Source organism: Thamnophis sirtalis, unplaced genomic scaffold, assembly GCF_051295495.1.
Source record: "Thamnophis sirtalis isolate CommonGarterSnake01/CBP01778 unplaced genomic scaffold, rThaSir2_p1.2 scaffold_9, whole genome shotgun sequence".
NCBI classification, from domain to species: Eukaryota; Metazoa; Chordata; class Lepidosauria; order Squamata; family Natricidae; genus Thamnophis; species Thamnophis sirtalis.
This window is the reverse complement of record NW_028261389.1, coordinates 51,583,994-51,728,172: the sequence shown is the minus strand read 5'-3', so window position 1 is coordinate 51,728,172 and position 144,179 is coordinate 51,583,994. Positions and strand designations below refer to the sequence as shown.

The following is a 144,179-nucleotide window of genomic DNA, read 5'->3' as shown; positions in this document are numbered from 1 at the left end:
GGAGGAGGATGAGGGGAGCTGGTTGGTAAACATCCTCTAGCCAAAATTTTGAAAAATACCAGATGTTCCAGGCCCAGCCTGTTTATGATATTTTGGAATCTCAAGGGCAACTCCAAGTCTAGAAAATTTTGTACAGTGCTGCATTCACACATAACACCAAGCTAGAGTTATGCCAAACATGCCATTAATGACATTGTGATAATCTTTAGGGTTGTCCATATGCTGAGTGTTGATGGGCAGTTTCATGGTCTCTCTTTTGTTATCTTATATTTACCTTAATTCATATTTGAGCAAAATTAGATGATTTTCAATAAAGGATTTTTCTCTAGACAATATGACATCCTGCTACCGGTATCTCTGCAGCAAGAAGAATCCACGAGAAAGTAATTTTTGCATTGTTAGGACCATGTTAACATTTTTTGTTTATGATTATAATAGTTTATGTCAGAGTTAGAAGATAATTGTTGTAATTGTTAGAAATTCAGCAACTAATCACATCTATATTTGGTCAAAAGTTCTTCTTAAATTTATGTCATGCACATGATAAGGGTAAATTTGAATCCTTGGAAAAACATATGGGATGGAGAAGATTGCAGAGCTTGATGGGACAATCATGGAATGGAAGGGTTTGAAGAGAGTTTAGAAATAATCAAGTTCTACCTCCTGCACAGGGCCTAACTCCATTATTTGAGAGGTGGCCATCTATTTACTGTTTAAACACTTCCATCAGAGATTCAATCACTTTTAGAGATAGTATGTTCCATTGTTCAACACCTCTTATAGTTAGTTTTCTTGATGTCTAACTGATTTTTATTCCTTCTGTTCATTTGTATCCAATTCTCAGAGGCTGCCTGGACAAGCCCCTGAAGCTTTTTTAGCAAGATTTTTCAAAAGTGGCTTGCTATTGCCACTTTCCTAGAGCTCAGAGAAAGTGACTGGTTCAAGGTCAACCAGATTTGAATCCAACAGAATCTTATTTTTCATAATTTAAATCTGTTCTTTCTTCTCCGTACCAGAATGATATCCAGTGCTCCAGGCAGGCACTGGTACGCTCGTACCAGGGCGTGCCACCTGCAACCCACCACTGGCTGCATCTCTCCTCCCTGACTGGGAAAGCTCCCTCATCTGAAGACAAGGAGCAGTGGCAGCAAAAATGGCTGCATGAAACTGGGGACAGCCTGAACACCTAAGACAGTGCAGGAACAGAGAGACTGTGAATGGTTTGCGAACTGAGTAAGAGAATATTTCTTGCTGAAATTTGACTGCAAGAAATCTAAGGGGAAAGTATATTTAGGACTTTTTCTAAAAGTAGCATACAAGCTGTCTGAAAAAATACCAGATAATTTAAGAAGATTTTTTTTTAAAGGAAATAAATAGAAATTTGGATTCCTCAAAGTTAAAAAAATGTGGTATTGAGAAGGCATTTTAAAATGGTGGAATTATAGTCCCAAACTCTTTTTTTTTGTTAATACTGCTCATTTACTGGATTTATAATTTAAAATAATTGAAATCAGACTTGTCAACAAAATTTCAGAGAGGCTGAAGCAGACTGAAGTGAGTGAACCATCTGCTGATGAAACGGGAACTATGCAAACTTGGAAATAATCATTTAAAAAGACTGAAAATATTTGTTGGACATGTTTCTACTCCACTGGAGATTTGAATATTAAATAAGAATTTTAGTTAAGAGACCCCTGAATATTACTGAACATATAAAAGTGACTTGAAACCTTTAAATAGGTTTGACTGATTATTGATGAGACATTTAAAATTGTGATCTGGAAGTTCTGTTTTGAATTAAAAAATTTTTATTATTATTCTATAGTCCTAATTTCTTTATTTTTTTAAAAAAAATATTTTTATTACATAAACCACACATACATACATAAGAAAAAAACAACAACACACACACACAGAGAGAGACAAAAAAAAGCCATCATCACATACAGCATGTCATTTGGTTACAGGTGTTTTAACATTTATCATTCTTATACATTTATTATTTCATTTAATAGGTTATAATATACTGTTTGGGTTGCTTTATTTACCATCCCTTCCTCCTGTTGTAACACCACCTTATTTTCGCTTTCTTTTCTCCCTCCTTCCCTTCTCTACTTTCTTCCTTCCTCCTCTCCTTTCCCTTCCTTCTTCCTGTACCTTTCTCCTACTCCCGCTCTTCCTCTTCCCCTTCCTACCCTCTCCCCTCCTCCCCTCCGTCCTCCTCTCCCCACCTCTCTCTTTTCACCCTCTCTCCCTTCTCTACTTTCTTCCCCCCTCCTCTCCCTCCCCTTCCCTCCTCCCCCACCTCTCCTTTGCTCCCGCTCTTCCTCTATCTCTTCCTACTCTTTCTCCTTCCCTTTCTCTCCCCTCCATCCTCCCCCTTTCTCCCCCTCCCTTCTCTACTTTCCTCCTTCCTCCTCTTCTTCCCCTTCCTTCTTCCCGTACCTTTCTCCTACTCCTACTCTTCCTCCTCCCCTTTCTACCCTCTCTCCTCCTCTCTCTCTCCATTCCATCCTCCTCTCCTTACCTCCCTCTCCCCTCCCCCATCTTCCTTTCACTCTCTTCTCCTCTCTCCCTTTTTTTTCCTATTGTTGTTGGTGTGTCTATTTTAAATCTCAGTTTGTGTTTCCTTGGGATGGTATTTCCGCCAACCCAGACATAATTAGTATCATTTCTTGTTCCCTTACTTTTACTAACCTGTCCTAACTATACTTCCCCACATACACACACTTTGTATCTCTCTATTGTGTATATACTTATATATTGATACACACAACAATAAAAACAAAAACAAAAAAAAACACAAAAAGAAAAAGAAAAAAAACCCCATCATCACATGTAGCATGTCGTTTGGTTACAGGTATTTCAGCATCCATATTCTCAAATGATATTTACCATCTCAGATTTTCCATCTAGTATAACTTAGTACCTCCCTTTCATTGGACGTTATATATTCAGTTACCATTAGTATTATTTTTTCCAAAAAATCATGCTTTCCATACATTCTTAATTATCTATTTGATAACAGTTAGAATTATTATCAATAACAAGATATCATTATGGTAGTTCTTAGCATTATACATTGTATCACCAATCCTCTTATTGAATATACAAAAAATCATTATTATCCTTATCCTTTTTAAAGCAAAAAGTTCTAGAGTATTCAATTCATTGATATATTAGTTCTTCATTGTATCATTGTTAATTTATTTCACAGCATGATTGTGTTATCATTTAACTCCTTCAGTTCAAGATTCTTCCCTTTTCCTCTGCGTAGATTAATTTTGCTGGAATATTGCCTTTAATATAGAAGATCATTCCTCTTTTCTTGTAGTTCGCCAGTGTTGGAGACATTTTCCCAAGCTTTTGTTGAATTAGTAAATATTCATTTCTCTTTTGAGTCTGCGCTTCTTGTAGACAAATTATGGCAAGTTTCAACTTCTCTAATTCATAGAATGTTTTTTCTTCTTCTTTTAGTTACCAAATTAAGTCCATTAATGTTAGTTGTAGTCATTTTTCTTTCCTCCATGTTTATACTTTATATACAGGGTTTATAGTTCTAGTAGATCTGGGTTCTTGTTTTTCTCTAAGGCTTACATCCCCCACCGCACCTTCTACTTTCTCAATTCCACCTACAGCTCCTTCTATTTTTTCAGTCACAGTTGTGGGTGATTCCAGTAGTTGTACCACAGAACCACCTTTCCCAGTTTTCTCAGCCATTTCTCTAAAATATTCTGCATAAAAAGCTTCTGCCTTTTCAGTTGCATCTATCCTGTGTCTTTGTCCTTGCCATGTACATAGTAGACCTTCCGGTATGAGCCATTTGTAATTAACACCTTTTAAAATCAGAACTCTGGTCAGGAATTGGTATTCTCTTCTCCTCTCTCTCACCTCTCTCGGGATTTGTTTGAGAACTACAATCTCCTTGCCTTTGTATTCTAATTTTCTATCTCTCAGTTTCTGTAAGATTTGTAATTTGTTTGCTTTCTTAGTAAATCTTACATGCACTTCCCTTGGAAGAGCATTCCTCATTGCATATCTTGTATATACTCTAAAGGATCCGTCAATCAAATCTATCATCTTATCTTGGGAAATATCTAATGCATCTTTCAGAATCTTGGATATTATCTGAACTAAATTCTCTCCTTTTTCTTCTTCTATGTTTTGAAATCTTAAGAAAAATTCAGACCTATCCATCTCCCATCTTAGTATTCCACTACTCTCTCTTTCAACATCGCTTAGTCTGCTCTCTAGCTTCTCGGTTTTCTTTTCTCCTTCTTGGATTTTATTTTCAATTTTTTGAATCCTATCTTCATATTTCGTCATCCAGTTATGCATACTTTCAATTTTCCCTTCCATTTTATCAACTTTTTGTACTATGCTTTGATTTTGTTGTTCCATTATCTCCATTTTTTTCCCATACTCTCAAACTTCTTTACAAGGGTGTCTAACTTATCATCCTTACTCTCAAGTCCTGCTTGCATTTTCTGCATCGCTTGCATGAGTGTTTCAAAGTTTTCTCCTTTCTCTTTTTCTTGCTGAAGCATTGGCTGTATTGTCCTCTGGCCTCCCGCCAGTGAAGGGGCAGAAGTTGATATGGAGCTAAGAGGGGCTGCTTTTCTACTCATAGTCAGCAAGTTTTAGAAGGTGTAAGATTGTAAGTACAATGCAAAAAACCCCGTAAGAGATAGAAGAAGGGTGGGAAGAGTGGAAATCTGGCTTAAAAGAAAAAGTGAAAAAAGGAGAGAAGGGAGAGGTAATGAAAGAATAAAGAAAGAGGGAGAGAAAGAGAGAGAAAGAAGAAAGAAAAAGAAAAAAGAAAAAAAATCTTCGGACTGTTTTGCTCAAAATTTAGGGTGAACCATCTATTGATGTCCCAATGTCTTCAAAGAGAAAGAATGCCAAAAGTAAGACAAATGGAAAAAGCAAGGGTGCTTCAAGCCACAGGAAAAAATATATAATATATAATATATAATATATAATATATGATATATGATATATGATATATGATATATGATATATGATATATGATATATGATATATGATATATGATATATGATATATGATATATGATATATGATATATGATATATGATATATGATATATGATATATGATATATGATATATGATATATGATATATGATATATGATATATGATATATAATATATAATAATATAATAATATATAATATATAATATTATATTTATGTATGTATGTATGTATGTATATATAATATTATATGTATGTATGTATGTATGTATGTATGATGTATGTATATATGTATGTGTATATATATATATATATATATATATATATATATATATATATATATATATATATATATATATATATATATAATCAAAAAGTCAAAAAGGATAATAAAAAGACACCCCCCCCCCAAAAGAAAAAAAATCAAGGGTGCTTCAAGCCACAAATAAGAGAACAAAAAAAGTGTAAGTGGTCAAAAAGTTAAAAAGAATAATCATAAGAAAGGAAAAGAATCAATGTCAATATCTCCCCAGCAGGATGATATGAAAGTAATGTTGAAAAAAGAAAAAATGCCACCAAGCTAAAACAAATAGTCTTTTCAAACTCTTCCCCCCCCACCCCAAGATAAAAGTCTTTCCAAGGTCATTCTCAGCTCTTTTGCCGCTCTGTTATTTGGTCTAACAGAGCTCCAGTTAAAGAAAAAGAAAATAGCAGCTGTGTAAATAAACCTTTTTCCTTTTACAAGTCAAATTAATTACAGGGGAGATTTTGGTAACAATAGTTCAAGTCCGCTAGATGGCAGTATTAGCTTGTAGCTTGTAGCTTGCATGGACTATATTATCACTTCCGTAGCTTCTTTGTCTGCCAATTACTCATTACTAATTATTAAAACGCCATCAAACAGCTGGAAAAAAAACAAAAGAATCTTCAAAGCACTCAAAGTTTAAAATTCAATGTCCCCACAAAGTTCAAAGTTAGAGATATCAACAGCAAAAAGGAGAACACAAAAAGCCGATTTGAATTACAAGAAAGTCCAGCCCAGTTTCCAAAGATAAAAAGGGAAACAAAAACAAAAATCCTTAAATTGGCATAGCTTATACCCGCCGCTTTCTCACTAGTCAGCCTTATTTAAAATTAAGTTTCCAAATTTAGAGTGTTTTCTTTAAAAAAAAAAAAAGGTTTAAAACTCACACCAAACGACATGTTCTTATCCAGTCTCTTTAGGGCTATCCGCAGTTTCAGCAGCCTTGATGGCTGGTCCGGAAATCACTGGCAAAGGGGGGTTTTCCCTAGGTTCCCAGAGACTTTGCGAACGTCTCTGGGACCACTGGGTTTCCCCCTACCTTTCACTGTCTCTTCAGGACAGCTTGGGTCCAAAAAGAACCGTCCAAATGACCCGGCATAGATGGTCCCTCAGGAACAGCCTGAAAGTCCTTCTTCTCACTGCTAAGCCCCGCCTTCTTCCAATCTTCTTTTTAATCATTTAAAAAGACTGAAAATATTTGTTGGACATGTATCTACTTCACTGGAGATTTGAATATTAAATAAGAATTTTAGTTAAGAGACCCCTGAATATCACTAAACATATAAAAGTGACTTGAACAGGCACAGATCTCTTTAAATAGGTTTGACTGATTATTGTTGAGACATTTAAAATTGTGATCTGGAAGTTCTGTTTTGAATTAATGATTCCTGGACAACTGGCCAAAATACAGACACAATGCAAGACGGAAGTGAGGGGAAGCTAAATGGAATGGAGCTGTTTCAATCAAATTTTTATTTTTTATATTCTTTATACATATCACTACGTAAATGGTGTGGTAACTGGGTAACATACATTTCAGTACACATAAACAGTCTTATTATTCCTAAATACTACATTTCCATTATTTCATATTATTTATACATGTCTTTTATTATCACCCTTTCTTTCTGAACCATCTTCCTGTCCTTTTGTATATCTTAAATATTAATATATAATTATTTCCCCCACTATTTTCTATCCCTATTTTTAACTTTCCCCCCCTTTCGTATCGCTATAATAGTCAAAGATGTGTTTTCCACCTATTTTGCTGTTCATATTTCCTAAGTTAAATCAAAGTTCCATCCTTCATTCTTTCATTTTTCAATATCTCCTTATCAGGGTGGGTTTCAATTTTTTTTACTATCAGTTCTGTGGGCATGGCTACATGGTGGGGCATGTGACTGAGTGGGCATGGCCAACTTGACATCACTCATGCATACTCAATCACATGACCCCCCCAAGCCACACCCACCAAAATGGTGGCAAAAAAAATTGGAACTCCAATGGAGGGAAGGGGGAGAAGAGAGGGAAAAACTCCCAAAAATAGATCACCAAAGGATTTAAGGTATGGAAAAGTCATAAGTTTCCTAGAAGGATTTGAAGCATTCAACTTGCAGCCTGAAGGCCACACCTGTGTCTAAATCCAGTGGGGGGGGGGACGACACAGAACGAGAAGGAAAGGGTGGGAGATAGGAAAAAATGCAGGTGGAGGCATTGGCCTTGCAAGCAGGGCGGGATGGAGGGAAGTTCACCTGATCCTGGCTCAGGACAAGGGGGGAGGAGGAACTGGCTGCAACCCCCCAAAACACCCCCAAGCATGGCTGGGGCCATGGGAAATCGCAGAGACTGGATGTCAAAACTCCCCATCCCACCAGTAGAGAAACGCTTCTCGAGAAGCACTTCTCAGTAGAAAAGCAGTGTCGGCATCTGAAAACTCTCACTGGCATGGCCCTGACAATTGGCCAACCCCTGGCCACATTGCAGACTCCAAAGCTGAGCTGCTCCTGAGCATGCCGCTGCTGTGGATTGTGGCATCGGACCCCCCCCCCCCATGCCTCTCCCTTCACCACCTCCACCCCCAGGTATGGTAAGCCCTGCAATGGGACTTGACATAGGATTGCACGCATGTGCTTGTGTCCTGCAGTCGTGCATGGTGCCCCCCCCCGAGTTCTTCCTTTTCCATTCCATTTTCATGCCTTTGGAGGGAAGTGGGCCCTACATGGCATCCTGGCTCTGCACTCTGCTCCACCCGAAGGCATGAAAATAGAATGCAAAAGTAGGAATCTGGGGTGGGGAGGGGGTTACACCAGATTGCACACATGTGCTTGCACATGAGATGCACATCTTACCAGAGACTGGCAGCTCCGGATCTGGTGGCTTTTTTTGGGTTTTCTTTTTAAAAAAAAACTACCTCTCCAAATGAGCTTAAAAACTTCTGAGGTTGCTTTGAGAGGGGCAGTCGGGCAGCATTTTCCCCCCTCCCGGGTGCCTGCAACCTCAGAGCCTTGGAACAACTCCTGGCCCTTGAACAGTAGAGAAAAACTTCTTGCGAGTGAGAGGAAATTAACAACTTCTCACACTCCTGAGAAATTTTTATTTACTGTATAAGGGTGGGGAGTTGCTCCGAGGCTGCAGGAGCCTGAGGAAGGGTGGGGAATGCTGCCTGATTGCCCCCTCTCGAAGCAACCTCAGAAGTTTTTAAGCTCATCTGGAGAGGCTTTTTAAAAAAGAACCCCCCCCAAAAGCTGCAAGATCTGGAGCTGCCAGTCTCTGGTAAGATGCACATCTTGCGGCCCAGCCCACCATGCCTCATTTCCTGCCCCACCTGCCACCCCCAAATTGCACCCCACTGCCAGTGTCTCTCAGCCATTGAGTGCAGGGAAATATCATGCACAGTAAAGGAAAACTTCCTAAGATTGCGAGAAGTTGTTAATTGCCTTGCACTCATGAGAAGTTTTTCTTTACTGTGCAAGGTGGAGCAAGTGAGCAAAGAGGTGGAGGAACTATGGGGTGTTGGTTGACTGGGAGATGGGGGTGAAGCCTGGGAAGCCCCCAGGATGCCCAGGGAGGCCTCCAGGACACACACTGCCACAGCACACCATTAGGGTGAAGCCGGGGAAGCCACCGGGATGCACCCCATCACAGCATGCTGTCAGGAGGTGGAGTGAAGCCGAGGAACCCTCCAGGATGCATCTCAACACAGCACACCCTGAGCAGGTGGGGAGAATCCTCCAGGAAGCCCAGGGAAGCCTCTGGGATGCACCCCACCACAACATGCCATTAGGAGGTGGGGGTGAAGCTGGGGAAGCCTCCAGGATGCACCCTGCACCAGCATGCTATTGGAAGGTGGGGTGAAGCCAGGGAAGCCCTGGGGATGCCTGAGGAAGCCTCCGGATGCACCTCACCACAGAACACAATTGAGTGGTGGGGTGAAGCCGGGAAGCCTCCTGGAAGGTTTGTGCCCATTGCGATCCTTCCCTGCAGAATGGCAGCCCCAAGCTGCTGGAGTGAAATGGGGCTGATATTGGGTGCATGTTGCACCCCCCTCACAACCTTTGCCCATGCATGCCTCTGCATCATTTTTGGGCATCCAGGTTGCCGGACTGCCCCCTTCCCATCCCCACCGTGGCTGCAACACTGGCTGCTTTGGGAGACACTAGCCCATTGGGGAGGGGGGGCAGCCGGCAAGCTTTGCAGTCATGTGGCTATGAAGCTTGCTGGGCTGGGCGGTCCCCTCCCTGCCGGGCTAGCATCTCCCAAAGCTACTGCCGTTGCAGCCATGGCAAGGATGGGTCAGGGGCAGTCCAGCAGGCTGGGCACCCAAAAATGGCATGGGGGCATGGGCGAAGGCTGGAAGAAGGTGCAACATATGGGGGACTCCCCGCAGCCTTGCCTCATCTGGGCTGCAGCTGAGCCCGCTGCCCTGAGCCAATGGATGGAGGTCACAGCTGGGAGCATGTTAACCTTTTCATTTCATTTCATTTTCCCTTTATTTGTATGCCGCCCTTTTCCCTGGGGGGACTCAGGGCGGCTCACAGTTCAAAAAAAGGGGGGGGGAGGACAAGCAGTTTCCAACATACAGACAATACAACATATTAAAAAACACAACAGCCACACAATTCGAGTGGGGTTAGAGTCTTAACCCCAGGCCAGCCGGGACAGCCAGATCTTTAGGGCGGCGCGGAAGGACTGGAGGGTGGTGAGGATCCGAATCTCCACGGGGAGTTCGTTCCAGAGGGTCGGAGCAGCCACCGAGAAGGCTCTCCTCCAGGTAGTTGCCAGCCTACACTGGCTAGATGATGGAATTCGGAGGAGGCCTAATCTATGCGATCGTATCGGTCTAGTGGAGGTAATTGGCAGTAGGCGGTCTCTCAAGTACCCAGGTCCAGTACCATGAAGGGCTTTGTAGGTGATAAGTAGCACCTTGAATCGCACCCAGAGATCAACAGGCAGCCAGTGCAGCTTGCGGAGGATAGGTGTTACGTGGGTGAACCTAGGTGCACCCACGATCGCTCGCGCGGCCGCATTCTGGACCAGCTGAAGTCGCCGAATGCTCTTCAAGGGCAGCCCCATGTAGAGCACATTGCAGTATTCCAGCCTAGAGGTCACAAGGGCACGAGTGACTGTTGTGAGGGCCTCCCGGTTCAGGTAGGGACGCAACTGGTGCACCAGGTGAACCTGGGCAAATGCCCCCCTGGTCACAGTTGACAAATGATGTTCGAAAGTCAGCTGTGGGTCCAGGAGGACTCCCAAGTTGCGAACCCTGTCTGAGGGGCGTACAATTTGACCCCCCAGCCTGAGAGATGGGACACTTGGCCAATTAGTGGGAGGGAAACACAGCAGCCACTCGGTCTTTTCTGGATTGAGCACAAGTTTGTTGACCCCCATCCAGTCTTTAACAGCCTCAAGACCCTGGCTCATCACATCCATCGCTTCATTGAGTTGGCACGGGGCGGACAGATACAACTGTGTATCATCCGCATACTGGTGGTATTTTATCCCGTGCCGTCGAATGATCTCACCCAGCGGTTTCATGTAGATGTTGAAAAGAAGGGGGGATAGGACCGAACCCTGCGGCACCCCATATGTTAGGGGCCTAGGGGTCGATCTCTGCCCCCCGACTAACACCGACTGCGACCTGTCCGAGAGGTAAGAGGAGAACCACTGTAAAACAGTGCCTCCCACCCCCACCTCCCGCAGTCGTCGCAGAAGGATACCATGGTCGATGGTATCGAAAGCCGCCGAGAGGTCAAGGAGCACCAGGATGGAGGCGTGGCCTCCATCCCTGGCTCTCCAGAGGTCATCGGTCAACGCGACCAAAGCGGTTTCTGTGCTGCAGCCAGGTCTGAAGCCTGACTGGAATGGATCGAGATAACTGGCTTCCTCCAAGGACTGCTGGAGCTGAAAGGCCACCACCTTCTCAACAACCTTCCCCACAAAGGGGAGGTTGGAAACCGGACGATAGTTATTTAAAACGGCTGGATCCAAGGATGGTTTCTTCAGGAGGGGTCTCACCACTGCCGCCTTTAAAGCGGGGGGAAAGACCCCCTCCCGTAGAGAGGCGGTAACAACCGCCTGGATCCAGCCTCGTGTCACCTCTCTGCTGTTTACAACTGGCACGGGTCCAGCACACATGTGGAGGCACCTACAGCTCTCATCGCCTTGTCCACATCCTCAGGGGTAACAGCTTGAAACTCAATCCAGCGATGGCTTACCAGATTATCCCTTAGTGCCTCGGCTGGTTCTGCAGAATTGGAGTCCAGGTCCGCCTGGAACCGAGCAACCTTGTCTGCGAGGAATTGGACGTAATCCTCAGCCCTGCCCTGCAGCGGATCGCCCATATCCCTCCTATTTAGGAGGGAACGGGTTATCCTAAACAGGGCGGCTGGGCACAACTCGGCAGACGCAACCAGAGAGGCAATGTGTGTTCTCTTAGCCGTCCTAATTGCTCGAATGTATTCTCTGGCGCAGGTTGTTAAAAGTGCTCGGCTCGATTCGGATTTACTGGACCTCCATAAGTGCTCTAGGCGTCTCCTTTGGCGCTTCCTCTTCCGGAGTTCCTCAGTAAACCAAGGAGCCCTCCGGGATCCACTGCCTCGGAGCGGGCGTAGAGGCGCAATCCGGTTAAGAGACTTCGTCGCTGCCAAGTTCCAGGCAGCAACCAGCGTCTCCGCCGGACTGCGGGTGAGAGTATCAGGAATAACCCCAAGCTCCGTCTGGAACCCCAAAGGGTCCATAAGTCGCCTGGGGTGGAACCACCTGGTCGGTTCCTCCTCCCTACAGTGGGGGTTTGGTCTCCGAAAGTCAAGCCTCAATAGGTAGTGGTCTGACCATGACAGGGGCAAGATCTCGCTACCCCTCAGACCAAGATCACAATTCCACTGCTCCGAGAGGAATACGAGGTCAAGCGTGTGACCCGCTGAGTGGGTTGGTCCTCGGATTACTTGGGTCAAGCCCATGGTTGTCATGGAAGCCATGAACTCCTGCGCTCCATCAGAGTGTTCACCGAGCGAAGGCAAATTGAAATCCCCCAGAACCATAAGTTTGGGGAACTCAACTGCCAGCTCGGCTATCGACTCGAGGAGTGAGGGGAGGGCTGCTGCAATGCAGTTAGGGGGCAGGTACGTTAGCAGCAGACCCACTTGACCCTTGAGGTCCAACTTCACCAGCAGGGACTCACACCCGACAAGCTCCGGAGCAGGGATCCTACGAGGTGCTAGAGACTCTCGGATAACAATGGCCACACCCCCACCCCTTCTCTGAGCTCTCGGCTGATGGAGCACCTGAAAACCCTCTGGGCACATCTCTACGAGGGGGACTCCTCCCTCCGGGCCCAGCCAGGTCTCAGTAATACATGCCAGGTCTGCCCTCTCGTCTAAAATTAAGTCTCGAATGAGAGGAGCTTTATGAACTACAGACCTGGCATTTAGCGCCAGCAGCCTGAGGCCAGGGTCCTGATTACTCACACCACCTGGCCTTGGAGTGGGACTCATAGGGCCGGAAGGAGGGATCTCTGTGATGTAGCGAGCCCTCCTTCCCCGGTAATGGCCTGCCCTAAAGTCCCTGCCATATCTGCCCCTCCCTGTTAAGACCGTAATGCTCCGGCCCACTCCCGTGTCCGTGATCCCCCTACCCATCCCCATAACTGCTGCGAGCTCCGGCAGGCCCTTCGAAACAAGCATTCTGCGGCTGGGATTGACCCAGGCCCCCACTCAGTACAGAGGGTACCTGGACAAGGTCCCAGCCTGCTCAGACATACACAATCACAGAGCCAGTCACTCCCCACTAACAATTTAAAACACAAAAAGGTTACAACAATAATAAGGGGTTAAAAAGTGGGCACATACAACAGCAATCACATTATTCACACCACATTCTTAAAATTTGCGGAGCACTGCGCTAGTGCGGTTTAAAATAAATGATAATATGGAAGGAGGGGGGAGAGCTGCTCCGCTCCTCTCCCTTCCTCCAAGTCCCAGGAAGACCCAAGGCCAAAGGTCCAAAAGTCCGTATTGTGCAAGGTGGTTATAGATGGAGGGGGGCAAGGCATAAACGCCAGATGTTAACAAGCAGCTGGCCTGGCAATCTTTGTATCCTAGTGACTGTGAAGCTTGCCGGGCTGCCCCATCCCTGATGCAGCTACAATGACAGTGGCTTCGGGAGACACTGGCCAGTGGGGAGGAGGGTAGGCTACCGCAAATGCTTACCTGTGTGTAGGCAGGTTGAGGCAGTTCTGTGGATGCACATGGCAAAGGCGAGGCAGGGTGAGTGTCCAAGCCAGTTTGGGGGCATGGCCAGCCTGCTGTCACTACCAGTTCGGCTACCCAGGCCCAATTTCCACTATCGGTTCACCCAAACTGGTGTGAACTGGTAGGAACCCACCTCTGCCACCATGTTATCTCAATCCCTTGTTCACTCAATTCCTGTTTTGTTTCAAGTTTCCTCTTTTCATTTAAAATATCTTTATATTTAGTAATAGTCTCAATCACATTTAGTATATCAATAACATTTAGATAAATCAGTGCCTCCATTGTGGAGAGCCAGACCGGTATTTTCAAATAGTGTTGTTCTTTAATTTTCTCCTAATATTTTTCTAATAATAGTGCATTCCTAATATAATGTCTTTGGAAATAGTTATGTATTTTGTTTTTTCCATACCATAAAAAGTATGCCAACCCAGTTGGAGATCATGTCCCTCCAAGGTCAATAGTCTTTTGTGCCTCAAACCAATCCATTCTTTCACTCAAGTAAGTATCAAATCCTGCTAGTACAATTCCCAATGTGGCAGTCCAAAACCCCTATTTTTAGAATCTTGCAACATTTTCAAACTTATCCTTGCTTTTTTTCTCTTGCCAAATATATTTTAATATTGTTTTGTTTAATTCTTCAAAGTATTTTTTCCAGTTTTATTGGTATTGTTTGAAATAAATATAGTAAACTTGGCAAAATACTCATTTTTATAGTAGCTATTCTTCCCATCAATGACAATTGCATATCTTTCCACTTCCCCAAATCCGTTTTACTTTGTTGTGCCAATTTATAATAATTATCTTTTTAAATAATTACACACCTTGCTGTTAGTTGAATTTCTAAATATTTAACTTTCATGACTATCTGTGTGCCTATCTTCCTTTTCAGTTCTTTTTTCTATGTATCTGTAATATTTTTAATTAATATTTTGTTTTTTGTTTTTCAGTCCTGCAACTTTACCATATTCTGCTATTTTTTTAATTAATTTAAGTCCAGTTTCTTGTGGATCTTCCAGGATAAAAACCAAGTCATCTGTGAACACCTGTAAGTTGTATATTTCCTTTTTTTATTTCCATACCTTTAATTTCTATATCTTGTCTAATATTTCTATGTAACATTTCCAATGTCAATATGAATAGTAAAGGGAATAATAGACATCCTTGTCTTGTGTCTTTTTTATATTAAAATTCTCTGTCATATCTCCATTTACCATCCCTTTGCCATTTGCTTGTGGTATATTGCCTTAATCATGTTAATAAATCTCCCATCAAAGTCCATAAATTTTAGTTGTAACAACATAAATTGCCAGTTTACATTATCAAATGGTTTCTGAACATCTAGAAAAATCAATGTCATTTGTTTTTCAGGATGTGCTTCATAATATTCCAATGTATTTAAAATCATTCTCATATTGTTTTTAATCTGTCTCTTAGGCAGGAAGCCATTTTGATCTGGATGTATAAATTCATTTAAAAACCATTTTAGCCTCTCTTTTATTATTGAAGCATATATTTTATAATCAGCATTCAATAAGGATATGGATCTATAATTTTTTATCTGCATTAAATCTGAATCTTCATTCGGAATAAGAGTAAAGTTTGCTTCCATTCATGAATTTGATACCTTCACATCAAACAATACTTAATTACAGACTTCCAACATTGATGGGCCTATATAGTATCATGTAAATATTTATAAAATTCTGCCAGTAGCCCATCTGGTCCTGGTGTTTTGTTCTTCTTTTACCTCTTAATCACTTCTGACCATTCCATCATTTAACATAGCTTTCACTGTTTCAGGTACTTTAGGTAATTTCACTTTTTTCAAATATTGTTTAATTTTCTCTTCTGAGACTTTCTTCTGCTCATACAGCTTTTCATAAGAATTGGATTATTATTATTTTTTTCCTCATTTTGGTAATATACAGTCCCTTTCTCAACTACCAATCTATGTATCCATTTCTTCTCTTTCTTTGTTTTCAATTTTTATGCCAACCATCTTCCTGGTTTTTTCATATTTTCAAAGAGATTCCGTTTAGAATTTTTAAATTTTTTTGTACCAGTTCTTCTTTATCTAGTAGATTCAATTTATTTTTTATTAGTTCCATTTGATTTTTAAAGTCTTTTTTGTTCTTTCTGTAATTCTAATTCCAGTCTTTTGTGTTCTTCTTGTAGTCTTTTGATTTTTTTTCTTTTTCTTATTTTCCCCCCATATAGGTTATGTTGCCTCTGGGGATGTGGACAAGGCCATTCGAGCTGTAAGTGCCTCCACCTGTATTCTGGACCCGTGTCCCTCCTGGCTGGTTGCCAACAGCAGGGAGGTGACACATGGCTGGATCCAGGCGGTCGTGACCGCCTCCCTTCGGGAGGGGCACTTCCCCGCCGTACTTAAAACGGCGGTGGTGAGACCCCTCCTGAAGAAACCATCCTTGGATCCAGCCATTTTAAACAACTTTCGTCCTGTCTCCAACCTCCCCTTTATCGGGAAGGTTGTTGAGAAGGTGGTGGCCTTCCAGCTTCAACGGGCCTTGGAGGAAGCTAGTTATCTTGACCCCTTCCAGTCCGGCTTCAGACCTGGTTACAGCACAGAAACCGCTTTGGTCGCATTGACCGATGATCTCTGGAGGGCCAGAGATGGAGGCTATGCATCCATCCTGGTTCTCCTTGACCTCTCAGCGGCTTTCGATACCATCGACCATGGTATCCTTCTGCGACGACTGCGGGAGGTGGGAGTGGGAGGCACTGTTTTACGGTGGTTCTCCTCCTACCTCTCGGACAGGTCGCAGTCGGTGTTGGTCGGGGGGCAGAGATCGTCCCTGAGGCCCCTAACATGTGGGGTGCCACAGGGTTCGGTCTTATCCCCCCTACTATTTAACATCTACATGAAACCGCTGGGCGAGATCATTCGGAGGCACGGGATAAAATACCATCAATATGCGGACGATACGCAACTGTATCTGTCCGCCCCGTGCCAACTCAATGAAGCGGTGGACGCGATGAACCAGGGTCTAGAGGCCGTTAGGAACTGGATGAGCGCTAACAAACTGGTACTCAACCCGGACAAGACCGAGTGGCTGTTGTGCTTCCCTCCCAATAATTTGGCGAATGTACCAACACTTAGGCTGGGGGGTCAAATTTTACACCCCTCAGATAGGGTCCGCAACTTAGGAGTCCTCCTGGACCCACAGCTGGCTTTTGACCACCAGCTGTCAGCTGTGACCAGGGGGGCATTTGCCCAGGTTCGCCTGGTCCGCCAGTTGCGGCCCTACCTAGACCGGGAGGCTCTCACAACAGTCACTCGAGCCCTTGTGATCTCTAGGCTGGAATACTGCAATGGGCTCTACATGGGGTTGCCCTTGAAGTGCATCCGGCGACTACAGTTAGTCCAGAATGCAGCCGCGCGAGTGATAGTGGGCGCACCGCGGTTCGCCCACGTTACACCTGTCCTCCGCGAGCTGCACTGGCTACCTGTTGGTCTCCGGGTGCGCTTCAGGGTACTGATGACCACCTTTAAAGCACTCCATGGTAGTGGATCTGGGTACTTGAGAGACCGCCTCCTGCCGATTACCTCCCTTCGACCAATTCGATCGCACAGACTGGGCCTCCTCCGAATCCCATCTGCCAGTCAATGCCGACTGGCGACTACACGGAGGAGAGCCTTTTCTGTTGCAGCTCCGACCCTGTGGAACGATCTCCCCGCTGAGATCCGTACCCTCACCACCGTCCAGACCTTCCGCGCAGCCCTTAAGATCTGGCTCTCCCAGCAGGCCTGGGGATAGGTTCCTAATTCACCCGCCCGAGTGTTTGATTGTTGAACGAAAGTTGCGTTTTACTATTTTTTTCTTTGTTCACATTTTGTTTTGTTTTTGATGTTGCACTTCCCTCCCTTGTGATTGTGAGCCGCCCTGAGTCCCCTCAGGGAAAAGGGCGGCCTATAAATTTTAATAAATTCTAATTCTAATTCTAAATTCTAATTCTATAGCTAATCCTCAAATATATGTATATAAATATATACCTTAGCAGTGCCCCATACATTTTGTACTGAAGTTTCTTCTTTCCTATTCTCTTGGGGGGGGGGAGTCAATTTATCTTTCCATAGTTTGTATAAATTCCTTATCTTTTAATATTGATTAATTTAATGTCCATCTCCATTTTCTCTTTTGTCCATTCCATTTAATTCTCATTGGGTTATTAGGTGCTTGCTTCTATTTCTATTTCTTGCACATTTGATTTTAACTCTGGTGACATCCATATCCCATCTATTCTTGACCAAGACATATGTCTATTTGAATAAAATGAGTATTGGTTTCTCTTAGGATTTATCTCTCCATACGTCTTGAATACCTATTTTTTCCGCCACTTTAAAGAAAGTCTTTGGAAGTGTTTTTCTTGATTTTTTTACTTCCTTTACTGCTTTTATAATCAAATTCTGCATCTACAATTGCATTAAAGTCTCCTACTACACAGATATTTTCATATTTCAATTCTGTAATTTTCTTATGTAATTTTTCATAAAAATGTCCATTTTTTCCTTCATGTCTTAAAAAAATTGTTGTAGCTTCTTGAAGTGTTTGGAGCATTAATTTCAATTCTCCTTGCATTGTGTTCATTTTTTCCTGCTGCAACATGCTATTCAAAGATCTTTCACTTACTGGACTAAATGCTGCTGATACTGATGCAGATGCATTTTCTACCCTAATTTACTTAACTTTGAAATACTAGTCATTTTGAATAATCTTAAAACTTTCAAGAAATTTTAAAAAGATAATCAATAATAAATATTATTGTAATCCCCCACCACCTTCTCAATTGGAAAATATTTTCACAAATCAAATCACCACCAGATCTCCTTTTTTCCCTCTTCTTTTTTTCAACCTCCAAATAGTTTCACACTTTCTATTGTTGCAATCCAAAAAAAGATTGCTTGTTAGTCTTCAGGTTCTTCAAACACTAATATTTTCTTTTCTTGATAAATTTATAATCCACTTAACCCTCCCCCCAAAAGCCCCAAAGTTCAACCACACAGGATCATAAATCACCAAAAGGAAAGTTCCAAAAGGAAGGGGGAAAGCAGTTCCTTGCTATTTCCCAGCTTCTGTTTACTTTGTCTGCTTAGTTTTCATATAAGTTCAAAGAACTACACTATTTAAAAAGTTACAGTGTTTCACTTTCTGTCTCTGCTATCCCATATAAAGAATTTGCTAGAGCAGATGTTATTGTAACAAACAAGCTTATCTCCAACAGACATTCAAGGTTATGCATTCACTACTTTCACTTCTCTGTGTCTCCACGTGTAGATGTTGCTATTGCTCTATTTCTCTCCTTTCTCATTAGCTTAAATTATATCATCTGATCCAAAGCTTTTTAATAGTCCCAGAGGTCAGAATTTCATATTCCAAAAAATTTTCAACTTAGTCTATATTGTAATGAAAATTACAATAGGTTTATTTTAAGGGGGCAATTTTAAGGGGGCAAGTTCCTCAACAGGAGTTAGAAAAATTTCACCCAGATCATTCACACTGTTCCTCAGTTTCGATGCTTATTTCATTAGTTGGCTGTCACAGCTTCAGGCAGGCAGGCAATTCTTTTTCTGGATTGAGAGCTTCCTCCGAATCAAACAAGGAGTTTGCGGTCTCCTTGTGATCGACGGAATATCCTCTCTGTCTTCATCACCCATCCAGGGAGACTTGGATCCCTAGGAGCCTCCTAGCAGGTCAAATATGGGACAATTCCATGAAGCCCCTTGGAAATGCACCATGTCGCCATGACATCATCCTTGTCTCCTAATATTTTACTCTTTAATAGAGTCTGTTTGCAGTTGTTTGGTAGGAAATGATTTTCATCAGTCTGTTCCATTTTCTATAATTCCAAGTTCTTACACAAATATCAGTGTATAATGCCCTCATCAAAGACCTATTGTGTTTTCTGCTAAGTAAGCTTGAGGCTACAAAAACCTTGAAAAACATTATCAGCAGCAAACAAATATAGAAAACATTTAACTCTTTTCTGAAAGCTAGAGGTTATCTCTATTTGCAGTTCAAACCTGATAGTTCTAAATAAACTATTGAAATATTTAGATTTTTCAATTATTTTCTGAACCATATATGAAGAAGAAATATTTTTTAATGGTTGCTTTCTTTTTTTAAAAAAAAGATCCTTTTTTCCCTCATAATCCTAAACAGCACCTTTTCCTCTCCAAATTATTTGTGCAGAACAACACTGTTAATCAAATACATACAAGATTGGCAGGTAAAAGTCTTTTTCCTTGTTTAGGTTGACCAAGCTTCAGTATCATCATATTAAAGTGCTTGTGGCAATTTTCTAAACCTTATCTGGTTTAGTTTAGCATAATAAGTATATTGTTCTTTTGTCTTTTGTCACATTAAATGTCTTACTATTCGTTTGTTTGTTTGTTTGTTTCCAGTACTTAGAAAGAAATAATATGATAAATAATACTGACTGTTTCTGCACCATAACATTAAAAAGTATGCGTCATCCAGCACCCTCCACATCTCTTCGAGTGACATAAAGCATAAGCAGTACAAGCACTTTCCCACAATAATTGTTCTATTAATTGCAACCAGAAACTGAGTTACTTGATATCTGCATTCCTTTACGATGACTACAAAAGCAACACACTGCAGGAACAGAACCTTTCATACACTTCACTATCATAAATAATTCAGCAAATTAGAATCTGAAAGAACAAAGAAATTTTTAAATATTCTTCAATCACATTTTCCCTGCTAGCAAGTCCAGGTTTGACTACAACTATTGCTATTCCTTTTTTTTCTCTTCTCTTTGCATTAATTCTATAAGGTATACTTAAAAACAAAAGAAAACTTTGGAGATTTTATCCTATGCCTAATAACTTAAAATCAAGTTCAAGGGAACTTCTCTAAGATATTAGTTCCTTATGCAAAAAAACCCCATATAATACTTCATAGTCAATGAATTTGTTCATTGTTTAAAACTTTTCCTTTCCTTTCCTTTGTTTTTATTTTGTTTTATATAGCTGGGGGATAAGTTGGCTGCTTACCAACTTTTAGTGGTGAAGAATTAGTGATATCATGCTCACCTATCCTTGTTGAATGTAAAGAGTAAGACTTACCAAGGGCCCTGAGATCAGAGGCTGGCTTGGAGACACAGGTGAGTTGATCATCACACTATAGATGAGCTTGAGAATTCCAGTTTGCATTGAAAGTAGAAGTCAAGGAGGCTATCATGACAAGCTGCCAGGATGTAAGAGAGGTGTGATGGCTGCAGATGGGAAATGACATTTCTAATACTACTGCAGATGGGAAAACTGGGCAAGACCTCTGATGGCTGGTTGACCTGGTGAGGCCAGTGGCCTACTTGCAATGGTTTGGATGCTTCAACTCTTGGACATGGCTCATCCAGTGCTGCCATCCTTCAGACTGAGGGAAGTGGGGAGGTCTAGACAGTGCATTTACCACCAGATTTTGTCCCCCTCATAGTCTTGTATGACCACCTCTGGACTGAGGCTGGGCGCCAACCCACTATTCCCCTTTGTGGCTCTAATAGATAAGAACAATCACCTTCTAATGAATTAAATCACTGATGGTTTTGGTTTGATGTGTTTTAGTTTTGTTTGGGTATTTTACTCTTCCTATCAATTGTGTTCTTATATATGCAGGGCTTTTTAGTTATAATTTAAGCCAATCAAATTCATTTAGGAGCCAGGTAAATAAATAAATAAATAAATAAATAAATAAATAAATAAATAAATAAATAAATAAATAAATAAATAAATAAATAAATAAATATCTCAAACATGTTGTGCAGCCTTAGAAGTATGGATCAAATAAATATTAGAATAGAATAACAGAGATGGGAGGGATATTGAAGGCCTTCTAGTCCACCCCCCTGCTTAGGCAGGAAAACCTATATCATTTCAGACAAATGGTTATCCAACATCTTCTTAAAAACTTCCAGTATTGGAGCATTCACAACTTCTGGAGGCAAACTGTTCCACTGATTAATTGTTCTAACTGCCAGAAAATTTCTCCTTAGTTCTAAATTGCTTCTCTCCTTCATTAGTTTCCACCCACTGCTTCTTGTCCTACCCTCAGGTGCTTTGGCGAATAGCTTGAATCCCTCTTCTCTGTGGCAGCCCCTGAGATATTGGAACACTGCTATCATGTCTCCCCTAGTCGTTCTTTTCATTAAACTAGACATACCCAGTTCCTTCAACAGTTTGCCCAAATCTACCCAGTCAGAGTCCAAGCCTGTCCAAATCTGAGCGATTTTATCCTGCAGATACTGAACTAATTCTTCAGCCCTACCCTGCAAGGGGTCTTCCCCAGTTCCTTGGTTAAGTAAGGAGCGGGTCACCCTAAACAGGGTGGCTGGGCAGTTATCTGCAGATGTGATAAGAGCGGGAGAATGTTGCCGTTTTGCTGCTTTTATCGCCACTAAGTAGGATTTAATATGAAGTCTTACTAGTGTTCAATCAGATTCGGACCGGCTGGCCCTCCAACCACTCTCTAGGCATTTTTTCCTGCATTTCATCTCCCGGAGCTCCTCAGTAAACCAGGCAGCTACCCTGGATCGACACTGGGTCAGAGGCCGCAAAGGCACAATGCTGTTGCTGGTCCCAAGCCCGGATGAGAAAGGAGGAGGGTTGGGATCAGGTTGGCAACCTGACCCCATAAAAAAAACCCGCCAACCCATATAACATGGTGAAAGAAACAAATAAAAATTCTATACCGCATCGGTCGTCGCGCGAGTTAACAAGGGCCGCGGTGGAAGTTGAGATCCTGGGCATCCGTCGACAAGTGGGCTACAAGTGGACCAGCCAACAAAATGACAAAAATATAGTGCAGATGAAAATCGTGCCATAATGGCCCATTATTACAACTCAGAGCCAGAAAAAAGAGGCTATTTAAAGCAAATGTATGAATTATGGAAACAACAATATCCAGATTCAAATGTTAGTGAACAATGACTAGCAGATCAAAGGCGATTTATTATACAGAATAAAGTGTTTAGTGAAGCTGAACTTGAGGAAATTCAGGCAATTTGCAAAAATAAAAAAAACAACATCACAAGTGGAAACAACCAAATGTCAAGTGCGACTTCGTTTAATAATCAGGAAAGAAACCACTCAACTCCATTTGTTAGAAATTAAGTGTACTTTTACTAATTAGAAATGAACAGTAGCAAAGCTAAGCTGAATCTGGTTAATTAGGCGCGAAAGCGAAGAATATCATGTATAATTCAATCCCCTCCCCTTGACACCCCAGTCCATAGTCCAATGATAATTCGCCCAACTGTCAGGTGGGAGATATCTTCAAAACACATCACCAGGGTGGAACGCTGGACAGTTAACCTTGGTGGGAAACTCCCTTCCTCCACAACTTCTTCCTCTTCCATGCGACGAAGCCTGATTAAGTCTAACTCAATGTCTGCAGCGTTCTCATACCAAGCTTCTAAACGATGGGGAAAGCGTCTGTTTATGCATTGCTGGTAAACACCTTTATCCAAGCCATCAGTGAATTGATCCAGCAAGGCCTCTTCCGACCACCGCCTCATATAGGCTGATAATTCCTGGAACTCCTGCACATAGTCAGGCACAGTTTTCTTTCCCTGTTTAAGGGCTGTAAATTTCAGCCTAGTGCGATGCTCGGTCAAAGGGTCGTCGAACCTCCTCCTCATGGCTGCCATAAATTCATCAAAATTCCTCAGGAGAGGGGAATTGCTATTATGTAGTCTGACCATCCAGTCGGCTGCTTTCTTCTCCAAGGCCATTAACACCATTCTCACTTTAGATTCATCTGTCTCTAAATCAGGCCCATATATTTCCATATAATTCCAGACCTGAATAATAAACAACCTGAGACCTCTGGGTTCTCCATCATACTTTACGCTTAAAGGTGGGACCATAGCCATCCGGCGTCGCCTGCCCCCCTGCCATCGGGATGTCTCTAGCCACAGGGGGGAGGCTGGTTCTGGGTTTTCTTGCATACATCCCCCTTCAGCCCCTCCAGTCTCTCTTAAGCTAGGCAGTGAGTACCTTTTCTCCAGTTCCTCTGTTGGTTCCCTTTCCATAGGTCTCTCTCGAATTTGGCGTTCACTCCATGCCTCTTTGAGGAGCCTCATGGTGTGGGAGATTTTGTAGTCTTCTTCTCCAGAGCCACTCCAGTCAGCCGCTGGCTTTTTCTTTGGCCTCCTTCTCGTGACTCCAGCTTGTAATTCCTCAGGTTCCCCTTTCTGTCCCACACACCAAGTCCATCTGGGACGGACAGCAGGTTCTTCCACTCTCAGTTCAGCTAGTCTTTCTGTTAGAGATGGTCCTGCCATTGCACCCAGGTCTTCCTCCTGGTCGCTTTCATGTGTAGACATTTTCTTTTCTTTCTGTGAGGGCACCCCCCCTTGGTAGTTGTTCGCTCCGGGTTGGGTGCAAGGTGAGATTTAGCTTAATGTCAAGTGCGACTTCGTTTAATAATCAGGAAAGAAACCACTCAACTCCATTTAAGATTTAAGATTTAAGATTTAGTTTATTTGTATGCCGCCCTTCTCCGGGAGGGACTCAGGGCGGCGAACAACTCAAAGGAGGGGGGAAAGGGAACATAAAACACAATACACGTGATTAAAATAAGCAAGAATCATACAACTATACACGTCGAGAGGGGAGGGGAACTCATCAACCCCAGGCCTGCCGGCACAGCCAGGTTTTGACAGCTTTCCGGAAGGCCTGGAGAGAGGTGAGGGTCCGAATCTCCACAGGGAGTTCGTTCCAAAGGGCCGGAGCTGCCACAGAGAAGGCTCTCCCCCAGGTAGCAGCCAGGTGGCATTGGCTGGTGGACGGAACCTGGAGGAGGCCGACCCTGTGTGATCTAACGGGTCTTTGGGAGGTAATTGGCAGGTAATTTGTTAGAAATTAAGTGTACTTTTACTAATTAGAAATGAACAGTGGCGAAGCTAAGCTGAATCTGGTTAATTAGGCACAAAAGCGAAGAATATCATAGCAGTAGACTTATATACCGCTTCATAGGCCTTTCAGGCCTCTCTAAGCGGTTTACAGAGAGTCAGCATATTGCCCCCAACAATCTGGGTCGCCCAATTGTCAGGTGGGAGATATCTTCAAAACACATCACCAGGGTGGAACGCTGGACAGTTAACCTTGGCAGGAAACTCCCTTCCTCCACATGCGCAGTAAGATGGTCAGGCAGCATCTAGAATCTTCCTCCAGCACATAATGATTCCCATCCCAAATACCATGCCCCCCCTCCCCGTTTCAATGACAGCCAAAGCAGCAGCAAAGCAGAGGCTGACACCAATACTCAAGACACAACTAAAGACATTATAGTAGAACTCCCAGAAGAAGATGTCGGGGAGGAAATAACAACGCTATCACCAGAACCAGATATCATTGAACCAACTGATGAACTAACTCAAAAACAAAAAGAATTGAAGGACAAGCATTTGGAGCATTTTCTGTCTAATGAGGAAAGGCAACATTTACCATCATTTAGACATTTTTTAGACATTTTATTAAGATTTATAGGCCGCCCTTTTCCCTGAGGGGACTCAGGGCGGCTTACAATCGTAGGGAAGGGGGTGCAATACAAAAACAAACAATATGTGAACATTAAAAACTGTGCCTAAGAAAATTTTGACCCCTATTATGAAAATGGTTAATGCAGTACTTTCAACAATCAAACCGGGATCCATCTTGGAAATGAATCAGTTAATGTACAGTGCAGCTGTAATAGTCACTAAAGAACTAGGCATTAAAATCAAAGCACCTAGTCACATAATGGAAAAAGCATCAAAGCCAAAGTGGAAAATCCGATTAGAACAAAAAGTCAAAAAATTAAGGGCAGATGCTAGCAACTTAAAGAACATGCATGAACAATGGCTTAAAAACAGCAAAATCATAGATCAGCTAATCAGAAGATATAGATTGGATACAAGAAACATCAATGAAGCTGTAGAGATTGTAAAACAGCAGATAACAGCAACAGCTAGAAAAATTGAAAGATATGAGGCACGAATCATCCAATATAAACAATATCAGCAATTTCGATCAGACCAACGGCGTTTTTATCAAAGTCTTAATGTGAATGGTGACACCAAAAGTGAAAAACCAGAAAAGCAGGCCACAGTTGAATTCTGGAAAGAACTGTGGGAAAATGCAAAGGACTACAATAAGGAAGCAAAGTGCATACATGACTTTGAGAAAAGCATTGGCAACAAGCAAATGCAAGTATTAGAAATAACAACTGAGATGGTCAAAAATCGAATAAAAAAAGTAAAGAATTGGACATCACCTGGAAATGATCAATTGCATGGTTTCTGGCTCAAATATCTGACCAGTTTACATGCAATATTGGCCAGGAAACTGAATGAAATTTTACAAAATGGTCAAATTGATGAATGGTTGACAACTGGAAAAACATACTTAATTCAGAAGGATGCAACTAAAGGAACAATACCTGAAAACTACAGACCAATAACATGCTTGCCAACAACCTTCAAATTACTCTCAGGCATTATTGCAGATAACATGATGGATTATTTGGAAACAAATAACATCTTGCTAGTAGAGCAGAAAGGCAACAAAAGAAGGAGCAGGGGCACAAAAGATCAGCTCCTAATTGATAAAATGATATTAGAAAATTGTAAGAACAGAAAAATGAACTTGAATATTGTCTGGATTGATTACAAAAAGGCATTCGACTCATTGCCACATCGTTGAATCATAAAATGCTTAGAAACAATTGGCATTAGCAAAAATATTACATCCTTTACTGAAAAGGCGATGAAACAGTGGAGAACTGAGTTGGCAGTAGGGAATGAGAACTACAGAATGGTTAATATCAAGCGAGGAATTTTCCAGGGTGATTCACTTTCACCTCTTCTCTTCATCATCGCGATGATCCCACTATCAGTAATCTTTAAAAAAATGAAATTAGGCTACCAAACAGCCAAAGAAGCTGAAAAAATTTCTCATTTATTATATATGGATGATTTGAAACTATGGAAAGTCAGAAATAGAAATCCAATCACTGACAAACACAGTCCGAGTATTCAGCACCGATATCTCAATGCAGTTTGGCATGGAAAAATGAGCCACTGTATCAGGGGTGGGTTTCAAAATTTGTTCGAATCTACTTGGTGGGCGTGGCCTCCTTTCTGGGCGTGGCTTGCCACCCATGTGACTGGATGGGAGTGGCTTGCTAATGCCGCCGCCGCTACCGCCGCCGCTGCTACCGCCGCCCCCCCCGCCTTCGGCCGCGTAGTGCACGCGAGCTGCGGCTTTTGCAAGGGAAGGCCTGGACTCCAGCCAATTAGCGAGCGGCAGGCTGGGCTTAGTGTGGGTGGGCGGGTGAGCGAGGGAGCGAGATGCGGATGGGCAGGGGAATGAGCAAGTGAGCTGCGACGCGCCAGCAAAAGGGCACTTTGCAGCGACAGGGGCCAGGACCGGTACCGGCGTTCCCGGAAGTTAATTACTTCCAGGTTCACTGACGAACCGGTTCGTGCGAACCGGTGCGAACCAGGAGGAACCCACCCTTGCACTGTATCCATAAAAAGGGGCAAAATCACTACATGTGAGGGAATTGAAATGCCCAATGGCCAACTAATTAAATGCAATGAAAATGAAGCCTACAAATATTTAGACATTCTGCAGTTGGATAACATCAAGCATGGAGAAGTAAAAACTATTGTCAGGGGAGTGTACACCAAGAGAGTTAGGAAAATTTTGAAATCTAAATTGAATGGTAGAAATACAATCAAGGCCATAAATACCTGGGCAATACCAGTTATAAGATACACAGCTGGTATAGTTAACTGGATACAAGCGGATTTGGATATTTTGGACTGAAAAACCAGGAAACTAATGACAATGCACTACAGTTTACATCCACGTGGTGATACTAATAAACTATACCTGCCCCGAAAATCAGGTGGCAGAGGATTATTACAAGTGAAGCAAATAGTTGAAGAAGAAAACATGCACTGGCTGATTATTTAAAAGAAAGTCAAGAACATCTATTAATCGAAGTAAAGAACAAAAATCTATTGAAGGTCCAACAGATGAAACAAGAATACAGAAAAGATGTGATAAAATCAAAAATGGAGAGTTGACAGAACAAAGCATTGCATGGCCAATTTCTGGAAAAAATAAAAGAAAGTGGACAGTGAAAAAACTTGGTTATGGTTAACAACAGGTATTTGTGCAAAAATTATAATATTAAAACAGCAACAAACTGGTGGGAACATCAGCCTGAAAAAGTCACCGAAAATCAGATGGTCAAGATCTTGTGGGATTTCCGTATACAAACCGACAAAATACTGGCGCATAATACACCAGACATCACACTGGTTGAGAAAAATAAGGTCACAATCATAGACATCGCAATACCAGGTGATAGCAGGGTCGCCGAGAAGGAACATGAAAAAATCGCAAGATACCAGGACTTAAAAATTGAAATTCAATGACTATGGCACAAACCAGCAGTGATAATTCCAGTGGTAATTGGCACACTGGGTGCTATTCCAAAAGCACTGGAATTACATTTAAAACAGTTAAAAATTGACAAAATCACCATCAGTCAAATGCAAAAAGCCGCACTGCTTGGATCTGCACGCATATTACGAAAATACGTTACGACGTCCTAGGCCCCTGGGTGGGGCCCGACTAGTAACCAATGCCAAATCCGGCTAAACAACTGGCCGCTGTGATACAATTGTGTAATAATAATAATAATAATAATAATAACAATAATAATAATAATAATAATAATACAGTGAACAAACTTGGTTATGGTTAACAACAGGTACATTAAAGAAAGAAACAGAGTCACTAATCCTGGCTGCGCAAGAACAAGCTATCCGCACAAATGCCATTAAGGCCAAAATTGAAAAATCCTCTGATGATGCCAAATGCAGACTTTGCAAAGAAGCTGATGAAACTGTTGATCACATACTCAGCTGCTGTAAAAAAATCGCGCAGACTGATTATAAATTGCGGCACAATTCAGTAGCACAAATGATCCATTGGAATTTGTGCAAAAATTATAATATTAAAACAGCAACAAACTGGTGGGAACATCAGCCTGAAAAAGTCACCGAAAATCAGATGGTCAAGATCTTGTGGGATTTCCGTATACAAACCGACAAAATACTGGAGCATAATACACCAGACATCACACTGGTTGAGAAAAATAAGGTCACAATCATAGACATCGCAATACCAGGTGATAGCAGGGTCGCCGAGAAGGAACATGAAAAAATCGCAAGATACCAGGACTTAAAAATCGAAATTCAACGACTATGGCACAAACCAGCAGTGGTAATTCCAGTGGTAATTGGCACACTGGGTGCTATTCCAAAAGCACTGGAATTACATTTAAAACAGTTAAAAATTGACAAAATCACCATCAGTCAAATGCAAAAAGCCGCACTGCTTGGATCTGCACGCATATTACGAAAATACGTTACGACGTCCTAGGCCCCTGGGTGGGGCCCGACTAGTAACCAATGCCAAATCCGGCGAAACAACTGGCCGCTGTGATACAATTGTACAACAACAACAATAATAATAATAATAATAATAATAATGAAAACCGTGCCATAATGGCCTGTTACTACAACTCAGAGCCAGAAAAAAGAGGCTATTTAAAGCGAATGTATGAATTATGGAAACAACAATATCCAGATTCAAATGTTAGTGAACAACGACTAGCAGATCAAAGGCGATTTATTATACGGAATAAAGTGTTTAGTGAAGTTGAACATGAGGAAATTCAGGCAAATTGCAAAACCCAAAAAACAATATCACAAGCGGAAATAACTGATATTCAAGACACAACTAAAGACATTATAGTAGAACTCCCAGCTCTCGGTGAGGAAATAACACCACCACCACTAGAACCAACTATCACTGAACCAACTGATGAACTAACTCAAAAACAAAAAGAATTGAAGGATAAGATCATGGAGCATTTTCTGCTTAATGAGGAAAGGCAACGTTTACCATCACTAAAAACTGTGCCTAAGAAAATTTTGGCCCCTATCATGAAAATGGTTAATGCAGTGTTTTCAACAATTGAACCGGGATCCATCTTGGAAACAAACCAGTTAATGTACAGCGCAGCTGTAATAGTCACTAATGAACTAGGCATTAAAATTAAAGTACCTAGTCACACAACAGAAAAAGCATCAAAGCCAAAGTGGAAAATCCGTTTAGAACAAAAAATCAAAAAATTAAGGGCAGATGCTAGTAACTTAAAGAACATGCATGAGCAACGGCTTAAAAACAACAAAATCATAGATCGGCTAATCAGGAGATATAGATTGGATACAAGAAACATCAATGAAGCTGTAGAGATTGTAAAACAGCAGATAACAGCAACAGCTAGAAAAATTGAAAGATATGAGGCACGAATCATCCAATATAAACAAAATCAGCAATTTCGATCAGACCAATGGCATTTTTATCAAAGTCTTAATGTAAATGGTGACACCAAAAGTGAAAAACCAGAAAAACAGGCCACAGTTGAATTCTGGAAAGAATTGTGGGAAAATGCAAAGGACTACAACAAGGAAGCAAAGTGGATACATGACTTTGAGAAAAGCATTGGCAACAAACAAATGCAAGTATTAGAAATAACAACTGAGATCGTCAAAAATCGAGTTAAAAAGGTAAAGAATTGGACATCACCTGGAAAGGACCAATTACATGGTTTCTGGCTCAAATATCTGACCAGTTTACATGCAATATTGGCCAGGCAACTGAATAAAATTTTACAAAAGGGCCAAATTGATGAATGGTTGACAACTGGAAAAACATACTTGATTCAGAAAGATGCAACTAAAGGAACAATACCTGAAAACTACAGACCAATAACATGCTTGCCAACAACCTTCAAATTACTCACAGGCATTATTGCAGATAACATGATGGATTATTTGGAAACAAACAACATCTTGCCAGTAGAGCAAAAAGGCAACAAAAGAAGGAGCAGGGGCACAAAAGATCAGCTTCTAATTGATAAAATGATATTAGAAAATTGTAAGAACAGAAAAACGAACTTGAATATGGCCTGGATTGATTACAAAAAGGCATTTGACTCACTGCCACATAGTTGGATCATAAAATGCTTAGAAACAACTGGCATTAGCAAAAATATTACATCCTTTACTGAAAAGGCGATGAAACAATGGAGAACTGAGTTGGCAGTGGGGAATGAGATCTACGGAATGGTTAATATCAAGCGAGGAATTTTCCAGGGTGATTCACTTTCACCTCTTCTCTTCATCATCGCAATGATCCCACTATCAGTAATCTTAAAAAAAATGAAATTAGGCTACCAAACAGCCAAAGAAGCTGAAAAAATTTCACATTTACTATATATGGATGATTTGAAACTCTATGGAAAGTCAGAAATAGAAATCCAATCATTGACAAACACAGTCCGAGTATTCAGCACCGATATTTCAATGCAGTTTGGCATGGAAAAATGCGCCACTGTATCCATAACAAGGGGCAAAATCACTGCATGTGAGGGAATTGAAATGCCCAATGGCCAATTAATTAAATGCAAAGAAAATGAAGCCTACAAATACTTAGGCATTCTGCAGTTGGATAACATCAAGCATGGAGAAGTAAAAACTATTGTCAGGCGAGAGTACACCAACAGAGTTAGGAAAATTTTAAAATCTAAATTGAATGGTGGAAATACAATCAAGGCCATAAATACCTGGGCAATACCAGTTATAAGATACACAGCTGGTATAGTTAACTGGACACAAGCTGATTTGGACCTTTTGGACCGAAAAACCAGGAAACTAATGACAATGCACTACAGTTTACATCCACGTGGTGATACTGATAGACTATATCTGCCCCGAAAATCAGGTGGCAGAGGATTATTACAAGTGAAGCAAACAGTTGAAGAAGAAAAACATGCACTGGCTGATTATTTAAAAGAAAGTCAAGAACATCTATTAATCGAAGTAAAGAACAAAAATCTACTGAAGGCCCAACAGACGAAACAAGAATACAGAAAAGATGTGATAAAATCAAGAATGGAGAGTTGGCAGAACAAAGCACTGCATGGCCAATTTCTGGAAAAAATAAAAGATAAAGTGGACAGTGAACAAACTTGGTTATGGTTAACAACAGGTACATTAAAGAAAGAAACAGAGTCACGAATCCTGGCTGCGCAAGAACAAGCTATCCGCACAAATGCCATTAAGGCCAAAATCGAAAAATCCTCTGATGATGCCAAATGCAGACTTTGCAAAGAAGCTGATGAAACTGTTGATCACATACTCAGCTGCTGTAAAAAAATCGCGCAGACTGATTATAAATTGCGGCACAATTCAGTAGCACAAATGATCCATTGGAATTTGTGCAAAAATTATAATATCAAAACAGCAACAAACTGGTGGGAACATCAGCCTGAAAAAGTCACCGAAAATCAGATGGTCAAGATCTTGTGGGATTTCCGTATACAAACCGACAAAATACTGGCGCATAATACACCAGACATCACACTGGTTGAGAAAAATAAGGTCACAATCATAGACATCGCAATACCAGGTGATAGCAGGGTCGCCGAGAAGGAACATGAAAAAATCACGAAATACCAGGATTTAAAAATCGAAATTCAAAGACTATGGCACAAACCAGCAGTAGTAATTCCAGTGGTATTTGGCACACTGGGTGCTATTCCAAAAGCACTGGAATTACATTTAAAACAGTTAAAAATTGACAAAATCACCATCAGTCAAATGCAAAAAGCCGCACTGCTTGGATCTGCACGCATATTACGAAAATACGTTACGACGTCCTAGGCCCCTGGGTGGGGCCCGACTAGTAACCAATGCCAAATCCGGCGAAACAACTGGCCGCTGTGATACAATTGTGTAATAATAATAATAATAATAATAATAATAATAATAATAACAACAACAACAACAACAACAACAACAACAACAACAACAATAAGAACAAGAACAACAACAACAAGAACAAGAACAAGAACAAGAACTTGAAGCTGTTTGGTAAAACAAAAGCTGAACTGAATTTATTAATTGAAAGCACAAAAGAATTTAGCCAAGACATTGGTATGCAGTTTGGAATGGACAAATATGCAACAATGGCAACCAAAGCAGGCAAGATCATAGAAGATGATGGAATAGAACTTGAGAATGAAGAAATGATCAAGGCAATAAAACCAGAAGAAGGTTACAAGTACTTGGGGATTTTAGAGGCCTCTGACACAATAAAGTCAAGGAATTAACTTCAGCCAAGTACATTCGATGAATTCACAAGATATTAAAGTCCAAATTGAGTGGAGGAAACATCACAAAAGCCATAAATACCTGGGCTATATCTGTGATTCGATACTCTGCAAGAATAATTGACTGGATCCAGATGGAGTTGGACAATTTGGACAGAAAAACAAGGAAGCTTATGACAATGTATCATGCTTTGCACCCTAAAAGTGATGTTGACCGATTATATCTACCAAGAGCAGAGGGTGGTCAAGGACTCCTACAAGTAAAACAGACTGTGGAAGAAGAAAAACACAGCTTGAATGATTACATCCAGAAAAGGAAGAACCAATGATTAAGGAAGTAAATAAAGGAGGCCTTTTAAAGACAACCAAGTCAAAAGCTGAATATAAGAAAGAAGTAACTGAGAAGTGAGCTGAAAATTGGAAAAACAAAGCTATGCATAGCCAATACTTGAAAAGTATTGAAGGCAACGCTGACCAAAACCTAACTTGGAACTGGTTAAGATCAAGAGCACTGAAAAAAGAAACAGAAGGCTTTATTTTGGCAGTTTAAGAAGAAGCCTTAGCCAAAAACTGCATGAAGGCAAAAATTCAACATGTTACCACCAACAGCAAATGTCGCCTCTGTAACGAGAAAGACAAGACAGTCGACCACTTGATCAGTGGGTGCAGCAAAATTTCACAAACTGACTACCTACAACACCATGACCGCATTGCTAAGATCATTCACTGGAAATTGTGCCAAAAGTTTGGATTTGAGTACAGCAAAAACCACTGGGAACATCAGGTTCAGAAGGTTTTAGAGAATGAGAAAGTCAAGATATTGTGGGACTTCAGAATTCAGACTGACAGGCACTTGGCCACAACACACCTGACATAACAATAGTTGAAAAGAAAAAAGTATGGTTCATTGACATTGCAATACCTGGAGATGCACGAATTGAAGATAAACAACAAGAAAAAATCACAAAGTACCAGGACTTGCAAATTGAAGTTGAGCGACTATGGAAAAAGAAATCGTGTGTTGTCCTGATTGTAATTGGAGCCCTTGGAGCAATACCTAAAGGGCTACCTCGCTATTTGGAAATTTAAAATTTATCAGACTTGAACACTCTGATTCTACAAAAAACCACCCTACTTGGAACAGCTTATATCCTCCGACATTACCTTAATAGGCAAACTTTTGAATAAGTACCACACTTTACATCTACGAAGTGACATTGACAAGTTGTACCTGCCAAGAAAAATAGGGGGCAGGAAGCTATTACAAATCCATCAAACTCTAGAAGAAGAAAAATGGAGTTTGAATGATTATGTGAACCAAAGCACAGAAAAATTGCTGCAGGCTGTGAAAACAGAGAACAGCATAAAAACAACAGAAGCAAAGGCAGAATACAAGGAAAAACAGTTGGATGACAGATTAAATAGATGGAAAACCAAAGCTTTGCATGGAGAAGCACTTGAAAAACATTGAAGGAAAATGTGATGACAACTTGACGTGGGCATGGCTTAAGATGGGAACTATCAAGAAATAAATGGAAGGTTTAATACTGGCTGCTCAAGAATAAGCACTACACACTAATACCATGAAAGCAAAGATACAAAAATCCACTGACAACCCAAACTGCCAACTTTGCAATAACAAAGTCAAAACTGTTTCACATTTAATATATTAATGCAGCAAAATCACACAAACTGATTACAAAGCTAGACATGACCGAGTTGCAATATTAATCCACTGGTCATTATGTTAAAAATATGATTTACCTGTATCCAGAAAGTCATGGGAACATAAAGTGGAAAAAGTTAACAAAATGAGAAGGTGAAGATCTTGTGGGACTTTCGAATACAGACAGATTGTCATTTGGAGCAAAACATGCCAGATATGACAGTTGTAGAGGGCTGAAGTTTACAGTTTATTGATATCGCTGTTCCAGGAGATGCCAGAGTTGAAGAAAAAGAACTAGAAAAAGTAATGAAATATCACGACCTTGCCATCGAAACTACATAGCTATGGATGAAGCACGTAACAATGATATCCATTGTCTTTGGGTAAGGTGACCAGATTTTAACATTGATAAAGAGGGATACCATTGACCGGGGGGGGGGGGGGGGAGAGGGTTCTTGATTAAAAAATTTTTAAAAATTGGGACTTTTTAAAAATGCCGCGGGACGCGGGACAAATTGTTCAAAAGTGGGACTGTCCCACCAAAAGCGGGACATCTGGTCACCTTAGTTTAGAGGAGACTGCTGAGGAATTTAGGATAAGGCAATATAAGTTGCTCAATCTACTTGCAACCCATCTTCAGATCATTAATTTTGTGGCTATTTATAACTGCCCTACTCATTGATTTTTAAATATTACTACAGTATGTTGTGTTCCATCACTGAATACACTGTTGGCCTCCTAAGTGAAAGTTTAATTCTTAAAAGGACATTGCAGTTCTCCAGATCTTCATTCACTTTTTTTCCACAACTCCCACATTCATCCAATAGTGGTCTATATCAGGGGTCACCAACCTCTGATCTATGGACCAGCACTGGTCCACAGCATGCCAGCAACTGGTCCGCACAAACAAGCAAAGTCCCATCCATGGCATGCAATCCACAGAAATACCTTTCTCCATGTAACCAGTCCCTGGTACCCAAAAGATTGAGGGCCACTGCAGTGGTGCAATTCAGCCAGTTCTATCCAGTTTGGGCAAACTGGTAGTGGTGGCGGCAGGAGGCTCCATCCACCCTCCTGGATGTCATCACATCCCATTTTTGTCACTCTGCGTATGTGCGGAAGGTCCTGCGCATGCGTAGAGGTGGCATGTGGGCTCACATTTGTGACCCAGTAGCAAAGGTAGGTTGATTTCACCCCTGAGTCACTGGTCTATATTGTTCACCTATTGTTCTATAACAAAGTCTCATATTGAAGAACTTATGTTTAATTTCTCTCTAGGTAATTATTATATATTCATGATTCATGAAACAACTGCCTTTCTCTAAATGGTCTTCTAGTTCATGTGACTACAAAATTCTATAAAAACAAGAGAAGAGGCTGAATGTGTTTTTTTCTACCTCACACAAGTTCCTCACCTTTATTTTCTGAATTTAGGTACTTTCCATCTACTAAGTTTTCCTACATTTTGAGAATCTTTAAGCTATTAGAGTTCTTCATATGCAAATAAGGAAATTTATCAAAACCTCCTTTCAAAATTCTACAGACTTAAAACTGTAAAAAAAATCATACAGAATGTTTGTAATTTTTTGCTTTTTACAAGAAGAATTTTTTCATTGAGTGGTTGCATCCCTTCCCTGGTTTCCCCTCTTAGGCATTATGGAAAGAGTCCAATAGACCTCTACTAAAGATGTATGCCTTCTGAATGCAGGACTTTTCAATAAACATTTTAGAATTAATAGAGATCAGTAATTAATCCTTCTCAGGGGCTCTGGTGGTAAGCAAAAGTTTTATGTATTATGGTTCATCAATGTGGTTTCTTTGCTTTGGCTTTGGTGTGATGAAAGAAACAATTGCTTACAATCTGCAATTGATAAAGAGTCTCAATCAAATCACACAAAGCCAAAAACAATCTACATTGTATAGATCAAATTTTGAGACAAGGCTTACTGCTTTCTAATGGAAAATGCTAGCAGCCTCCCAGGCCCATAAAATTATTTCCTGGAGAGCACAATTTTGATGGGGAGAGATGGACATAGTGAAGGCACCTTCTGAATGCTAACATTCATTTAATAAAACCAAAGTATTAAAAGCTGACAAACTGAAAAGGAAGAGTGATCACTTAAATGGACCAGAAGCCCTTTACGGTGCAACATAATTGAAGCCTGGAGGATTGTTCCCTCTGTGCTTCTTTAAAACAGTATATGTTAGAATAGAATAAGAGAGTTGGAAGGCACTTTGGAGATCTTCTAGTCCAACCCCCTGCTTAGGAAGAAAACCCTACACCATTTCAGACAAATGGTTATCCAACATCTTTTTAAAAACTTCCAGTGTTGGAACATTCACAACTTCTCTCCTTGATTAATTTCCACCCATTGCTTCTTGTTCTAGAAGAGTTTGACTCCCTCTTCTTTGTGGCAACCCCTGACATATTGGAACACTGCTATCATGTCTCTCCTAGTCCTTCTTTTCATTAAACTAGACATACCTAGTTCCAGAAACAGTTCCTCATATGTTTTGGCCTCCAGTCCCCTAATCATCTTTGTTGCTCTTCTGACTTCATTTCGTTTATTGGTTTTGTATGCCACCCACTCCCGAAGGACTCCGGGTGGCTCACAATAAAACAGGAGAGGGGATAAATAAGACAATACAAACAATATTAAAATGCACAACAGTCACAATTGAAGCGGGGCTGGATACCTCAACAGCCCCCAGCCTGCTGGAACAGCCAGGACTTAGTAGCTTTATGGAAGGCCGGGAGGGTAGTAAGGGTCCGGATCTCCATGGGGAGCTCGTTCCAGAGGGCTGGAGCAGCAACAGAGAAGGCTCTCCCCCGGGGGGTCGCCAGCCGACATTGGCTGGCAGATGGAACCCAGAGAAGGCCGAGCCTATGTGATCGAATCAGTCTTTGGGAGGTAATTGGCAGGAGGCGGTCTCTCAGGTACCCAGGTCCGATGCCATGCAGGGCTTTATACATAATAACTAGCACCTTGAAGCGAGTCCAGAGACCGATGGGCAGCCAGTGCAGCTCGCGGAGGATAGGTGTAACATGGATGAACTTAGGTGCACCCACAATCGCTCGCGCAGTTGCATTCTGGTCCAGCTGAAGTCTTCGAACACTTTTCAAGGGCAGCCCCATGTAGAGTGCATTACAGTAGTCCAGTTGAGCTAACGAGGGCGTGAGTGACTATCTGAAGTGCCTCCCGGTCCAGATAAGGTCGCAATTGGTGCACCAGGCGGACCTGGGCAAAGACCCCCTTGGTCACAGCTGACAAATGGTGATCTAAAGTCAGCTGTGGGTCCAGGAGGACTCCCAAATTGCGAACCCTCTCTGAGGGGCATATAATTTCACCCCCCAGACTGAGAGATGGAGTAATTAGCCAATCTTTGGGAGGGAACATCAATAGCCATTCAGTCTTGTCGGGATTGAGTGCAAACTTGTTCGTTCCCATCCAGACCCTAACAGCCTCCAGGCACTGGCACATCACTTCTACTGCTTCACTGAGTTGGCATGGGGCGGACAGATACAATTGTGTATCGTCCGCGTATTGGTGGTATTTAATCCCGTGCCGCCGTATGATCTCGCCGAGCGGCTTCATGTAGATGTTAAATAGGAGGGGAGACAGGACCAAGCCCTGCGGCACCCCATAATTGAGGGGCCTAGGGGTCGACCTCTACCCTCTGACCAAAACCGACTGCAACCTGTCCGAGAGGTAGGAGGAGAACCACCGAAGAACGGTACCTCCCACTCCCATCTCTCGCAACCGTCGCAGAAGGATACCATGGTCGATGGTATCGAAGGCTGCTGAGAGGTCAAGGAGCACTAGGATAGAGGACTGACCCCTATCCCTGGCTCACCAGAGATCATCGATCAGCGTGACCAAAGCAGTTTCTGTGCTGTAGCCAGGCCTGAAACTGGACTGAAAGGAATCCAGATTATCAGTTTCATCCAAGGACCGTCGGAATTGAGAGGCTACCACTTTCTCAACAACCTTCCCTACAAAGGGGAGGTTGGAGACCGGACGATAGTTGCTCAAAATGGCTGGGTCCAGAGACGGTTTCTTCAGGAGGGGTCTCACCACCGCATCTTTTAGGAGGAGCGGGAAGGATCCCTCCTGGAGAGAGGTGTTAATTATCATCTGGATCCAGCCACGTGTCACCTCCCTGCTGGTTGAAACCAGCCAGGAAGGGCACGGGTCCAGTATGCAAGTGGAGGCACTCACCGCTCCCATGGCCTTGTCCACTTCCTCAGGCGCGACAAGTTGAAACTTATTCCATAAATTCCGCTCAAGACCTTCCCCCAGTACCTCGGCTGGTACCGTGCAATTGGAGTCCAGGTCTGTCCGAATCCGAGCGACTTTATCCGTTAAATACTGGACAAATTCCTCAGCTCTACCTTTCAGAGGTTCATCCACGTCCCTCCCTTTCAGGAGGGAGCGGGTTATCCTAAACAAGGCGGCTGGGCTGAGCGATTCAGCGGACACAATAAGAGTGGCAAAATGTGAACATTTCGCCGCCCGTATTGCCACAAGACTTCCCAGTCTCACACCCTCCAAATCAAGATGAAGTTTAACACAGTCACCTATAATGAACCATGTGCAGGGGAATGTCTTGTCTCCCCCTTCTCCTGAGGTTCCAAGAGGTCCAAAGTCTGGGAGACCAAAGTCTGGAGGTGGCTGGAACAGATCGAAAAGGAGGAAGGGAGAGCGTCGGTTTTCAAGACGCCAAGTCCTCACCCCTGAGACTGCCATCCTCTATCGCTCCTGACCCTAACCCAACCCTAACCCTAACCCTAGCCCTAACCCTGGCCCTGGCCCTGGCCCTAACCCTAACCCAACCCTAACCCTGACCCTGACCCTGACCCTAACTTTAACCCAACCCAACCCAACCCGACCCTAACCCCAACCCCCAACCCTAACTCTAACCTCTATCGCTCCTTCCCCCAGGCAGAGTGCACCATCAGATGGACATTGCCCACAGTACCTATACCTATTTATCTATCTATCCCTATCTATCCCTATCTATCCCTATCTATCCCTATCTATCCCTATCTATCCCTATCTATCCCTATCTATCCCTATCTATCCCTATCTATCCCTATCTATCCCTATCTATCCCTATCTATCCCTATCTATCCAGGGGCAGTGGTGGGTAGCAAGCGGTCGGAGGAGGACAGTTGTTACAGGCCAAAACAGATGGTCACAGGCCAAGGCAGTGGAGAGTCAGTGCTGGGTAGGGATATGGCAAGGCTCCACAGCAGCCAGGGTGGCAGAAGGAGAAAATGTCCAGCATGCAGAAATAATGAAGGGGCGAGGCTGCGGCGGCGGGAGGCAAGCAAGATGAAGAAGGGGGGAGGAGCATCCAGGCCTCTCTCCTCTCCTATTCCCTGGACTCTGAAATGCCAAAAGTTATAAACGCTGCTATCAGCAGCACGGGGCCGCCATCTTCCTCACCACTCCAAGGTGTAATCCGGGCCGCTGAAATGGTCACGGCCGGCTAGGAACATCAGTACTGGGCAGGAAAGATTTTGCCAGGCCAGACCCGCAGAAGGGCGAAGGGGAGAGGCTGTGATGATGAGACGGGCGAGCAGGATGGAGGGGTGGGGGGGCGTCCAAGGAAGGCTACGGCAGCGGCAACCACAGCCAGCCGCCTGATCCGCCCGTCCCGAAAAGGCCCCGATAAATCCCCAACTTTTTGGGGCGATGATAGATAGTGGGGTCCCCAGGCTCACCGCTCAGTTGGATCAAGTTAGAGTAAGGTCCAAACGCCAGAAATTAAGATAGAACGCTGCCGTCATCTTCTCCTCTGCGCAGCGTGGGTGATTTCAAGCCACCGAGGTTTCACCACTTGAAAAACGCCCGAAAGCGGCCATTCTTTAAAATACCAATCCTCTCGCACTCCCTAGGGTTCCAGTCCTTCCAGGGGACCTTTATTTAAGAAGTTGTGGCAGATTCCAGAGTCTTTTTCTCCCTGGCTTCTACAGAGCGAGAAAGCCAGGCAGCCATCCGGATCTCGCACATGCACAAGCCCAGACTTGTGACTGTTTTTCTCCTTTATGACCACTGCACCATCCTCATGACCACATGGTCAAAATTTGCTTGGCATCTGGCATGTGTTCATGATAGTTGCAGTATCCAGGATTATGCGATCACCATTTGTCACTTTCCCAGCTGGTTTCCAACAAGCAAAGTGACCGGGAAAAGCCAAACTTGCTTAATGACTGCATGGTTCACTTAACAATTGCAGTGACTCACTTAACAACTGTGGAAAGAAAGGTCATGAAATGAGGAACCGTCTTGCTTCGCAATGGAAATTTTAGGGTCAATTGTGGTTGTAAATCGAGGTCTAGCTGTATAGTATATGGAAATAATCCCAGTCCCTTAAAAATGAAGTGTGCTTGCCTTGCATTCTAAACAATAAACTATCCAACCATTTTTTGCTTAAATATTTTAAGTAAATGTTGTACAAAATCTCCCAATGCAATAAGCTTAACACTGTATCCTGAAGTGTTGGAATATAAAAACTGTCTCGTTCACATAGTATGTGAAAATAGCAATGAATTTAAATGTATGAATTTAAAACTAAGTTTGGAGCTATTGTTTATTAGCCAATGTTGCACTCTGTTTTATATAAAATGCTTCCATATCAGAAAACACCCATGTTCTTCTATTCCAAACACCTGTAATGACCCCAAAGGACAGCTATTTGTCTATGACTTCTATAACAAATTCATGGCTTTATACAGAGATACAATAATATCAATATCAAAACTACCCAACTCTGCTCACTGGGTAGTTTCAGATAACTGCTATTTGAGGAGAAGTTTTAGAAGTTACTTGCAATCTTGTGGCGAGTTTGCTGTTTAATCTGCTAGTTTTGCAAAAGGAGAAACTATACAGCCGTAAAAATTATTCCTGTTGCTCAATGCAGCTGTGCTGAGCTGCTTTCCTGGCACGATTTGGAAGATATTTGGTCACAGTAGATCAAATATGGATAAGAGAGTCAGTTTGCCTAGTAGTAGTTCAGGCATCAGACAAGAAATCAGGAGTTTCTAGTCCCATTTTAGGCATGAAAACCTGCTTGGATGAAATGAGGCCAGTCACTCTTTTTTCCCCCTTCTTTCCTTCCTTCCTCCTTTCCTTCCTTCCTTCCTCCTTTCCTTCCTTCCTTCTTTCCTTCCCTCTTTCTTTTCTTTCCTTCCTTCTTTCCCTAACTTTCTTCCCCCCCTCCCTTTCTCTGTTGTGGGGAGTCGGAAGGAGCATTAGATCTGCTCACCGCCTTAAAAGTGGGATTTTTTTAAATGGCTTTTTTTAAAAGTGATTTCAGCCGGGATGCCTTCAGTACTCAACCCATCCTCCTTCCAAAAAGTTGTTTTAAAAAGCCAGCGATCCGTGCCCCCTTCTCCAGCGTTCCTGATTCAGGGGCAGTCCAAGACAGGTGCCTGGGCGCGCCCTGTTCTCCCCTCAAGGCTTTGCATTAACGCCAAAAAGGACCTCCACAGAGATGGCTCCAGGAAGTCAGGGCAGGAACGGGAGAGCAGCTTTCGCCTACAGCCTTGGGGGGAAGGGGGTGTTTGCAACCCTGCCCTGCTTGGTGCCCCTCGTTGCTTGAAATGGGGTGCTCGGTTTGGGGGGGGATGCAGGAGGTCCAAATAAGAGGCGGGCTCAGCCTCCGCTGGGATGGAGCAAGCAGAAGGAAAGGCAAGAGGGGGGGGGAGGATAGGTCCTATGGGAGATGGCGACCCCCCCCCCCCTGCCGGCTCTTACCTGGAAGGCGAGTCAGAAGCAGCCCCAGCTGGACCAGCAGCCATCACTTGGCAGACGCCTCCATTCCGTCCCTGACAAAAAGGGGGGGGAGAGAAACCCGGGTGGGGGATTCCATGCAGGGGGCGCACGCTCCGGTGCTGCGCGATGACACGTGGGCTTGTCCGACCGAAGGAGACAGGCGAGGGGCGTGGGAGGTGGGGCAGTCTTTCCCAAGTGCTGGAAAACATGCTTCTTTGGTCGCCCCGCAGCAAGACTCGGGGGCCAGGCGGAATAAGCTTGCAGGCCAAAGGAGCTCTGCCTTTGCCTCAGGAGAGGGTCGGAGGGGCATCCGGAGAGTTGGGACTTTTTAAAAATGCTGCGGGACGTGGGACAAATTGTTCAAAAGCGGGACTGTCCCACCAAAAGCTGGTCACCTTATCTTTGGGGCACTTGGCACCATTCCAAGAATTTTACAAGATACATCAACAAATTGCAGCTTCCTGCAATAACACCAGCGGAACTGCAAAAAACTGTGCTACTTGGAACATCTTATATTTTAAGAATGTATTTGGTTGATACCTAAGATGGCAGCAAACAGTATCAACCATTAGCACCAGTCAATGGTATCTGTGATGCATTTTTGAATGTTCAGTTGGCTGAGTTTCATGTTTAATGAATAAAGTATATAATAATAAGTCAATGGTATTTGTGACACATTTTTAAAAGTTCAGTTGGCTGAGTTTCATGTTTAATGAATAAAAGAGATCATCATCATCCAGTTCAATTTTCATTTTTCATTTTAATAATGTTGGAAAAATGCTGTTGGGAATAATTCTGCATAAAAAATTTGGATGATAAGAAAAGAATTTTATTATAAAAAATAAAATAAAAAAGGCAGTTTGCAATGTGCAGTGGGTCTCAGCGAGATTTCAACAGGAATTTCTAAGGCAAAAACCACACCACTGAATTCAAAAGCAAGACATTTTATATACAACCCCTAATGCGATGCCTCATCCCTCCCATTTTGTCCGATTGGATAGGTTCTCTGGGGTTACAACTAATCTGAGGCATCTATTAAGAATACATTAACCCTCTTCCCACCCCTTCCTGGCTAGGTGCAGTTTTAGCATGACTAATTTCCAATAATTGACAATACAAAGGATTTTATTTTTGAATTTCCTTGTTCCCTACAATGCTAATGTGTTCTATTATTGTACCCTATTGTGAAACTGCTCTTTTGGAGTCTTCATTCTTAAATAAAATATATGGAGCAAAATTTTATACAGTTGTATACCTTGCAATAAAATTCCAGCTTTACCTGCCAAAAATTAGTAAACTGTTCATTTCTGCATTTCCCAGTGCTAAAAATGTTATTCAGTAGTAATGGTCCAATATGCACATTTAAAGATATTGGTTTCAGACTATTAGAAAATACAACATTGTATCTTCTTTTAAAATAGTCCTCTTAATAAGATAATACAAATAACCCACAATTTTGTATTTTACACATCATTGCTTTCAGTGTTGGAGGCACAAACATACTTAAATTTCTGGAAAGCAAAATTCAGCAGAATTTTAATTCTTCTTCTTCTTCTTCTTCTTCTTCTTCTTCTTCTTCTTCTTCTTCTTCTTCTTCTTCATCATCATCATCATCATCATCATCATCATCATCATCATCATCATCATCATGTAACCACTGCGGGATGAAGGCCTCTTCCACATGTTTCCAACTTATAGTCCTGAACTTTCTTTTGCCAATACTTGCTGATGTCATTGATCCATCTTGTTTTAGTTCTTTTTCATGGACACTTTTTATCAAGTGGGATCCATTCTATGACTGCCTTGGTCTACCTGCCACCAGTTCCTCTTGCTATGTGACCAGCCCATTTCTATTTCAATTCTTTTACTCTCTTGATGATATCATATACTTTCATTTGTTCTCTAATCCATGTGCAGGCCTTACTACCGTATATACTTGAGTATAGGCCGGCCCGAATATAAGCTGAGGCACCTAATTTTACCACAAAAAACTGGAAAAGTTATTGACTCGAGTATAAGCCTAGGGTGGGAAATGCAGCAGCTACCGGTAAATTTCAAAAATAAAAATAGATACCAATAATGTTTTTGATATTTATTTCAAAGAAAAACAGTAAACTAGCTCCGGGACATCGTTATGTGGCTGCTTGCCATAACAAGGAGGAGGTGGGACATCGTTGCAGAGCAGCAGGAGGGGGAGGAAGGGGAATCATAAGACAGCCCTGCATTACATTAGAACGTGAGGAGGGGGGATGGTGCGGTGCGCGCTGCGCGGCAAACTGACACCGAGGGAGGGGAAACTCACGGGCGCCGGGCCATTCACGAGCGTCACCCAGCGGCATGGCCCCGCCCCTTTTTCTCCTCCATTTCGGGCAAATTTTTCACTGACTCGAGTATAAGCCGACGTGGCTTTTTTCAGCCCAAAAAGTGGGCTGAAAAACTCAGCTTATACTTGAGTATATACGGTATGTTGTCTTGTAATGCAGAGCATGTATCTTTCCATGGCTCTTTGCGACACTCATAGCTTTTGTATCGGCTGTGAAGTTAGTCTCCATGTTTCACTGGCATATGTTAGAGCAGATAGCACATACTGATTGAAAACTTTTCTCTTTAGGTATAGGGAGAAGTTGTTCTTGAAAATTATACTTAGCTTGCCAAATGCATGCCAACCACATTTAACACACTGTTCAAGTCCTCTTATTTCACAGCACACGATCCCCTAAATTAAAAAAAAAGTAAAGGAAATAGGGGATCATTTGCTTTGAAATGTAACAAACCTTTGCTGAGAGATCGGTTTGGTCTTGAATAAGACAGTGCAACATACTGGGAATGATGGGAAATAGATAATCCTAACAATATAAAATCTCATTTATTTATCTATATAAACAGAGATCTAACAGAGATTAATACTGTAAAAGCTTCTGTTTTTCATATCAGAGTATCTAGAAAATATGTCACTCATGACTGAAGTCATAATCAGTAGCACAAGAGGTGTGGAAAATAAACGTGAACCCTGAAACCAAATTGCAGGTGTAGTTTATGTAGTTCAAAATAATACAGCACTTTGTACAATAGATCAATAAAAATAAATCTTTCATCCTTTAATTTTATTTTCATTTATTGTAGTAACATTTGATGTTTCATTTTATTTAGGTATTATTCTGGGCTTTTCAGAAAGTTCTAACCATGTATTGGAGAAATGAAGCTTTTAGAGCTCATTGAAACAGTGCTGCATCTAAGTAGCATCATGCTTGGGAATATTAAAGCAACAACTACCCAAACTTACTGCATATATAAAAATCAAAACATTAAACCATACAGGAAATTTTGCTAAAGAAATATCTACACAAATAATTACAGTATATAGAACAAATACATCAATACTTATAATATGCTGTACTGTCTATATTATCAAATACAAATGCAACAATACTACCTGGTGTGCTTTCACAGTCTATGTGATTGTGTTAAATCAGTTTGAACTACTGTGGAAGACAAATTATAAACCAAGTTCCAGTTTCGTAAATAATTAAGATCAAAACAAAATTACATGTGAAGGATCAGTTTGATAAATGTTAAATATACTTGTCATAGAAATCCGACTAGAACCAGCCTCTTTTTGCATATGAGTCCATTCCAGTTGTCATGATTAGATATCCTTATTATGCAATTATTGACATCATATTGAAGCAGAGAAACTCACTATAAAAACTTTTACATTTATTGGTGGGACAGAGAATGCTCATTTTTGACAACATAATACAATCATAAAAGTATACTTTGGTAGTAGTAAACAGCTGTAGGAACAGCTTTAGTTGGCTAAGATTTAATTTATCTTTTGAGTACAGTTCCATAAATTGGAGAATTCTGATAGTCATTTATAACTATCCAATGGCCTAAATACTCTCTCTAAACCACAGCTGCAGAGAAAAGGGCCCTTTTTCATCCCACAGCAGCAGTCAATCTTTGTAATAAACAATATTATTAAAAGTTAGCATAATAAAGAATTTATCATATTTGCTCACTTTCTGTAGTGGGCACTCCTATAATTAATGTAAGTTATTGATGAGTAAGTGAAATACTTTCAGAAATTGATGCTGTTTTTATATCTTGTTTTGAGTGTACTTATTAAAGTTATAGTTAGTCATTTAAAATAATAGTTTCATTTTTCTTTATGTACATACATTATATGTACTGAGTATGTACACACACACACACACACACACACACACACACACACACACAAATGATCCCCACTTCTGGACAACTTTTTTTTCTAGTTTCTAGAAATAGTTTCTAGAAATAGAAGCTATCTAAACCAAAGTAAGGTAACAGTCTTTGTGTCTAATTATATACATAATTAGATCCAGGGAACTTCACATTTTTATTCTGTCCTGGTCCAAAAAAAAGGACACATGTGATAATGCATAAATAACCATCCTTCACCAAAGTGAGATTTAATCCACTTTAGGTCTATTTAGTGGTATTAACAAAGACTTTGGAATCTTGCCATTTACTAGAAGTAATGTCCTCTTCTATAGTCAAAAGTCTTTTGTTTGTTTGCTTGCACATGGCTAATGAAATTCAACCACTTTGATGGCAAAGAAAAACAAACAATTTCCTTCCAAATTAATGCTGATTGGAATGTGAAGAGTTGTAAATCCAATCCAAGAGAATTAGAGTCATGCTCCCAAACATAAAGATTATGCCAACAATGAGGAAAATCAGGGCCTGTAATTGGGAAAGTATAGTAAAAACAATTAATTAGTAGGAAAAGCTACAATGTAGCTCAATAATTGAAAAAATCTGAATGACTCACTCCAATCTTTTGAGGTGACCTCAAAGGCTCTTTTTTGACAATCCGAAGATAAAAGGCAGCAGGCAAAATAAAAATCAGCATTGTTGCAGCAGAGGCACCTACAGTAGGAAACATAGTCTTACTGTTTGGGAAATGAAAGCAAGCTAAAAGGCTTAAAAAAAGAGAGGCTTATTACTGTTAATTTCTCTACAAAGCACAGTAACATATACACTTTCATGCAAGTTATATGCCAATGTTTTCTCTGCAAAGGTAAGGGCTGAATCTAGTTAGGTGGTAACTAGCACTTATATGCTAAAGTTGGCTATTATATAAACATGTCTGTCATCCAACACTACCAAGCAAACCATCAATTCTCAATTGATTCAAAAATCAAAGACTTTAAAGTTTGCAGCAGTGTTTTTCAATCTCAGCAACTTTAGTGCTGGTTGAAGAATTCTGGGAGTGAATCCTTAAAGTTGCTGAAACACTGCTGTGAAACATAGTAGTATTTAAATACTTTGTCTTACATATCAGAAGATAAATTATTGTGTACATGTCTCTTAATTCTTATCTATAATAAAAGTCTAATTTATCTGATCTATCTTAATGTTTCCTGCCTATTCTCAATTAGATGGTTCATTGTTTGGAGAGGTGAGATTTATAGCTTGCCAACTTCTGGGCTGTAGCTTGACAAGATAACTACTCCAATTTTGGAGGTTCTAACATTATAAGCTTGGTAACAAACCCTTGCATACAACCTTCCTCTATTTCACTTAAATTAGATCCCTTGAACATTTCTACTCAAATGCTAGATAAGAAACAACTGCTCTCTTGTAGCCCAGGGGACCTAATACTAAATTTGAATTTTCAATGTTGTAGTTGTTGCTCCAATCTGACTGATTGCAGCAACTAAAATTACTGTTTTCTGAACATGCATTTTTAATATTATATTATCAGGTATCCAGTAAATTCTATTGCCTGAAGTTAAACATATCCAATGAGAATCTTCTATTACAATACCTGACATTTCTATGAATGTATCTATGGGTCTATTTTTCTATTAGACAAATATTTCCCAAAGTAGATTGTAGTGACAGGATAATAACAATGCCTATAAATACCAAAGCCAAAACAGAATGAGGAATTAAAATGCAAGAATAAACAATTTTAAACTTTACAAATGATATGCTAGAAAAGAAGAAAGGCTCTGATAATATATTTCAAAAAGTCATCTGGTGTTATAATCTAGAACACTAGGAGTCTACTCATTCCTTCCTCCTCCAAAATTATTCCCATTATTATCCAAACACCTGATCAATTGTGGAAATAATTAAAAGTCTTCATCCTGAAATCTAAAAATCTAGACCCAATCTAGAAGTTTTGTGTGGAGTCTTCTCTGGATTGGCATCTGAACAAGAGGAGGATGTTTCACTTCCTCTATGCAAAAATAATTGTATGAAAGGCTCCTAGTTGTTATAAGGAATAAAAGCATGGGTGACCATAGGGGTGGATAGAAAAAAAAATCAAGATGGCTACCTTTACTTTACAACTGAAGAACTGTTCCTTTCTAGGTAATGCATTATTTCACTGTGATGCATGAACAAATGGGTGGCGCTTTGGTCAAATAGTTGTGGCTGTCATTTTAACATTTTTGACTCCCATCTTATAAGTACACCAAGATGGAAAGATGGAATCTTATCTACCTTTCTGTATTAACAACAGCTTTCTGAGCTTGGTTGTTTTGCACTGATGATGTTACCTAGTTTGGTAATGAAACGTTTGCAAGAAAACAACCAATCTCCAACAGCACCAACAACCCCTCAGTTCAACCCCAAGCTATAAGTATTCCCTTCTATTGAGAAAAAAAAGAACTTCTCAGAGTCCACAATAATTTAGCAGGGATTCTAGATCCAGCAGATCCAGGTTAGAGAAAGGAGTTTTGCCAAAAATGAACATGTCAATATTCTTTCTTTAAAACAATGAGAGCAAGAGAAAGCATTCATACCTATGAATCCAAAGATGTCCTTAATAGTAGGAACAAAAATGACTAAAAGGTTATTAAATATAAGAATAATAATAGCAATGAGGAAATGTCTTATCCAACTGAAAGGTCTTCTGGGGAACAAGAGTGTGGTAAGAGATGTACGAATCTATAAAAAAACAACAGTATATTTTAGTTTTATTATGCCCTTTAAACATTTTGTAGCAAGAAATGTTCATTTTACATCTTTGTAAATATGCCCTTTTTAACCCGAGGTTTTATAAATAAAAAAATGTACTTTGATACAGAATATCTAATGTTAAAAATAATACAAAAATATCAAAAATAAGTTCTACTTATTACCCTGTTTACCCGAAAATAAGACCTCCCCGCATAATAAGTCCAATTAGACTTTTGAGCGCATGCTCTAAAATAAGCCCTACCTGAAAATACTGCAACACAGCAGCAGCCATGAGGTGACCAGGCTCGCTGCCTCCTGTACCTCAAAAATAATAAGACCTCCCCGAAAACAAGGCCATGTGCTTATTTCAGGGGTCAAAAGAAAATAAGACCCTGTCTTCTTTTCAGGGAGACACAGTAGTTCTACTTATTAAAAAAGATACTGATGAAACCTGACTTGGATAAGGATATTAGTATAGTTACCAGTGAAATCCATAAAGGAGATATCTTATTCATAAGCATCTCAGAATATTCACTTTATAGTTGCAGTAATCAAATTTATAGAATTTCTTCTTTTACTAAAGCAAGGACTTTTGCTTGTTCTATATGTCTATTAAATATAATTTCATTCTATCACTCTATCTACAAGAGACATCTGGAAAAATAAATGTGGATATATGATTCTGTTTGGCCTGCTCTGCAAATATCTGAAGCCTGGACAGCATTTCTATAGCAGCTATGTAGATATAGGGATAACTACTAGGTAAAAGGTTAATAGCTGCTCCAGTGGCCAACATTACGGTGAAGTCGCTTGACTTGTTAAAAGGGGAAAAAAAGTCTTAAGTGCAGATGCCAAACATGAAAAAATAGCATCAGCTTGGAGTCTGTAAAAACAATCAGTAGCTATTTTCTCACTGACTTTAGTACCATGGAGACTGTTCCTTTAGGTTATAAATTTTTCCACAAGCATTTCTTCTATAAACAGTATTAAAACTCAAGGCTGATCTTAGTTTAGTCAAAATAGTAGCATCCATAGATAATAACAAAATATATTTCCCTAAATGGGATTTTAGGGGAAAAACGCCAATGGAAGAATATCCCCATGTAAGAGAAGATAATGTGCTTATGGTCACGTAATGCTTAGTATATGTTCATTTTTCAGAATGGCGTATCTTGGAAGAGGTTATAGCTGGCTACCGTATTAAACTGGAACTATGAGTCTTGAGTTCTCTGGTGATCAGAGCAATTTCTTTAATAGGTCAAGATCATTAATTCAATTCCTGAAATAATTTTTAAAATCTAAAATAGCCCCTTTAAATGCTTAAATTTACCTTTCTAGATTTTTGTCTGTAATATTCTATAAGGTTTTTAATGTCATGTCACATTGTCATTAAAAAAACAGACCTATTTTACACGAATTTCTTGAAGTAGATTACAAGAGGGTATGGGGGCAGAACACCATCATGGATGGGCTGCTTAAAGTTTGCTTAAAATGACTTACTGGAAATAGGACTATTGGTACAGTGAGAGTCACAGCCACAAGAACTGCAAGACGAACCATCAAGAGTAGAGTATCAAAGGTGTAAACCTTCCTATATGTATGAAGCAATTCATCTTCTACTTCACCTGATAAAAAAGAACATTCTCTATAAGTTTTCTCAAGCAACTTCATCATTACATGGTATACCTTCACTTTGAACAGTTTGGAATTAATAAACAGCAAAAATCCCGACATGGAGGCTAATTTGCAATATATTCATCATTAGGGCAGTTGTGCAGAATTCAGTTATCTTTTCCTTGCTTTAGGGATTAACTATGGTAGAAGAGAATCAAACAATACCTTGATTTTAGCATATGAAGTTGATATATTAAATTGCTCAGGTAAAATAAATTCCTTACTGTGCACAATTATTTTATAGATAGCAAACTAAAGCTGATTTTTTTTTTAGAAAACAGCAACAACAACAATCCACTGAAGGGAAATAGCTATTACAAGGATTATTCAGAATCTGTTTCCTTGCAAACAGATTCTGAATAATATGAAACCTGAACAGATATGTTGAGCATTTCAGATCAGCTTAAACTCACCATAGAAAGTAAGATAGCCAAAAAGGGCAGCGAGGAGGTACATGATGAGCATTCCCATGATGGAGACATTGGAAACATTTTGCATCCGTTTTTGAGATCGGCTGAGAATATAGCAATGGACAGTTAATTACTAGTAGGATTATTTTATTCATGTAGCTTTATATATGTATATGAGAAAGATTGAGAGGGAGAGAAACTGATGATTACCTTGTGGCTCTTTCAGCTGTATTAAAGGAAAATATTTGTAGCTGAGGATCAAAATGAGGAGTCCTTGGTGCTCTCTGAACTTGGTTGTTTTCCTGAAGACATTTCATTACCCAAAATAGGTAACATCATCAGTGCTACACCTAATAGTAGCATTAATGGTGTTACCTAGTTTGGATACTGAAACATCTGCAAGAAAACAACCAAGCTCAGAGAATACCAAGGACCCCTCTTTCAGCCTTTCATGTATTCAGTACAGCAAGTGGCTTCATTTGGTTATTAATTCTATACCAGACTTCTGTCATGCCTAAAGGAACTTTAGGAACTATAATGTGAAGTGGGAATGAATTCTTAAGATTTCACAACTTTAAATTTCCCTATATCACCATGTCATTCTGAGTCATTTACTGTATATAACTTCATTTATTCATTTTATTTAAAAATAAATAGCTGGAGATTATACTTGCCCTTTTTAAGGAGGCTCGATACAATTCTGGTTAATGGATGATAAGAAATATTAATACTGTAATAGTATAATAATAATTGAAATTTATTTTTCTGTTGAGATTAAGAATGAAATGGTGCAATTCTTCAAGTTATTTTATACACAGAAAGCATAAGGACTATCAGTTAACTCTTACTTCATTGCTGGCAAAGAAATAATATTCTATGCCACAACTGAGAAAATAGTTTACTTAGGAAGCCCAGTTGAAAAAGGAGTTAAATGTAGGTTTGTCCTCCAGTAGGAAGAAATAACTGACAAATTTGGCTGAAATGGTTGAGGGTGGGATTATGTTGTCATTAAAGATCTGTTGCTTCATGGTCACACTAGCTTTGAGTACATCCAAAAACAGAAGTGTTACCAGTGTCCCAAAGAAAGCTTATCTTCCCTTGATATTATAGAGGTAATCCATGGTTAAGAAAAATGTAATATTTTCATGAACCACTGAAAACACAATGTATATAAAAATGTGCAGCTTCAGCGGTTCATGAAAACATTGCACAGCTTCAGCGGTTTGTCAACGTGAGAAAGAAGAAGGCTGTCTGCCATTTTTAGTAATATGCAGCTTGTTAATCAATACAAATTGTCTGCAAGTTTGATCTTAACCCACAGACTGCCTATACACTAATCAATCAGTAAGTTACTATTACAGTACAAAATGAAATGACAAATTAACAATAAACCAAAGAAAAGTGAAACAGAAATAATAAATAGTAGCGTTTTGCTATGGAAAAATTGCAGTCTTTATGAAAAAAAAAGGCAGAGGAAATCTGTGAGTAGTCTTACTTTTTAAGTTCACTGTATATAGGTAATACTTCTGGATGGCATACAAATGCAAATGCCAGAATTGGTATTGTATAGGCAGTCTGAAACAAACAAACGAACAAACAAACAAACAAACAAACAAACAGTTCTGGTTAATGCTGGGCTTGCTTTTTCCTGGGCAACCTGAATTCAATTTCCTGAACCCTGTAAGGGGTTGCTATCAGGGTGGGCTTCACATTATTTTACTATCGGATCTGTGGGCATGGCTAGGAGAGGGGGGACATGTGGCTGAGTGGGCATGGCTACCTTGACATCACTCATGCACATACAGTCACATGCCCCCCACCCCCACCTAGCCACACCCACAGAACTGTGAAAATTTCTGTTTTGCCAGCTGGGAAGCTGACAAAGAAGCCTCACTTTCCCCACTGCCATGGTTCTTGGAGGAAGGAGGCAGGTATGGTGGCCCAGTGCTCACTTCCCTTACCACTCACCACTGTTTGCCCCCTTGCCGCTTTCATGAACAGATACCCAGCTAAGCAGAGCAGGTGGGGCCCCAGCTGTAGCTGGCGAGGAGGGGGCAGTAAGGGAAGTGAGCCCCATGCCGGCACCCCTGCCTCCTTCCTCTGAGACATGGGGGACAGTCAGCCTTCCCCACCGCTGCACTCTCGCCTTCCACACGGAGCCTCCATTTGCCTGCCCTGCTTCTCCTCCTCATGGCTGATGCCATGTTTTGCAGGAATAAAAGTGGGCATGCAGAGAGAACTGGGAGAGGAAGAAGCAGGTCCCAGGCAGACAGGTGGCTGTCCTACATAACTGTGTTTTCCCCTCCTTCCCTCAATGCAGTTATCCCCTCCGCTCTGCTCCGCATCCGCTCGCCCATCTGCGGCTATACACACTCCGGCCTGCCCGCTCCCCCTGCATTTTCCCCTCCTCCCCTCAATGCAACCATCCCATCTGCGACCACCCACACTCTGGCTTGCCTGCTCCCCCCGCATTTTCCTCTCCTCAATGCAACCATCCCATCTGGGGCTGCCCAGGCTCTGGCTTGCCCGCTCCCCCTGCGTTTTCCCCTCCTCCCCTCAATGCAACCATCCCATCTGCTCTGGGGCTGAGAGGGGCAGAGGCGGTGGCGGTGGCGCTCTAGGAGGGCAGGTGCCAAGTGAATGTCCTTGGGGCTGCTGCACATGTGCACTGCCTGCCCTGTCAGCCCCAGAGCAGTCCTTGTGTCTCCACCAAGGGCTGCAGTGGGAAGCCAGTGGGCTGCTTCAGAGTCTGAAGCCCCACAGAGCTGGCACGGGAGACATGCGGGCCCAGGTGGAAGGCAGTCTTTTCTGCAGCATTCCCCTCCCCTCTTTGGATTACCCTGAAGCATGGGCTCTGCCTTTGCAGAATGGGGCAGGAGCATGTGCAGCAGCCCCAGGATGTCCACTTACTTTCCCAAAGCACCACTGCGCCTCTCAGCCACGGTGCAGCATCTGCATTTCTCCCAAAGGCCACCAGGCTGAGCTGGACGCCAACCTTGGAAGGCAAGTGGGCATGGAGGACTGCTGGGAAGGCCGCATGGAAGGCAGAGTAGCATGGCAGGGCTGCGGGCTGCATGGAAGGGGGCAGGGCAGCTAGCTAAGCCATGACTTGCAGGCTTACCTGGCAGACAGATCAGGGGCACAGCGCTTCAGGCAGGCAAGTTGCAGAGCAGAGACTGGGCAGGGTGGGGCACATACACAGTACTAAAAATGCTTCTGTGGAGAAGCAAAAAACAAGATGGTGGCGACTATGGCGCCGCCAATAGAACCTGTATGGCCATGTGTCCACCGGAGTTACTACCTATTTAGCTGAACCAAACTGTACCTGTAGGAACCCACCTCTGATAGCTAAGATGCAATAATTAATGTTAAAGCTCTAAGCAAGTCAGAAGCCCAGATGAACAGAGTTAGACCAAGAAGGTGGTAGCCAGAGATCTATTTTGAAAGGAAGTGACTCAAACATATCTTATGTTAAATTTGGAAAGTAGGAGAATGAGGACAATATTGGTTATGGGACTATTGCTTCTACTGTATATTCTTCTAACCATGATACAACAACATATGGCCACTATTCAGGTTTCAGCAGTGACCAATATAGTTCACATATTTAAAATTTCCAGAACTCACTCTTTAATGGAGAAGATCAACATTTATAGAGGTTATTTTCTGTTGGATATATGATAACAGGCTCTTACCCGTGAGTTAAACATAAAATACTTGGCTTGGCATTTGTTTTTGTCTTCTCTATGGGCTTCATATTCTACTCCACTTAGATGTAGCTTAGCTTTGGTTTCTTCAAAAACTGAAGAATATTGTTTGTTAGTGCTGTCCATCATCAAATTTAATTCCAAATTAGCAGAATCATTTGGTAACCCCACTACATGTAGCAGAACTGCAGTATCATTATAGGACCAGTTCCCAACTTTATTGTCCAAGACTGGGAGAGGACAGGCTATTTGGGATTTCTTGTAGATTACCTAAATTATTATAAATATAGAGAAGAAAAAACATGTATTCATTTATCACAAAAAGCACTTGATCTCGTTATAAAGATTTTCAACTACTGTTTTCTCAGACATTACATTTCAATGTTGCATTGTCAGAAAAGTAAAACAACAAGTACATTTGCATATAACATGGTGCCAGAATTAGATTTGGGCTATTATGTGGCTAGAATATCACATCACTATTATCCAATGAATATGTTTTGAATAATGCAGCCATTGGATATTTGCCAGAAATGATCTCTATTTTTAAAGTTTACATAGTATATCTTTTAATGTTTAATTTCATTTAATGCAATTTACAATTGCAGAGATACTTCAGTTTTGAGAAACAATGCAATAAAGAAAAACCAGCCTGGATATCAGTAACTAAGACAAAAATATTATAAAGATTTTGCTAGACTTATTTGGTTTATTGTTGATTAAAACAGAAATATGTACAGTTGCAAGAAAAAGTATGTGAACCCCTTGGGATTACACAGAGTTGTGCATGAATTGGTCATAAAATGTGCTCTGAACTTCATCTAAGTCACAACAATAGACAAACACAGTCTGCTGAAAATAATACTACACAAACATTAGATGTTGCCATGGTTTAATTGCACATGACATGTAAATATTCACAGTGCAGGGGGGGTCAAATTTTACACCCCTCAGACAGGGTTCGCAACTTGGGAGTCCTCCTGGACCCACAGCTGACTTTCGACCATCATTTGTCAGCTGTGACCAGGGGGGCATTTGCCCAGGTTCGCCTGGTGCGCCAGTTGCGGCCCTACCTGAATCGGGAGGCCCTCACAACAGTCACTCGAGCCCTTGTGATCTCTAGGCTGGAATACTGCAATGTGCTCTACATGGGGCTGCCCTTGAAGAGCATCCGGCGACTTCAGCTAGTCCAGAATGCGGCCGCGCGAGTGATTGTGGGTGCACCACGGTTCGCCCACATAACACCTATCCTCCGCGAGCTGCGCTGGCTACCTGTTGATCTCCGGGTGCGCTTCAAGGTGCTACTTACCACCCATAAAGCCCTCCATGGTAGTGGATCTGAGTACTTGAGAGACCGCCTTCTGCCGATTACCTCCCTCCGTCCCATCAGATCGCACAGATTGGGCCTCCTCCGAATTCCATCCGCCAGTCAGTGCCGACTGGCGACTACGCGGAGGAGAGCCTTCTCAGTAGCAGCTCCGACCCTTTGGAACGATCTCCCCGTGGAGATTCGTACCCTCACCACTGTCCAGACCTTCCGCACGGCCCTTAAGATCTGGCTATCCCGTCAGGCCTGGGCATAAGATCCTAATCCGCCCCACCCGAATGCTGAATGAATGTTGTGTTTTACTGTTTTATTTTATTTTATTCACATATTTTATGTTTTGTCTTGCACTCCTTCCCACGAATTGTAAGCCGCCCTGAGTCCCCTCAGGGAAAAGGGTGGCCTATAAATGACAAATAAAACTAAACTAAACTAAACTAAAACTAAGAGCAGATGTGGCACAGTGGTTAAATGCAGCACTGCAGGCTACTTCAGCTGACTGCAGTTCTGCAGTTCGGCTGTTCAAATCTCACCGGCTCAGGGTTGACTCAGCCTTCCATCCTTCTGAGGTGGGTAAAATGAGGACCCGGATTGTTGTTGGGGGCAATATGCTGACTCTGTAAACCGCTTAGAGAGGGCTGAAAGCCCTATGAAGCGGTATATAAGTCTAACTGCTATTGCTATTGCTATTTATTGGCCAAGTGTGATTGGACACACAAGGAATTTGTCTTTGGTGTATAAGCTCTCAGTGTACATAAAAGCTATGTGATGATCACAGTCATCATAAAATACGTTCATCATAAAGTATAAGATACAACACTTAGTGATAGTCATAGGATGCTACATAAGCAAGCAACATAAATCATACTAGGAAACTAAATAAAACAATATAAGTTGTAAAGATACAAGCAATAAAATTATAGTTATAAGTAGAAAAGGAGATAGATAATAGGAAAGATGAGAAGAATAATAGTAATGCAGCCTTACTAAATAGTTTGACAGTGTTGTGGGAATTAGATGTCTGGAACTTCTAGTTCCAAAACCTTCTGGAATCAATTAGAGAAGACTGATGTAAAGATTGTGCACATTTTCTCTACATTTGGTATAAATACTTACCACACTGACAAAGAATACCATACAAGTAAGCGAAAATCCACTTGTATAACCAAGATAACCTTTAAAATAATAAGTGAATGTATAGTTATTTGAAGAATGAAATGATAGTACAATTTTCTATTTGTTAAAGATAAACTATATATTTGAATAAGTAATTGCTTACCTAAATTTTTTAGTAGTGAAAGGGGGAGAATAATTCCAATGCTCACAAATATAACAAGATAGTTGCCATTCAGATACCATTCTCTAGTTTGAAATAAAATATGAATTAATTAATCTCATAAATAGATGGTTTTTAATAAATATATAAAAATAAGCATAAGCAAAAACATACCCAGAATTCTCTTCGAGTCCTAAAAATGCACGGATTACTTCTGGCAGTTCATACTTAATAATAAAGAGGTAGCTTGACATTGCTATGAATGAGAAACATGTTATCTTAGTTGAATAGGTTGCTTGAAATGGGACATACAAAAAATTCAGTTGATTAAAATTTCAGTTAAACAGAAATGCTTATCATGCTAAATTTCACATTGGGGGGGGGATGAACAATGCTGAGACATGTATAACAATGTTGTGTGTTTACATACTTGTAAAGACATTGGGAAACGAGTGTACTGTATATTGTGACATTTGTGTGATATTGTTGCCGCCACCTAAAAGTACCTATAGGACAGAGATCCTAATCAAGGATTTAGGATATATTTTTAAAAAAGATTTCCAAAGGCATTTAAACGCACATGCAAACATTAGCCATTGCTTGTCATACATTAATACTTTTCTGTAATCACACAATCCATATGACATGCTATAATTTGCTGGAAATCCAGAATGTCTTATAGCAAATGTAGCAACATACAAGTATAATAAATTACAAAACAGTATTTTCAGTTAGAAAAATGCTACTTGGACAATGTAAATTATGCATTCTTTTTACATTTCTAAATGTCATTTTTCAATTGTTCCATCTCAAGTGTTATTCTAATATTAGTTTTCAGCTGCTATTCAAATTATATATATGAGAGAGTGATTGAGAGTGCATTTAAGAGGATTGAGGGCGTGGCCTGGTGCCTCCCCCACTGAGTGCACAAGCAGAAGTGGTAGGGGGACCCAGGCCTACCCCTCATCCTAGAATGAGTGATAGATGTGCCCTGCCGGGCGGAGCGGGAGCTGTGGGAGGGGGGAAAGGGCCTTCTGGGATGGGGGTGGGCCAGAGCATTCCAGTCATGTGCGGGAGAGGCAGATACGACGGGGGCTACAGGGCTAGCCATTACCGGGGAAGGAGGGCTCGCTACGTCACAGCGATCCCTCGTTCCAGCCCTGTAAGCTCAACTCAAGGACCAGGTGGCAGGAGAAGCCAGGGCCCTGGTCTCAGGTTGCTGTTGCTAAATGCCAGGTCTGTGATCCAGAAAGCTCCCCTCATCCGGGACTTAATACTTGACGAGGGGGCAGACCTGGCATGCATTACTGAGACCTGGCTGGGCCATGAGGGAGGAGTCCCCCTCTCTGAAATGTGCCCAGAAGGGTTTCAGGTGCTCCATCAACCATGACACCAGTCAAGGGGTGGGGGAGTGGCAATCATTATCTGGGAATCTTTAACACCTTACAGGAGCCCTGCTCTGGAGATTGTTGGGTGTGAGTCCCTTCTTGTGAAGTTGGACCTAGGGGTTCAAGTGGGCTTGTTGTTGGCGTACCTACCTCCTAGCTGCGCCACAAAAGCCCTGCCTGCGCTCCTGGAGTCAGTAGCCTGGTTGGCGATTGAGTTCCCCAGACTGTTAGTACTGGGGGATTTTAATCTGCCGTCCTTAGGCGAACGCTCTGATGGGGCCCAGGAGTTCATGGCTTCCATGACAGCCATGGACTTGACCAAAGTAATCCAGAGTCCGACTCATAGAGCGGGACACACGCTTGACCTAGTGTTTCTCTCGGGGCAGTGGAGACGTGATCTCAAGTTAAGGGAAATAGACATCTCGCCCTTGTCATGGTCGGATCACTTCCTGTTGAAGCTTGATTTTTGGAAGCTCTTCCCCCACCTCAGGGAGGTGGAACTGATTAAGTGGTTCCGCCCCAGACACCTGATGGACCCGTTGAGTTTTCAGAAGGAGCTTGGGGAGATATCTGACTCTCTTGCCCACAATCCGGCAGAGTCCCTGGTCGCCGCTTGGAACATAGTGGTGACTGGGGCCCTGAATCGGATTGTGCCTTTGCGGCCTCTCCCCGGCAGTGGATCCAGGAGGGCTCCTTGGTTTACTGAGGAACTCCGGGAGATGAAGCGCCAAAAAAGACGCCTAGAGCGATGCTGGAGGGCTAGTAACTCCGAATCCGACCGAACACTGCTAAGAGCCTTTATTAGGACTTATCTTGTGGCAATACGGGCGGCAAAATGTGCGCATTTTTCTGCTCTTATTGTGTCTGCAGAATCTCGCCCAGCCGCCCTGTTTAGGATAACCCGCTCCTGAATGGGGGGGGGGAAACGGGGGATGCCTTGCAGGGTCGAACTGAGGAGTTTGTTCAGTTTCTGTCGGACAAAATCGCTCAGATTCGGACAGACCTGGACTCCATTTGGATAGAACCAGCCGAGATACCGAGGGAGGGTCTTGCTCAGACTTTCTGGAATGAGTTCCAGCTTGTCACCCCTGATGAAGTGGACAAGCCCATGGGAGCGATGAGTGCCTCCACCTGTTTACTGGATCCGTGCCCCTCCTGGCTGGTCTCGACCAGCAGGGAGGTAACACGAGGCTGGCTCCAGAGAATTACGAATGCCTCCTTGATGGAGGGATCCTTTCCATGGCCTCTTAAGGAGGCGATGGTGAGACCCCTCCTCAAGAAGCCCTCTCTGGACCCAGCTATTTTTAAAAACTATCGCCCAGTCTCCAACCTCCCTTTCTTAGGGAAGGTTGTTGAGAAGCTGGTGGCCCTCCAACTCCAATGGACCTTGGATGAAGCAGATTATCTAGACCCTTTTCAGTCTGGTTTCAGGCCTGGCTACTCCACCGAAACCGCTTTGGTCCCACTGACCGATGATCTCTGGCGGGCCTCTGTGCTCCTTGACCTCTCAGCGGCCTTCGATACCATCGACCATGGAATCGTTCTGCGACGGCTGGAAGAGGTGGGAGTGGGAGGCACCGTCTTACAGTGGTTCTCCTCTTACCTCTCCGACAGGTTGCAGTCGGTGTTGGTCAGAGGACAGAGGTCGACTCCTAGGCCCCTCAATTATGGGGTGCCACAGGGGTCGGTCCTGTCCCCCCTCCTATTTAACATGTACATGAAGCCACTGGGCGAGATCATCCATCGGCACGGGATTAAATACCACCAGTATGCGGACGATACTCAGTTGTATCTGTCCGCCCCGTGCCAACTCAGTGAAGCGGTGGAAGTGATGTGTCAGTGCCTGGAAGCTGTTAGGGTCTGGATGGGAGTGAACAAACTTGCACTCAATCCTGACAAGACCGAATGGCTGTGGATGTTGCCCCCTAAGGACAGTCCATCCAGTCCGTCCTTAACCCTGGGGGGAGAAAAATTCCCCCCCTCAGAGAGGGTTTGCAATTTGGGGGTCCTCCTGGACTCACAGCTGACCTTGGAACACCACCTGTCGGCTGTGACCAGGGGGGCCTTTGCCCAGGTTCACCTGGTGCACCAATTGTGGCCCTATTTGGACTGGGAGGCACTTCAGACAGTCACTCATGCCCTCGTCATCTCAAGACTGGATTACTGTAATGCGGTCTACTTGGGGCTGCCCCTGAAAAGTGTTCGGAGACTGCAATTAGTCCATAATGCAGCCGCGTGAGCGATTCTAGGTGTGCCAAGGTACACCCATATTACACCTATCCTCCGCGAGCTGCACTGGCTGCCCATTGGTCTCCGAGCACGATTCAAGGTGCTGGTCATCACCTTTAAAGCCCTACATGGCCTAGGACCCGGGTATCTGCGAGACCGTCTTCTGCCACATACCTCCCTCAGACCAATAAGATCGCACAGGATGGACCTTCTCCGGGTGCCGTCAGCAGGACAATGCCGACTGGCGACGCCTAGGAGTAGGGCCTTCTCTGTTGCCGCTCCGGCCCTGTGGAATGAGCTTCCCCCTGAGATCCGGGCCCTACCCACTCTCATGGCCTTTCGCAAAGCCATTAAAACCTGGCTTTTCTGGCAGACTTGGGGCTGTTGACCCCTTGATTGAGGTCCAGCCCCCTCCTGATTGGGTGGGTGTTGTGTTCCCTTTTTAACCTTGTTGTGTCCAATTGTTTTTAATAATTCTTTTTAATTTTTTTTCATTTCTGTAAGCCGCCCGGAGTCCTCCGGGATTGGGCAGCATAGAAATTTAATAAAGGAAATAAATGAAATGAAATGAAATGAAATGAAATGAAATGAAATGAAATGAAATATATATATATATATATATATATATATATATATATATATATATATATATATATATATATATATATATATATATATATATATATATATATATATATATATATATATATATATATATATCTTGTATACCATATTTGGCAATACAATTAAGAAATTTATTTTTATTCAATCTAATTCAAGATTATGATGATATCAACGGTAGACAACTGTTTCCAATTTTTATCATTAGACAAAACATTCCTATTTTAAACCTTCTCAACTATCATTTCCAACTTACCTCCAATGTTCTGCATTGTGAGAGAAACAAAAGCACCAATTTTTCCAGGCCATCCGAATGCCTTTTCACCTAGTTTTTCATATATTAGTGAGCCTAGGATCAACAGGAAATACAAAATATTTGATCCATTGGTTTTGATTTGAATCTTTATAACAGTTCACTGGTTAATTTAAAATAGGTACATACTTAAATTTTTTCTACTAAAATTAGGAAAGGGTAAAACATAACTAAAATCTTACTGTGCTACCATTCAATGCTGGCTCTGATTTAGGATTTAGGAAGACTTTGGGTAAAGTATCCTAAGGATGCAGTCCCATTTTGAAATGAAACGACACAAAACTGAACATTCTTTTGGCTGCATCTGATTCCCAAGATATAGTGGTTCTCAAGCTATGGTCTTGGAAACTGTCATCATAGGAGGTCCATGAAGGCTTGAAGAAATGTTATGACTTAAATCTTGAGTTAAGTCTTGAGGGTCTGTGGCACAAAAGGCATTTAAGGGGAAGAACAGGTTGAGAATCACTGCTATGATACATTTAAAAAGTTTCTAGTAAATGCTCATTGTCAATCTCTGAAGCTAACAACACTACATAGTCATTTTGAGGATCTTATTGGTAGAATGATAGCACTGATGATAATGTGTAGTAAAAATAGTTGTGATTATTGAATGTCATATTGGGGAGCCTGATATTCTAAGAGTTGGAATATGTTTACTTAAAATATTGCCCCCCTCCCCACATTAAGTAAATCATACCTCCTTCTTTGGCTGTCTTCAGTAGTAGATGTACTGAATAAAGTGACATTAGTGCTACACTGAAGAGTAAGATTCTGAAAGACATATGGAAATATAAATGAAAAAACAATTATGAATAAAGGCTTTCCAGTTCTCTATAGAGACTTTAATTTAGGGGTGCTATTGTAGCTTCAAAAATGAAGAAAGAAAGAAAAATGAAGAAATACCGCAAGATGAAGAGATAATTAGGGAGATACTAGATTGTGCAGAAATGTATAGACTTACATTGAAAATTAAACAGAAAGAAAACATAGAATATTATCAAACATGGAATTTATTTTACCAGTGGTTGGAAAAAAGGGGTGGAGATTAAGAATGTAATCTGTATTGTTAAGCAAATTAAATATCCAGACAACATGATGTTTATTGAGCACTAACAAATGAAAACAATAGAAAATTAATAACATTTATTTATATATAAAAAAGAAATGATGAAAGAAAATTTGAGGGAAGCAATGATAAAGTCACAATGAGGTTCATAAGTATTCCTAAAAGCGCACTCTGTAGTAAAAGTATTTGCCTTCTTACTGTGTGTCGTATAGAATTATATATACTTTAAAACAGAGGTTTGGCCCTTCTCTTCACTTGACATTATAGCCACTCATACAGTATTTACTTCGAATTTAGGCTCATATAAAACACATTTGTTATTTAATAAAGAGTGATATATGATGAAGACATGAATCAATGCCTTAGAACCATAATGGCCAACGGAGCCATTTGTTAGGGCACGCAAGGCATTGCCCTGTCAGCTTCAGCACACATGCGCATGTTGGCCAGCTAACTTCAGCCTTTATTTTCAGCTGTTTTTCATCCTCTATTTTTAAAAACTTCACTATTTGAACATTTGTTTCATCAATTTTTTAGTCTTAAATACTGAGAGTACTGAGAGTACTGAGAGTATATTTGTTGGTAGACCAATCATCAAATCCAATTATTTCAATCATTTCCAAATTAAACATCATGATTCTAGATTGAAAGAATTGTAATCATTTGCTGAATGGAACAGCTTTAAAAGTTGTCTCCTGCTTTGATAGAGCTAGCTATTGTTAAAATTTGCTTAGAAACATCTGCTGTTGTCAAAGGATACACATTATAGATAGTGTAGGTCAGCTGTATGTCACAACTGTCAGCATTGCTAGAACATTTGGCATAGTAGGATATTGGACAGAAATCTATACCTACATGTTATAGTTTCAGATTGAGGGTTATACAGTTCAAGCAAAATCTCCTGCAGTCGTGCAAGCTCTCTAATTAATAGGATATCAATTTCTGTTCTAAATCACTTTCTTTTGCCTCCCTTTTTTCCATTTGAGAAAAACAGAGAGAGCTACCATTTATCAACAGATATATATTGTTAAGTATATAAGATATTGTTTGGATTTGCCCCAAAGACTGCATAAGGGGTGAGTCCCAAATATGCTTTTTCAAGAGGCAACTGGATTTTCTGGTTTTTCTTTGAAGACGTTTTGCTTCTCATCCTAGAAGCTTCTTCAGCTTCTTGGATGAGAAGCAAAATGTCTTCAAAGAAAAACCAGAAAGTCCAGTTGCCTCTTGAAAAAGCACCTTTGGGGCAACTATGACCTGGATGACTGAGAATCATCATAGACAAAAAGGGTAAATCTTTTATCCTATGACTAGTAATAGAATGTATTAATTAAAGAACCTTATGGCACCAAATCATACTCATAATTTTCCTCACCATTTAAAAAAAAAGCATAGCTTACTACTTACATAAAAAGGACAATTCCAGTGTTGGCCATGGCGTAGGATAACCCTAAGATACCACTGCCCATGATGGCATTGCTTAAATTAAATGCTGAAATACCAAATGAAATATTTCCTGGATGCTGTTAAGGGAAAATAAAACAAGGAAGATGTATTAATTCTACCACTTCTCCAGAGACAGGCCTACAACATAACTGTTGCCAATAAACTTACATATTCATCTGAATAACTTTCCATTTTCTTTTTACCTAGGGAGCCGTTAGCTAGAAACTTCTGGCTTTCTGCATCTTCACCAACAAAGTGGCTGAAAGGTGAAAAAAAGCAAACAAAGCATAAGTCTTTATAATGAAAATAAAATAAAATGAAATAACTTTACATTGTTCTAACCAACTTTAAATAACATGACAGAAATAAAATAAACCGCAAGCAGAGATGTAATTTTCTTAGTGTCAGATAAATCATTTTGACTACTGAGGCTGTTAAGTCTTAAGACTTAGTAAAGAGGACAATATAAATTGTAAAAGGAAACGGATCAGCTGTTGGGAAAGGGAGGCAATACATGTAGGTCTCAACCTATGATCACAATTGGGAACAATTTTTTATTGCTAAACAAGGTTGTTGTTAAGTAAATCTTGCCTGATTTTATAACCTTTTTGCCACAGTTGTTAAGTGAATCTCACAGCGATTATGCAGATCTGCGTTTATAGGAGAAGAGCAAATAGAGGTATGGAGGTGGAGTTAAATGTGTTATCAGCTTATAGTCTTTAGATTGCCACCAATGATCCAAGTCCAGTTCTCCTTAAATTCCTTTGACCCTTATTTATTGCCAATTTAGTGTTGACCATTAATTGACCAGATTTTTGTGTGAAAGCTTGATTAAATCTTCTGTGCAGCAACTTGATGTATAATCCTGATCCTTTGTGCCTGACATGCTTTACCCATTGACTGCTTTTTGGAAGTTGGCTGGGAAGGTTGAAAATGGTGATTACATGACTTTGGGATGCTGAGCCATTCTAAATATATGCCAGTTGCCAAATGCCCAAATTTTGATGACCTGACCAAGAGGAGGATGCTGCAATAGTCATAAGAGTGAGGATTGGTCATAAGTCCCTTTTTTCAGTGCAGATTAACTTTAAACGGTTGCTAAATTAATAGTTCTAAGTCAAGGACTACCTGTATGACCCAGTTCCAGCAGTAGAACGCTTAATAGTTTAAAATCAAATGTACTGTTGAAATCATTAAACAGGTTTCCAGGACAATCATTTGAAAATGAGCACTGGTTCCTGTGACTTCAAATATTAACTTATATGTGTCATCAGTTTGACAGTAATAATGAGAATCTTCAGAGAAAACATTAATAATAAATTAAACAACACTTAACTAAGGATAAGTGTTAAACTGTGCAGGCAAATTTTCAGATTTCTTTTTATATGTAGTGTAGAAAATCCCTTTCCAGAAATACAGGTGCTGCCTTTTATAGGAAAAGCAGAAATAGGCATTTTCATTTTCAGCAATATCAATTATTTAATCATCTGACTTCCTCCAGTTAATTATATTACTTTTCTAACATGTTTTGTACTTTCTGTAACTACATTGCTTCCTACCTGCCAATAGTAGCCTTCTCTGGATCAACCATATCTGCATCATTGTCTTCAGTGCTGTCTCCGCTGTTGCTCTCCTCATCAAATTCTGTGTTGACTTTCTGCAATTCCAGCCGATCCATCTGAGCAGTCAGCGATTTCCAGTAACACAAACACACACACCCTGAGGCAACGTCAGTGTCAACAGAACTCAGCTTTTGGTTTAAAGGTTCTGTATCCACAGGATGTTGATTCTTGGAATATAACAGAATAAAAAAAATGCCAACCTCAAATCAGAAAAATGGAAAGGGATGTAATAATATTTTAATATAGAAAAAAGTGTATGAATTAAAATGTTATCCACAGTTTCTTCTCAAACTGAGATGTAAAATCTACATATGTCTAATCTGGATCCAAGCCAGTGGTGGGATTCAGCCAGTTCATACCTATTTGGAAGAACCGGTTGTTAACTTTCTAAGCAGTTCAGAGAACTCGTTGTTGGAAGAAATCTTATTTTGTTTTTTTCCACTTTACAGGGCTAATCCTGTAAGGAAGGCAGGAAGGAAACATTCTGGTGTTGTTTCTAGCCTCATCTTTATTGCCCTGCTTACAGAAACTGCCTCTCTGGTTAACCCTTATTACACTGAGTTGGCCATGCCCACACAATCACATGACCACCGAGCCACACCCACCCAACTGGTCATTAGGGCAGAAAACCGGTTGTTAAATTATTTGAATCCCACCACTGATCCAAGGCCATTTGAATTAAAAATTGACAATTGTATTTATGACGTTTAAATACATCATTGAGTAGTATTATTACCCATAACACAAATCTTGTGAAAATAAAATACAAGATCAAGGGGAGTTTAAGAGATGCCACAAACAACATTAATTCACATCCTTTATTTTACAATCCACCTTTCTCCAAAATTTATATTTGAATTCCTATTAAACTTCAGGAAGAATCCTTGCTAATATTCCAATTCTCTCTCTGTATTATTAAAAAATCAAAGGGAAACATTATTTTAGTAAGTGCTATGAATAAATGTGTGGGAACAGAATACGGAAAAAATGATTTAGTTATTTAGAGATCCAATAATGAATGTAATGAAAGTTTGATGAGTTTAAACATAATAAATCATATGCATAAATGTGCACCTATATTGAAAGTGTCAGGGTTCCAAATAGAATCCAAAAGTAAGTCAGAGTCCGAGGCAAAGGATTCCTCAAAGTTCCAATTTATTAAGAGAGCCATGTTGGCACATCTGGGAAAACCTGAATCTGAAAGCTTCCAGGTTTTCCCACCCAGTTGAAAGTCCATCACAGCACCTACAAGTCCATCACATGGTCCAATCTTCCACTGCTACGCTGGCAGCTTCCACCTGTCCAGTTCCGGCCAGGTGCAGAGAGGATGACCTTGGCTTTCTAGAAAGAATTTTGTTATGGCTACATATCACCCAACTTCATATAATCCCCCCTCCCATTTCCCCACAATATAAAAATGCATAGTAGAATAATAGAAAGTGTGGCAGGCCTGAGGTCCAAAAGAAAAGATGGCTTGCAGGCCTGATAGAAAGATTGTATAAGCATCCAAAAGTATTATTAATTTGACCTTTGATGATACAAGACTCTGCAAATTAGTGAAGGACTGAAGGAAGACTAAAAGTTCTAAATCTAAGATGGATCTTTTTTGTCTACATCCATGAAAGAAAATCAAATGACTATAGGAATAAAAAGTACACATCCTATATGAAAACTTATATTCATCTCTCAATAGAATAAAAATTGAATGAAGAGAAGAGCAGTGATTGTCACAGACATAAAATCTGTTTTAAAAATGGCTACATAGGACTAAACAAGGAGTCTCCAATGGAATCAGTTGAATTAAAAATAAAAGCAGAGAAATTATTTGGTATAAAACTGAAATGAAATTATTGTTTGAAGGAATATTTTATCAGTATGATAGCAATATTAATATGCTAAAGAATAAATTTGAAACAAATATGATAAATGTTACACATTTAATGAAGAACTCCCTTGCAGTAAGAAGAGCAGAATATAAATTTAACAAATAAATAAAATACATAAATAAAGATGATATAAAAGATATATCGTATAAGATGCACCTTCCTCCCCTAAAAGTGGATGAAAATTTAGCTGACTCTTTTGGCCTCCTGAATCCTCCATGTCGCATTTTTGCCATCCCTGGCCCCCAGAAGCACTCTGCAGGGCTCAGCACGTCCCATTTTTGGGATCCCAAGCCCTCAGCATGTCGTGCTTTTGCCCTCCCAAGCCCCCAGAAGCACTCTGCAGTGCTCCACATGCAGAGTGCTTCTGGGGGTCGGGGAGGCTGAAAATGTGCACAATGTGCAGAGGGCTTGGGAGCCCAAACATGCTGAAACTAGGGATCAGAGTGAGGAGACTGCCCCAAGGCATGAGTTTCGAGCAGGTCGATGGATCACTGATAGGTGGGTCCCCCGCAATGCATCTCACTAAAACAGAGCAGCTAGAGATGGGCCAACATTGGGAGATCATCCAATTTCTAATCATCCTGAAGATGACAGAGGACTGGGACTGTCCTGGCTAGACAAGTGGGGCCCAATGATCTGGTGGGAAGCGGGAGAGAGAAAAATGAGGCTAGGAAGCGGCCCTGTCCCTCCTCAAGGCAGCCAGAACGGAAGAGCTGTCCAGCACCAGGAGGAAACTGAATGAAACGAGCTCCTTAAAGCTGCTTCAGAGGAAACACCAGTAGCCCAGTTAATCCCCAAAGAAAACCAAGACATAGTGGGAGTGTTCAGTAAGAAAGAATGTGATGTGCTGACTCACCCCCTCCCCCAGAGGTGGTATTCAGCCGGTTTGGACTGTTTTAGGTGAACCATTAGTGGAAATTTTGATTAGTTCAGAGAACCAGCAAATGCCACCCACCCACTCGCCCCATCCACTGCTTGCCCCACCTGTCTGCTCGCCCCACTTGCCCTGCCCAGTCACTCCTCATTGTGCCTCCCCAGCATAGCACACTGTGTGGCTCCTCGCTTACATTGACCACACAGTCTCTGCTGCTTGCCTGCCTTCCCATGCGATACCTGTGGCCCAACTGAGCAGCCCTGATCACCTGCTTGGGTAAGTAAGCCTGCGAGTCACAGCCTAGCTAGCTGCCCCCCACCATCCATGCCTGCCTTCCCTATTCCCTTCCACATTGCCAGCGGCCCAGCCAGGTTTCCCTGCCTTCCCCGTAGCCTTCCTGGCACTCCCAATGGCCAGGCCTTCTTACCTCCCTTCCTACATGGTACATAGCCCCATCATGCTTCATTGCCTCCGGGGCCTCTGCCACTAGCTTCCCTTTCACCTCAGGTTAGAGGATGCACACGTTCCTGCCCCATTTCCCCTCCTTCAGAGGCCCCTGACTCACTCTCTCTGCTTCTTCCCCATGACTGACTCCTCTTCGTTCTACAATCTTATCTTCCTCCCATTACTGGTGGCAGAGAGGAAGGTGAACGAGAGCTGAGCTATCACCACTCGGGTCCCCACCAGCCTACATCCCGCTCCCTGCCTGGATTCTGGGCAGGACTGGATGCAGGACCTGAGGTCGAGCAGGCAGCAGACCAGAGCAAGGTCTGAAAGACAGCCTCACCAGAGTGGATCTTCCTTCCCTGCCATCAGCCTTACCTTCCAGCCAATGGGTCTCACACCATTCTCACAGTGGTGATGCACACTCGGCCAAAGTATTCAGCCCAGTGAGGGAGGGGTAGCTGGCAGAGGGGCAATGCAGGCGACATAGTCTCGTGCTCCCTGGTTGACCCCTGTGTCCCCCGGCAGGTGAGCCCCAGCAGCTGTGGAGAATCTGGGCAGGGGACACGATGCTGGCTGGTGGTGAGCCCAGCGGTGATGGCTCAGCCCTGGCTGGCTTGCCTTCCCCTCTGCCACCAGCAATGGGAGGAAGGTAAGGTCGCAACCAGTTGGAAAAGCTGAACTGCTGCATAGTCCAGATCTGCTGGAGGGGTGGGCGAGGCTGCAGTGCATGGTTTGCTTGAAGTTCCCAGCCCTTTGTTTAAAAATCTCCCCAAAAGAGGAAGGGGAGGAAGTCCCCGCCCACTGGGGGTTACCATTCAGGGTGGGGAAGCTGCAGGGCCATGATTGGGAGCCGTACTGATCAGCTGGGAGGCTGCTCTCCCCCTCTGCAGTCCATTTTTAGCCTGGAGAGCTTCCTGCAAACTCCTGAAGCAACCACCATTCCCTCATTAACCTGCTTTCCAGGGCTGGCATGCAGCGCAACAAAAGAAGACCAGTTGGCCACCGTTTTAAAAAAAAATCCTTCAGTCAGGTGTGCCTTCATTCAAAACCCAAGAAAGGAAATCCCCAACTCCATATTTGTAGAGAAGAGTTTTACTGAGTTTGAAATGATAGCAACAAAAGAAAAGCAAATGTCAGTGTTCCTGAAAACCTCAACTCAAATAACCCGGTGTTAATATGGCTTTCAAAGCTGACAGCAAGATCTGAAGCAAAAGGCGCAAAAGTTACATATTGAAAGTATCCCCAAATTGCTCTCCCCAAGGACCTAGGCTGAATGTCCAATCCCAACCTATATGGTGTCATGTGGGGCGCATCTTCAGATGTTTTCACCCACCTGGTATGTTGGGACGGTTGACCTTGACTGGGTATAAACAAGTCCATTCAGCTATGCAGTAGATGATGAGAGCAATCCTCCCTTTTCATTTACATAGGCAGGCCATCTCCTCAAGCACACTTCCCCACCCAAATGCCAATCTTCACCCCTCCCCATTACTATGGCAGCTGAAAGCAAGCACACATCAAAGATGTTAACTTGCTTTAATCTTTGTACAATCAAATGCTTTATTTTAAATGTGAATTTAAATTAGACTCTGTAGGCCTTTCTTTTAGGGTTGTATATTTATCATCTGCTTCTCACAGGTGAAATGATCCAAACAACCATTCTCTTGACTATGGAAGAGTCAAAATCCATAGAAGGTACCCGATGAACTGGTTGAACTTAATTAATGATATGAATACAGATGGAATCGTGTATTTCTTCAATCTCCACTTAATCTTACTCAACTCAACAGTTTTTCTTCCAGGGAGCATTTTAAGAGATTAAATTATCATCATGGCCTATTTATCTAAAAGTCAACCTTGCTGAAATTAATTGGGGCTTCTTTGTAGAACATGTACACTGCGATTTCTGGTAAATCAACTCAGAATGCACAATATGTGAAATAATACTCTTGATATTGCTTATCCTGATGGAATATGCAACCCTTACTTCAAATACATCTGTATATTATCTACATCTGCACAGGATTTTTTTTGCCATTGGTAGTATTATTGCAAAAAAACAAGCATGCAAGTGATGTAAATATGTATTATACGCTTGTAACAACTAGTGTTATGGAGTTCTCTCAGTCTGGCAACATTTACTTGCCAAAATCACTCATAGACTCATAGCTATGCATTCTGGCTCTGAAGAGTAACGGAGTAACATAGACTGACATAGCTGAAGGGCAATAGGCTAGCACAGAGACATCATATTTCAATATTGATACAATATAAGAAGAGTTTTGCTTATGGGGAGAAACCTACAGTGATCTACACTGATGTGCTCTCAAAGAATGAAGAAAGCTCCTTAATGTCTGGCTGAAATTCTAGTTATATGAACTCTCAAGCTATGAATCTACAACAGTATGATATATCTTCAGAAACCTCAAAGAAGTGGGTTATATTTAGTGAAAAATGAATTTTCTACAGACACAAATATAACAGCATCTACATTTGCAAGTTGTAAAAAAATGTGTGCCCTCCTGAATGTACTAAATTTGTACTAAATCCCATAGGGTGCAGACATAATTGAAGGCATATAATACATTTTTGTTCATATGCATACAGTGAATGGAAAGAAGACCACTTTAGAAATCTAGGCAAATTTCTTAAAGAAAACACAATTTTAATAAATTGGAATAAATCCTATTTAATTACATTTTAGAAGAAGTTAAACCTGGCATTAATTTGCCAATCGTAGTACACATAAAATTTCAAAACATAATTATGAAGCAATATATTTTCAAAATTAGCATGATGATATATATAATTTATTATTCATTTATTAATGTAATACTGCATGATAAATATCCCTTGTAGAGAAAGTCAGATAAATTGACTTACCAAATTCAAATCAAATTTACAATGAATTCCAAGAAAAATCAAATCCTGCTGCTGAACCTTATTTGGCAATGAAATAATCATAGTAAACCTAAACATTTACTGATTATTTTTCAAATTTTGAAATATTAATTAAAAATACATAATAGGTTTTGAACCCTTAATTGAAATACTGAATAATTACCTTCCTTCCTTCCTTCTTTCCTTCCTTCCTTCCTTCCTTTCCTTCCTTCCTTCTTTTCCTTCCTTTCTTTCTCTCTCTCTCTCTTTTCTAAATGGCGCCTATCTTTCAGATATTCCCTATTTAAAACCTTCCACAGTTGCACTGTGATTTAAAGGGAGATGGGAGTATATTAGATAAGCCAATCAACAAAGAAGTTAACTCAACACCTCCCTTTGTCAGATTTGCGTCACTTTAAAAAAATGGAATAGAAAAAGTTTTAGTGCATGTTCAGGGCAAACATCACTGTCACCAGAGCTATTTACTTTTCAAAGTTGGCTATAGTACAAAATGCACATCTGTAGAAAACCTGATGTAGACTTTTATCAATTTACCTGGACACTACTGACAACCCATTTTGTTAAATATTAGTTTAAAAGAAAATAAATTTTCTACTATAAAATTTTTATGATTTTAAGGAAGCATTCGTTTAATTTTGATCTTTTAATTTTCAGCTATAAAGATAGTGCCTCTGTCTGCAAATACCTCCAAAGAACTTTTCATATAATTCAGAATGTATTAAGAAATATTGTTAATGTAGATTCTAATAAAATATATCTGAAAAGAGATTAGAATGAGAAAGTTAGATCATAATAAAAAGCAAGTGAATTTCTGTCCGCAAAGGCAATGAACATGGGCATTAGTATTAGTGAGATGTGAGTGAGAATGATTACTGTCTTCTTTTCTATTATGTATAAATCTGCTTGTGCAGAACTCCAAAAAAGATGGTGGTGGTGGTGACTGGGGAACCGGTTCAGGAACGTGGCCAGCTTGGGTCGCTGCCAGTTCTGTGACCCAGGCCGGCATACCACTACTGGTTCAGCCAAACTGGGCCAAACTGGTAGGTACCCACCTCTGACTCACTCCCCCTGAGTCACATGACCCAGGCTCTCTAGGTTTCTTTTCTATGGGAAGCGTGTGTGTGTGTGTGTGTGTGTGTGTGTGTGTGTGTGTGTGTGTACGTGTTGCATTTGTGCTGATAAATAAATAAAGGGAGACTAGTATAGATCTATTTCAAGCTATTTAGCTCTCATCAGCTAGCCATACCCTTACTGGGAATCGAACCTGGGCTGTATTACATATTAGGCAGTTATATTAGCCACTAAGCCACAGCTGATGGCTAGCTGATGAGAGCTAAATAGCTTGAAATAGATCTATACTAGTCTCCCTTTATTTATTTATCAGCACAAATGCAACACAAAAATGGTTTTCTGCCTGGAAGGCTCCTAGGGTGGGGCTGAAAGGCAAAGCAGTATCCTCCCTCCCATCCATATTTGGGCATACCAGGTGCTTTGACAGAACACTTAAATACACACGCAGACACATCTATCTCTCCTCATCTCTTTTTTCCCTCTCTCCCATCTCCCTCTCTCCCTCTCTCTCTATCTCCCTCTCATCTCTCTTTCTCTCCCTACCTCTCCCTCTTCCCATCTCTCTTTCTCACTCTCTCATTTCCTCCCCCTCATCTCTTTCTCTTTTTCTTCCTCTCTCCCATATCTCTTTCCCCCTCTTCCTCTATCTCCCTCGCCCCCTTTCTCATCTTTCTCTCTTTTTCTCCCTCCCTCTCTATCTCCCTCTCTCGCCCTCGCCCTCTCGTTCCTCCCCTCTATGTATCACTGTCTGAGTGTGTGTTTATGTCTTTCTGTCTCTCTCTCTCTCTTGCATGTGGGCAGGGAAGCTGCGCGGCTGCTTACTTAAGGAGGGTTTTAACAGGAGGCAAAAGGATGCAGCTTCTCTCCTGCACTAAGGCTCCGCCCATCGCCTTGCCGTGTTCCTCCCCCACATGAGAGGAGAAGGTGGGGAAGGAGGGTTGCTGGAGCCTTAGTACAGGAGCAAAGCTGCCTGCCTTTGCACCACATTTACGCATAAGTCAGCCTTTGCTTCCTACTGCTTCAGGCTGGAGCTCACATCCTCCACACTCAACTGATGAGTGGGGGGAGGGACAACACAGCAAGGCTGGAACTTTACTGCAGAAGAGAAGCCGTGTCCTTTTGCATCCTGTTAAGACCCTCCTTAAGCAAGTGGCTGCCCACCCCTCTGTGCTTTGGCATGCACTTGAGGAGGATAGCCCCACACATGGGTACCCCTCGGCCCCGCCACAGCCAGCCATGAGGTCGTGAGATGAGAGGGAGGGGAGGAGGGTCGCCCGAAGGGAAACTTCTACCATGGCTGGCAATCATTCCCCAAACCAGATTTCCCAAAAGAAGAATAAAAGTAGTGAAGTGCCCAAAGGAGAGCTTGCTGGCTTGGTCAGAGAGAGAGAGAGGAGATGCAGAGACAGAGAGAGCGTGATGTGCGTATGCACGCGCACACGTACACAGGCACACAGACAGAGAGAGAGAGAGAGAGAGAGAGAGAGGGATGGAGAGAGACATTGACAGGGGGAAATCAGCCAATGGGTGAGAGACTTTGACAAGGACTTTCTCTGAGCCTGAGCCCCGGGGTGGGCATGCGAGGTTCCCAGGGGCCAGCTCCCTTTTCCCACTGCCCTGAAAGCCATGGCTGGGCTCTGCTGGCCCATCCCCCTTTCTGATGTCCCATCCTCCCGGATCGTGTTTCCACCCTGCCAGCCCTCATGTTAGTGAGGCTGGTGCAGTTGCAGCTGGGCTAGGCCAGTGTCTCAGGTGAAGAGCAGGTTGTGCGTCTCCCCAAGCGACCGAGGCATGCCCAGCACCAACAAGGGCTGGAAGAAGCTCCACAAGAGTGAGGCACCAGAGAATCAGCCTCAGCTGCTTCTCCATCCCCATCACCCTTACTTCTCAGGCCAGGAGGGGAAAGCAAGGAGCGGGGCCAGGCAGTGATGGGACAGGGAGCTGCAGCAGTGGACCCAAAAGGCCGCATGCAACTCTAGAGCTGCGGGTTGCCAACACCCAGCCTAGTTAAAAGATTAGTGGAATTTTATGTAGTTAAAAAAGTCTCCAAAGTAGGTTTGACCTAGAGCCACTGTCCCTCTCCTTTAAAGGCAAAGGTAAATGATGAAGGATTCTAGACACGTTAGCATGAACTGACATATTATATTAATGTGAAGTCTGAGAGAAAAAAGTTAATGCTTAATTCATGTCCTGACATGTGATCCAGGGAGTAAAATATCTAGCCAGTTTGCAAGTTGCCAAGAGACCGTGTTAATAACAAAGTTTTGATTTGCCCATCCAAAGGGTTCGTGGCTAAGCAGCTGGGGATCCCATGTTCCTGAAGTCTGTGCCCTGCCCTTAATCGATATTCAGGATACAAATAATGCTCTCTCTACAGAAAATGAGAGGGGGGGAATGAACCCATAGTGACCCAAAGTCTGAGCCAGCCTTTTAAGAAATGACATCCCAGAGATGGACAAACAAAAAAGCATGACATGGAATGTAGGTTTTCACAGCCATAATTCATAATGAATGACCTTTAGTTTTGACCATGAGATAGAGAAAATGATTAGTTCAAAAACTGATATAAACTTTGTGAAGCAATAGAGTGTATTTGTTAGGCAATCAACTGTAGTTTAGAAGCTCTAATTTGATGAGGTCCATCCTTCCTAGACAGCAGGTCAGCAATAAACTGCCTTCAGTCTAAAAACAAATTTTAAAACATCTAGTGAAAATTTTTGTACTGGCATGCCCACATTGGAACACACTTGACATAATGACTCATTTGCAATTTAAAGATGAAATTTAAAATATCAATACTTCTACCTCTTTCAACAACAAAATCAATTCAAAGATGCCACTAAGTGAAACTAGAAAGAAAGAGTGATGAAAAACAGAAGACACCTTTGCAATGGAGGAAAAGTTTTTTTTTCGTACCCTCTCCACCGTCCAAGCCTTCCGCACAGCCCTGAAGAACTGGCTCGCCCGTCAGGCCTGGGGATAAGGATAGTTACCCCTCCCGAATGATGAATGTGTGTTGCTTACCATTTTTAGTATATGTCTCTATTTTGTTGTCTGTATCCCCCCCTTCCTAGTTTTATGTGAGCCGCCCTGAGTCCCCTCAGGGAAAAGGGCGGCCTACAAATTCTAATAAAACTACAAAACTAAAACTTTTAAAAAAAAAACAAGACAAATTTTAGCACAGTTGGGCTATGAGTTGGGCCACCATTGATTCTCCATTGCTAAACCATTTGAGGCAAGCAAATGTAGGAAATAAGAACTGCTTAGAGTTCTGGAAAAATCTAGATTACTTGAAGGGTAATGTAACAAAATAACTGAAAGTCTACTGAAGCAGTTCTCCAGCTCAACTTATACCTTGTGCAATTAAGCTGGCATTTCTTTATTTCTCATATTTCTATGCAAAGAATCTTTTCTGCAATGGCCTTTTTTGTCCTGTAATGCTCCTCCATGTTCCCAGGATCTGTCAAACATTCCATTCCATTTATGTCTGTCTGTCAAAACTGTTGCTAGCAATTTTGTGTGAATTAGAAAAATGCATTCCTATAATGGAGTTAAGTGTGGAGCTTGTGTGCATGCTGCTGCTGCCTCCAGATTAGCAAGCAATGACCATTTTGGGAACAAGGCAACTATGCCTGTTTTCAAGTCAAACAGGTGCCCTCCTTACTGCTGGCAGAACACTCCCTCTTTGTTCTTTTGCTAAGGAAGGAAAGTGCTGCTGACCCCTTGTACTTTGCTGCCTCCAACTCAGATATGGCAGCTTGCATAACCAGAACAACTTTTGTGGAACCTCTGTGTTCCAATGATTGTAGAAAATTCTGGAATAAGTTTATGGAGAGGTGCTAATCAGACTTGCTGGATTCCATTGTTTTGCACAATCTGCTAAATTCCACAGAAGCATTATCAAGGTTAAAAAGATCTACCAAGAAGATTTGCTTGCTTACCTGAAAAAGGCAGCAATTCTGCTGATGCAGTTAATCAGTTCTTAAATATGGAATACTAAAATGGAGTACTGTGATATCACATCCCATCATTGCCTTGTGTAAGGGATGTTATGTTGTGGCATGAACCTACTTTTTACAATTTACTTTCTTGCCCTCTCCACCAATGCCTGAGATAAACACAAAGTTGTTGGGATAATGAAAAAAGGACCCTCATATGACCACCCCCCAAAAACCTCTTTAAAGAGACCCATAAGAAGATAAATTAAATTAATTCTTCTTTTGACAAATGCTTCAGTAAGGGCAGAACAATTTCTGTAATACAGGGCAAAAGAAAATGCAGGGGCAGAGACTGGTGATTAATCTAGTCACAGAGAGACGCTTTTGCAGCATTTCAATTTCTCTGGACATTCTGCTATTTGTTTCCATGCTGTATCATCTAGAGGCAAACAGAAAATGTGAAAAAGCTACATTACTGAAAAATGGGAAGGACAGGTACAGGTTCACTCAGGAGTTCTGAAATGCAACTCATCAGGACATACAATATGCCCAACATATTTCGAAGGTAGACTTTTGAAGTCAGAATAGCATGTAATTTGTAGCCATTATTATCGGGCTGAAACAAAAAAAATGTTTTTTTAAAAGAGGCTATTTTTAAAATTGGCAACACATTTCATATATCAAAATAAAGTTGCATTGATGAGCTCCCATCTTATCCTTTTAGTGCTTTTGCCTAAACACCTCTTAGCAATATTATTATACATTGCATGCAAATTAAAGTACCTACATTGTTTCACTCCTAATACATGATAGACAGTATAATTCTCCTTTACTTTTCTTGAATGGTTGATACAAATGATTTTCTGTTTTTGAGAAATCATATTTGCTCAGTACAGGCTGTTTATAACAATCATATGGGAAAGATGGCTATGAAAATCCATTGTACAATTATCATTAACCAAACCTTCTGAAGTTAGCTTAGCAATAATGATTCATATCTTTTGTATTTCATTTTTTGAAGCTATATTGCATTCATATCACCATGAAGCATGTTCTGGCTACATGCTAGCTTTGAAGGAATCAAATGTTTCCCAGTTGTTTTTTATTTGTGTGTGTGTAATTTTGTGGTAGCACTGATTAGCAGTTTGTAAGTCTCAAAAACACAATTTGCAAGATTATGTCCATGATCCCTTGAAAAGTATCTAAGAAAACAACCCTATTATGAGAGTTTGCAGCAGATGTTTGCTTAGTCTGAACTACAAGTGTGACTCCCCACTGCTATGGTACATATTTGTTCCTGAATAATTTTTTAAAGGGACTGTTTAAATATGTTGAAGCACTAGAGTAGGGTGGGCGTGGGTGTGTAAAAGTATATGGGGGGGGGGAGAAGTGCTGATATGCTCCCTCAAATCCCTCTACTGATACATTAATGTTATCAGTAGAGAGTAAAACACCATAGTAAGTGAATTACATTTCCCTTTAAAATTATACTGTTGGTTTCACTATCCGTATGTTTTTCAATATCTCATATTTGTCTCTTGGTTTTCTGTTTAATGTTTTAATATGCTTCAGACAGAGGAATCACCAATTTATGAAACAAAAGAACAACTTGCTGTACAAAGAGACTGCTCCATATATCTACCAATTGAGTTGTGATAATAAATTCAGGCAAGAGGAATGAAATGAATACGGAAAAGGACTGTAGAAGGAAATATTTTCAAATTATTTAACTAGCTAGCTCATAGAGCATTGTTTCAAGTATATTCAATCAACAATTCATGTGTCTTCACATTCATCTCTCTTCAATAAACATCTTCAAAGGAATGAAATTCACTAGGGAAGAAGAAAACAAAAATACACCACCCATCCTGGATATCCTCAGCAGTAGGGTAAACACAAGAAATGCAAGTCTATAGAAAAACAACTGCAATAACCAGCCTTGGCTTCATTTAAAAGTAACAACCCAGCCTCCAAAAAGGAGAGCTGTGTAAGAACATTATTCAGTTGAGTACAAATGCATTGCAGCAACCCAGAATACCAAAAATTCCTGGAAGCTTGGCATTTAGAGAAATTAGCCATCAATAGGCACAGAGACTTAAACCATAGTTACACAATATTTAAAGGAGACAATAAAAAAACTAAGAAGGAAACAAAAAGATCAGAACATTTCTTCACCAGCCCACACCTAGGTAATTAGGGATTAACACCAGACAAACAATAAAACAGAAAATAACATGCTAATCAAGAAAGTACCAAGGATATAACCATAATCTACACCAACACTGGCTTGCAAAGCCACTCTGTATAAACAGGGAGTAAATCCCATGATCGACAGCACTGATTATATTATAGTCAGGTAATGAAACATCTGCAAGCAAACAACCAAAAATAGATAATACTAAACCTAAGGACTTCATAAATTTGATGTAGATTTAGGTAATTTACTCCATCTTTGGAAGGTCCATTTTGCATCTGTTATTTGTTGCTTTTTCCATCATTAATATTGATTCAACTTATGAATATCCTGATATAGATTCTGCAGACCTGAAATATGCCTGTAAATTTGGTAATCCAAATTTAGAATGCTATGTATTTCTATATCTGGGATGAGTTTTATCCTGTGACCCCTGAGGGCATGGACAGGATTATGGGGAGACTCAGTGCTGCCACTTGTATGCTGGACCCATGTCCCTCTTGGTTAGTCTCGGCTGCCTGGGAGGTGACACGAGGCTGGCTCCAGGCAATTACCAATGCTTCATTGAGAGAGGGGTTCTTTCCCACTGCCTTGAAGGAGGCGGTGGTGAGGCCCCTCCTTAAGAAGCCTTCCATGGACCCAGCTTCTTTAGCCAACTATCGTCCGGTCTCCAACCTTCGCTTTGTAGCGAAGGTTGTTGAGAGTGCGGTAGCACATCAGCTTCCCCAGTACCTGGATGAAGCTGCCTACCTGGATCCGTTTCAGTCAGGTTTCAGGACTGGATACAGCACAGAGACGGCATTGGTCGTGTTGGTTGATGATCTCTGGCGGGCCCAGGACAGGGGCTGCTCCTCTGTCCTGGTCCTATTAGACCTTTCAGCGGCTTTCGATACCATCGACCATGGTATCCTACTGCAATGGCTCGGGGGGTTGGGAGTGGGGGGCACTGTTTTACGGTGGTTCTCCTCCTACCTGTCAGATAGGTCACAGTTTGTGTTGACTGGAGGGCAAGGATCGACCCCAAGGCGCGTCACTTGTAGGGTGCCCCAGGGGTTGATTCTCTCACCCCTCCTGTTCAACATATATATGAAACCACTGGGTGAGGGGTACGGTATCATCAATATGCTGATGATACCCAACTTTTCATCTCTACCCAGACCACCCAAACGATGCCCTCAACGTGATGTCCCGATGCCTGGAGGCTGTGCAGATCTGGATGGGGAGGAACAGGCTCAAGCTCAATCCCTCCAAGATGGAGTGGCTGTGATTTCCGTCATCCCGATTTGTGCATCTTGTTCTATCTTTGATGATAGGGGGAGAAATTTTAGCCCCCTCAGAAAGGGCCTATAGGCGACCCACTAACGAAAGAATTCTTCCTGAAGGAGCTGGCCAAGGCTTTTAATACTCAGGCAATTAAGATGGAATCAAAATTCAAAGAACTCAAAGAAGGGCTCAAAGAAGAGATATCCATGGCGCATAAGGAGCTGTCTAATAAACTTGAGACCCGGGTTTCCAAAATCAGAGACGATATGTTGGGGATTGTAAGTTTATTGACAGAACATGTTTCCGGAATTGAAGACAGACTAGATGATCTTAATGACACCAATATTAATTTGGTGTCGAAAACAGAGGTGGTGCAACAAAGAGTTGAAAATGCTGAAAAAGAAATTATTATGATACAGTACGGAACTGGCATTAAGAGTAAGAGGCTTGCGTGAAGACAAGCAGGAAAACTTGAAACAGATTCTTTCAGAAGCATTTGATAGCCTGATGGGAAGACCAGGGGTAACTTTGATTGGCAAATTGATAAAGCTTATTGCGCTAATTCTTGGCTGGCGAAGCAGAAGCAGATTCCACGGGACATTGTGATATATTTTACTACAAGAGACATTAGGAATATGATATTACAAGAGTCCTATAAAACTAAGCTTCAAATTGGGGGTCAGGAATTGACTGTTTTGAAAGAGATACCACCTCAAATGCTAAGATCCAGGAAAGACTATGCTTTTTTAGTTGAAGAGCTTAGAAATCGCCAGATACAGTTTAGATGGGACGCACCATTTGGCCTAGCACTCACATTCGAGAGGCAAAGATACCGTCTTAATTAAGTATGGAAAGCTTGAGATTTTTACCATAATATTTTGAAGGCTGGACATCCCGCACCATCTGGACCTAGAGAAAGAAGGACAAGATAGACAGCAAACTACACAATTACCAGGTAAGATGGATCATCTCTCTCTCTTAGAAGCACAAGGAGCCATGGAACAAAGACCAAACCGTATGACTACCAGACGAATGGAGCAACAATCCAAAATGCAACAATCCCAACAATCACCTGCCATCGGTCAAGAAGTTACAGTAACCAGTCTAGAAGGAGTGGGAGGAGCCAGGCCAAAGGTTAAACTTCAGGTTATCCAGGAGGCTCTAAAAAAAGCTTCAGGAACCAAAGATGACAACTAAGCTTCTAACATGGAACGTCAACGGATTGAACTCTCCACAGAAGAGAAAGAAGATATTCCATTATCTTAAACAGTTCAAGAATGATATAATTTGCTTGCAAGAAACTCATATTAGATCAACTGATCACAAATATTTGATTAATACAAGACTTGGTCAACATTTTATAGCTTCTGCTATGGAAAAGATAAATGGTATAGTTATATACTTAAGAAAAGACATGAAAACTGAACTAATCAAAGCAGATCCCCATGGAAGATACATCACATTAGATCTGGTATTGGAAGGGAAAAGGACATTGATATTGGGAATATATGCTCCTAATCAACAACAAGATGGATTTTATAGAAAACTTCATGCTAAATTAGTACAGTGGGATTATAGGTCTTGCATACTACTGGGCGACTGGAATGGTGTTATGGATACTAAGAAAGATAAGAAGGTTTCCTGCCCAAATACTCAAATGCGAGCAAAACTACCTAAGTCCTTTTTCGATATGATGGATGACTTTGAATTGAGAGATATTTGGCGAGAAAGAAATGCAGAAGAATATGACTTTACCTTCTTCTCTGATAGACATCAATCCTTTTCTAGGATCGATTTTATATTAATTACTAATGATTTGCTTTCCAGGGTGAAGAAGACAAAGATCTCAGCTAGAGTTTTATCAGATCACAACCCAGTTTGGATGGAGTTGGGAGGGGTGGCACAAGCAAGAAGGTCTTGGAGATTGAATGAAAATTTATTCAGATATGAAAAGTATATTAAGGATTGTAAAAAATTGCTAACAGAATACTTTGTTTTTAATATGAATAAGGGTACACCTATGGAAATTGTATGGGATGCAAGTAAAGCGTATATGAGAGGAGTTTTGATAAACATAAATAGATTACATAGACATAAACAAGGGATAAAATGAACAGAACTGGAAGATGAAATCAGGAAGAAAGAGCTAGAGTTAACTTTAAATCCAGGAGATACAAAGATTAAAGAAGCAATTACTATATTAAAGGCCCAATTTAACATGTTGATCTCAGATCAGGTAGCTACTAGTTTGTTATACGCAAAACATAATACCTTTTGTAATGCAAATAAATCTGGAAGATGGTTAGCATATCAGATTATGAAAAAACAAAACTCTCAAAACATAACTAAATTGGTCTATAGAGGGAAGGAAGTGTTCCAACAGGATGAGATTCAAAAGGCCTTCCGGAAATTTTTTACAGAGCTGTATAAGGGTGATAAAAGTAACCGTCTGGATATAGAGAGATACCTAGACAAAGAGAAAATACCCATAGTTAAAGAAGAGCAGAGGCAAAAATTGAAACAACCAATAACTTCGGGGGTAATTAAGCAGTTAAAGGCAGGGAAGGCACCAGGCACAGATGGCTTGACAGTGGCTTACTATAAAAATCTACAGTTAGAAATGGTAGAATCTCTTAAGGAATTATTTAATAAGATTCAAACGGAAGATAAGGTGCCCCCATCTTGGAAGACAGCTTTTATATCCCTGATACCCAAAGAAGACCAAGATATTACTCAACCCAAAAACTATAGACCTATCTCATTACTTAATGTAGATTATAAAATCTTTACAAAAATACTAGCAAATAGGTTAATGTTGGTTATTCAACAATTGATACACAGTGATCAAACAGGCTTTATTCAAGGGAGACAAATGAAAAGTAACGTAAGATTAATTATTAATGCAATAGAATACTTGGGAAAGAACAATCAAATTTTGGCCGCGTTCATATTTTTGGATGCTGAGAAAGCCTTTGATCGAGTTAATTGGCAATTCCTGTTGAAAACACTGCAAAAAATGCAAATAGGAGAAAGTTTTTTACAATCAATCAAAGAAATATATCAACAGCAAATGGCTCAAATTATAGTCAATGGAAGTTTAACAGACTCTTTTCAAATTGGGAAAGGTACAAGACAGGGTTGTACTGCTGAACAAAATACGGGGCCTGGAGGGTCTAAAGGGAATTAAGATTAGGCAGTAAGAATACAGAGTGCGTGCTTTTGCAGATGACTTGGTTATAATATTGGATCAACCGCAGGAATCTAGTATGATCTTAATGAATACGATTAACCAATATGGTCAAGTGTCTGGCTTTAAAATAAATCTAGGGAAAACAAAAATACTAGCTATAAATATGAATACTAAACAAAAGGAAGAACTAGGAGGAATGATAGGATGTGAAACAGTTAAAAAGGTCAAATATCTGGGAGTTAATATTTCAACATCAAATGGGAAATTACATAAATATAACTATGAACCACTTTGGCATAGTATACAGACAGAGATGAAAAAATGGGACAAGTTGCAGCTATCTTTGTTGGGAAGAATGGCAGCAGTGAAAATGAATATCTTACCCAAATTTTTATTTCTTTTCCAAATGTTACCTATACTTAAAAAAGATGCGAATCTGTTAGAATGGCAGAAGGGTATTAATAAATTTGTATGGGCAGGAAAGAAGCCAAGAGTAAAGTTAAAAATAATGCAAGATGTGCGTGAGAGGGGAGGTTTGAAATTACCCAACCTAAAATTATATTATGATGCAGTAGTATTATCTGTAATTAGTGATTGGATTGATTTAACTAATGATAGGATACTTAATATCGAGGGACATGATTTGGTATATGGCTGGCATGCTTACCTGTTATACAACAAAAAAGTCGACAAAAATTTTAAAAGTCATATTTTAAGGAATGCTTTATTGCGGGTTTGGAAAAAATATCAATACAAATTAAATGACAAGATACCCATGTGGGCAATTCCTAGACACGCAATAGAAAATATGAACATAGCACAAAAGCAGGATAGAATTACTTACAGACAGCTTCTTATCCTAGAAAGGGGTGTATTACAACTAAAACCCTTAGATGTATTAAAAGAAGAAAAGGTAATTCAAACATGGTTCCAGTATGGGCCAGGTGGAAAATAGATCAAAAAATTGGTTTCATGCAAGTTGAGGATAATCTATTTAAACAAATAAGAGATCAAAGTTTAATGCATATAAAGAGGATATACAATGTATTAGTACAGATGGATTCCGAAACAGAATTAGTTAAAGATTGTATGATAAAGTGAGCTCAAAATATTGAAGAACCAATAATGCTGGATACATGGGAAAGAATTTGGGTAAGAAATGTGACATTTACACAAGCCCAAAACCTGAGAGAAAATTTTTACAAGATGTTCTATAGATGGCATTTAGATCCTAAAAAGTTGGCTTCTATGTACTCAAATTTACAACCCAAATGTTGAAGATGTGGTTCTCTCGATGCTACATATTTCTATATATGGTGGACTTACCAAAAGGTTAAGGCATTTTGGATAAAAATATGGTGGATTATGCAAAATATTCTTTAAAAAAGGATAAAGTTTACTCCTCAGTTATTTTTGTTAGGTATAATGACTGACTGTACAGTGGTAGAGATTAACTTGATTTTACACTTAATAACGGCAGCAAGACTGTTGGTGGCGCAATACTGGAAGAAGGAAGACTTGCCTACAATTCAAGAATGGACATTGAAAGTCACAAATTTAGCCAAGATGGCTAAAATATCGGCATATCTTAAAGACCACTCAAATGAGAGATATAAACGAGACTGGAAAAAATGGATTGATTATATACAAAATAAATACAGGACTAAGAAATTCCAGATAGCCTATGCTTAAGATCAGGAATGATTTAAATTGTTTAAAGTTAGTTTAGCAAGGAGGAGCTAAGCTCAATGTAAAGATGTTATTAATTTCTTATTCTTTTTTTTTCAATATATTAAAATCTATACCGTGTACGGGTTCTGGGAAGTCAGGGGGGTAAATTGGGGGGGAGGGTGGGGGAGGGATATATATCAGGTTAGCAGGGACGTGCAGTCACTAGAGGCAAGGGAGGCGGAGCCTCACCACTCTCCTCAGGAAAAGAAAAGAAATTTAAATATTTTGTTTTAAATAATTAAAGCCAAGATAGTTGCTACCAGATTCCAGGTCACAGTGGCTTGGTGTCTGCTTAGTGTTAACCAAAGCAGGAGGCGAGAGAACTCGGGGCCTCTTTTCCATAAGGAATTTTTCGCCTTCTAAAAGTTAAGAAAGAGTTAAAAGGCAAAGAAGTTCAGATGGAAAAGAGGCACTAATTCTCCCGCCTCCTGATCTGGAAGCAGCCAATCATGTCTTCTTGAGCATGCTTACGTTGGGCGGGTTATTTCGGAGGGCGCGCTTCAGAGGAGAGAGGAGTGGGGGAGAAGGAGGAGGCTCGCTCTTCACCCCTCCCCAACCTTCCCAGGGTCCAGATTCCCTTCGCTGCAAGCCTTGCTGTCTCTTGCATCCCAAAGGTGGGTGGGTGTGGGAGCTTTGGTGGCCCCAATTCTTCTCTGGGGGGTGGGGGGTGTCTCCTGGGGCTGCTGGCTAGTTAGACTCCCGAGGAGCGACTCCTTCCCTCCTAGTCCCCCTGTGGGTGGCTGGAAATGTCCGCGCTGAGGCTCTGCGCAGCGCCGGGAGGCCGCGGAGAAGCTTCGCTCTGCTTCTCACTCAGCTTTTCCCCAGAGGCGATCTGAAACTTCAAGCGGCGGAGCTTGGAGAAGCAGCAGCCACAGGCCGGGTCAGCGGGTGGGCGGCGGGGCACTTTGCATCATGGGAGCCGCCAAGCGCCTTTGCAGTATACATGTGAGTGTGTGTTATGAAAATGAAAATGGAAATAATTTTTTTTTTTTAAAAAAGAAAGGGTCTGCAATCTGGGCGTCCTCCTGGATACGTGGCTTAATTTAGAAGAACACCTGACAGCCGTGACCAGGGGGGCCTTTTACCAGGTTCGCCTGGTGCGTCAGTTGCGTCCCTTCCTGGATCGGGATGCTCTGTGCACTGTCACTCATGCCCTCGTCCTTTCTCGCCTGGACTACTGTAACGCTCTCTACATGGGGCTGCCCTTGAAGAGCACCCGGAAGCTTCAACTGGTCCAGAATGCGGTTGCGGGTGCCCCCATATTACACCCCTTTTAGGTGGCTTGCACTGGTTGCCGGTTGTCTTCTGGGTGCGATTCAAGGTACTAATTATGACCTTTAAAGCGCTCCATGGCTTAGGCCCAGGGTACCTGCGAGACCACCTACTGCCACCGGTAGCCTCCCATCGTCCAGTGCGATCCCACAGAGTTGGCCTCCTCAGGGTGCCGTCAGCCAGACACTGTCGGCTAGTGACCCCCCGGGAGAGAGCCTTCTCTATGGGAGCGCCTTCCCTCTGGAATGAGCTGCCCCTGGAACTTTGTATAATCCCCAACCTCCGGTCCTTCCGACGCACCCTAAAAAGTTGGCTTTTCCAGCAAGCCAGCCTGGCCTGAACAAAACAAAATAAAGTATTGATCACTGTTAATTTTAATTCACTTTTTAAAAAAAAAATGTATTTTCAATTTTAATTGGGTTTAGGATATTCCATTTAATTTTTTTAAACTTTTATATTATGTGTTTCTTTTAATTGTTGTACGCCGCTCTGAGTCCTTGGGAGAAGGGCAGCATATAAATCTAATAAATCTCAATCACAATCTGTCTACATGCAAAAAATATAATGTCTATTTCATATGAGTGAAAACATAGCAATAGTTTGGTATTTTATGTGGCTTTCTTAAAAGAAGATATGTTAACATCTTGTACTGTAATTGTATTAGTGATTTATGAAGGAAAACCATGGTAACCTGAAACTTATTTTTGCTTAAGTATGCTATATGAATATGATTATATGTCCTTAGAAAGATGTCAAATGTTATAGATCTAACTTGAAAAAGGCATATCTATATGTTATGGAAGACCATTTTTATATACTATATGAAAAATGAACATATTCTGTTATTGTCAGAGAAAAAATTGATTGAGAAGTTGCTTTTAATTGGCTCACGAATTCAAAAAATTACAATTAATTTCTAGAAAATGCTACTTTTTCCTTAAAGAACATTAATGCGATGGCTTTAATCAGAGTTGTTGAAAATAACCATTAACTTTTTCAATTATGTATCCTGTTGTCTATCTAACTTCCTAATGCATCAAAGTTTTGGAAATGAAAACATTTTATAACAATAAAAATTCAAATACATATTTTCAGCATTGAATGATTAAACAGATTGTCTTCAATACTTTCATTATTACTGAGAGAGTATTTGTAAAATTTAAAACTTAGAATAACAAAGTTGGAAGAATTTGTATAATATAAGAAAACCATGACTTTGTACAGGAAATTGTGATAAACATCATAAATTAAGGGAACTACTACAGACAAAGAAGTCTGCATTATTATTATTATTATTCTAGAATCATCATGAATTACTTATAGAAGAGTTATCTGTTTGAAGACCTATTATACAACATCCTCTTTTAGGGCACAAGACATATTTCAATATCAATTATGGTTAATTTTTCTTTTAATTTTATCAAATCATCTAGTAACAATCTAATTTACTGTGCTAAAATAAATTGCATAATTGAATTATAAGGAATCTTTTTTATTCATATGAATAAACATGTAAACTTTATGCAGATGCTATATGTTTCATACTTTGGAGAAAAATCTATTTTCTCTTCTGGGATAATCTGAAAGTAGTGACTCCTTGTTCTTACTTCCCATCATTATTCTATAGGGAAAGAATGTTCAGCCTTTCCTCACCCCAACTCAGAGTTCATTGTGAGAGACAATATGATAAAAAGAAGAGTGATGTCTCTGGACATCCCATTTATTCACCCCATAAAATTAGATTTCTTCCAGTTGGGTTTCTATGTCTCTAGTTAAAGACTTTGAATGATTTGAGCTAGTGTTTCTCAACCTTTAAGATGTGTGGACTTTGAGTCCCAGAATTTCCCAGTCAACATGGAGAATTATGGGAATCTAAGTCCAAACATCATAAAGTTGCCAAAATTGAGAAATACTGGTTTAAGTAATAGGACTAAAAGAATGACAATCCAAAAGACAATACAAACTGAACAACAGAATATAGCTATAGAATCAAAATCACATGTAGTATTAGTACCACTTATACCACACCTTAGGAAGACCACACCTGGAATACTGCATTCAGTTTTGGTCACCACATTACAAAAAAGATGTTGAGACTTTGGAAAAAATGCAAAGAAGGGTTTCATGATAGCAGCAATCCAGTATTTGAGGGGATGTCACAAAGAAGAAGAGGTCAATTTATTTTCCAAAGCATCAGAAGGCAAGACAAGAAACAATGTATGGAAATTAATCAAGGAGAGAAGCAACCTGGAATTAAGGAGAAATTTCCTAATAGTAAAAGGAATTAACCAGTACAACAGCTTCCCTTCAGAAGTTGTAGGTGCTTCATCAATGGAGGTTTTAAGAAAAGACTAGATAGCCACCTGTCTAAAATGGTATAGGATCTCCTGCTTGAGTAGGGGGTTGGATTAGAAGACCTCCAAGGTCCCTTCTAGCTCTAGTCTAATTGATTGATACTGTCAGATCCGTAAATCTGCCATTCTTCAGGGGAAGGTGGAGGACTCTGGTTATGTTTATACTTTATTATACTTTTATACTTTATTGCTTTCTCCTGTATGTATCCTGTAGCCCAGTGATCCCCAACCCCCGGTCCGCGGACCGGTGCCGGGCCGTGGAGTACCTGGCACCGGGCCGCGCAGCAGCCGGGGGCCATGATCGCTGCAGCAGCCGGGGGCCATGATCGCTGCAGCGGCCGGGGGCCATAGTTTCTTTCTGTATGCAAATTAGGGCTAACTGGCACAAGGGGTGTTACTGGACCGCTGGTGGCACTCTGACGTCACCAGCGGCCCACCGCCCCCCTGTGTCCAGCGCCGCCCTTCTCATTCCTTTTCAGCGCTTCAGCACTGGCCGATTCCTGAAAAAACCTAAGAGCGCCTGCGCAGCTACGTAGGGCTAGCGTAGACAGGGCTAGTAGCGTAGCCTTGCACTTTATATTTATGTAATTGTATTTTATTTTGTAAGGCATGTTTAAATACAATAAAATAAAAGTTGTTTAATCAAAACAATCTGATATATAAACAATCAATGTGTTGTCGCGAACAACGCCCCCCCACCCCTGCGCGCGCTCAGCGGGCCACGGTAAAATTATCAAAGGCTGACTGGTCCGCGGCGATAAAAAGGTTGGGGACCACTGCTGTAGCCTATTGATTTATAACCTTTAGCCTGGCGCCTAGGCACTCTGGCATTTTCTCACCTTTTGGGAAATGTAACGGGAGGGAGGATCATGTGGGTTGTATCGCTTGAAAGCCAGCAGAGGATGACCCTGAGAAAGTTTCCTTATCACTTTCTCAGAGCGGCTGGTACAATAACATCTTCACACCTGCGGATTGACTGAATCCACAATGCACTGTTGGGAGGGGTCTCTAATTCTTTTTAATTTAACTGTATGACCTGAGGGCCCTCAGAGCCTGCTTTGATTTTTGCCTTGCTTTCATTCCTGTTCAATAAAAGGTTCCTTTTAAAATGCCAAGTTTCTAGAGTCTTTCCTTTCTTGAATAAGGAGGAGAGGCCAGGCCTTACATAAAATGTGATCAACCTGGAGAGGAAATTCTCACTCTACTGAGCGGATCCTGCAAACCATATCCAAACAAAGCAGCAAGCAAGATAAGGCAGATTGCTGGGGAGACCTCAATGACCACCCAATCGGATGCTGGACCCATTTACCCATCAAAGACATTGAAGCTATCCTGGAAAGCTCTGTGAAACCCGGTGGTCCATCAGCATGGGGAGGAAGGACATCTGGGATGGGAGAACTAAATGAGTGACACTCACCCACAGTATCCAGAAATCGAGGTGGAAAATGGAACTAGAGGTCCTGTCCAATCAGGAGGAAATAATCAAGGAACCGCTGTGGGGAGACTGGCTCAAGAGATACTTCACCCGGATTGTGATGGAAGCATTAGGAAATCTCAAAGTCCGAGGTGAGCAGGACCACCAGCGGAGGGGGGAAGAAGCAGCACTAGTCGCTGATGAAGCCAGAGCTGTCACCCCAGATCCCACAGCAGCTGACCAAGCCGCTGCTGCCACCGGGGCTGCAGCCATACCAGGGAACCCACCCCTCACACACCAGCTCAGGTGAATGTTCCTGGTCAACCAGGGGACCCCATCTGGAGAGTAAAACTCCCCCCAAGCATAAAGTACAATGGGAACCCCCCAGAAGTTGGTAATCCTTCATAATGCTGATGTCCTTGAGCTGCAAAATTTTGACTGCTTCATGATAGCCATACGATGTCAGTTCGAGGATCCATAACTGATTGCAAAGCCCATGATTGCATCAGTCATGAAGCAAGGTCACCGGCCAGTAGCTGAATACAATGAGAAGTTCAGAGACCACAAATGCTGAGTTGGTTGGACAGAAGACATCTTGGTGAACTGGTTCAAAGATGGGCTTAATGACATTGCCTGCTTAGCCCAAGGGGCCCTTAACCACTTACACGAATGGTACCTCATGGTGGAGGAAGCCAAGATTGACATGATCAGGAACCAATATTGAGCAGGATGATTCTGGAGAAGATCCCCACCCCAAGGGAAAAGAGAACCATTCAAACTGCAGACCGCCATAGCACTGAGACCATCAGCTTGTTTTAAGTAATGAAAGGAGGGGCACTGCGCAGCAGAACGCTATTAAGACTCCTGCCAGAAAGCCTGAATGCCTATCCAGAGGGAAGTCCACCAAATGAGCTAGCCCCATTTGGAATGAGCTACCCCCAGAGATCCGGACCTTAACCACTCTCATGGCCTTCAGAAAAGCTATCAAAACCTGGATATTCTGGCAGGCCTGGGGCTGTTGACCTCACTGTTGAGGTCCAGCCCCAATCAGAACGAATGTATGTGTGGTGATTTTAAATTTGTCTTTTTTAGTTTTTTTATTATTTCTTTTTTTCTCTTTTTTGTAAGCCGCCCGGAGTCCCTCGGGATTGCACGGCCTATAAATCTTATTAATAAATAAATAAATAATAAACACCAAATCAACTCCCCAAGGAATGGATACTGCCTTAAGAAGCTGAGAAGCTATGGAATTTCAACCCCCCTCAACCCCGGGGGAAGAAACTCCAGCACCCAAGCTCATCTGAAAACAAACCAGAAAATGATCCACTGCTAAGTGACCCAATTGAACCACTCACCCTAACCCTTGGATTTTTCATCCCCAGCCGAGGGAAGAAGGACAAAATCTTGGCACTACTGGACTCAGGGTGCCTAATGCCTAATTAGTCCAACCCTGGTAGGGAAACTGGGGATCCATCTGAGAATATTTAAAAAACCCATCACTTTCTGCCAGCTTGATGGGATAGTAGTGGAAAGTGGGGGAACCCGCCATTTTTGCCATGAAACTACTGCAAATAAACATGGGGGACCATAACAAGAGACTGACATTTATTGTAGCCCCCAGAATGGACCGCTAGTTCTAGGACTCATGTGGCCGAGGGAAAAAAAAAACTATCTGATGTACCAGATATCCCACAAGGGGATACAGATGGACCCACAGAAAATAAAAGCAGTAATCAATTGGGAACCACCCCGCACATGCAAACAACTGCAAAGTTTCCTGGCTTTTGCAAACTTTTACCACCAATTCATCCCGGTGTTTGCAAAAATTGCCCTCCCTATTACTAACCTACTAAAAACAAAAGAGGAAGACAAACCACTTAATTGGACAACGGAATGCCAAGCAGCATTCGATAAGCTCAAACAACTTTTCTCAGCCAAGCCAGTATTAAAACACACAGAGCCTGAGAAACCTTTTATCATACAAGTGGATGACTCCAGAAAACCAAGCAAGATGCACTTACACTTCCAACAAATTAACCGAAACAGAGCAAAGATGGACTATCTGTGAGAAAGAAGCTTACGCTGTATGCTCTCCTCACTTGGAGACACTTCCTGAAGGGAAATAAAATCCCTTTCGAAGTCTGGACTGATCACAAAAACTTAGAAGCCTCAAAACCCAGCAAAAACTTTCCCCCAAACAGGGACACAAGACTTTAAGCAGCAGCGCTTAAGTATCTCCCAGGAGAAAAAAAACTTTTTAGCTGACACTTTTTCAAGAAAGCCCCAATACAATAGCACAAAAGCTGAAATAATAAAACTGCTGCTCCAGATCCCACAGCTGGCTAAAGTGATCACAAGAGCCCAAGCCAGGCAAAATCTGCCCACTGACAATGCCATTACCCAAGTGTTTAAAAAAGCCCTTGTCAACAATGAAAACCAATAAAAATAACTGCCTCATCAAAGACGACTTAGCTTGGGTGGGAGGAAAATTGTAGGTGCCAGCAAGCCAAAGACTGGACCTTATGAAAAGGTGCCATGATGCCAGACTGGCAGGACACTTTGGATTTGTAAAAATGCTACTGTCAGCCTCTATATCACTTGCCTGCTTGCTATTGGCTGCCATAGAAATGGGGAGAGGGGGTCATGGTATTTGGGAGGGGAATTGTGCTGATGGAGACATCTCAAAAGAGGGAGTTTTATTCTCATCATCTTCTGCACATGCTGAAGGCTTGTGTTTGGGTTTGGTCAAAGCCAACCATCTCTACATACCAGCTGGATGATTCCACCTGAAGATGCATCCCACATGAAACCCTTGGGGGGTTGGAGATTGGACATTGGGCTGGGGTAACTGGAGGGAGGGATTTGGGTTCATATGTACAAATTCACGCCTTTTTGCCTCAGATCTTGCTTCACTTTCACTGTTTTCATTTCATATCCAGTAAAAGTACCTTTTCTTCAAAACAATGGAGTTGGGGGTCTCCTTTCTTGGATGTTGAAGGAGACATGCCTGACAGCTACACCTCATCAAAAGACAATTTTGGTGGCCATCACTAAAAAAGGAAATAGAGAGCTATGTTGCCAGCTGCCCTGTCTGGAATAATATTTAAGATGTTTTATAAATTAACAACAGGACAATTGGACAGTCCTTTTACCTTTTGCTGAAGTAACATACAATAACTCAGTACCCACCAGCACAGGATTTACCCCATTCCAAATGACCACCGGCCAAGAATTTACCCCCATGCCGGAATTACCCATTGAGGAACCACACATCCCCTCCCTTAAGGAGTGGATGAATAACTTGCAAACCACATGGCCAATTGTAAAGTTAGCTGTACAAGATGCTAGGGCAGCATTCAAAGCTCAAGCAGACAAAAAGAGGGCTGAGGCCAAACCATTCAAAGTTGGTGACAGAGTCTATTATCTGCAAATTTTTTGCAATCACTACAACCCTCAAAGAAGTTGGGGCCCAAATTCATAGGACCTTTCCCCACTAGAATCATAAATCCTGTCACAGTAGAATTACTCCTAACCAACACATTTAGGCAAGTTCATCCTGTATTTCCCCATAGCTTACTCAAAACTGAAATGACCTCCAACCTCAGACCACCTTTGCCCAGACCTCCAGTCCCCCTTATGGTAGAAGAACAACATTTCAAAATTAAGGAAATACTTGACTCTTGCACCCACCATGGGTCCATGCAATATCTGGTAGCGTGGAAACACCTTCCTCAATCTCAAAATGAATGGGTAGCTAAAAAATAGGTTCAATCCCCTACAGTATTAAGGAAATTCCACCTGAAATACCCAAACAAGCCATCTTGATTACAAATTGTATAATATGTCTTCTTCAGTGATGAAATCCAAAACTTTTCCCTACCGGCTCTGTGGGTGTGACTTGAAGGGTGTGGCTTGGTGGTCATGTGACCAGGTGGGTGTGGTCAACTTGTAAAATGTGGTGAAACTCACTTAACAATGCTCTTGCTTAGAAACCAAAATTTTGGGCTCAATTCTGGTCATAAGTTCTCTTTCTTTCTCTTTCCCTTTCTTGTCTCTCTTTCTCTCTCTCTCCCCCTCCCTTTTTTTCTCTTCCTTTTTCTCCCCTTCTCTCTCTGATATGTTTCTCTCCTTTCCCTCTCTCATTGTCTCCCTCCAGCTCTTTCATTTCTTCTATCCCTTCTCTCTCTTTGATTTGTTTCCCTCTCTCTCATTTTCTCCCTCCAGCTCTCTTTCATTTCTCTCTCTCTCCCCTTCTTTCTCTGATTTATTTCCCTCTCTTTTTCCTCTCTCTTATTCTCTCTCTCCATCATTTCCTCATTTCTATATCTTTCTCTCTTTTTCTCCCTCTTTCTTGCCCTCATCTCTTTTATGTGCATGTATGTGCGCCAGCAAAATACACTCCTGGGCTGGGATCATGGTGGCTCCTCCTCCCACTGCCTCCACTGCACAGTGAGGTGAGTAGCTGGCTGAGAACCCCTGTGTCTCCACCAAGGGCCACCCACCATCAGCCTTACCAATGTGCTGAGTCCTGTGCTCTTTGACACCTCTTGTGTGGCTCATTGCTCACCCATTCACGCAATCTGCTCTCCGCTTTGAGAAGGCATGAGCCTCTCTGCAGCCCATGGGGCTAAAGTACCCATATCATTTTTATCCACACTGCCCAGGACCAGCTGCTTTTTGCAATTGTGTCCTTCTCAGGAGACTCAGCATTGTGGTTCCCTTTGTGTTGTCTCGGGAAGGAATGGGGACCTGCAGCAGCCACTGTCGCCGGATGCAGGGAGGGGAGCTCCAGTTCTTCTGTGCAGCATAGGAGAGCCCTGTGCAAGGAGAGCCCTGGGCAGCGCAGGAGAGCTGGAGCTCTCCTCCCTGCACCTGGTGATGGCAGTTGCTGCTGCTCCCCATTCCCGGGGAGCTGAGGTGGCGCAGTGGTTAAATGCAGCACTGCAGGCTACTTCAGCTGACTGCAGTTCTGCAGTTCGGCTGTTCAAATCTCACCGGCTCAGGGTTGACTCAGCCTTCCATCCTTCCGAGGTGGGTAAAATGTGGACCCGGATTGTTGTTGGGGGCAATATGCTGACTCTGTAAACCACTTAGAGAGGGCTGAAAGCCCTATGAAGTGGTATATAAGTCTAACTGCTATTGCTATTCCCCACCTTCCTGAGCCAACATGAAGGGGGCCACTGCTGATGCTGAGCTGCCTGTGAAGGACACGGAATCGCAAAAAGTAGCCAGTCTCGGGCAGTACAGAGCAAATTATAGGGGCACTTCAGCTGTGTAGCTCTGTAGAGAGGCTCATGCCTTCTCAGGGTGGAGAGCAGATTGTGCAAATGGCTCAGCAGGGAGCTGCAGTAGAGGGGTCAAAGAGCCACAGGACCCAGCACGTTGGTAAGGCTGACCCTTGGTGGAGATGCAGCTGCTGCTCTGAGGCTGAGAGGGGCAGTGGCAGCAGGGGTGCTCCAGGAAGGCAGGTGGTGCATATGTCCAGCAGCCCTGGGACATCTGCCTGGTGCCTGCCCTCGCAGAGCATCACCACTGCTGTCCCTCTCATCCCTGAGCAGTGGCTGCATCTCCACCAAGGGCTGCCTGCCCACCCACAAGCTGGGCCAGGTGGGGTTGGGCTGGACTCTGACCTTGGAAGGCATGGGGGATCACAGGGTAGGCAGCGTGGAAGGCAGGCAAGCATGGCAGGGCTGCGGGGAAGGGAGTAGGCTTCTAACTCTCTTCCCCATGGCTGGCCAGCCTTGACATGCTTTCCTGCCTTCCACTGCCTTCCATGCAGCCTTCTGCTTGTCTGCCTTCATAAAATGGCCATGAGACACCGGGAAGGCCATATGGAAGGCAGGCATGCATGGCAGGGCTGCGATCCGCAGGGAAGGGAGTAGGGGAGGTAGGCTGGGACACTGGAAAGCAGAGACTGGGCAGGGCGGATTGAGCGATGACCAGGGGACCAGTTCGGGGGCATGGTCAGCCACTTTGGTGACTCAGGCCCAATGTTCATTACCGGTTCTCCCGAATCCTTTTTTCTAAGGAAGGCAGTATGTCAGATCCAAGTTGTAAGCCGCCCTGAGTCCCCCCAGGGAAAAGGGCGGCATATAAATAAACTTCTCAAATCTCAAATCTATAAATCTATAAATCTGCCATTATTCAGGGGAAGGAGGGGATAAATCTGCCATTATTCAGGGGAAGGAGGGGATTCTGATTATGTTTATACTTTATTATACTTTGTATACTTTTATATTTTATTGCTTTCTCCCCATGTATCCTGTATTCTATTGATTTATAACCTTTAGTCTGGTGCAGAGGTGATATTCAGCAAGTTCTGACCAGTTCTAGAGAACCGATAAATACCACCTCTGACTGGCCCTATCCCCATCTATTCTCTGCCTCCTGAGTCCCAGTTGATTGGGAAGAAATGGAGATTTTACAGTATCCTTCCCCTGCCATGCCCACCAAGCCATTCCACACCCACCAAGCCACACTCACAGAACCGGTAGTAAAAAAATTTGAATCCCACCACTAGCCTGGTGCCTAGGCACTCTGGCATTTTTTCACCTTTTGTTGTGGCCCACAAATGGCCAGTGGAGCTGGCAGCAGATTTGGACAGTGAGGAACATGGGCCAGTCCTGGAGTCTGGGGGAGGCTCTGATGAGTGCTCTGCATCAGAGACAGAGATGGGGCCAGGGCTGTCTGACAGTTATCAGCTGCCTTCAGAGTCAGATATCAATGAGGCAGACGAACAGTTGGAGCCTGTTTCCAGTGTGCACATGTGCAGAGATGCCAGATGAAGGCAATAGCTAAGGAACAAGGGTCGATTTAGGAGTAAAGCCACAAGTGGATGGTGAATGGCCCCTCTCATAGGGAATAAAACTGAAAGGGGAGGAGGAGACAATTAGTTCATTCCTGCATTCTTGACAAGTATTGTGGCATTTGAAAGATATCGGCCTGGCCACTCCAAGCCTGATAAAGGTTGGTAATTGTGAACTATCTTGAAAGATTGTGGACTGGGATTTGCTGGAGAGGAATTCACTGCATATTAAATAAAAGGGATTTATTGGGACGAGGACTCTGCTTCATGTTGTTGGGAAAGTCTATGTCAGAACACCTTTCGGGGAATGTAAGGGGAGGGCGGGCCATGTGGGTTGTATCCAGGGGTGAAATCAACTTACCTTCTCTACCGGTTTGCAAATGTGAGCGTGTGTGCATGTGCACGTGCTTTGCTTGCATGCGCCACATCACCGCACATGTGCAGGACTGCAGAGTATCAAAAATAGGACTTGATGACATTTGGGCAGGTGGGCAGAGCCTCCCGCCGCCATCACTACCGGTTCACCCAAACTGGATAGAACTGGCTGAATTGCATCACTGGTTGTATTGCTCAAAAGCCAGCACAGGATAACCCTGAGAAAGTTTCCTTATCACTTTCTCAGAACGGCCGGTACAATACCATCTTCACACCTGCAGATTGGCTGAATCCACACTGGACTGTTGGGAGGGATTTCTAATTCTTTTTATTCTAACTGTATGACCTGAAGGCCTTCAGCGCCTGGTTTGATTTCGCCTTGCTTTCACTCCTGTTCAATAAAAAGCTCCTTTTGAAATGCCAAGTTTCGAGAGTATTTACTTGAATAAGGAGGAGGGGCGGGGCCTTACAGATGCATAGCCATTATTAATCAGAGGTGCTGGGAAGTTAATGCTACTGCATCAAACACACACACCTTTAATTCGGGAGTAGTTCAACTTTCATCCCCACCCCAGAAGTTCTCTGAAAGAGCTGTCTTTAGAATAACCTTGTGACCTTTTGCTGTAGGATGAAGATAAATATTTGTAGTGACCATGCTTTGCCAAAACTTATTTAGACTGGTTCTGATGCAATGCTTTTGTTTTTGGAGATACTTCATAGCAGCAGTAGGAAATAAACATAGTTTTCATTGAAAAAAAATTAAAGCAGTCCCTCTCTTTTTCCCATTTCCCTAATACTACTCACTTCTGTTCACGTATATAGTGTGGACCTATAACAATTCTAAATAGGAGAATTGGGCTTTCTGAATGTTCCCTTGATTTTTGTGGCCCCCTCCTCCCTAATATTGTTTGGAATGGGGAAGGAGGATGAAAGACATTCACATATAAAAATGAAAAAGGGCCTGAAACACTTGAACCAAATTTCAAAAATGTATATACTGTAAGTAGAGACACATGAAATTATAACTGGTTTATTGGGCCATAGACAACAGTTTCAAAATTGGCTTGAAATAAGACTGAGGCTATGAACAGTATTGAGTGAATTGGTTCCACTGGAGAACCTGTTGCCATCCAATACAAGATGCAAACACTGTTGCATAGGAATTACATCTCTAAAATAATGTCACCTAAGAACATTTTGCTTTGCTTATTTCCTATTATTACAACCCTCATACCTTTGCTTGGACCTTCCCAGAGCCATGCTTCTGAGAAAAGAAGACAGGCAATGAAATGGTGACAGGAATGCTGGCAGTTTTAGTGAATAACAGCACTGACTTAAGTGGCTGTTTACTTAGTACAGCATTAAGTAAAGGATGTGAACTCACCATGGCAACCTTTGCATCACATAGTTGTCATGCTACTTCTAAGAAACAGTGAACCTTCTGAAGAAACATGCCTGAATGTTTGAGGTACCTCTATCACTTTCACATTGCCATTCAATCCATAATCTATCATACATTGCTTCAAGAAAATTACAATTTATAGCCAGTTCCCACTGCCATTCTAGGTCTGTTTCAGAAAAAAAATGTTTCAGCACCCATCTATCTTCTGGGCTTAGAAGCCTAATAGGATTATATCTGGTTAAATGGGCCTCATTAGGAAATCCCTGAATTGAAAATAAAAACAAAACAAAGAGCTGTGTTTTGGGCAACACAGTTAGGAAAAAGTGGCATGCGTATGTCAAGACCAATCCAAGTGATACTACAGATGTTTGGGGATTGTTCACAAGGTGCCTATTTACTGTTGGTACTATATTTGATGAGCCATGGTGGCACAGAGGTTAGAATGCAGTATTGCAGGCTAACTCATTGCTCACTGCCAGGAGTTCGATTCTGACTGGCTCAAGGTTGTCTCAGCCTTCCATCCTTCTGAGGTCGGTAAAAGGACCCAGATTCTTGTGGGCAATATGCCAACTCTGTAAATTGCTTCGAGAGGGCTATAAAGAACTACGAAGCAGTATATAAGTCTAAGTCAGTGGTGGGATTCAAATAATTTAACAACCGGTTCTCTGCCCTAATGACCAGCTGGGTAGGTGTGGCTCAATGGTCAAGAGAGTGGGTGGGCATGGCCAACTCAACGTCACTCACATCGATGGGCATTTCGCTTTAGCTGTTACAATGGAATAAGGGTTAACTGGAGAGGCAGTTTCTGTTAGCAGGATAATGAAGATGAGGCTAGAAACAACACCAGAATGTTTCCTTCCTGCCTTCCCTACAGAATTAGCCCTGTAAAGTGGAAAAAAACACTTCCTTTATTGCAAGTGTTAATCTATTCATTTCTGCACATTCTAATATTTTTTAATCACATTTTCGTCTGTGGGGATCTCTTCACCCTTCCAATTTTGTGCAAATACAATTCTAGCTGCAGTTATTACATGAATAATCAAATACACATTTTCTTTACTATATTTTTCTGATAAGATACCCAACAAGAAAACCCAATCCGATTTTAGATCAATATGTTGCTGCAACATCTTCTCCAACCACAAATACTGGGATTTTTGCCCAGTATTTTTTTGCTTCTTCACATGTCCACCACATGATAATACGACCTAAGTGTCTGGTGACATTTCCAACATTTAGTTGATTTGTCTTTAAACATTTTTGCCAATCTTTCGGGTGACATATGCCATCTATAAACATTTTATACAAATTCTCCTTGTATGCAGTTGACATTGTTAGTTTATAATTTCTATTCCACAATTGCTGCCACTTATCTAATTCTATTGTATGCCCAAAGTTCTTTGCCCATGCTATCATTGTTTCTTTTACTTGTTCTTCTAATTTAATCCACAGTAAATAACTATACAATTTTTTTATTGCCTTCTCTTCTGTTCCTGTTAATATGTTATCCAATTCTGTCAATTCCATATAAAAACCATATAACTTAGCATCTTTTTCATATTTAGATTGTATTTGCAATTGTGTATACTAAATCATAGTCAATCATCAAGTTTCCCCTTTTCTGACAAAATATCTTTATATCTAACAATATTTCCCATATTGATAATATTTGGATGTATTATGCTTCCATCGTCAAAAACCAAACTGGTATCTTCAAGTAATGTTTTTCTCTAATTTTCTCCCATACTAATAATAAAGCATTTCTTATATAATGTCTTTAAAAAAGGGTGTTGGTACTTACCTGATACGCCTCTTCTCATAGTGGGGGGAGGAGTATCCAGACTGGGTTGACCTTGTCCTCTCTTTGATTGGATTGAGTCAGATAAGCTCTTTGGGCTCTGCCCCTTGACTACCAGGAAGACCCCAGTTATTGGTGAGGAATATCCAACTCGTTGCACCAGTCACTTCAGACTCTTAATTCAGTTCTTAGCTTTTATTGTTTTTCACATCAATATTTATATAGCTTAATAAACCATGAACATAACTCTTAGTCATACAAACATAGTCAGAGAGGGACTGGGTACTCCTCCTCCCACTATGAGAAGAGGCGTATCAGGTAAATACCAACGCTCTTTCTCCATAGTGAGGGAGGAGGAGTATCCAGATTGGGATGTACCAGAGCCTACACATCCCTAGGGAGGGAGACCCTTGAGGCCACATGCCCCCAACTCATGCCTGTTGAGGCGTGGCCCCCGCCCTGTGGAACACCTGCAACACCCTCCGACCAAACGAGGCTTCTACCGAGGCAAAAGAGTCCAGTTTATAGTTCCTAACAAAGGGAGAGGGGAAAGCCCATGTGGCTGCCCTGCACATTTCGGCCAATGTTGCCTGCATGGCCCAGGCCATGGAGGTGGTTGCGCTCCATGTGGAGTGAGCTGTGATATGATTTGGTGTATGTAGGCCCTGTGATTGGTAAGCAGTGGCAATGCAGGTTCGCAGCCACCTGCCTATTGTAATGGCAGTTACCTTGTTACCCAGGGACCCTGGTTGGAAGGAGACAAACAGGGCTTCGGATTTCCTGCTTGGCCTGGTTCTCCTGAGGTAGATTCTCAGAGCCCTCCTTATGTCCAGAGTGTGCCATTTCTTCTCCAATGGGTGAGAAGGGTCTGGACAAAAGTTGGGCAAAATTAATTCCTGGACTCGATGGAAACAGGAGCACAGCTTGGGGATGAAGGACGGATCCAGTCGTAACACCACCCTGTCTTGGTGGAAGACGCAGAGATCCTCCCTGGTGGACAGAGCTTGCAGCTCGGATATCTGCCTGGTGGAGGTGATGGCCACCAGGAAAGCCACCTTAAAAGTCAGGAACTTAAGGGAAACTGTTCGTAAAGGCTTAAACGGAGCGCCTGTTAGAGCGTCCAATACCCTGTGTAAGTCCCAGGAAGGGTACCTGTGTACCATGGGCAGTTTGAGATTGGAAGCCCCCTTGAGGAATTGCCTGACCATAGGATGGTGAGTCAAACTCTGGTTCCTGCCACACAAGAGAACTGACGAGATGGCTGAAACCTGTCTCCTAATCATGTTAGGAGCTAACCCTCTGTCCAGGCCTGCCTGGAGGAAGTACAGAACCTGTGGCACCATGGCCTGGATAGGATTGTACCCCCGGGAGTTACACCATGAGGCAAAGGCCCGCCACGTGGAGCCATAGATGTGCTCCCTGGAGGGTGTGCGGGAGGCCTGGATAGACTGTATCACCCTGGGGGAGAAGAGGTCTTTCCTCAGGATGCTCCGCTCAAGCGCCAAGTGGTCAACTGGAGCCATTGAAGGTCTGGGTGCTCCAGCAACCCCTGGCTGAGGGATATCCTCTCCTGGGGGATTCTCCAGGGCCTCTCCACTGAAAGCGATTGGAGATCTGCAAACCACGGCCTCTGGGGCCAGTGAGGGGCCAACAGAACTACTTCCGCCCCCTCCTGAAGGATTTTCCATATGACCCTGGGAATCAGGGGTAAGGGTGGAAAGGTATACAGAAGACCCCTGGGCCAGGGGCTTCGCAGAGCATCCGCCCCTTCTGCCCCCTGTGTCTGGTACCTGGAGAAGAACCTCAGGAGCTGAGCGTTGGGGGGAGTGGCGAATAAGTCAACCTCCGGGTGTCTGAAGCACTCTACCAGCTCCTCAAAGATTGCTGGCTGCAGCTTCCACTCTGAATTGTCCACCTCGGTCCGGCTGAGCCAGTCAGCTCTGATGTTCTCCACCCCTGATATATGTTCTGCCCTCAGCGAATGCTGTCTAAGATCATAGACTATCTGAGGTGCTTCTGCGATTTCTCATAGTTGGACATCCCATTCTGAGTTTGTGGTGGGTTCTGGCATGTGGACCGGCCTGTCTGATCCTTTTTCCCTGGCTAGAAGGGTGCTATGATTCTATGACTAGGATTAGCTCAGAAATATTCTGAATGTAAACACAGACGCAGTTCACTGGTCAGCCACTATAGTGCGTGTAAAGATGAAGTGAGGGAAGCTAAGGCTCACAATAAGGAAAGGCCTGCCACAAAGGTAAAAAAAATACAAAAAAGGCATCTTCCAACATGTTAAAAACAAGAAAAAGGTTAAGGAAACAATTGGTCCATTGCTGGGAGAAAGTGGCCAGAAGGTGACAAGCAGCAGGGGGAAAGCAGAACTATTTAACTCATGTTTGGCATCTGTCTTTACACAAAGGGTAACAGTCCAACCTGTCAAAAACAGCACCACAAAAGTCAGATTAGGAACCCAAGTTTAGATAGGGAAGAAAATGGTAAGTGAGCACCTGTCTACCCTAGACAAGTTCCAATCATCTTGGACCATTGGTTTCAAAATGGCCCCCCGGCTCCAAATTCAAAAAGCTCCTCTTTGCTGGAGCACATGGAAATGGCTTGTCCCTTTGCAGGCTGCCATGCGGCTTCAGCTGCCACTGGAGGCTCTCTCTCTTGCCTCCCCCTGCCTCCCGCAGCTCTTTCTGAGTCTCTCCGGTCTCACCTTGTTCTCTGGTGATCGCTGCCAGGGGAGGCCCTCCGGGGCATTTTAACAAGCCGCGGTTTGTGGCTCAACCCCTGAGGGGAGCGGGGAAGCACTCCTGTGCCTGAGAAGCCTTTGCGGCAGGGCTTGTGCCCTCTCCTCCTGCTTGCCCGGCAAAGGTCCTTACTGAGTGACTCTGGTCTCACTCAGTGGCCAGGGCAGCGTGCCGCTCCACGGGGCTTGTGGCAGTCCAGTCCTTGCAGGAGGAGGCTGTGCGCGATGCAGGGAGGCAAGATTCGCCGGGTCCAAGCTTATTTTCCTTAATCCTTTGTAAATTACTGGAGATCCAGAATGGTACACCTTCCAGTGAGTGTATTGAGTCAATAACTGGGGTCTTCCTGGTGGGCATGGGGCGGAGCCCAAAGAGCTTATCTGACTCAATCCAATCAATGAGAGGACAAGGTCAGCCCAATCTGGATACTCCTCCTTCCTCACTATGGAGAATAACTATGCATCTTGTTTTTCCCATACCATAAAAAGCATGCCATCCCAATTGCAAGTTATGTCCCTCCAGTGTCAGTAATCTTGTATTTTTCAATACAGTCCATTCTTTCATCCATGTTAACACTGCTGCCTGATAATATAATTCCCAATTTGGTAGTCCAAACCCTCCTCTAGTTCTTGTCTTGTAACATTTTAAAATTAATTCTTGCTTTCTTCGCCTGACAAATAAATTTCATTATTATTTTATTAAGATTTTTAAAATATTTTTTCTCCAATTTTATCGGGATTGTTTGGAGGTAGACATTATACATTTGATGAGTAGCTGTTCCAGTTTTTTTTTTTGATAGGCATAGCCAATTGCCCAGAAAAAGCACAAAAGGAATAAGGTGTAGTAGGGAGAGAGTGGCAGTAGCATTTTGGTAATTGGTGCTTTGTAACTTGTTCTATCCCACTTGGTAGCTTGGGTATGTTTACCTAGCAACCATTTTGTCAGAGTGCTCACATATCCTCAAAATGGCAAGTTTGTCATCTAAAATGAAAACATTGGGATTTCTATGTTAGTTCTGTCAAATAACAGAATTACTGCAGAATTATAGATTAGAAAATCTGTACCTCATCCTAAAAATATTCTAATTGTCAAATAGCTATATATATGCAACAATGAAGGATTTTATTCTAGTACAGGAAACTAAAGTATTAACCACCCATAATTTAAACATATACCATCACTATTAGTCACAGAATCATGAAAAGTCAGTTTAATATACTTTTCATGAACCCTTTATTTTTGCAATTCTATGACAGAAAGGAAGATCAACAAAGGCGAGACTAAATAGTGGGAAATACTTTGGTCCTCAGCAGTTTGTTCTTGGAATATTAATAGGGCTACGACTAATGGTGTTTAGGCTTAGCCTTGGAATGTATTGTTTGGATACAGATCCAAAATGCAACTGGACAAAGTTTCAGTGATGCCTCTTTGAAGCTATTCCATGAAGCAACTTGATCCCCAGTTCTAAAGATCAAAGCTCTCCTTTAAAACTGCTCCACAAAGCAATGTGATTACACACTTTATTTCACTCTGACCTTACCTAGGACTCTGTGTATTTGCTGCACATCTGCACAACTCCTGGCATTTCTGGTGAACTACTGGAAGAGCTGGAAATTATCATAGCTTCAGTGAGACAAACTGTGGCAAGGTGAACAGCACTGCCTCCATAACAATGTTTCTCTGAGATGGACTTGCAACTACATTGAAGAAATCTAAAATCTACAAAGCTGTTATTTACTGGGTGTTAGACAAATAACTTGCAGGTGTGTGGATGTTTTTAAGACAACTAAAAGGAAAGATCAAGACATGGTGTCCAACTATCACAATTCATAAATAATTTTAATATTCAAGTTGAGTGCATCCCACTGTCTTGAATAAAACCATACAATTAGACTCATTGAATTCTCTTGAAAGGTAGAACATTAAGAAATATTTCCCTGTTATTGGAGTGTTGTTATATTCTATAGAATAATGTCTTGGCCATGTATTCTTGGATTGTCTATCATGACCACATCTGGGGACACAAGGAAATTTGAAAAGATTACAATTGGGGATGTCTTGCTCTCACAAAGCAGGATCACTTCTAGAACTTGTTTCCTCATTCCTGGGCAAATGGACAGTTTGGACGATTGTCCAAAGTTCACAGCAAGTTCTGGCAAGACTCCTACTTTCCATGCACAAGGCTCACAGTTAGCTTTTGCAAACCTAGACTGCTCTCAGAACCCAGTTCTGCTCAGCCTAGTGAGAAGGATAGCAGTTAGGATTTATAGGAATTCCAGCTATAAAGAACAAAGATAATGCCAAAACAAATGAGGAAGTTATAGATGTCTCAAAAATAAAAGTTAGATTATAAGAACTATGCAGAAGTAAGCAAGCTCATCCTTCCTATTAAAAGCTATAGTTTTGTTGTTTAAATCTAATAAAATGTCTGTGTGTATGTGTGAGATATGAACTATATTTTCCCAATTCAGACACCAAGGAAAACATTGGGGGGGGGGGTTGTACACAAATCTACAGTATTTATTCACATTTGAAGGTCATGGCAACTCAAGGTTTAAGACTTAATGCCTTGTCTTCCAGCCATCCTTCCTCAGGCTGAGGAGCAACCCATCTATATTGAATCCAAGAATGGCCACCAATGATGGTAAGGGGCAGAAGACACATTGCTCCCTAAAGGGAGAAGCTCTCTCAGGCAACGGGGTCGGCGGAGCTCGTGAGAAGATCCCCACTCCTCCAACAGACTCCAGCGTTCCTCGCGCCCGACCCCATCGCAGTCTCAAGGCGGAACACATCGACACACCCCTTGTAGCCCTGCGCCGAAGAAGGTACTTCTGACAGCTATCCTCTGCCCAGTCAGCCCGAGAGCCCTTTCCTGGCGGAAACAAGGAAGAGGCGAGGGAAGCCCGCTGGCCTGCCCAGTCGCCGCCACGAGCCAAGGTGCTCCTTAATACCGAACCGTTCGCCCCAGTCTGGCTTGAAGCGCTGTGGCGCCCGCGACGTATCCGCCGTTCCTGGAACTTTTCGGCGACCCCTCCTCATAAGCGGGTACTTTGCAGATGTGTTCGTCTCGCAGAATATCCAGCCGTGGATATTCTGAGGCTTGGCGTCCAAGCACGCCTGAAAGGCAGCAGCTTGACGACGGCGAACTGACTCAGTCACGCCTGCAGATTGGCCCCTACTTTGGGGTCTTCTCGCTTCGGGGGAGGGAATTAAAAAGCAGTGCGGGTTTATTTTCCTGCGGATCGGCTGCAACCAGTTTGAGATTGCTCGCCCGTTGCTTACACTTAAGCCACGAGCGAGATCTGAAGGAAGTTTTCTAGAATTAGTGGGAGCTGCAAGGGACTGTATCCAGCAGAGCTATTAAATGCACTATGTATAAATAGGCGCGTTTAATCATAAATCTTCAGAATTTCTTTTCTTGATACAAATCAGCCCCGAGTTACCCGTCACCATGGCGTCGTTCCTAGCATTGGCCTTACTGCACGTTGTTCTCACTTTGCCCCTCTCTCACTATATTGTGTCCCTCCACCCTATTTCAATGTTCTCCCACTTTCTTTCCACCCGCCCGGCCTGCCTTTACAGATCGGCTGCAACGCTTCGCCAGAACGAAAGCTCGGAAGGATCGCTCCGACGGCGTGCAGCCAGAGGCGTGTGTGTGATAGAGTAGGGGCAGTGAAGAAGCTAGATATATCCGAGGCAGCTTTTCCTCTCCCGCGCGTCACCACCTCCTCCCGTTTGCTCTCGACGTAGCTGCCATCCGCCTCAGCCACCCTCCCTGGCGGGACGGTTTGAAAAGGAAAAGCCAGCGCGGTGTTCTCCCAATGACGCGCAGCTGCAGGTGGCCCGATACGCCGGAGGGGAATACTTGCCGCTCGAGAAGATCGCTTTTCCTACCTGGAATTCTGGTGGCAAAAGGCAGTGGCTTTGGGGTGAGCTTCAAGTACCCCTTCGGGAGAGCTTTCCGGATACGTGCCGAGATATTGTCAGGCGCGTATGGTTACCGGAGACCCTTCGGACCAGAAGTTCCTACTGCTCCGGAGAAGGAAGTGTGGACAGGCACCCTCCACCTCGCCCTTCTTTCTTTTCGTTCCTCCTTTTGACAAAGAGTCAAAGAGTGGAAATTTCCATCATGTGACTGGGGGTAGCATCCCCAGCCGCTCCTTCCAGATAGAACCCTCCCTTTCGGAAAATGCCCACCAATAGCAGCCGGCAAGCAACCGGAGAGGTTAAACAAAACATTTTTTTTTAAAAAGTGCTCGTCGTCCCAAGCTCAGGTAGCGATTTAGGGGGCTATTCTGGAAGGTGAAAGTGCAACATACCCACCTATTAGACATGTTAAAGAGTTGTTTTTGTTTGATTTTTGGTTTTGCCAATCCTCCAGGTATGCTCTGGAGAATCCACTCCAAAGAAAGCAACTGGAAAGATTCCATTTTGGGGCTCATGACTTGTATAGACTAGGACACTTTTCTTCATCTATGAGATTTTATATTTCCCCTTCTGCCACCTAAATTTTAGTCAAAGCAGACTATCCAAACTGAAGGTTGATTTTTTTTTCTCCTTATGCAGGTAGTCCTCAACTTACAACCATTCGTTTACAATGTATAAGTTACAACAGCACTGAAAAAATGACATGACTATTTTTCACATGACTGTTGCAGAATCTCCATGGTCATGTGATCAAAATTTAGACACTTAGCAAGTGACTCATATTTATGATGGTTGCAATGTCCTGGAGTCATGTGATCAGCTTTTTCCAACCTTGCGACAGCAAAGCCTGATTCATTTAATAACTATGTCAATAACTTTATAACTGCAGTGATTCACTTATCAACTGTGGCAAGAAAGATCATAAAATGAGGCAAAATTCACTTAGCAACTGTCTTGTAGCACCATAAATTTTGGGTTCAATTGTGGTCATAATTTGAGGATTACCTGTAATGGCAGCTGCCAAATTCAATACCTCCATAATACATCATGGACCGAAGAAGAGAGTTCCTATCTAGTTTCCATTTCCTTCCGTTTCTGACATGCTATGGCAACCTTTCGCAACTTGCATTGTGAAGTGGTATATAACAGCAGAGAGGTGACACGGGGCTGGATCCAGGCGGTTGTTACCGCCTCCCTTCGGGAGGGATTCTTCCCCTCCGCACTTAAAGCGGCGGTGGTGAGACCCCTCCTGAAGAAACCATCTTTGGATCCAGCCGTTCTTAACAATTATCGTCCAGTCTCCAACCTCCCCTTTGTTGGGAAGGTTGTTGAGAAGGTGGTGGCCTCCCAGCTTCAGCGGTCCTTGAAGGAAGCCAGTTACCTTGACCCATTCCAGTCCGGCTTAAGAGCTGGTTACAGCACAGAAACCGCTTTGGTCGCATTGACCGATGATCTCTGGAGAGCCAGGGATGGAGGCCATGCCTCCATCCTAGTTCACCTTGACCTCTCGGCGGCTTTCGATACCATCGACCATGGTATCCTTCTGCGACGACTGCGGGAGGTGGGGGTGGGAGGCACTGTTTTGCAGTGGTTCTCCTCCTACCTCTCGGACAGGTCGCAGTCGGTGTTAGTTGGGGGGCAGAGATTGACCCCTAGGCCCCTAACATATGGGGTGCCGCAGGGTTCGGTCTTATCCCCCCTACTATTTAACATCTACATGAAACCGCTGGGCGAGATCATTCGGAGGCACGGAATAAGATACCACCAATACGCGGACGATACCCAGTTGTATCTGTCCGCCCCGTGCCAACTCACTGAAGCGGTGGACGTGATGAACCAGGGTCTTGAAGCCGTTAGGGACTGGATGAGGGCTAACAAGCTTGTACTCAACCCGGATAAGACCGAGTGGCTGTTGTGTTTCCCTCCCAATAATTTGGCTAGTGTTCCATCACTCAGGCTGGGGGGCCAAATATTATACCCCTCAGACAGGGTTCGCAACTTGGGAGTCCTCCTGGACCCACAGCTGACCTTTGACCACCATCTGTCGGCTGTGACCAGGGGGGCATTTGCCCAGGTTCGCCTGGTGCGCCAGTTGTGACCCTTCCTGAACCGGGAGGCTCTCACAACAGTCACTCGTGCCCTTGTGACCTCTAGGCTGGAATACTGCAACGTGCTCTACATCTTCTGGAACACATTTGAGTTATAATACTAGATGGAAAAATTTATCCCTTTCCCCACATTCAATGTTTTGCTGAATATTCCCCTATCTTCTTTCCCTCTGCCTCAGATAGATCCAAGATTTGTTTTTTTCCACCAAAAGTGGAGTTCCACTAGTAGGTAGGTAATTGAGCAGGGTGATTCACCTTGCTGCCTTTGTGTCCGGAAGTTAGGCTTGCACAATCTTGCATATAATTCGTGTTTGTTTGAAAGGGCCCTTTCAGATGAGTAAAACTGAAAAGGTTTGGAAGTCTAAATTCTTTTGAATGTTTTCCTGTACTAATGTACATAATAACCCTTCTTCTGTGTGGATCGAAGTTTGTTTTTTTCTCCTAGTCAGTTTCCGTAAAACATCCTCAGAATATACAAATAGCATTCAAATACTTTTTCTGAAATTAGGCAGCTACCTTTAATTCCCCCCACAATTCATATTGCACAGATAGAAATTTTGTCAGGTATTAAATTATTCTGATTCTTTATTAGGTGCACCCACAATCGCTCGCGCGGCCGCATTCTGGACTAGCTGAAGTCGCCAGATGCTTTACTGTCCTGCGGCGAAGATTCCGTCCCTCATCCTGGAGCCTTTGTAACGGCGGGAACTTGTTCTCACTCGCCTGGGCTTCTGCAGAGGCTTCCCTCTCTGGGGTTGTAATTGTGCAGGGTGTGCACACGCCTATGTTTTCCACAGCATGAGGCCGCAGCCGGAAGATGGGAAATGCAAGGGGAACCTTCTGAAGGGGACCTGTCCCCTAAGTGGGCAGATGTGGTGTCATCGGTCTTGGGATGTTCTGCGGAGCCCCCCAGGGAAAAATGCCACGGGGGATAGATTTTTAACCAGGCGGCTGTCAGAGAGAAGAGGGCAGTGCACACCCGTGGGCTTGTGCAGAGCCGAATCCTCGCCTCCTGTTCCTTTTTCAGCTGCTGCACAAGCCCACATGGCATGTGATGCCCTCTTCTCTCTCATAGCCACCTCATTTCCAATGGAGGGGGTGGGGAATGCATGCATTTCCCCCCCTCTGCATGGATTTCACACCCCCTATTGGTAACGAGGCGCCTGTTGGCGGGGCAAACCTGGTGCAGACAGGCAGGGCAAGCAAGCGGTGACTGGGCGGGCAGGGGGAATGAGCAAGGGAGCAGACCATGGGAGGGAGCATTCCAGTATGTGGCCTCCGGAAGAACAGGTACCGGAAGACATGCTAAATTTGACGAACAGGTACGAGCATATCAGGGTGTACCCCCTGAAACCCTCCCCTGCTGCCCTGCACCCCAACTTAGCTCCTGCCTACAGGTAAGTCTTGCTAGCCCCTCCTCCCCAGAACTTGCTGCACCCCCAGTGCCCACCGGGTTCACAACCTTCCCTTCCCCTGCCTCTTCCAGGATTCCCACAAACCCCATTTTGGCTCCCATGGGGCTTCAGGGAAGCCTGCTAGGCCCAAAATACGGCATGAGCCCCCCCCCCTGCACCCATTTTGGCTCTCAGAAGGCTTCAGGGAGGCCTGCTAGGCCCAAAATGAGGTGTGGTGGTGCCTAGCAAGCCTCCCTGCAGGCCCCTGGGAGCAAAAATGGGAGAAAGAAAGAAATCCTCACCATTTGGGGATCTCCAAGGGCACGAATCAGAAGTCTGCAAACTTGGCAACTTTAAGAATTGTGGACTCTGCTGGCTGGAGAATTCTGGGAATTGAAGTCCACAAGTCTTAAAGTTGCCAAGTTTGAAGACCTCTTGCATGGAGCTTGAGTTGAGAGTTTATTGAAAGTGTGGCTAGCTATCCTTGCTCAAGCTAGGCTGATCAATAGTGGAGCTCTAAGAATGCCAGATGATCAATGGGCATGTTCTCAGTTTCAAAATGTCTGGTTTTTCTTCCTTCTACCAAAGACCTTCTGGAGTTCTTCACAGGAAGGAAGGAAGGAAGAGAGGGAGGGAGGAAGGAAGGAAAGCAGGATGGAAGGAGTGAGGGAGGAAAGGGAGAAATTGGTAATGGAAGGTGAATGAGATGTGGATGGATGGATAGAGGAAGGAAGAAGGGAGGGAGAGAGAGAAAAAGGAGAGGAAGGAAGGACCACAAACCTGGCACTAGATGCAGTTTCAGAGGATGCTTTGAAACAGCACAGCAATCCAGGACTGGAAGGGACTTCAGAGGTCATCTAGTCCAACCCTCTGCTCCAGGAGGAGACCTTATATCATCTTGGTTATTTTGGTGCCTCTAACACAGAGGAGAAATTCTCAGAAATCCCGAAGCATTGCCAACCCCTAGGAAAAAAAAACCTAGAGCAAAAACTTCATGCAGTATTAAAAAGAATAGAAAAGGAGGCTGCTGTGTATTGTTTAATGTACTGCTAAATTGGCAAAATGGACACCTAAATTGGCCATGCACACCCAGTCACATGACTGCCAAGCCATTCCCACCCAGTCACATGACTGCCAAGCCCCCAAGCCACTCCCATGTGGTCACATGACTGCCAAGCCACACCCACTATATAAGCCACACCTACAGAACCAGTAGTAAAAAAAAAATGAAACCCATCACTGATACAGTTGTACATATAAACTTGTATATATCTTTACAAGTAGTTAAGGATTCAGTTCAAGAAAAAAGAGAACATCTGTATAGGTAGAGAGATGTTATCTGACAATTGACTTATACCAGTTTTATCTGACCCAGTACCCTCCAGCCTACAAAATACTCATGATGCTGGAGAATTCTAGGAGTTGTAGTGTAAAATTGTAATCAACTAGCCAATAGGTGGTCAGTAGATGTCAGCACCTGACTGTACCATCACCAAGATTGCCAATGAGTGTTGTAGAATATTTGTTCACCATGACTTCTGCTGGAAATATAATTTTAAACTTGAAGCAACTAAAGTAATTATTCCAGCGTAGAAATTTATTTATTTGGAAAATTTATATTGCTGCTTACTCACTCACACAACTCGAGGTAATTTACAGGAAATAAAAACACAATATTTAAAAAATTAAAATAATAAGAAAAAATATATAAAATAACCCCCACCTTGACAACATCACACATTCATACCAGCCATTTAATGGGCTCCAACCTGCTCAAGCACACTGGCAGAACCAGGTTTTCAGAGCCTTCCAAAAGAGTGTCAGAGTTAGGGCCCATCTAATTTCTGAAGGGATGATATTCCAGAAGGAGGGAGCCACCATGGAGAAGGCCCTTCTTCTGGGTCCTGCCAGATGTACAGTATTTCCTTAGGGGATGGGACCCACCACATTTCTTACCTCCCTGCTCTAGTGGGTTGAGTAGATGTGAATGGCAAGAGACAGTCCCTCAAATAACCTGGTCTCAAGCCATGAAGGACTTTAAAGGTGACAATCAGTACCTTGACTTGCACCTGGAAGCAAATCGGTAACCCATGCAACTCCTGCAGGAGAGGTGACACTGAGGTCTGCACAAAGCCATGCAGTCCACTGCATTTTGCACCAACTGGAGCTTCCTGATGCTTTTCAAGGGCAGCCCCATGTAGAGTATGTTGCAATAGTCAAGACAGAAGGTGATTAGAGCATGAGTGACCATGAGTAAGGAATGTTTCTTCCAAATTAGTGGAAGAATATTGACTATTACTTATTAACATATATTTACATTTCTGTCCAATTTCTATGAATGATATAGTCTAATGAGCCAATGAAAAAACTGGAAATAGCTTCTTTAAAAACCACTGTGGTAGAAAAGTAGAATTCAAATGAAAGTTTAGCAGTTATTCAGAAAGGGGACCAAATTCTCCGATTGCACTGTATAATCCTTCCAGTGACAATGGGACTGAATACCTGAAAGCAAGCCCATCAGTAAGTGATTCTGGCTTTTAAAGAATAAAATGTAACTTAGCTTCACAAGGCGAGAACGTGCACACTTTTGATAAGAACAGCTGTCATAACTTCAAACTGTATTTAATGCAGAGTGCACAGCCAGCAGAATTACTGGATATTTATTTTTAATAAGGGACTTCTTGAAAACAACAGACCCTCCTGTTTATATAATCTGCAAAATTGACCTTCTGTTTGGACATTCGGGATAAGAAGATATGCAAGCTGTCACTTCTCGGATCTGAAGCATTAATGTGATGGGTGATAATTGGAAAGGTTGCTGCTCCCTGGAAACCACTTTCCATGTTGACATGACAGAGCAAGAATGGATAGGCCAGATTGGAGGCATTCTCCATTGTAATTGATAGAATTTGATATTAAAGGCAATGGAGTGGTTTCATCTCTTGCAGTGTGCTCTGGAATTGGTGCTGTTTTCTATATCAGGTTTAATTTGATTGTTATAATACTCATATTTCATTATCCTGCTTCACCAGGGTCAAATGTTATAAAAAGTTCATTTGATTTCCAGTATTTGATAATCAGACTGTCAGGTGCTGCTTCATTTAATAATCAGGAAAGAAACCACTCAACTCCATTCTTAGAATTAAGTGTACTTTTACTAATTACAAATGATAAGTAGCAAGGCAAAGCTGAGTCTGGGTAAATTGGCACGAAAGCAATGGATATCATGTATAATTCAATCCCCTCCCCTTGGCACCCCATTCCATAGTCCAATAATAATTCACCCAACTGTCAAGTGGGAGATATCTTCAAAAAACATCATCAAGCTGGAATGCTGGACAGTTGGCCTTGGCGGGAAACTCCCTTCCTCCACATGCGCAGAGAGATGGTCAGGACAGCTTCTAATAACACTCCTCCAGCACATAATGATTCCCCTCCCAAATACCATGCCCCTCCTCCCCGTTTCAATGGCAGCTGAAGCAGCAGCGAAGCAGAGGCTGACATCCGGCCCCCCTCCAGAAAAGGGCGGTCACACCTGCAGAAACGAAAGAACACAGAAAAACAGACGAGACAACAAGACACAGAAGAGAGAAAGGGGAAGGGGAAAAGAAGAATTAGCAGTCCATACAAAATCAGGGCTTGTCAGGGTAAGTAGACTAGAACTTGCGGAGCAGATGAGGAGCTCAAACACGGGATTTGTCAACCCATTCAGTGTGAGATGCGGGGAAGTGTTTCCAAGCCACAAGGTACTGAATACGATTCCTCCGTTTACGAGAGTCCAAAATCTCCCGGACCTCAAAATGTTTCTCTCCTTCTATCAAAAGCGGGGCGGGTGGAGGCGGAAGAGGAGTCCTCAACGGAGAAGTATGTGCAGGTTTCAGGAGATTAACATGAAAAACAGGATAAACCCGGCTGAGATGCTTAGGCAATTGGAGGTGGACGGAAACAGGGTTGATGATCTTGATAATGGGAAACGGGCTAACATATTTCGACCCCAACTTCTTTGACTTCTGAGTCATTTGAAGGAACTTAGTGGACAAATAAACCCGATCACCAACCTTATAGTCATGGGGCTTAGACCGTTTCTTATCAGCCTGCCTCTTATGTGCGCGGTGTGCAGCATCCAATGCCCGGTGTGTCAAAGGCCACATCTCCCGAAGGCGATCATTCCACTCGGAGAGTGAGGACACTTGTGGTTTCTCCCGAGGAATCTCCGGAATGGGCACAAAATCTTGCCCGTATACCACACGGAAAGGGATAAAGCCCGTGCCACTGTGCATGGAATTGTTGTAAGCCACTTCAGCATGAGGCAACAATTCCACCCAATCATCCTGTTGGTAGTTGATGAAACAACGAAGATATTGCTCCAGCACAGAATTAGTCCTCTCGCAGGCCACATTAGTCTGAGGATGGTGGGAGGAGCTTAAGCCCTGGGCAGAGCCAATCCGCTTCAGGAATTCTTTCCAAAATAGGGAGGTGAACCGAACACCCCTATCTGAAATGATGCGGTCGGGCACCGCATGCAAGCGATATATATGTGAGATGAACATCTTAGCCAGAGATTTGGCGGAAGGGATTTTGGAGCAAGGAATGAAATGAACTTGCTTGGAGAATAAGTCAGTAACAACCCAGATTACTATGTTTCCTTGACTCTCTGGAAGCTCAACAATGAAATCCATAGAGATCTCCTTCCACGGGGCCTCCGGTGAGCCACCGCCTGGAGCAATCCTTGGGGTTTTCCCGGAGGGCGCTTCGCAGCGGCCCAAAGGGACAACTAGCCAGGTAAGACTCAATGTTTTTTTTCAACGAAGGCCACCAAAATTGTCTCTTAACCAGGTGCAAGGTTTTGACGAATCCAAAGTGTCCAACCATGCAAGAGTCATGAGCCCATTGGAGGATGATGGCTCTAATGGACGCAGGGACGTATAATTTTGCACCAATCCAAGCCAATCCATCTTTCATGGTGCATTCATTCATGTGTTGTTGGAACCATTCATCCTTTGTAAGGGCTCCTTTTAGGTCAGAAATAAAGTCTTTCGTGACCTCAAGCTTAGACGTTGTCTGACTTTTAGTGACAACAGGAGCAGCCAGACTTCTTGTGGGAATGACAGGTTGGACCACACTGAGGTTTGAACAGTTGTACTGCGGAAGCCTGGACAAAGCATCAGCCATAAAATTCTTCCCTCCCAGAATGTATTTCAAAGTAAAATTGAACCTATTGAAATGTTGAGCCCAGCGCATCTGTTTGGGAGACAGCTTCCTGGGTTTTTTTAATGCCTCCAAGTTCTTATGGTCAGTTCACACCTCAAAAGGGTGTTTATCGCCCTCTAGAAAGTGGTGCCAGGTCGTCAAAGCCCAACGAACAGCAAAAGCCTCCTTTTTCCAAATAGCCCAACGTCTCTCAGTGTCAGTCAGCTTGCTTTATCTCTGAAGAAGTATGTTATTACTTCCATATTATACTTAATAGGTATTGACAGATCTCCAGGGAGCCATATGGAATATCAAATCAAAGTACCTATGTATTACTTTTGGGTGGTAATTTTATACTCCAGACTTCCTTAAATTGGGGTTCTCCAGACAAATGAAAGGACAACTCTCAGCTCCTCTCAGTATACCTGTTGGGTAGTTGGAATTCCAGATTCCAATTTATCTGCATAAGTTGTTATATGTTCTTATTTACAGTGAGAAGGCAGTTAAATAGTCCCTTCTACTTCTATAATTCTATTATTCTCAGTACCATTGAAGTTAAGGGAATTTTATTTGAGTTGAGATACAGTGTTACATTTGCTAGATTCAATTTCTGGCAGGGAATATCAATAATTTAGGAGTTAATAAAAGTTTGTGTGTAAAACATAATAAAAGTGTTTCCATATGCATCATTGCTAGTTTTTCTGTTGTTTTCAGCAATTTAAATTAAAATTCATGTTGGGCTGATTCACAAATGAGGACACATCCTTTGACTACCCAACACTTATTGATCTGCAGTTGAAAGTTGCATTAATCCATATGAAAAACATTATTGAAACTTGATAACTCATTCATATATGTAAATCAATCAGTGATCAAGTAAAGACTTCAACCTGAGAGCAAAACATTAACTTTATCAAATTGAGGTGCCAATCAGCATTGCTATTACCAAATACCAAAACTAGACTACCCTTTGTTCCTTATTTTGCAAGTTACATGAAAGCCTTAATCCATAATGAATATAATCCATGAGGGGGTTATTATAAGCCAACAATATAGACACTCCTCTTTCCCCATTCCAAAACTACTAAGAAGAAGGCCACCTTGTATCACCTGTTTTGCCAGTTGTGAAGAAGAGATATGGAATACTAACTAAAAATCCAAATTTGTTTTTGAGACACCTGTAAAGTAGATGCAAAAGGTCAGTTTAAAATATGTTTGTTCTTAAAATACCTCAAAGTTTGTTTTATTTTAATTTTATTCTACATAGGAAATCTGGGAATTCATAAGAATCAGTTTGCCACTAATCTAGCTCCAAAAGAGCAAAGCAAAATTGTGTATCAAAATAGTCCTGTTACTTCGTACAGTGTTTAATTTTTTAAAATGTATTTTATTTTTTAAAGGCAAATAATATATATATAGACATATACATCTAAATACAAAAGAAAAAGAAAAAGGAAAAACTAATATTGCACAGTGCAATATTAAACAGTACACCCCCACCCCCCGGAGACTCTGTTTTTTCCCCTTTATATTTCTTTGTCTATAAGAACTAAAAGATATACAATATATTCCAATTGTGCCCTTATACCAGAGGTGGGTTCCTACCAGTTTGGACAAGTTCAGCCAAACCGATAGTAAAAATCAGACCTGGCTCTCCTAACTGGGAGGACCGGCAGGCTGGCCACATCCCCCAAACCAGTCCCCTAGTTGCTGCTCCCATTCATTGGATGGCAAGCTGACTGGAGCTGGGAAGCAGCTGGCTGGCAAAGAAGCCTCTCAGCCATCTCTTTGAGTGCCGGAGCATCGGAGGCTTCTTTTCCACCCAGCCACTGGCTGCAGGGTGCCGAAAAGTCCTACAGCTGGTGAGAAGAAAGCTGTGCATGCGCAAAGATGGCAGCAGTGACCAGAGATCTTTTTGTTGCCCTGCACCAGCAACTGGGTGGAAAAGAAGCCTCTTGGCTTCCAAGTTCAGCAGCAGGCTCGGTCCCTTCACAGGGTCGCTTTTCTCCACACCCGAGAAAGATCAAAAGGCGTGGAGCCTATAAGGACAAAGTTGGCATAGCTGCCTAGACGTAAGAAAACAAACCACTGACAGGAAGAACCCCCTCAAAGCTGCCAGAATTGCAGCCCCCCCCCCCAAGTTGGAGCTCCAAGTGGAAGAGGTCCTTGGCTGTTGCAAAGAAGCAGAAACTTGGTATGCCATGCCCACTTTGATCTCTTTAAGAGCTGCTTTGTAAGCAAGGCAGTGGCTCCATGTGGATGGTGAGGGAAGGGCGCAGTGGTGGAGGAGGCTGGCTGTCCCCCAAGCTGCCTCTTGGAGGAAGGAGGAAGGGATGCCGGGCTCTCACTTGCTCACTTTCCTGGGAAGGACCTCAGAAGGCTTCACTGAGCCATTCCAGAGCTGGCTCGCTGGGAAACCACTCCCACAAGAGGCTCAGCTGGGTCTACCAGGGCCCTGCTTGAAAGGACCCCCTCTTGAAGGAACAGACACCAGGGGTCTTCCTGCCATCACGCCAGCACAAAGTGCCCCAGCCTAGGCTTCTGCGGTGTCCTGGGGATGAAGCGTCGCTTACTAACTTCAGAAGGGAGCCGGGCGAGGTGAAGAACCATGATGCTCCCAAAAAGGCTGCCCGGATTTTCTCATGCAGTCTGGGAGGTTGTAAAGAATGGAAACCGTGTCAAAGCAGTTAAGCACCCCAGTCGGCGCTAAACAAAGTGTTAACTCTCCAGTTTCCAGAATGTTTCAGACTGAAGAAGAGTATTGTCCTTCATATTTTTTTAAAAATGCAGTTGGTTTAATTGGGTGGGTTAGGTGCCTGCAACAGGACATGACAGTTCCCAGTTGGCAAAACAGAATTTTTTGTGGTTCTGTGGGCATGGCTGGGGGGGGGGGCATGTTACACCTATCCTCCGCGAGCTGCACTGGCTCCCTATTGGTCTCTGGACACGCTACAAAGTGCTGGTGATTACCTTTAAAGCCGTACATGACCTTGGACCTGGATATCTGAGAGACCGCCTCCTGCTACAAACCTCCCAACGTCCGATAAGAACCCACAGGCTAGGTCTCCTCTGGGTGCCGTCGACCAGACAATGCCGGCTGGCGACTACTCGGGGGAGAGCCTTTTCTGTAGCTGCTCCGGCTCTGTGGAACGAGCTACCAAGAGAGATCCAGACCCTTCCCACTCTCGCGGCCTTCCAAAAAGCCACCAAAACCTGGCTGTTCCGACAGGCCTGGGGTTGCTGATCTATAAATCAGGTCCAACCCCCAGCTAAGCCAAATGTATGTTGTGGTTTTTAAAATTGTTTTTGTTTCTCTCCCCAATTTTATTTTATTTCATATTTGTAAGCCACCCAGAGTCCTCCGGGATTGGGCAGCATATAAGCTCATTAAATTACGAATTACGAATTACGACTGAGTGGGCATGGGCAACTTGACATTACTCATGTACACTCAGTCACATGCCCCCCACCTAGCCATGCCAGCAGAACCTGTAGTAAAAAAGTTTGAAACCCACCCCTGCCTTATACCCTCCAAAACAACATAAATTCTTGAGTAAGTTTATTCCCTTTGCCTTTCACCAATACTATAAAATCCCCCCATATTTTATTATAATTGTTTGCTTTAATCATACCTTTTTAAAATTTAATTTCCATTGTTAATTTTCATTTGTTGCCATATTCCAAATTTCATTACACCATTCATTTCTTTAAATACCCCGATTTCGTCCCCAATATTTAGCCATCACTATTCTAGCAGCCATTATCAAGTTTACAATCAATTATTTTTTTGTTTCATTTATATCCCGTTTTTCCATCAGCAACAGTAATGCAATTCTTGGTGACATGTCTAAATTTACATTCAAGAGTGTTCTAATGAATACTACAAAATCTAGTGGAGGAATAAAAGGAAAAGGAACAGCTGCAGAATTTAACCTGCAAAAGATACTTTGAAGATACTTTGAAGCCATGGGAACCTTTAAGGAGCATCTGTTTTTGTAACAGTGTTTTGCATTTGACTTACTATAGTTGAGGAAAGAAATAAAATAAAATAAAATACTTAATGTGGAGTGGACTGAACTAAAATTGGAATTGGACTTTAGGACTTGGAAATAAAAGGGAAAAATTCCATGGACTTTAAGTTTTAATTAAATGTGATATAGCAGAAAATTTTTAAAAATTTGTTAATTACTTGATATGTTAAAAAATGCACATGAAACGTTAAATAGTAAGAAAAAACTAGAAATTCAGAGAGAGCACTCAGATCAGGGAATAGGAAAAAAGGGGGTAAAAGAAGATTCAAATGGAGATTAAAAACCTATCATGGAAATAAGAGGGATTGAAAAAGAAAAACTATTTAGATGATTTCACTGGGATTCACAGTGGCACGCAAAAAGCAGACAAGGGGGAATGGTCCCCCAAAAAGAAAAAAATTAAACAGTAAAGAAGGGAATAGTGGGGAAAGATTGGAAGAAAACCTTGGGGAAATTATCAGAACAATAAAATTAAAAGGGAAAAAAAGGACCGGGAAGAAAAAATATAGAAATTATAAAAAGAAGATAAAGAAAAAGCTAGGTAAATGGGTGGAAAGAAGAGAACATAAAAGAAGTGGAATCTGTAAGAGACCAAGAGAAAATGGTTAGAGAAGGAGGAAGGAAAAGAAAAGGACTTACTAGTAGAATAAAATGAAATGTATTAACATTGTTAATGGTATGTATTAATGGTATGTGAGGGAATTATATTAACATTATTAACTTTGGATAACTAACTAAGGGAAATGCTTATTATATAAAAATTGAATTTGAGGATATATGCTACCTATAGTAAAATAGAATAACAGATGAAAATGAAATGATAAATTTGGTTAGGTTTGAAGGGGCAAATAATGATATTGTTTATGTATTCAGAAGAAATTAAACTTAAGATGGAAAATATGGAAAGGAGGTGGTGCAGTGGTTAGGGTGCAGTACTGCAGGCCACTTCAGCTGACTGTTATCTGCAGTTCAGCGGTTCTAATCTCACCGGCTCAAGGTTGAGTTGACTCAGCCTTCCATCCTTCCGAGGTGGGTGAAATGAGGACCCAGACTGTGAGGGCGATATGCTGACTCTGTAAACCGCTTAGAGAGGGCTGAAAGCCCTATGAAGCAGTATATAAGTCTAACTGCTATTGCTAACTGCTAAATAAAATGGCTGAAATTGGAAATGGAAATATGATGTAAAATGCATATGAGAAGATGTTAAAGGTGAAAGCCAGGGCAACTTTGTTTATAAAATAATTTAAAATTTGTAAAAAAAAAAAAAAAAAAAAAAAAAAAAAAAAAAAAAGAGTGTTCTAATTTCTCTAAACACCATGTCCCATATTTTTTGTGCACAATCCCACCACATATGCTTGTATGTTCCAACCTCTTTCTTGAACCTCCAACAAACCATCTATTTGATTTAATTTACGTGGTGTTAGGTACCACCTCCATATCACTTTCTATCCATTTTCCTTAACTCTAACTGACATATTCTTATATACTCTTCTATTCCAAATATTTTTCTAATCAGTATCATTTATTTCTCCTAAATCTAATTCCCAAATTAATTTTATATCTTTTGCCTGCTCTTCTAATTCAGTTAATATTCTATATATTTTCCCAATTCTTCCTTTACCTATATATTCTTCATTCATTTCACATTCTTTTATAATCATTTCAAATTTTGTTAACTGTTTATCTTTCTCCTCAAAACTTTCTTCCACTTTCTTCAACCAATTTAATTTAATATCTGCTAAAACGTTCCTTAGTTGTGTTATATTCTTTATCTTGTTCTTCCAGTCTTCCCATTTATATATCTGATTTTCTTTTAGTTTACTAATCCATTCTTTCAATCCAATCTTAGGGAATTTTTCCATTACACCACCAGTGTTAAAGGAGAAATTCTTGGCATTAGTCGGTATCTCCATTTATTCCATTTAAAAATTTTAAAAAGGGATTTTGAATCCTCCTAGCAATTTTTTAAATATCCTTTTTAAACTGTTGGAAGAAATGTCCTTCTGGGTTCAGCTCCAAGTGGGGAAAAAGAAACTGGAGACATGGAGGCTGCTTGGAAAGATGGTTTAATGGTGGACAGGACCAGTGCTGCCACTTGTGTGCTGGACCCGTGTCCCTCTTGGTTAGTTTCGGCTTCCTGGGAGGTGACACGAGGCTGGCTCCAGACAATTACCAATGCTTCATTGAGAGAAGGGTTCTTTTCCACCACCTTGAAGGAGGCGGTGGTGAGGCCCCTGCTTAAGAAGCCTTCCCTGGACCCAGCTTCTTTAGCCAATCATCATCCAGTCTCCAACCTTCGCTTTGTAGCGAAGGTTGTCGAGAGTGTGGTAGACTGTCAGCTTCCCCAGTACCTGGATGAAGCTGTCTACCTGGATTTGTTTCAGTTGGGTTTCAGGCCCGGGTACAGCACAGAGATGGCATTGGTCGCATTGGTCAATGATCTCTGGTGGGCCCGGGACAGGGGCTGCTCCTCTGTCCTGGTCCTATTAGACCTCTTGGCGGCTTTCGATACCATTGACCATGGTATCCTACTGCGACGACTCAGGGGTTGGGAGGGGGGGGCACCGTTTTACGGTGGTTCTCCTCCTACCTGTCGGATCGGTAGCAGTTCGTGTTGACTGGAAGGGAGGGATCGACCCCGAGGCATGTCACTTGTGGGGTGCCCCAGGGGTCGGTTCTCTCACCCCTCCTGTTCAACATATATATGAAACCGCTGGGTGAGATCATCCGTGGTTTTGGGGTACGGTATCATCAATATGCTGATGATACCTGTTAGGGATGTAACTTTAGTCTTGGCTTGGCAATGTATATATATGAACATAAGCCATGATTGTAACTATGTATCTGTTACTTTAAGTGCAAAAGAGATGTAATTGGATGCTGTTGCTTTAAGCAGCCATATAAGGAAGTAGGAAGTATTACTGATTCTCCTGATGTCCCTGATGCTCCTGATGTTTCCTGAGTTTATTGATTCTACTGGTTCTATTGTTGTTCCTGATAGTTACTGACTGTTACTGTATGTGCTTAGTAATTGGAGAGAAGACCGTGTATTGGATGGTGGCTAGTCTGTATGTTAGTTCCCTGTCTACATGGTGAATCGTGAGTTGAACAACTGTAAATTCAACGTATTGTAAATAGACTGTTTATATAATACAAGACTGCTTATAGTCGATTTTGAAGACTATTCAATTTTTTTAATGCAATTAAAGCTATTCTTTGTTTTACCTTCAGTGACTGTGAGTGACTATTCAGCGACTTATCCATTACTAACTTCTGCTGCAGAACTCTAGTCTCCTAACGGGGATAGACTTAACAATACCCAACTTTTCATCTCTACCCCAAACCACCCAAACGAAGCCCTCGACGTGATGTCCCAATGCCTGGAGGCTGTGTGGATCTGGAAGGGGAGGAACAGGCTCAAGATCAATCCCTCCAAAACTGAGTGGCTGTGGTTTCCGTCATCCCGATTTGTGCACCTTGCTCCATCTTTGATGATAGGGGGAGAAATTTTAGCCCCCTCAGAGAGGGCCTGCAATTTGGGAGTCCTCCTGGCTTAGTTTAGAAGAACGCTGTCATCATCCAAGGGTCATTAGTTCCTCGTAGGATCCCTGCTCCGGAGCTTGTCGGGTGTGAGACCTTGTTGGTGAAGTTGGACCTTGAGGGTCAAGTGGGCTTGTTGTTAACGTACCTTCCTCCCAACAGTGTTGCAACAGCCCTCCCCTCACTCCTCGAGTCAGTAGCCAAGCTGGCGGTAGAGTTCCCCAGGCTTATGGTGCTGGGGGATTTCAACCTGCCTTCGCTCGGTGGACACTCTGATGGGGCGCAGGAGTTCATGGCTTCCATGACAGCCATGGACTTTACCCAAGTAATCCGGAGTCCGACTCACTCAGCGGGTCACACACTTGACCTCGTATTCCTCTCGGAGCAGTGGAGACATGATCTAGATTTGAGGGGCATTAAGATCTTGCCCTTGTCATGGTCTGATCGCTTCCTACTGAGGCTTGACTTTCGGAGACCAATCCCCCACTGTAGGGAGGAGGAACCGATTAGGTGGTTCCGCCCCAGGTGCCTGATGGACCCTATGGGATTTCAGACGGCGCTTGGAGAAATACCTGAGGCTCTCATCCACAGTCCGGTAGAGTCCTTAGTCGCTGCTTGGAATACAGCGACGGCAGGGGCTCTAAACCGGATTGCGCCTTTATGGCCTCTCCAAGGTAGTGGATCCAGGAGGGCTCCTTGGTTCACCGAGGAACTCCGGGAGATGAAGCACCAAAAGAGACGCCTAGAGTGCCGCTGGAGGGCCAGTAACTCTGAGTCAGACCGAGCACTGATGAGAGCTTTTATCAGGACCTATCTCGTGGCAATACGGGCGGCGAAACGTGTGCATTTTGCCGCTCTTATTGCATCTGCTGAATCGCGCCCAGGCGCCTTGTTTAGAATAGCCCGCTCCCTCTTGAAAGGGAGGGATGCGGATGACCCTTTACAGGGTAGAGCTGAGGAATTTGTTCAGTTTCTAATGGATAAAGTCGTTTGGATTCGGACAGATCTGGACTCCAATTGCATGGTACCAGCCGAGGTACTGGGGGAAGGTCTTGAGCGGATTTTATGGAGCGAGTTTCAACTTGTCGCTTCTGAGGAAGTGGACAAGGCCATGGGAGCGGTGAGTGCCTCCACCTGTATACTGGACCTGTGTCCCTCCTGGCTGGTCTCGACCAGCAGGGAGGTGACACGTGGCTGGATCCAGATGATAGTTAACACCTTTCTCTGGGAGGGATCCTTCCCGCACCTCCTAAAGGATGCAGTGGTGAGACCCCTCCTGAAGAAACCTTCTCTGGATCCAGCCATTTTGAGTAACTATCGTCCAGTCTCCAACCTCCCCTTTGTAGGGAAGGTTGTTGAGAAAGTTGTGGCCTTTCAACTCCGCAGTCCTTGGATGAAACCGATTATCTGGATTTCTTTCAGTCTGGTTTCAGGCCTGGTTACAGCATGGAAACTGCTTTGGTTGTGCTGATCGATGATCTCTGGCGAGCCAGGGATAAGGGTTACTCCTCTATCCTAGTGCTTCTTGACCTCTCAGTGGCCTTCGATACCATCGACCATGGTATCCTTCTGCGACGGTTGCGGGAGGTGGGAGGCACCGTTCTTCGGTGGTTCTCCTCCTACCTCTTGGACAGGTCGCAGTCAATGTTGGTCGGAGGGCAGAAATCGACCCCTAGGCCCCTCAATTATGGGGTGCTGCAGGGTTCGGTCCTGTCCCCCCTCCTATTTAACATCTACATGAAGCTGCTGGGTGAGATCATACACCAGCACGGGATTAAATATCATCAATATGTGGATGATACACAGTTGTATCTGTCCGCCTCGTGCCAACTCAATGAAGTGGTAGAAGTGATGTGCCAGTGCCTGGAGGCTGTCAGGGTCTGGATGGGAACGAACAAGCTTGCTCCCTCCCAAGGATGGTCCAGCTATTCCATCTCTTAGCCTGGGGGGTGAAATTATACGCCCCTCAGAGAGGGCTCGCAATTTGGGAGTCCTCCTGGATCCACAGCTGACTCTAGAACATCATCTGTTGGCTGTGACCAGGGGGGCCTTTGCCCAGGTTCGCCTGGTGCACCAATTGCGACCCTATCTGGACCGGGAGGCCCTTCGGATAGTCACTCACGCCCTCGTCACCTCAAGACTGGATTACTGTAACACGCTCTACATGGGGCTGCCCTTGAAGAGTGTTCGAAGACTTCAGTTAGTCCAGAATGCAGCCACGCGAGCAATTGTGGGTGCACCTAGGTACACCCATGTTACACCTATCCTCCGTGAGTTGCACTGGCTTCCCATTGGTCTCCAGACACGCTTCAAGGTACTAGTCGTTACTTTTAAAGCCCTACATGTTATCGGACCTGGTTACCTGAGAGACCGCCTCCTGCCAGTCACCTCCCAAAGACCTATTAGATCGCACAGACTAGGCCTCCTCCGGATTCCATCTGCCGGCCAATGTTGGCTGGCGACCCCCCGGAGGAGGACCTTCTCTGTAGCTGCTCCAGCCCTATGGAACGATCTCCCCGTTGAGATCCGGACCCTTACTACCCTTCCAGCCTTCCGCAAAGTGACCAAGACCTGGCTGTTCCAGTAGGCCTGGGGCTGTTGAATTATCCAGCCCCATCCTAAGTTATGAATGTTGTGGAATTTTTAATTGTTGTCTTTTATTTCTTGTATCCCCCCTTCCCTTTTTATTGTTAGCCACCCTGAGTCTTCCAAGAGTAGGGCGGCATACAAGCTAAATAAATTCAAAATTCAATTCAATTCACTTGATGGGTGTGACCAAGGGGCCTTTTACCAGGTTTGCCTGGTACGTCAGTTGCGCCCCTTCCTGGATTGGGATGCTCTGTGCACAGTCACATGCCCTCATCCTTTCTTGCTGGACTACTGCAATGCTCTCTATATGGGGCTGCCCTTGAAGAGCACCCGGATGCTTTAGCTGGTCCAGGATGCGGCCGCGCGGGTTATCATGGGGATACCAAGGTGCTCCCATATTACGCCCCTTTTAGGCAGCCTGCACTGGTTGCTGGTTGTTTTCCGGGTGTGATTCAAGGTATTACTTATGAACTTTAAAGCGCTCCATGGCTTAGGCCCAGGGTACCTGCAAAATAGTAATAGTAATAATAGCAGTAATAGCAGTAGACTTATATACCGCTTCATAGGCCTTTCAGGCCTCTCTAAGCGGTTTACAGAGAGTCAGCATATTGCCCCCAACAATCTGGGTCCTCATTTTACCCACCTTGGAAGGATGGAAGGCTGAGTCAACCCTGAGCCGGTGAGATTTGAACCGCTGACCTGCTGATCTAGCAGTAGCCTGCAGTGCTGCATTTAACCACTGCGCCACCTTGGCTCAAAACCACCTACTGCCACCGGTAGCCTCCCACCGTCCAGTGCAGTGACGTGCGGTGAGGTTTATGCCTGGTGAGGCTCAGCTGGGCATCCTTTTGCGAAGCCTTGGTGGTGGGGGGGGGATTTGCGGCCTCGGCAGGGGGGGGAATTTGCATCGCGGGAGCCGCCAAGCGCCTGGGTCTGCAGCAAAGGCGCTTGGCGGCTCCCGTGATGCAAAGTGCCCCGCCGCCCACCAGCTACCTGGCCTGCGGCCGCTGCTTCTCCAAGCTCCGCCGCTTGAAGTCTTGGATCGCCTCTGGGGAAAAGCTGAGTGAGAAGCGGAGCGAAGCTTCTCCGTGGCCTCCCGGCGCTGCACAGAGCCTCAGTGCGGACATTTCCAGCCACCCACAGGGGGACTAGGAGGGAAGGAGTCGCTCCTCGGGAGTCTATCTAGCCAGCAGCCCCAGGAGACACCCCCCACCCCCCAGAGAAGAATTGGGGCCACGGCCACCAAAGCTCCTACACCCACCCACCTTTGGGATGCAAGAGACAGCAAGGCTTGCAGCGAAGGGAATCTGGACCCTGGGAAGGTTGGGGAGGGGTGAAGAGCGAGCCTCCTCCTTCTCCCCCACTCCTCTCTCCTCTGAAGCACGCCCTCCGAAATAACCCGCCCAACGTAAGCGTGCTCAAGAAGACATGATTGGCTGCTTCCAGATCAAGAGGTGGGAGAATTAGTGCCTCTTTTCCATCTGAACTTCTTTGCCTTTTAATTCTTTCTTAACTTTTAGAAGGCGAAAAATTCCTTATGGAAAAGAGGCCCCGAGTTCTCTCACCTCCTGCTTTGGTTAACACTAAGCAGACACCAAGCCACTGTGACCTGGAATCTGGTAGCAACTATCTTGGCTTTAATTATTTTAAAAAAAATATTTAAATTTCTTTTCTTTTCCTGAGGAGAGTGGTGAGGCTCCGCCTCCCTTGCCTCTAGTGACTGCACGTCCCTGGTCCAGTGTGATCCCACAGAGTTGGCCTCCTCAGGGTGCCGTTGGCCAGACAGTGTCGGCTAGCAACCCCCAGGGGGAGAGCCTTCTCTGTGGAAGCGCCTTCCCTCTGGAATGAGTTGCCCCCGGAGTTTCGCATAATCCCCGACCTCCAGTCCTTCCGACATGTCCTAAAAAGTTGGCTTTTCCAGCAGGCTGTCCTGGCCTGAAGAAAATAAAATAAATGATTGATTTAATTGTTAATTTTAATCTAATTTTAAAAATGTTATTGTTAATATTAATTGGGTTTGTTTTTGGATACTCTATCTAATTTCCTTTTTAACTTTTGTAATATGTGTTTTTTTTAATGTTGTAAGCCGCCCTGAGTCCTTTGGGAGAAGGGCGGCATATAAATCCAATAAACAAACAAACAAGCTTCATGCGGTCTCCCTTTCTTCCATAGATCATCTTTCTTCTTCTCCATCTCTCTTCTTGAGAATTTTGACATCTCATTCATTTTCTGGATTTGCTCCATAAATTCTTCTTTATGATGATTCTGAACTCCCTTAATTTCTCCATCACCTCCTCCTTGGAGGTAAAATCTTCCCCCATATGGAAATCTAAAAAAAAACTGGATAAGCCCACCTGTAATTAATATTATTTTTCTTCAGTAATTGAAAACTTGACACATCTCTCTCCTCCATTGTAAAATCTAGCTACTTAAATCTGGAAAAAAATGTATCTGATGACCCCCAAACACTATCAACATCATATTTCGCAATTTACGCATCAATTGTTCTTTTTTTGTGTAAGACCAGAATCTTATCATAATGTCTATCAGCAATTTTGTTCCCAACCTTTTTGGGCTGACTCTATGTATTACATCAATATTGTATCTTGTAAAGGGGACATCTGGGAGGATCAAGGTAAAGCCAGTCCAATACTTCTTGGATTAACTTTGCTTCATTTTCTTCACTTTTCTCCGGATATCTACGTATCCGCAAATTTGAGTGACGCTGATGGTCCTGTATCTCGATCAAATCCCTTTCCACCTGATGCATCATAGTCATCTGACTTTTTAACCCCCTATCATGTTCTCCAATCTGAGTCTTCACTTCTGTAATATTTTGTGTCATATCCTGACTTTGTTTCACCAAATCTGTTATTCTTATATCCATATTGTCCATTTTATCATTTATTTATTTCAAACCCTCCTTCATGGTTTTCTTCATTTCTTAATTCATGTAAGAGAATATCAAATTTGTCTGATTGAGTCAGTGACTTCTCAGGTGAATTTTTTTCCTCGCTTCCATTTCTAAATCCTTTTCAACACAAATCAGGCATAATTCTGAAGGTCTGAGGCCTGCTTTAGGTCTTTGCCAAATACTTTCCACACTTTTGCTATGTTTTGACATCCGACCATCCCAAAAGAGCTCTTGACCTTTTAAGAGTTTTACAGTCTATAATCTCTAAATATCACTTCCTCCTTATCAGCTTATCTTTGAAAATGCACCTTAATAAAGCTAAATAAATTTGATGGCAGCAGTTAACTTTATTACACACACCTTATCAAGACTCTGTCTTAAAAATATTTAATTCTTCCACCTTCTTCAGTCCTCAATACTTCAACTGAAAGATGGGAGTGGCGGGCCTTCACACTATGCATTCATAAATCAGCTAATATCTTCTCAGCTGTACTCCTTTAAACTCTTCCAAATTCTTTCTCAGTCTTCCATCAAAAGGCCCTTCCTCTCCTGTCTGCCTTCAAAGCCTCTCAAACAAACATCCAAGTTCACAGCTCCTCTGAGAAAATGTCCAATTTCAAATGAAATACAGTCCAATCTTCAGGAGAAAAGCAAGGGAAATAGCTCACATTTCATAATCTTTAGATAGGTGTTATATTTTTAAATCCATTCTCTGTGATGATCTGGAGGAGGCAGAAATTAAGTGTCTGTCATCCATTCCAGCTAGCTCCACCCCTTCATACAGTGTTTAAAGGATACGTGAAGTGGTAGCTGAGTAGAAACCAAGCAATTTTAATGTCTATGGAGTTTCTCAGTCATCCAGGTCATGGTTGTCCCAAAGGTGCTTTTTCAAGAGGCAACTGGACTTTCTGGTTTTTCTATGAAGACATTTCACTTCTCATCCAAGAAGCTTCTTCAGCTCTGACTGGATGGTGTGGAATGGAAGAATTTATACACCTTGCAGAAAGCTGGTCATTTGCATTCTTTTAGCGAGTCATTAAGGTCACTTGGAGGTTTACCTGTGTCATCAGGGTCACCTAAGTGGTATAAATGGGTGTGGAGCCTGTTGAAAGGACTATGTTGTGGATTGGAGATAGATGATGTCATATCCCTCTCCCTCTGTTGAGAGAGGGCTGAGAACAAAAGGGATACATTGCCAGGGTCTGCAGGAGCAAATTCACCTCAGCACCCAGACAACCAAAGAGCCAACCTGCATGCCCAAAACTGCAGGGACATGGGGCATGGCAACCACGACCAAAGCAGTCAGGGGAAGAACCCAGAGCAACTTTCCAGACCACCATCGGTCAAGCTTGCATGACGTGGGCCAAAAAGCTGAAGGTCACAATCCTCCTTGAGGGGTCTCCATGCTTCATGGAGATTGACACAGGGTCATCATTGATCATTATGTCCTGCACTACGCTTAAGAAGGCTGTCCCCAATTTGAGGAGGCACAAGCTGAAGGTTACAGACCTACGCCTGAGGGAACCGAATCCTGGTTCTTGGCCAAGGCACTTTCTGAGTGCAATTCAAGTCCTTCAACAGACTGCTCCCTGGGCCTTGGGGTGGCCAGAATCAATGCTGTTCACGATGAAAGCACTGAGGAACTCCTTAAGGAGTTTGAGGACGTCTTCAGCACTGGTTTAGGTAAGTATGTGGGGACTCCAATCACTTTTAATTTGGACCCCAACATAGCCCCTATTAGGCTAAAGCCCAGGAGAGTCCCTTTCACTCTCCTCCCCAAAATCAATCTTGAATTGGATAAATTAATTGGCCAGGGAATCCTAGAGCCGGTAGATCACGCACACTGGGTGACCCTATAGTGACTCCGGTCAAGCCAGACAGGTCAGTCCACATCTACACTGATTACAAGTGCACAATAAAGAAAGCTTTACAACAAAGCACTTATCCTGTGCCCATTGTACAGCACTTACTACATTCATTAGGCATGATGGACATGATGCAGGCATACCAACAGTTGCCTATAGATGGTGCCATGGCAGAGGCCCAAATCATTGTGACGCATAGGGGTGCCTTTAAATGCCCCCGGCTACAATTCGGCATTAGTATTGCCCCAGGACTGTTCCAAAGCGTCATGGAATGACTTTTGCAGGGGATACCAGGAGTCGTCCCCTACTTTGACGCTATTTTGCTATCGGCTGCCAATAAGGAGCAATTATTCAAAAGACTTAGGACTGTTTTGATCAGAACTAGCAAAAAAGGCCTTCGCCTCAAAAAAGAAAAATGCCAAATTAATGTGCCAAGGGTTGAATTCCTAGGATACCTCATCAACAGCTCTGGGATTCACCCCACAAACAAAAAAATTAAGGCAATCCAGGACACCCCTACACCTCGCAATCAGACTGAGCTCCAGGCATTCCTTGGACTCCTTAGCTTCTACAGTGTCTTTCTTAAACAGAAAGCCATGGTTGCTGAGCCTTTGCTTTGGCTCCTCAGCAAAAAGGCCAAGCGGACCTGGGGCAGAGCTGAAGCTGCCACATTTGCCATGGTGAAAAGACTGCTGTCGGAGGACACATTCCTGGTCCAGTACGACGAGACTCTGCCACTTGTGCTGACTTGTGATGCTTCCCCATTTGGTTTTGGGGCCGTCCTCAGCCACCACATGCCCAATAGAACCAAGGCACCCATCATCTACTACTCAAGGACCCTGTCAGCTGCTGAGCGGAACTACAACCAACTGGACCATGAGGCTCTGGCTGCGGTAGCTGGCATAAAATGGTTCCATGAGTACTTGTGTGGCCGTGACTTTGAGATCATCATGGACCATAAGCCACTTTTGAGCTTGCTGGCTGGGGACTGGCCTATCCCTGCTTCGCTGTCACCGCAGATGACTATAGGGGTCTCCCAGTGTGCGTGATCTACTGACTCTAGGATTCCCTGGCCTGGACTATTTTCCTTGTGGCCTACAGCTACCACCTTACTCATTGACCTGGCCTTTCCACCAAGGTACCCTCTTCCAGAACTGCTTGCTGATCCGGACCCTGAGATACCAGTCCTGCTTATAGACTGCCTTGAGGCTGGTCCTGTCCCCCCTGAGTGGTGGAGGTCGCCCACCACTCAGTGAAAGACAGGTTTTGAACTGGGTGAGGAGGGGGTGGCCCAAAGGGCTGGTTGGGCCAGAATTTAAAATGTTTTTTTGCAAAAAGGGAAGAACTGTCTGTTGTAAATGGTTGTTTGCTGTGGGGGAACTGGTTATTCCAACCAAACTGTGAGTTGCAGTATTAGAAGCTTTGCATGTGGGGCATCTGGGAATTGTCCAGAAGAAATCTTTGGCCAGGAGCGATGTGTGGTGGCCTAACATGGATAGGGAGATTGAGGAATGGGTGGCTACCTGCACAGCATGCCAGGAGTCCAGACCAGCTCTCCTAGAGACACCAACTAAAGAGTGGGAGCAACCTCAGGCACCATGGTCTAGGATGCACATTGACTTTGCCAGCCCAGTTCACGGCCAAGTATTCATGGTAGTTGTGGATGCCTACTCGAAATGGTTAGAAATAGTCCACATGGCCACTACCATGGCAGAAGCGGTCATCAAGTCACTATAGAGACTTTTCTCCACCCACAGCCTGCCCGATGTCTTGGTCTCGTACAACGGGCCCCAATTTACAGCCATGCAATTCGAGACATTCTTAGCATCGCAGGAAATCAGGCATGCCCTGGTGGCTTCATTCCATCCGGCCAGTAATGGACAGGCGGAGGGAATGGTGCAATCCACTAAAGAAGCCCTATCTAGAATGGGGCCGGGAGATTTGCAAACACAGGTTGATCAATTCCTCCTTATTCAGCACATCACACCAAGTGCTACTACCAGGAGGAGCCCCTCTGAGCTTCTAATGGGTTGCTGGCTAAGATCACCCTCAGACCGGCTACACCCAAACTACTCTGCTGTGACACCCCTAGATTCAACCGGCAAAATTAGACATTTTAGCATAGGGAATTGAGTTTATGCCCACAATTACACTGGGGGGGGGCTATGGATTCCTGCCAAAGTTACAGGCATTACCGGATCTCGCTCGTATCAAATGGAGCTCGAGGACAGATGAACTTGGAGGTGGCATATTGACCAACTCCATGGCCACCTCTTCCAATCCAACCTTAGGCAACCAGAGGTAACTCCTGCATGAGTTAGCCAAAGCCCTGCCCAACAGGAGCTTGAATTCACTCCTTCCATAGATATCTCAAGCCCGAAGGTACCAGGGTACTTATCTGATGAGGTTGCAGGGCCGCAGCGAGTTCCGAGTGAACTGGCTCCAGAAACTCCAGTCGCGCCCTGTGGAAAGTTCCAGGAGGTTCCACCAGGCAAAGCCAGGGAGACAACAGGTCCATCTGACCTGACCGAAGATCCAGCACTGACTGAACTGCGCAGGTCTGGGCAAGCCACCAGAAAGCCCGCATACATGCGTGACTATGTCACAAGTTGGACAAACCCAACTAAGAGGGGAGGGGTGTTACATACTGACAATCAGTATAGTAGTTTCCACCAAGGTCCTCTGTTCCAGTGGGAACAGTGTTCAAATCTGATTGGTTGAAGGGTATGATAGCTCCCTATAAAAGGGCTGCTGCCAGACAGAGTCTTTGCTGGATTGTACATAGTTGCCACTTAATAAAGAGCTGTTGTTGCTGAAGCCTGAGTCTGCCTCATCCATTCACCCGATCTAACAGTAAGGACAACACAAAATCATTGCAGTAATCCAGAACACCAGAAAAAGTAAATAGATGACCTGTACAATATCTGTCAACAAAAATGGATATCTATTTTATCAAAAGTGCCTGATCACTCCACCCAGTACAGAACAAACAATACAAGCTATGAAAAGAATAACACTACCATTCATCAAAAATATTTCATAAATAACCTATAAGCTACTATAACCACATGACATCACAGTTACACATAAATCGACTAATACCTTCCAAAACATCTAAACTAAATTAAAGACCCAGCAGTGTGTCCCCCAAAACCAAGTGTCACCTACAACATACAGTGTAAGGACTATAAGAGCCACTATATAGGGTAGACCATCAGAAGAGTAGCTAAGCACCTGAACACCATCTAGCAGTTAAAAGACACAATGTAAATTCCTTAATTTCACAACAAGCAGGCAGACTGAACCATAGTTTCATCTGGGAAGTGTAAGCATCCTAGATGAAACTAAATCCCCAAACACTAGGGCAGCGATGGCAAACCTTTTTTGGCTCATATGCCATAAGTGGGGGAAGTGTAGAGGGGGTCATGTGCGGGCATGCCGCACCCAAAATGCAATGTGCGACCCCCCAGTGCGCATGTGCACACTACAGGCGCTCCCCCATTTTTTGCATGCTTTTTTCGCCCTCCCCAGGCTCCAGAGGCTTTATAGGAGCCTGGGGAGGGTAAAAACAGCCTTCCACTCCGAAGCCCTCCGGTGGCTTCAGGGATCCCTGAAGCCTCCAGAGCAGTCAAACCGACCCTCCAAACAAAGCAGAAGTCACTTCCAGTTTACTCATAGGGTCATTTTAAGCGCTCTGAAGGCTTCAGGGATCTTCAGGAGGCTTCCCTGAAGCCTTCGGAGCAGTCAAACCAACCCTCCAAGCAAAACAGAAGTCACTTCCAGTTTGCTCGTAGGGTCATTTTAAGTGCTCCGAAGGCTTCAGGGAAGCCTCCTGAAGATCCCTGAAGCCTTCGGAGCAGTCAAAACGACCCTCCGAGCAAACCGGAAGTCCGTTCCCAAACTTCCAGTTTGCCTGTAGGGCCGGTTTTTTTGCGCTCTGGAGGCTTCAGGAAAGCTCATGAAGCCTCTGGAGGGCCTGCGGGGGCGAGGGGCAGGGGAGGCTCTTTTCACCCTCCCCAGGCTCCTATAAAGGCTCTGGAGCCTGGGGAGGGCAAAAAATGGCTTTAAAAAAGGGTGAACTCAGCTGGCCAGCACGCGCATGCATGCTGACCAGCTGACAGGGCAGCACCTCGCATGCCCTGACAAATGGCTCCGCGTGCCACCTGTGCCATAGGTTCGCCATCACTGCACTAGGGGTTTCCTGGAAGCTTTACATACAACTCAGCCATCAATAGATACACAGAAATAAATCACATTTATACACTATTCAAAAGAATCAATGTCAGCCAGATCTCCAGTGGGTTTTTTTCTTTTTTTGCAGCTTGCTTGGTCTCTGTTTTTTTTAGGCATTTGGGATAGGGAAGCAAACTGATGTGAAGCATTCCCGTTAGAATTGGAAGGGAGGTTTCCACTCATGAATAATGGCACTGCTATGTGCAGTTATTTGGACTTCTACAAGGCCAACTGCCCTGGGACTTCGGAGGCACACGACACCTGCAGCGGAGCTTTTCCCATAACATCCTATTGGATGCTGATTGGTCTTTCTGTGCTGGACCCCGTGGGGAAGGTTTTGGAGTAACTTTCAACATGTAACTTTCACATGATCTCAGATCTTGGGTGAGCAATCTGGGAGAAGGAAGCATTTGTGGGATGATGAGCATTGCTAACTTGGAGGCATTTCCTACAAGGAGCAAAGCAACCTTTTGAGATGTGGACTGATCACAACAACCTGGAAGCCTTGAAAAACCCAAGGAAATTGTCACCTAAGCAAGTCCGTTGGGCACAGTACTTTAATCATTTAATTTCATGCTGCATTATATCCCTGGGAGAAAGAACGTTGTATTGATGCTTTGTCTAATTACCTCAATTGAATATTGTTAGACCTGAAATAATCTGGCCAGTTATTCCTTCTAAGCAGCTAGCTACTCCAGTGACTACCAGGGCTCAGAAATTGGTTTTGTAAAGATTTTGTACCTGATTAAGCTGTCAGCATCCCAGATAGCATCCAAAATAAAATCAGAGTCCAAGGCAAAGTACTGCTTAATGTTCCAATTTATTAAGAGAGCCATGCTGGCAAATATCTGGGAAAACCCAAATCTGAAGTGTCTCAGTTTTCCCCACCTAAGTTAAAATTCATGATCTTTCCCCACACCCACAAGCCCATCACATGGTCCAACCTTCCACTGCCATGCTGGCAGTTGCATCCATCCAGTTCCGGCCAGGTGCAGAGGTGCCAAGACAAAGGATGACCTTGGCAATCTTGAAAAGAATTTTATTTTGGCTACATAACATTCTACTTCGTGCTATCCCCACTCCCAATACCCCACTATAGAAACAGCATAGTAGAATAGAAGTGTGACAGGCCAAAGATCCAAAAGGAACATGGCTGCAGGCCTGACAGTTGGCCTCTCCTCAGAAGAAAAATGTTTCCTGAAAAGAGAATAATGTAGAGGTTAACATAACAAAGCTAACCATCTCCTCCCCACAGGGGGACCCTTTGGCTTATTGGGAAACTTATCATGGAATTGTTTTAGTAACTTAGCAGCTTTTAGGTTCCAGCTTTTCACCCAAGTAGCTTTGGACAAAGGGTACCCCTTCCACTGCACTAAATACTGTAAGCCTGGAGTCTAAGTTTTTTTTCACTTCATAATGTGTTTCCCCTTTTATCACTACAGGAGGAGGGGGAGGCTGGGTGGACGATCTTATGCTGGACCCAATTACTGGCTTCAATAAGCTACAATGAAATATTGGGCAAATTTTCCCTAGAATTCGGGGTAGACTGAATTGAACTGTAACTGGGTTAATTATCTTCACTATTGGGAATGTACCTAGAAATTTTGCGCCAAATTTCTTGCTGGGCATTCTTAATCTTATGTATTTAGTAGATAAGAAAACTTTGTCCCCCACATGGAAGAGTTTTTTGGAATGAGCAGTGTTTATCAGCTTGCTTCTTGTATGTTTCCGGTAGAGCTTTTTTCATATTTTCCCACCCTTTCTTTAGAGTGTCCATCCATTCGGTCTGAGACACGGAACAGGGAGGTTCCCTAAGCATCTCAGGCATGGGAACAAATTTCATGCCATTGGTAATTTGAAAAGGAATTAATCCAGTGCTGCTGTGGACCATGTTGTTGTACGCCACTTGGCGAACGGTAGCAAGTCTGATCAGTTGTCTTGCTGATAGTCCATATAACACCAGAGGTATTGTTGCACCATCGCATTGGCCCTTTTTACTGCTCCATTCATGCTCAATGAAATCCTGAGCTCAGTCCTTGTGTGGATCCAATGGACTTCAGGAACTGTCTCCAAAACTTGGTGGTCTCCATGGTCTGAAATGATCCTCCTGGGCACTCTGTGCAGGCAGTAAATGTGTTTAACAAACATTTTTGCTAACTTCTTTGGAGATGATAGTCCTGAGCAAGCAATGAAATGGGCCTGCTTGGAAAACAATGACTGTCCAGATTATTTCTGCTGCTGTCTGGGAGTTCGATGATGAAGTCCATTGCTATCTCTTCCAATGGTCGGCTAGGGCCACCCATTGTAGTAGTCCAGGGGGCTTCCCTGGCTGTATTTTCATTGTCACGCAAGTGGCACAGCCGCAACGTAATCTTATACTTCCAATTTCATTTTTGGCCACCAAAATTGGTGTCTGGTGAGGTAGAGCATTTTTAGGAATCCAAAGTGGTCACCTAGTTTCACATCATGGCTTCGCTGTAGAAATTCCAGTCTCAAACTCACAGGAACATACATTTTGAATCCCTTCCAGGCTAAGCCATCTTTCATCATCAGGATGTCCCTGTTGTTGAGCTACAGATCTGCTGGCAGCGCTGATTTCATCACTGCATCAGCTTATCCTGGCTTCAGGTGGTGACTTGAGCTGTCTTTTGGTGGGAAGAAGAAAGGATGGAGTGAACCACTTCTTCCTTCTTCCTGTCCTACTGCAGTTTTCTTAACAAGGCATCCACCAAGTGACCCAGATTCACCCGCATAACACCTATCCTCCGCGAGCTGCGCTGGCTACCTGTCGATCTCCGGATGCGCTTCAAGGTGCTATTAATCACCCATAAAGCCCTACATGGCAGTGGATCTGGATACTTGAGAGACCGCCTTCTGCCAATTACCTCCCTACGACCTATAAGATCTCATAGATTAGGCCTCCTCCGCATCCCATCGGCCAGCCAGTGTCGGCTGGCAACTACAAGGAGGAGGGCCTTCTCAGCAGTAGCCCCGACCCTTTGGAACGAGCTCCCCGGGGAGATTCGTACCCTCTCCACCGTCCAAGCCTTCCGCATAGCCTTGAAGAACTGGCTCGCCCGTCAGGCCTGGGGATAAGAATCGCTACCCCGCCCGAATGATGAATGGATGTTGCTTACTATTTTATTATATGTTGTTGTCTTAATGTTGTATTCCCCTCTCCCTGGTTTTCTGTGAGCCGCCCTGAGTCCCCTCAGGGAAAAGGGCGGCCTACAAATGCTAATAAACCAAACCAAACCAAACCAATAAGTTCTTCCATGCAGGGATGTGCTTCATTTCAAATTTAAACCTTCGGAAGTATTGTGCTCAACAAACTTGCTTTTCTCAAGGGCTTTTGAGAGCTTTGAGGTTTTTATGGTCGGTCAAGACCTCGAACGGTACATTTCCCCCTTCCAAGAAATGCCTCCAAGTGAGCGGGGCCCTCCTGACTGTATACGCTTCTTTCTACCAAATGGCCCATCTCCTTTCAGTAGTGATGAGTTTTTTGGAGACATAAGCACTTGGTGAGAGGTGCCCTTCTTTGTTCTTTTGTAGTAGCACTGCCTCTACAGCTACATTGCTGGCATCTGTCTAGATTATGAATTGCTGTTCTGGGTCGGGGTGTTGCAGTATGGGCTCTTGGGCAAAGAGCCATTTTAATTTCTCGAATGCTTTCTGACAGTCCATTGTCCACTTAAGGGGTTAGTTTGCTTTTGGCTTTGTCAGGGAAGGCCCAATTTTTAATAGTTCAGTCAATGGGAGGGCAATCTCTGCGAAAGCTGGAGTGAATTGCTTGTAGAAATTGGCAAATCCAAGAAAGCTTTGTAGCTGTCTGTGAGTACTTGAGGGTTTCCAGTGTAACACAGCTTTCACTTTTCCTGGATCCATTTCTATCTCCTCATTGAAGATGCGATAGCCAAGGTAATCTAGTGAGGTTTTATGAAACTCACACTTCAACAACTTTGCATATAGTTTGGCAGTTAGAAGTTTTTCCAGGACTTGTACCAGCGTCACGTGTTCTTCTAGGGTCTCAGAAAAGACCAAGATGTTTGAAATGTTTGAAATGTTTATTCCATTTGTATGCCGCCCTATTCCTGAGGGACTCAGGGCGGCTAACAAGCAGGGGAGAAGGGGAATACAAACAAAAACAAAAACAGGCAAGTTAAAACAGAGCAACAGTCGCAACAGTTTAAGTGGGGCCGGGAACTCATTGTCATTGAGATAAACGAGCACTCCGTGGTACAGGTGCTCATGCTGCGCCTCATTTATGTACTACATGAAGACTGCAGGGGCCCCTTGTAGCCCAAATGGCATAACTTTGAATTGAAAACTGACAAGGGGGCAGTTAAAAGTGGTTTTCCATTCATCTGCCTCTTTGATTTGTATGCAGTAATATGCCTCAAGTCCAGTTTGGTGAACACCTTGTCTTTAGCCAAGTGGTTCAACATATCTTTCATGATGGGTAGGGGGTAGGTGTACTTTACATATATGGCATTCAAACCCCACAGATCAATACAGAGATGAACCCCACCATCTTTCTTCTCTTTGAAGAGCACTGGGGCTGCTACTTCCAAATTAGCTGGTTCAATAAAGCCCCACTTCAAATTGATGTCAAAGTATTTCCTCAATTCTACTATTTATTTAGGAGTCATGGAGTATATTTTTTGGTTTTGGTAAGGTAGCCCCAGGTATAAATTATATTGCGCAATCAGTGGGCCAATAAAGGGAAAGATAGTTGCAATCTTCCTCACTGAAAACTCCTGCCAAGTCCCAGTACTCTTTTGGTACTTGCTGGATCTCTGGGGGTTTTTGCCTCTGCTGCAGGGGCTGCAGGCTCTGGTTGGTCTGCTTTAATGGGTTTGATTGTCCCAGGGTGGCCCTCTGGCTGTACCGGTGGTAATGGCTCAAAGGCGATAGTCAATTTCCAAACACCATCTTCCCACTTTATTGTAGGAGCCCACTTGTCCAGCCATGCAAGCCCCAAGATAATTGATTCCTGCATCTTTGGAGCCACGATGAATCTGAGGAACTGATTGTGGCGGCCTATCCATAACTTTACCAATTCGATAATTAGCGTGGCTGGAGTCCCTGCATTTAGCGTTCCATCTACCTGCTCAAACTGAATAGGACGGGCTAGGGGTCTTGTGTATATGCCTAGTTGCTCTACAATTGACATGCTGATTAAGCATTAGGTGCAGCCATTGTCCACGATTGCCTCAATTTCTCCTTCCACCTCCATTTCGGGTACTTGGGGCTTGGCTTTGATGGCAAAGGGATGGATGAGTGCACTCATCATTGGGTCATCTTCACTACTCTCCTCCTCTGAGGTGGAAGGGCTTTCCCCATCGGTTGGACTTTTCGTCTCCTTAGGTTGGGGATCAGTTTTCTTAGGTTGTTGGGCCAGATTACTTTTTTCCAGTGGCTTCTGGGTCCTCTCTATCACGCTGGCGGTTGGTGCGCACGTTTGTGAGATTGGGGCTGGAGCCAGTCACTCTGATGCTCTGTGGCCAGGTTGACAGCATCGGTAGCATTTTATTGCCCCCCCCCCCCCGAGGGAAGGAAGGGGGAGGCTCCTCAGCTTGCTGCATCAATGTTCGGTGGCCCAAAGGCCTTCTAGCAGGTTTTCTTGCAGTGGGCTTTCGATGGGGGTGAAGATGGTCCAGCAGCAGACTGGATGGTTGGACGGTGGCTTGGGGTGATAGACCCCCTTACTGGCCCAGTCCCAGTGGCTGAGATGGGGCAAGAGCCTGTTGGGGCATTGCAGGTGGGACTGAAATCAGTGGTGGTGGGGAGTCAATCCCTGGGGTTGCCTCTGCCCAGTTATCTGAAATGGTGTCATCTGCTGAGGGAGGGCATTGGTATTTCTCCCATCCATGACCTGGGAAGAAAGCCCACCCCTGTGGTGCTTGATTCACAGGCTGCAGCCCAAACATCGGGGGCTGGCTAAGGGAAGATGTGGCCCAAGCCCCTTTCTGCTGGCTAGATTGATTTCCCCATGTTGGTGGTGGACCCGTTTGCACCCCGGGGTGAGGGGCACTGGTGTTGGCTTTGCTTCAGCTGCAGGTTAATGGGCTGACTCGCTTGTTGCTGTGTGGAAGGAGTAAAGATCTCCACTCCAGGGGGCTGCAGAGTCTTTGCCAGGGAAGGAGAATGTGGGCTGGGCCATGGTCCAACTAGGTGGTCCTGAGCTAAAGCAAGGGTTGATTTCACTCACATTCAGCTGTCCAAATTGATCTGGGAAGCTCCAATCATCAGGTTGGCTAGTTGACGTTTGCTTTGGTCTCCTGCAGTCATGTGTCGAAGCTGCCCTCACACTCCCCTGCGGCTCTAAATAGCAATTTCCCAGATGCCATAAATCTCAAGGCTTCCTCTGGCAGAGCTAGTTCCGATTGCGAGGGAGGTCTAAGCTTTGCTCCCAGCTGGGGTTCCCCCTCTGCAGCCCCCCACCAGCTTCAGAATGTATGCAGATGGTCTCGGCATAGAGAGGCGATCCATCATTTGCTGCTTTCCCCATGGCCTCTTCCTCCATCTTTGCTGAGATTTTGCACTGCCCAAGGTTGGGTCAGTGCTGGGAATCAGCACCCTGCACAGTGCTTCAATTCTGGGGCAGCTGATGAAGTATTTTAAGGGAGATTTGGGTTAATGTCAGCATTCCAGATAGCATCCAAAATTAAATCAGAGTCCAAGGCAAAATACTGCTCAAAGTTCCAATTTATTAAGAGAGCCATGCTGGCACATCTGGGAAAACCCGAATCTGAAACTTCTCAGTTTTCCCCATACAAGTTAAGGTTCATGATCTTGCTCCCACATCCACAAGTCCATCACATGGTCCAATCTTCCACTGCCATGCTGGCAGTTCCACCCATCCAGTTCTGGTCAGGTGTAGAGGTGCCAAGACAAAGGATGACCTTGGCAATCTAGAAAGGAATTTTATTTTAGCTACATAACATTCTACTTTGAACTATCCCTCCTCCCAATACCCCACTATAGAAATAGCGTAGTAGAATAGAAGTGTGGCAGGCCAAAGATCCAAAAGGAACACGGCTGCAGGCCTGACACAAGCAGCAGTTTGGTGGCCTTCATTGAAAAAGGACATTGAGGCTTACGTAGCTAGCTGTCCTATCTGTGCAGCTAAATGGCCCCCAGAAACGCCCACCGGAGTAGATTGAACAGTTTCAACATCCTGGATAATAATACGTAAGGTGTATAAGATGCACACCAAGCCCATAAGAAACAGGCGGATTGAAAGAGGGCAAAACTGAAAGACTTCCAAGTGTGTGATAAAGTATATTTGTCCATTAAATACTACAGACTACCCAAAAATCAAAGAATCTGTGATCTAAATATGTGGGCCCATTCCCAGTCGTTTAAGTAATCAACCCAGGTACTATGTAGTTGGGCCTGCTAAAGAAACTTAAATGGATCCATCCTGTGTTTCATTGTAGTTTGCTGAAGCCTGAAAAGGTGTCTCCTCTTTGCCCTATTCAGCCAACCCCTCCAGTACCCATTGTTATAGACGGGGAACAGAATTTTGAAGTGAAATAAGTATTAGATTCCAGAAAGCTAAAAGGATAAGTGCAATGCTTAGTGGCCTGGAAGCATTTCTGTCCTTTACAATAGGAGTGGGTGTATGCTCGAAATGTTTGAGCCCCTTAACTCCTTCAGGTGTTCCTGTCAGCCTCAATGTTACTTGCTTGCTATCGGCAGTATTTGGGTGGGGAAGCAAGCTGGTGGAGATATGTCGCCTGTGTAACCAAAAAAGGAGGAAAGGGGAGGATTGCTCTCATCATCTACTGAGCAGCTGAATGGACTTGTTTATGCCCAGTCAAGGTCAACCATCCCAGCATACCAGATGGATGAAGCCACCTGAAGATGCACCCCACATGACACCATAGGGGTTGGGGATTGGGCATTCAGCCTGGGACTTGAGGGGAGGGATTTGGGAATACTTTCAATATGTAATTTCCATGCATTTAACCTCAGATCTTGCTTTTCTTTTGTCACTATCATTTCAAACTCAGTAAAAGTACCTCTTCTCTAAAAACATAGAGTTGGTGGTTTTCTTTCTTGGGTTCTGAAGAAGGCATGCCTGACATTAAGCAAGATCTGCTTTATTGGCGATCCTGGAGATAACTCTACAATGGGGATGAGCAATGTGTCTAACCAAGGCAGTGACCAAGATGACATGGGAGCTACTGAGTTGACTCCCTCCCCAGTCCCGCTATGGCTGGGAAGAGTCTGAGTGGATGTCTGAATTGCAGATTGAGGAGAAGCCGGTATGTGCCAAATGGTTGTAAGGTGTAGGATGGATGGAGGTTCTGTTACTCCTAGAGATTCCCCCAGGAGTAATAGCCAGCCAGATGCCGGCATGGAGAGGCTGCTTGACAGGAAGCTGACAAAAAAGACCTCCTGCTGACTCACGCTTTGCATCT

The 144,179-nt window shown here is 43.0% G+C and overlaps 2 protein-coding genes across 3 annotated transcripts; both read right to left on the bottom strand.

The window, feature by feature from the left end:
* Nucleotides 1–45,966: 45,966 nt before the first annotated feature.
* On the bottom strand, nucleotides 45,967–107,985 carry SLC38A4 (solute carrier family 38 member 4). 2 transcript variants are annotated; one of them, XM_087723540.1, is made up of 16 exons: nucleotides 107,854–107,985; nucleotides 66,238–66,467; nucleotides 64,847–64,937; nucleotides 64,640–64,755; nucleotides 62,867–62,940; nucleotides 62,113–62,205; nucleotides 57,793–57,874; nucleotides 57,622–57,704; nucleotides 57,459–57,517; nucleotides 55,007–55,288; nucleotides 52,807–52,886; nucleotides 51,315–51,415; nucleotides 50,728–50,852; nucleotides 49,071–49,215; nucleotides 47,087–47,184; nucleotides 45,967–46,998 (listed from the first exon to the last, which is right to left on the bottom strand). In XM_087723540.1, exons 2-16 carry the CDS (start codon nucleotides 66,354–66,356, stop codon nucleotides 46,897–46,899), a joined length of 1,650 nt encoding a protein of 549 aa, XP_087579666.1. In that variant the 5' UTR covers nucleotides 66,357–66,467; nucleotides 107,854–107,985; the 3' UTR covers nucleotides 45,967–46,896. The 2 variants fall into 2 exon arrangements, with proteins under 2 accessions (XP_087579666.1, XP_013928838.2); XM_014073363.2 differs by lacking the exons at nucleotides 66,238–66,467; nucleotides 107,854–107,985 and having other exon boundaries at nucleotides 64,882–64,927.
* LOC148044133 (uncharacterized) lies at nucleotides 77,786–102,903 on the bottom strand. The gene is made up of 2 exons (XM_087723041.1): nucleotides 102,129–102,903; nucleotides 77,786–77,856 (listed from the first exon to the last, which is right to left on the bottom strand). Exons 1-2 carry the CDS (start codon nucleotides 102,901–102,903, stop codon nucleotides 77,786–77,788), a joined length of 846 nt encoding a protein of 281 aa, XP_087579167.1.
* Nucleotides 107,986–144,179: the final 36,194 nt, after the last annotated feature.

Excerpts from the sequence above, each read along its gene's own strand:
- SLC38A4 (XM_087723540.1), bottom strand. The coding sequence starts at position 66,356 with ATGGATCGGCTGGAATTGCAGAAAGTCAACACAGAATTTGATGAGGAG. Across the intron at positions 64,756-64,846 it reads AAAGTTATTCAGATGAATAT|CATCCAGGAAATATTTCATT; the intron begins GTAAGTTTATTG and ends TTCCCTTAACAG. Across the intron at positions 62,941-64,639 it reads ACTGGAATTGTCCTTTTTAT|AATCTTACTCTTCAGTGTAG; the intron begins GTAAGTAGTAAG and ends TATGTCTTTCAG.
- LOC148044133 (XM_087723041.1), bottom strand. The coding sequence starts at position 102,903 with ATGGAAAATCCTTCAGGAGGGGGCGGAAGTAGTTCTGTTGGCCCCTCA. Across the intron at positions 77,857-102,128 it reads CATCCCCAAGCTGTGCTCCT|ATGATACAGCATGGAAACAA; the intron begins GTTTCCATCGAG and ends GTTTGCCTCTAG.